The sequence below is a fragment of the Taudactylus pleione genome, unplaced genomic scaffold, assembly GCF_031769625.1.
Source record: "Taudactylus pleione unplaced genomic scaffold, aTauple2 ptg001750l, whole genome shotgun sequence".
Taxonomy (NCBI): domain Eukaryota; kingdom Metazoa; phylum Chordata; class Amphibia; order Anura; family Myobatrachidae; genus Taudactylus; species Taudactylus pleione.
Genome location: NW_028286147.1, coordinates 478,170 through 622,348, shown reverse-complemented (window position 1 = coordinate 622,348; position 144,179 = coordinate 478,170). Strand labels below are relative to the sequence as shown.

The following is a 144,179-nucleotide window of genomic DNA, read 5'->3' as shown; positions in this document are numbered from 1 at the left end:
GTGGCGTCCTATTGGCTGTCTCTGATAGCTGTCTACAATATATAAAATATTGGCTGCTTAGATCAACCTATGGTCTTTCACAAAAAAGAAAAAAAAAACAGCATATAATTGATTAAACCCCTCCTTTTCATGCACCTGTAAAAGACCATTAAGTTGATCTTAGAGGCATGGATGGGACCAGCATTGGGAGGGTGTGCTGGTCCCTGTAGTGCTATTTAGAGGATTCCGGGGTACCTCCGGGTGAGTTGGCTCTCAACATAGACATATTAATGTGTGTGCATAAGAGTGCAAGTGGCATAAGAGTATGCAATTATATGACCCAAAGTGGGCGCTATTATCATGTAGAGTTAGGGACCTTCGGTACAGAGCCGCCTTGACGCTGCCCGGTGCTTAAACATATCATTTCATATATATATACAAATATCTCTGGATTTCTGTTATCATGTAAATCGTATTGCTGGTGTTTTGCAGTGTGCTGGGAATTTTTTTTTTTTTCCTAGTCTGATAACTGTCTAGTAATGCACCATGATTATGTACTACACCTCTCACCTGGCATCCATTTTGCATTCCATCCTGAAGATGAGCCTGTCGCGGATGAAATCTTGGCTACTTCTTGTGCTTGAAAAGAGCCAGAAATGAAAGGATTTGGACTCACCAGCATTAATTACCACCACGAGGGAGGGTTCAATCACTTATAAGCAGGCGGAGCTCCCTTTGCAGCATCTATTTTAAATAAATGATGAGCACCAACATTAGTGCTGGCCTGACGGTACAGGGCCTCTACACACACAACAAGCAAATGCTTTGGCTGGAGAAAGACAGGTGAAAGCAGTTTGGCAATACTTTCGTTAACCATCTTTCCATGGGTGCCTGGAGCTGTAGAAGAGACCGTTACTGAGCTAACGGGAATATTATTAGAATGACGCTGGTTTCTGAGCTCGGATGTTTGTCATCTTAATATCGCACATCCATTTCTGTGACAGTAAGCTAAATAAATTGGAATGATTGATGGAGATGGAGAGATGAAATTGGATTAGGTACTGATCATTAGATTAAGGTTATTTTTGCAGTTATTGAGTTATTGTACATCCCAGGTGGACACAGGACCTCCATGTGCTCTGTATACAAATGACTTAAAAAGGGAATTAAACCAAATGCTTTGCTGTTGCCTTCAGTCCCATTTTATGGAAATACATTTTGTTATGTTGGTAAAAATCACGGAGAGGTTTTTTTGTGCTGTTATATTTTATTATCAATGCAAATCGCTTATCTTCAAAGGAAATACATTGACCCATTCTCATTGAATAAGGACAACGAGTCGGTCATATTATGGCAGTGGCTCTGCAGTATAAGCTTAGAATGATACGTGTTATACAGTGATCTCGCAGGTATGGTCATACCTCGGAAGTAAGGAAAAGGAATAGGACAGTGCTGGGGCAGAAGGTGCAGCTGGTATTAATAAATTATAATACATTGTATATAGCAATGTGGATAGATGGAAAATAGATAGGTAAAACTGGGTGAGGTATGCCTGGTCAACAGTTTATAGGTCGACATTCAGAAGTTTGACAGGTCATTAGTTCAACCACCAATATGTTAACATGTCTTTAAGTCAACATGGCTAAATGGTCGACACATTAAAAAGGTCAACATTTGACATGTCGAAGCAAAAATATTGAAATTTTTTCATTTTTAATTTTATCCTAACTCTAAACTTAACCCCTAACTCTAACCCTAAGCATCAGCCTAAGCCTAACCTTAACCGTAAACCTAACCCTTAACTCTAACCGTAAACCTAACCTTAACCGTAAACTTAACCGTAAACCTAACCCTTAACTCTAACCTTAACCGTAAACCTAAGCCTAACCTTAACCCTAAACCTAACCTTAACCGTAAACCTAACCCTTAACTCTAACCTTAACTGTAAACCTAACCCTAAACCTAACCCCTAAACTTAACCCTAAACCCTAACTCTCTCTGTAAAGTGCTACCTAATATGCGTGTTCTTTATAAATAACTGGTAATAAATAAATAACCCTAAACCTAAAAATCATTAAAAAAAAACATGTCGTCATTTTTTGTGTCGACTAAAATGTCAACCTTTTGAGTGTGTCGACCATTTTACTATGTCTACATATTGGTGGTCGACCTTATGACTGGACATTCAGAATGTGTTGACCTTCTGAATGTCGACCTTTTTAATGTTTTCCAGTCATACCGCACCGTTTTACCTATCTCTTTTCCACAACTTACTTCCAAGGTTTTTTTTCTATCTATCCACATCATTATATACAATTTATTATAATAGTAATTTTTAATGTCGACCGGATACCATAAAGCATTAGGGAAAGGGTCACATGGCTTATTTTGATGGTGAAAGAGTGGGTAAGGATATCAGTTCAACATCAATGTTTCTCAGTCTACAGGAGCATCTATTTCTCTATAATGAGTGACCAAAATGCACTGAAAAGTCCTCTGATAAAGTTATGCATTTTTATCTCAATTAAAACAAGTACCTAGAGTGTTATACACTGACAGCCACCGTCTAATCAACCTTGGTGGGCGGCTTCTTATCTTCATTGTAGTGTGGCGCTGGGCTAGTAAACCCCTGCCCGTTTAATATCAGATACGATCCTAATTTATATTGGTCTGGAACAAGGCTACTAATTGCCCGTCATTGATTGGTAGAGTTTGGTTCGCACTGCACCTTGATGTGTGTTCGGCAGACGATCGGTGCAAAACTAAAGAGGTTTGACGGAAACATCCAGTGTAATAGGAGCAAGAAATTTGTATGCTGCACCAAGATTTATGAGAATGCAGCGTATTAATCCACTGGGAACCAGTGACATCTCCTAGGTATCAGGCACGTTGTGTGAGAAGGTCACAGGTAGAATCTAAATGCCGGATTACAGTACATAGACGATATCCGAAGCCTGGAATTATAGTACTGAATAATTTAATTATTCCAGTAGCGGCAGGAATAAAACCACTTTATCTGTTAAACCCCATGAAATGATGTATTTTCTCTAGAACCTTATTTAATTGTTGAATAGTTTTGCGCATATTACATTGAAGACATGAAAGCTTCAGGTGGCAGTTTAATACTGCAAACGGGGGCGTAACTAGGGAATTGAAGGCCCCAATGGTGAAAAATGTACTAAACACATGTAACTTTGACAAGGAAGATGGGTCCCCCTCAGCTCAGGGCCCCATAGCAGCTGCACCCCTTGTACTTATGTTAGTTACACCCTTGACTGCAAAATAGTAGAAATGTTACTGCTTTTTAAAATGCACTGTCCTTGTTGTTTGCATATTGATTATATCGCTTAGCAGCGCTCCTCGCAGTGATTGTAGGGGAGATGCATGCCTCCCAACTGTCCCGCATTCAGCGGGACAGTCCCGTTATTTTGGGACTGTCCCCAGCCGCGGGCTGCAGTGTCCCGCGGTGGGGGGGAAGTTGGGGGGAGCACGCAGTACATCTCCATGACATTTAGGAGCAATACAGTCAGGCACCACCTACATCAGACATGTACCTCTAATATGGGGACAGTACATTTTTTGGGGCCAACAAAATAAGAGGAATTAATTTGAGAAAATTTTAATTTCCTTGTTGAAAAAGGCTAAATTAGTGGTATTTACCTTCTTTTCCTACTTACACCCATGAGTTTTCATGAAGGTATCATGGGAGAAATCTGAGAGAGTATGTTAGGAAGCTGCTAAATAGTTACTGGCCACAGTGGCGTCACAAGGGGAGGTGGGCCACACCCGGCTGTTACCCGCCGAGGGGTGACACCAAAGTGCAGACTTTCCCTCAGTGACAAGAGCCGGGTGCTGCACTGTAGAATTACGTGCAGCACTCGGCTCCTGACATTGTGAGGGAGCCGGCACTGCAAGTACACTGGTCCTAGGTGGCAGCCCACACCTCCAGGACCCCCGGAGAGACTAAAGCCGGGGTTCGGGTGCGTGGCTCCACCCCCTTGTCACTAGGCTATGCCCCCTATTTCCCGGCGCGTGGCGGTGCTGCACACAATGCTAAGCTACCCGCATCGGGTGCATCAAAAGGTAGGGACGTCACTGACCGGCCATACATTTAAGTAGTCAGTAAGGGCTCTATTCATCATCACTTCATTTCTACAAAAGCAGTTGAAAATGAACATTTTCACCTGCAATTGCAGAAATTAAGTTATTGGGGCCATTCATCAAGAAGGAAAAACAGGAGAGATCACAGATATACACCCCATACACTAGTATCTCAGATATCTCCTGCTTACCTTCCTCTCCTGGAATGGCCTGCTGTCCCCATACACTAGTATCTCAGATATCTCCTGCTCACCTTCCTCTCCTGGAATGGCCTGCTGTCCCCATACACTAGTATCTCAGATATCCTGCTTACCTTCCTCTCCCGGAATGGCCCGCTGTCCCCATACACTAGTATCACAGATATCTCCTGCTTACCTTCCTCTCCCGGAATGGCCCGCTGTCCCCATACACTAGTATCACAGATATCTCCTGCTTACCTTCCTCTCCCAGAATGGCTCGCTGTCCCCATACACTAGTACCACAGATATCTACTGCTTACCTTCCTCTGGCGGAATGACCCGCTGTCCCCATACACTAGTATCACAGATACCTCCTACTTACCTTCCTTTTGCGGAATGGCCCGCTGTCCCCATACACTAGTATCACAGATATCTCCTGCTTACCTTCCTCTCCCGGAATGGCCTGCTGTCCCCATACACTAGTATCACAGATATCTCCTGCTTACCTTCCTCTCCCAGAATGCCCCGCTGTCCCCATACACTAGTATCACAGATATCTCCTGCTTACCTTCCTCTCCCGAAATGGCCTGCTGCCCCATATACTAGTATCACAGATATCTCTTGCTTACCTTCCTCTCCCGGAATGGCCCGCTGTCCCGATACACTAGTATCAAAGATATCTCCTACTTACCTTCCTCTCATGGAATGGTCCTCTGTCCCCATACACTAGCATCAGGGCCGGCCCTAACCAATGTGGTGCCCTAGGCAAGACTTTGGCTGGTGCCCCCTAGCAGATAATCCCACAAGACCACTCTTCAAACACTCTCCACCACCTCTTCAAACATTATACCGAATTTTCACTTACCTCTTAGGAGTTCCTCCCTTTTCTTTCTTAATTTAGGAATCTGGCAGATGACATAAAATTGTGATTCATTTGCCTCCATTTTAAGATATATATTACATCTCTCTCTCTCTCTCGATAGATATATAACTACATGTACGTACAACACAGAACTTACACTGATCCAGTTACTACCCACCTCACATCACCACATACTGCCCCCTTCACTGCCAGCCTCACAGAACAGCACCCCTCTCCCCTCTTAAGTGGCCCATACACGGTGCGATATACACTGTGCAAGTGATGGAAGATCCGACATATTGGGCGGTCCCCACACACGGAGCGATCGGGTGGCCGACTACCCAATATGACAGCTCCCCCACCCGCGTAGCGCTGCGTGGGATCGCACATCACATCCCCAGATCAACTGAACCTGTAGTAAGATCTGGGGGTGCGATGTACAACCCCACGGGTGCGCACACTGTCCATATCATGCCCATACATGGTGCGATATAGCAGCAATATCGATCCGATCCGTCGGATCACCTGCTATATCGCACAGTGTATGGGCCGCTTTAGCACAGCACCCCTGGCCCCATCCAGCACCCCTCATCCAAAACAGCACCCCTTTCTCAGCACAGCACCCTTGGCCACATTATGCACCCCTTTTCCAGCACAGTCAGCTCCCCTCATTCAGCACAGCACCCCTGGCCTCATTAGTTATGCTCCCCTTTCCCAGCACTGCATCCCTCAATCATCCAGCACAGTCAGCACCCCTAGCCAGGCTGGTCTCTAAGCACCCCTTATCCAGAACAGTCAGCATCTCTCAGTCATCCAGCAGCGCCTCTCTACCAGCTGAGAGCTCAGCTGACTTACTAAGGGCCCCATTTATCAACGATGCATAAATCCATTAGCACTCGCTAAATGGCTTATATCATCCTTTCTGTATTAAAAAAATAGCGGTAATCTAAGATTACAGCCGTTTGTCATCTTTAGATGGTAAGAGTGATGCGGTCCCCATTACACTGCCGGGTCCTCGTCGGGTTAAGTGGCATGCACATGAGCAGATGGATCATTACACATGCACATTACACAGAAGGCCGTTGCTGGCAACGTTAGGCTGCCAGCAGCTGAGCGGTGGACCTCACCTACGAGTAAGACTTCGCTGGACTTTTCCAGAAGGATACGTATAGATAAACACCAGTGACATTTTCGTTTGCAGCACTGTGATACTAAACGAAAAATGCCGTTGGTGTTTAGCTTCATTAATAAATGGGGCCCTTAGACTCGCTCTCTTCAGGGCTAGGAAGGCAGTCGCAGCCACTCCTGCTTGTTTTCCAGCTCCTGGACTGTCCCTGTTGCACTTTGCTGGGCAGTTGATGGAGGTGGAGCCGTTGGGAGTAGCTGCGGCTGGGCATGCTTAGCATGCCCTCCCATGGCCATTTTACTTTCCACATCCCAGTGGCGGAAATAGTGAGTAGTGGGCCCAGGTGCCGATGGCAAGCAAGGGACTTTCTGCATGTACCCTAGGCGTGCAGTCGAAAAATAGGCGTGGACATGTGGGGAAGCGGCCTGGCCTCACAGTATCAGTAGCACCCTATAATGCAAAGTACGTTGCAGTGAGAACCATATAATGCAGATTGCGTTGCAGTGATAGAGCCCTATAATGCGGAGTGCTTCACAGTGAGAACCATATAATGCAGAGTGCATCACAGCGAGAACCATATAATGCAGAGTGCATCACAGTGAGAGCCATATAATGGAGATTGTGTTGCAGTGAGAGCCCTATAATGCAGAGTGCATTGCAGTGAGAACCATATAATGCAGAGTGCGTCACAGTGAGAGCCATATAATGCAGAGTACGTCGCAGTGAGAGCCCTATAATGCAGAGTGCGTTGCAGTGAGAACCATATAATGCAGAGTGCATTGCAGTGAGAACCATATAATGCAGAGTGCATCACAGTGAGAGCCATATAATGCAGAGTACTTCACAGTGAGAGCCATATAATGCAGAGAGTGTCGCAGTGAGTACCATATAATCTAGAGAGCATAGCAGTGAGAGCCATATATTGCAAAGTACTTCACAGTGAGAGCTATAAAGCAGTGTGTTGCAGTGAGAGCCATATATTGCAGAGTGTTGCAGTGAGAGCCATATAATGCAGAGTCCTTCGCAGTGAGAGCCATATAATGCAGAGAGTGTCGCAGTGAGTACCATATAATCTAGAGAGCATAGCAGTGAGAGCCATATAATGCAGAGTACTTCACAGTGAGAGCCATATAATGCAGAGCGTCGCAGTGAGCAACATATAATCTAGAGAGCGTCGCAGTGAGTACCATATAATTTAGAGAGCGTAGCAGTGAGTACCATATAATTTAGAGAGCGTAGCAGTGAGCACCATATAATCTAGAGAGCGTCTCAGTGAGTACCATATAATTTAGAGAGCGTCGCAGTGAGTACCATATAATTTAGAGAGCGTAGCAGTGAGTACCATTTATTGCATAGCGTTCCCGCTAGGCTCTTTTAGCTCTTTTACCAGAAGGAGGGCAAAAAGTGCCCTGCCCTCACAGCCTGCGGGTGCCATCTTCACCCGCAGGTTGCAGTGTCCCGCGGGTGGAGAAATGTGCGGTGACACGGTCACCGCTGGAGAATAGATGCTGGGCGCATGCGCCCGGCATCTATTCTCATTGTTTGCAGCGCTTGGGGGCTGCCCGGCGTGTCCGTAAGTGCTGGGCACGCCCCCAAGAGTGATGAAAAGGGGACGCCTCTTATAAACACGCCCCCTTTTCAATGGCCACGCCCCATTTTCGGTGGCGCGCTTTCATCGCGCGCACAAAGGTGCCCTCTCTGACTCCGGCGCCCTGCCTGCCACCGGAGCTAGAGTGAACACTATATTGCAGAGGTGTCAAATAATGCAGAGTGACGCAGTAAGCACCATGTAATGCAGAGTCCGTCACAGTGAGCATCATGTAATCTAGAGAGCGTCGCAGTGAGTGTCATTTAATGCAGAGGTGCCAAATAATGCAGAGCGTCGCAGCCAGCGCAGTATAATACAGAGTGTTTCAATGAAGGCCATATAATGGACAGCGCCTCAGTGAGCACCATATAATGCAGAAAGCGCCACAGTGAGCGCCATAAAAACGCAACAGAACATCAGCAACCTATATATAAGTTATTAAGTAAGGAATATAAATAAAGCCCCTCACACACACATACAGTACACATTAAATTAATACCTCCCCCCACACACACACACTACATTAATACAACACACCTCATACAGTATTAAAATCACACTCCTAACCCCCCCTCCCCCTCCCCTTTACATACAGATACCACCCCCCTAGATAATACTGGCACTTCCCTGTATGGGTAGAGGATCCCTGCTGAGCTCCAAGGACAGAAAACAAACTGGATGACATTGACAGAGGGCTTGCCGCTAGATTGGAGAGAAAGAGGCGGGGTTAGGGGGCGGGCCTCGGCCATGGAAAGTCAGGGTGATGGTAAAATAGATAAAACGGAGGGGGCGGGGCCTATGGGTTAGAGGGAGGGGCTTTGGTCAGGGAAGGCAGGCTGTTTGTAGAAGTGACAGGAGGGGGCGGAGACTCAGGGTTATGGGGCGCGGTCTCTGTCAGGGTGCTTGTAGAACAGACAGGAGGGGGCAGGAAGGGGCTGGGCTGGGTCTCGTCTCGAGCATTCTAGTCTAGTGCCAGCCTTGTCAGGTAGGGGAGGGCCCCTCTCCTCCTCCGGACAGCCCGCCTCCAGCGGTACAGCGTGGACGGCCGACCGCAGCGCAAAGTAAGTACTATAATAATGAGTCAGATTGACTCATTATTAGTACTGTCTTTATTGGCCCAGTGCAATGTTCACCGACGATAATTCCGCGGACCCTGCCGCAGTTGCCTAGCAATGGGATGCCCCTAAGGCATTCCAAATGCCCTAGGCATTTGCCTGTAATGCCTATGCCTACATAGGGCCGGCTCTGACTAGTAGCACAGATATCTCCCGCTTACCTTTCTCTCCCGGAATGGCCCGCTGTCCCCATACACTGGTATCACAGATATCTCCTACTTACCTTCCTCTCCCGGAATGGCCCGCTGTCCCCATACACTAGTATCACAGATATCTCCTGCTTACCTTCCTCTCCCGGAATTGCCCGCTGTCCCCATACACTAGTATCACAGATATCTCCTGCTTACCTTCCTCTCCCGGAATGGCCCGCTGTCCCCATACACTAGTATCACAGATATCTCCTGCTTACCTTTCTCTCCCGGAATGGCCCGCTGTCCCCATACACTAGTATCACAGATATCTCCTGCTTGCCTTTCTCTCCCGGAATGGCCTCTGTCCCCATACACTAGTATCACAGATATCTCTTGCTTACCTTTCTCTCCCGGAATGGCCCGATGTCCCCATACAGTAGTATCACAGATATCTCCTGCTTACCTTCCTCTCCCGGAATGGCCCGCTGTCCCCATACACTAGTATCACAGATATCTCCCGCTTACCTTTCTCTCCCGGAATGGTCCGCTGACCCCATACACTAGTATCACAGATATCTCCTGCTTACCCTTTCTCTTCCGGAATGGTCCGCTGTCCCCATACACTAGTATCACAGATATCTCCTGCTTACCTTTCTGTCCCGGAATGGTCCTCTGTCCCCATACACCAGTATCACAAATATCTCTTGCTTTCCTTCCTCTTGCAGAATGGCCCGCTGTCCCCATACACTAGTATCACAGATATCTCCTACTTACCTTTCTCTTGCAGCATGGTCCTCTGTCCCCATACACTAGTATCACAGATATCTCCTGCTTACCCTTTCTCTTCCGGAATGGTCCGCTGTCCCCATACACTAGTATCACAGATATCTCCTGCTTACCTTTCTCTCCCGGAATGGTCCTCTGTCCCCATACACCAGTATCACAAATATCTCTTGCTTTCCTTCCTCTTGCAGAATGGTCCTCTGTCCCCATACACTAGTATCACAGATATCTCCTGCTTACCCTTTCTCTTCCGGAATGGTCCGCTGTCCCCATACACTAGTATCACAGATATCTCCTGCTTACCTTTCTCTCCCGGAATGGTCCTCTGTCCCCATACACCAGTATCACAAATATCTCTTGCTTTCCTTCCTCTTGCAGAATGGTCCTCTGTCCCCATACACTAGTATCACAGATATCTCCTACTTACCTTTCTCTTGCAGAATGGCCTGTTGTCCCCATACACTAGTATGGGGACAGAATTCATCAAGCTCCGAAAAAGCAATATTTTCGAAGCTTGACTGCAAGAGCTTTTGTCGTCTTCAGACATCCAGCGGCTACTTCCGCTGGATGTCGGGGCTCTTGTGCGCATGTGTGACCTGTGGGTCATGCATGCGCACCTGCGTCACTGCTCCAAAAGGAGCAGTGAAGCGCTTCGGGGAGACAGCTGATTTTCGGATCAGCTGTCTCCGCCCCGATGCAACGATGAATTGCTCCGGCGCTCGTGTCGAGTCAGAATGTTAATTATTGGGGTCCGTTCAGACACCGATAATTAACATAATGGATAGACCCCCTAATGTCCCTCCTAGACCCCCTGATGTCTACAAAAGCAGGTGAAAATTAACATTTACACCTACTTTTGTATAAACTAAGGACCAGGGCCATTCACTATAAAGGTATTGCAGGAGATATCACTGATTTCTACTGCTTATCATTCAGCCCCCGATCTGACCCCTCTGTCCCCATACACTAGTATGGGGACTTAAATTCATCAAGCTCCGAAAATACAATATTTCTAGACCTTGACTGAGGGAGCATTCGCCATCTTCAGATGGCGAGTGCTCCCGCTACGCGCTCCTTCCGTATGGGAAGGAGTCCCGGGTTGTCTGGCTTCTCCTGCCGGACGCCGGGGCTTTGTGCGCCTGTGTGAAGCCCAATTCGCGCAGGAGCACTAGCACTGCGGAGTCAGACTCAGCTGAGCTAAGTTTCGCTGCTGCGGAAGGAGGAGTGAAGGGGATCTCGGAGACAGCTGAGTTCCGGATTTTGTATCCACCTTTGCTACTCGCAGTGAGTTGGATACCTAATTACTGGGGGCTTCCCAGCCCCCGAATTAACATAATGAATGGACCCCTATATCCCCCTGTGTCACATGGAAACTCCTTTACACATATCCATTGCTAACTCATCAGAGTACCAAAAGATATAATTCATCCTAATTCAAATATTATAAGTAACAGTAAGGGCTGTGAAGCTAAAAATAAAAGTTAAATCTGGTGACTAGTGTTTGTATAGGCCTCTTCATGTAAGCCAGTTTACAGGCGTACATTACTGTAGGACTAACATATAGCTATAATACCTAGCGTTCCCGCTAGGTTGTTTTAGCGGGGCGCGGCGCCCTGCCTTCTTTCTGGAAGGCAAAAAGCGTCCTGCCCTAACAGCCTGCGGGAACCGTCTTCACCCGCGGGTCGCAGTGTCCCGCGGGTGAAGAAATGTGCGGTGACTCGGTCACCTCCGGAGAATAGATGCCGAGCGCATGGTCCCGGCATCTATTCTCCCTGTCTGCAGGGCTTGGGGGCTGCCCGGCGTGTCCGTAAGTGCCGGGCACGCCCCCAAGAGTGGCGAAAAGGGGACGCATCTTATAGACACGCCCCCTTTCCGATGGCCACGCCCCCTTCTCGGTCACGCGCGCGACTTCGGCGCGCGCATGAACGTGCCCTCTCTGGCTTCGGCGCCCTGCCTAGAGTGAACACTAAATACCCCTTCTCGGTTGGCTAGCATGCCATGAAGCCCTCCTCTGTGGTGGCTAGTATATGATCAAGACCCCCCGATGTGGTGAAGATTGATCCCCTATTTCTGGTGGCTTATATAGACCTTTGTTATTGGATCAGAGAGCGGCATTTTTTGTCCTACAGTTGGCAATAATTAGAGTTCAGTGTAGAACAAAAACTGTAGAACTGTGCGTCTGAGGGGGTTGGTGGATGCCGGGAGGCTTGCCTGCCTTTCCGGGGGGCCGGGAGCGGCACCCGATATTCGGGAGGCTCCCGGCCAAATCGGGAGGGTAGGCAAGCCTGCCACATGCAGCCCCTCCAGCCTTCATAAGCAGCACTCTCTTTCCTGTCTTATGCCCCATCAGCCCTTTATCTCCTTTACATTGTATTGTCAGCTATGGTTTGTCTGTTGATCTTTTATTACTGAGTGGTGGGGCTTTCTTTTATTGGGTTGTGTATGGGAAACCGTCACTCGGGATGCCGGCTGTCAAAAGACCAACAGCGGCATCCTGATGCTCAGAATCCCGACAGGTGCTAGGTAAGTATCCTAACCCTTCCCCCTTCACCCCCTAACCCTCCCTTCCTGCATCCTAACCCTAAGGGCTATTTCACACACGCTGGTTTTCATCGGCCGGCAAAAAAACTGTCCAAAGCCGGAAGGTTTTTTTTTCAGCCAGTCGGTGCCTTTCACATGCAATGGCTTTGAGCCGTTTTTAATGCTGTATTTTTTGTTCTTACTGTATTGGGCAGACACATCAGCAGCTGTACAAGCTGAGAAAAGCCGGTGTGTGTGAAAGGAAACGTTGTAACATATACGTCACTGACTCGCAGGGACGCCATGGACATGACTCGGCAGCCGTCCTTGTCAGTGAATATTCCCGGCTGTAACACGGCGACCGTGCCGTGTCCGTGCCATCTGAAAGGACCCATCCATTTCCATACTTAATTACATTTTACACACAGCTAAAAAAACGCCCTGTTTATTGCCGGCCGATGAAAACCAGCGTGTGTGAAATAGCCCCCACCCTCCCTACTCCACATCCTAACCCTCCTGGTTAGTGCCTAAACCTAACCCCCCCCTCCGGCGGTCAGTGATGTGCGGGCAGGTGAGGCAGAACCTTTCCTGTCATTCTTAGGTATACTAAAGAAGTTTTATAGTCAAAACTCTGGAGTAAAAAGTCTATGGCAGGAGAGGCACTGCCTCCCCTGTCTACCTTTTCCGCATATCCCTGATCAAAACACACCAAATTTCCAGCACCATATACTGCTGCACCTTTGTATAATGGGGGTCATTCAGACCCGCTCGCGAGCAGCAGTACACTCGCAAGTGGGTCGATGAGGGAGCTCCGTCGTGCGCATGCGCGAGACCCGGGAAGCGACGGGCTTTCCATCGCTCCGGGTCTCGCACCAAAGGGGGCGTGCTGTTGATGTTGATTGACAGCATGCCCCCTTTGGTGGGCGTGCCGGGGGCGTGCCTGCCAGACGGAGGCGTCCCCATGGGAACGCCTACCGTCTGAAGCCGGCCCCACTGACACCACTAGTGATGTCAGTGGGAGTGATTTTGGCTCTGATAGAGCCAAAATCACTCCAGGGCTTGTGGCAGGGAGACCCTACCGCAGGGTCTCCGTCACAAGTCCGATGGTCGCGATGGTCAAGACCATCGCGACCATCTTTTTGGCCACTCGCATATGCTGTGGGTGGTCACCCACAGCTATACGAGCGGCCAGGTGGCCGCTCCATTTTCATGGAGGAGGGCCCTGATTCAGAGCGAGCGCTCTGGTCAGAGTGTCCGGCTCTGAATCGGGCCCAATGTCCTCATGAACCCTCGGGTTCATATATGTATCTGTAAATCTGGCTCTGATACTAGCCAGGGCATCCACAGCCATTTACCTCACCGCACGTCACTGCCAGTGGCGCCTAACCCCTCCCTGTCTGCAACCTAACCCTAACCTCCCCCCTCCTGTGGCTATAAGCTAACTCGGCCTGCTATAGTTACAATCAGGATGCCGGCTGTCAGGATTCCGGCGCCGGTGTTCTGGCCGTCGGCATCACGATCGTAGGTAAATTGACTACATTACTGAGATTAAGGGTTACTTGTGGCCCTTTTGAAGTTTAGGGAGCCGAAAGTGCAGCCCTTGAAGTGTATCAGGTTGCCTATCACTACGGTTCTGTCAAGCCAATAGAAAGGCATGGCCGCAATCTTAGCTCCTCCCACCTCCGGGGTAGTGCTGGGATCGCAAATGTAGCAAGGGGTGTCATACACCTCCTGCTGCATTTGCATTATTGCAAGGATCGCAATTGTAGAGCTGCCTGCGTGCACTACACACTACAGTATATGCCTGCGTGCACTACACACTACAGTATATGCCTGCGTGCACTACACACTACAGTATATGCCTGCGTGCACTACACACTACAGTATATGCCTGCGTGTCCCTCACACTACAGTATATGCCTGCATACACTACACACTACAGTATATTCCTGCGTGCACTACACACTACAGTATATGCCTGCGTGCACTACACACTACAGTATATGCCTGCGTGCACTACACACTACAGTATATGCCTGCGTGCACTGCACACTACAGTATATGCCTGCATACACTACACACTACAGCATATGCCTGCGTGTCCCTCACACTACAGTATATGCCTGCGTGTCCTACACACTACAGTATATGCCTGCGTGTCCTACACACTACAGTATATGCCTGCGTGCACTACACACTACAGTATATGCCTGCGTGTACTACACACTACAGTATATGCCTGCGTGCACTACACACTACAGTATATGCCTGCGTGCACTACACACTACAGTATATGCCTGCGTGTCCCTCACACTACAGTATATGCCTGCATACACTACACACTACAGTATATTCCTGCGTGCACTACACACTACAGTATATGCCTGCGTGCACTACACACTACAGTATATGCCTGCGTGCACTACACACTACAGTATATGCCTGCGTGCACTGCACACTACAGTATATGCCTGCATACACTACACACTACAGCATATGCCTGCGTGTCCCTCACACTACAGGATATGCCTGCACTACACACTACAGTATATGCCTGCACTACACACTACAGGATATGCCTGCACTACACACTACAGTATATGCCTGCACTACACACTACAGTATATGCCTGCACTACACACTACAGTATATGCCTGCGTGTACTACACACTACAGTATATGCCTGCATGCACTACACACTACAGTATATGCCTGCGTGTCCTACACACTACAGTATATGCCTGCGTGCACTACACACTACAGTATATGCCTGCGTGCACTACACACTACAGTATATGCCTGCGTGTCCCTCACACTACAGTATATGCCTGCATACACTACACACTACAGTATATTCCTGCGTGCACTACACACTACAGTATATGCCTGCGTGCACTACACACTACAGTATATGCCTGCGTGCACTACACACTACAGTATATGCCTGCGTGTCCCTCACACTACAGTATATGCCTGCATACACTACACACTACAGTATATTCCTGCGTGCACTACACACTACAGTATATGCCTGCGTGCACTACACACTACAGTATATGCCTGCGTGCACTACACACTACAGTATATGCCTGCGTGCACTGCACACTACAGTATATGCCTGCATACACTACACACTACAGCATATGCCTGCGTGTCCCTCACACTACAGGATATGCCTGCACTACACAGTACAGTATATGCCTGCACTACACACTACAGGATATGCCTGCACTACACACTACAGTATATGCCTGCACTACACACTACAGTATATGCCTGCACTACACACTACAGTATATGCCTGCGTGTACTACACACTACAGTATATGCCTGCATGCACTACACACTACAGTATATGCCTGCGTGTCCTACACACTACAGTATATGCCTGCATGACACTACAATATATGCCTGCGTGCACTACACACTACAGTATATGGCTGCGTGCACTACACACTACAGTATATGCCTGTGTGCACTACACACTACAGTATATGCCTGTGTGCCCTACACACTACAGTATATGCCTGCATGCACTACACACTACAGTATATGCCTGCACTACATACTACAGTATATGCCTTCATGCACCACACACTACAGTATATGCCTGCACTACACACTACAGTATATGCCTGCGTGCACTACACACTACAGTATATGCCTGCTTGCACTACACATTACAGTATATGCCTGCACTACACACTGAAGTATATGCCTGCCTGCCCTACACACTACAGAATAGGCCTACGTGCACTACACACTACAGTATATGCCTGCGTGCACTATACACTACAGTATATGCCTGCACTACATACTACAGTATATTCCTGCGTGCACTACACACTACAGTATATGCCTGCACTACACACTACAGTATATGCCTGCCTGCCCTACACACTACAGTATGTGCCTGCATGCACTACACACTGCAGTATATGCCTGCGTGCCCTACACACTACAGTATATGCCTGCACTACACACTACAGTATATGCCTGCCTGCCCTACACACTACAGAATAGGCCTACGTGCACTACACACTACAGTATATGCCTGCGTGCACTATACACTACAGTATATGCCTGCACTACATACTACAGTATATTCCTGCGTGCACTACACACTACAGTATATGCCTGCACTACACACTACAGTATATGCCTGCCTGCCCTACACACTACAGTATGTGCCTGCATGCACTACACACTGCAGTATATGCCTGCGTGCCCTACACACTACAGTATATGCCTGCACTACACACTACAGTATATGCCTGCCTGCCCTACACACTACAGAATAGGCCTACGTGCACTACACACTACAGTATATGCCTGCGTGCACTATACACTACAGTATATGCCTGCACTACATACTACAGTATATTCCTGCGTGCACTACACACTACAGTATATGCCTGCCTGCCCTACACACTACAGTATGTGCCTGCATGCACTACACACTGCAGTATATGCCTGCGTGCCCTACACACTACAGTATATGCCTGCACTACACACTACAGTATATGCCTGCGTGCACTACACACTACAGTTTATGCCTGCATGCACTACACACTACAGCATATGCCTGCACTACACACTACAGTATATGCCTGCGTGCCCTACACACTACAGTATATGCCTGCGTGTCCTACACACTACAGTATATGCCTGTGTGCACTACACACTACAGTATGTGCCTGTGTGCACTACACACTACAGTATATGCCTGTGTGCACTACACACTACAGTATATGCCTGCGTGCACTACACACTACAGTATATGGCTGTACTGCACACTACAGTATATGCCTGCGTGCACTACACACTACAGTATATGCCTGCACTACACACTACAATATATACCTGCGTGCCCTACACACTACAGTATATGCCTGCGTGCCCTACACACTACAGTATATGCCTGCGTGCCCTACACACTACAGTATATGCCTCCGTGCACTACACACTACAGTATATGCCTGCACTACACACTACAGTATATGCCTGCGTTCACTACACACTAGAGTATATGCCTGCACTACACACTACAGTATATGCCTGCACCACGCACTACAGTATATGCCTGCGTGCACTACACACTACAGTATATGCCTGCGTGAACCACACACTACAGTATGTGCCTGCGTGCACTACACACTACAGTATATGCCTGCGTGCCCTACACACTACAGTATATGCCTGCGTTTACTACACACTACAGTATATGCCTGCGTGCACTACACACTACAGTATATGCCTGCACTACACACTACAGTATATGCCTGCGTGCACTACACACTACAGTATATGCCTGCACTACACACTACAGTATATGCCTGCGTGCACTACACACTAGAGTATATGCCTGCACTACACACTACAGTATATGCCTGCACCACGCACTACAGTATATGCCTGCGTGCCCTACACACTACAGTATATGCCTGCGTGCACTACACACTACAGTATATGCCTGCGTGCACTGCACACTACAGTATATGCCTGCGTGCAGCTTTGCAATTGCCATCCTTGCTGAATCAGGATCTCTATGTGTAGTTACCACAAATAAAATTAATTATTTATGGTAATGCCCTACAAAAGTGTTTACCTTGCCCATTGGAAGTATTAGGATTTTGTGTTTATAGACAATTTTACATACGGTACACCCATAGAGCATTGCTGTAGGTCTTCCAGACCCTGACCGCTGCTGGACGCTTGTATACATTACTGATACTGAAGATATACTCACTGAAAACTGCTGCATAGGTAGCTGTGTAATTACAGTTACTGTGTAACCCTTAACAACCAATACACTTACAGTACTTTATGAATAAATGATAGCTCATACATGTATAGTGGAAAACCTAAGTAGGGAACGCTATCTCCAGGAGGAAATGACGGCATTACAATGGTACTAGCCTGCAGCTGGTTTTATTGTGCGGAATGCAAAAATTGCAATCAGCAAGTTTTTCTAAGTTACAGGTCAGGGGGTCTCTCAGGCTGCCCCCTCTGACTGTCCCCAAGTAGTGAGACACAGCTAGATGGCTGGCCTGCCTTCATCACTGCACCACAACCTGAATAGAAAACTGACAGGAACCTAGAACTGGCCTAATGGAGGCCCCACACACTCTCCTCCATTTATTCCGGGGACCCTGCAAACCAAATTTTATTTGCCCTGAATAAAGTGGAAATACAGCTTTATAACCTAGATACAGTCACCCAGTTTTCCACTGTTCCTTTTAAAAACTATGGGCCTGATTCAGACCCACTCGCGAGCGGCTGTCCGCTCGCAAGTGGGTCGATGGTGTGCACTGCGCATGCGCACGACAGAGGGAGCTCCGTCGTGCGCGAGACGCGACGAGCGAAGGACTTTCCTTTGCTCGTTGTGTCTGATCAAAGGGGGCGTGCTGTCGATGTTGATTGACAGCACGCCCCCTTTGGTAGGCGTGCCGGGGGCGTGCCTGCCAGACGGAGGTGTTCCCAAGGGAACGCCTACCGTCAGAAGCCGGCCCCACTGACATCACTAGTGATGTCAGTGGGAGTGATTTTGGCTCTGATAGAGCCAAAATCACTCCTGGCCTTGCGGTTGAGAAACTCAACCGCAGGCTTCTGCTCGCACTGGCGATGGTCGCGATGGTCAAGACCATCGCGACCATCATCCTGCACGCTCGTATATGCTGTGGGTGGTGACCCACAGCTATATGAGCGTCCAGGAGGACGCTCCATATTTATGGAGGTGGCCCTGATTCAGAGCGAGCGCTCTGGTCAGAGCGTCCGGCTCTGAATCAGGGCCTATATACAATAAGAGAGCTGCAGTTGGGGCCTGTGAGGGGCAGGATGGATCACTTAGCATCATAAAGCCCTGCCATAGATATAAAATAAATGATCGATATACACAATGCACTTATTATAGGGATCATTCCTCCTTATTTTATTGAGATATCATCATTCAATACACACCAGAGATGAAAATAAAACATCACAGTCAGGGGCGTATCTATAATGGGTGCAGGGTGTGCGGGGAACACTGGCCCCTGGTTCCAGGGGGCCCCGCACCGCACACCCTGCACCCACAATATTTCTTACCTCTCCGGAGTCCCACGTCGGCGCGGGGGTCCGGCGCTATAAAACGACTGGAAAATGGCCGCGGCGGACATTATCCCGTCGTTTGGCATTCACAGTACAGGGAAAATGGCTGCTGTGGCCATTTTCCCGGTGACCTGTGCATACACTATAGACTCTGGGCACACTCTAGTGCTCAGAGTCTATAACTCCGGCACTGGCCGCGCACAGCTCAGTGCGCTGCCGGGCGGAGAGGAGGGGGCCCGTGTCGGAGAATGCACACGGGCCCCCTCCTCTCTAGAAACGCCTCTGATCACAGCGTACATACTTGCCAACTCTCCCTGATTGTATCTTACCACCATTATGTAGCTGTTATACAGATATGTCTTGCCTGGCATGAGTGAGTCGTAGACGGGAGACTTGCTTGGCGTGAGTGAGCCGCAGATGGGAGACTTTGCCTGGCGGGAGTGAGCCGCAGATATGAGACTTGCCTGGCGTGAGTGAGCCGCAGATGGGAGACTTGCCTGGCGTGAGTGAGCCGCAGATGGGAGACTTTGCCTGGCCGGAGTGAGCCGCATATATGAGACTTGCCTGGCGTGAGTGAGCCACAGATGTGAGACTTTGCCTGGCATGAGTGAGCCGCAGATGGGAGACTTTGCCTGGCGGGAGTGAGCCACAGATGTGAGACTTTGCCTGGCGGGAGTGAGCCGCAGATGTGAGACTTTGCCTGACGTGAGTGAGCCGCAGATGTGAGACTTGCCTGGCGGGAGTGAGCCGCAGATGTGAGACTTGCCTGGCGTGAGTGAGCCGCAGATATGAGACTTGCCTGGCGGGAGTGAGCCGCAGATGTGAGACTTGCCTGGCGTGAGTGAGCCGCAGATGGGAGACTTGCCTGGCGTGAGTGAGCCGCAGATGGGAGACTTGCCTGGCGTGAGTGAGCCGCAGATATGAGACTTGCCTGGCGAGAGTGAGCCGCAGATGTGAGACTTGCCTGGCGTGAGTGAGCCGCAGCTGGGAGACTTGCCTGGCGGGAGTGAGCCACAGATGTGAGACTTGCCTGGTGTGAGTGAGCCGCCAGGTCCTGTGCAACTCTGCTATTTTGCCAAAAATGCGTCTAAGCCACTGGGACTGATTCAGAGATGGACGGAATTGCACAGCCGCTCACAAGCGCACACAGCCGCACACAAGCGGCTGTTCAAGTCCATCCATTTAAAATGCAAATGCAGAAGGAGGTGTCACACACCTCCTTGCTGCATTTGCGTGATCCAAGAGCTGTGACCCAGGTTTCAGCCTGGGGTCACCATCGAAACAATCGCGACCAATGTCAATGTTCCATTGGCCAGGCTGCAGGAGCTAAAGCATCCCAAAGCCTGGCCGGGTCCTGGCAGCTTGCGAGGCCAGGAAGTCTGCGTGCCAGGGAATGCCCCCGCTCCGCCTCCCAAACGCTGCAGGCTTTCAATCAGGCTGCGGCTGGGACACGTTGCGGGCGGGTTCGCAGTCTGAGGGCTGCACATGCGCAGTACACCTGCTGCACAGGTGCAGTCATCCAAACATGGGAGATGTGCGCTAACCATCGGGTTAGCGTACATCTCTGAATCAGGCTCACAATGCGATGCAACTAGCGATGCAGCTGGGACGCACCAGCAGACTGTGCTGATTAATGAGATATGTGACACTTGTATATCTGTGTGCACCTGAGTCTGTATATGAAGCACAATGGAACTTGAAATTAAACAAGCTGTAGCAGGTACATTGTAACAATTTTATGCAGATTCAGAGACTTAAGTGCATACACACGGGACAATATCTTTAAACGATATGATTGATAACGATATCGTTCAACAATATATCGTTCATATAGTTTAAGGCGCACATCCACTACCCGATTAAACAGAACAATTGAACGATAGCGACATCGTTATCGTTCAATCGCTCGTTAATAGGGCACAAATCGGGCATGCAAATGTCGGAAACGACCAGCGATTGCTGCTCCCGCCGGTCGTTTCCGACATCTATAATCGCTCGAACATGCCGATCAATCTGCCGATAACAACAGATTGGCCATGTTCAGGGATGATGGAGGGTGCCTACACTGAACGACTGATCGTTCAGTGTAGGCTCTGCAGGGGATGGGGAACGACGGTACGATTACGATGTCGTCATCGTACTGTCTTTCCCTAGTTGGCATGTGGCTGTGCACCTTTAGTGTATATGCAGTGAACAATAAACGATGCGCACTCCCGCATGGACGGTAACGATATGAACGATTTCATCAAGTTTTGCCTGTTCAGAGATGTGGCAGGATGACTTCACTGACAGATATCTATCATAGAGATCTCTCAGTGTGTACACCCAATATTGTTTGTCCTGCACAACAGAAAGTTCAAGGGAAATCGTTCAGCGATATCGTTCACTGAACAGATCGTACTGTGTGTATGCAGCTTCAGTCACACACAGATACACAAGTGTCACATAGCAAATTAATCAGCAGAGTCGGCTTGTGCATGCTAGTCGCATCGCATTGCATAATGGGACTTGGCACGCCAAGAGAGGCTATTTGGTACGACTGCAGCAAAAATAGAAAAATACAGATATATATATATATATATATATATATATATATACATCAAATGGGATAATTAGTATAATTTCCCTGCACTCGTTATAAGGCACAGTGGGCATGATTCAGACCCGCTCGCAAGCGGGTCGATGGTGGAGCATTGCACAAGTGCGGCGTGCGCAATGTGCGTGCGCGAGTCCCCTAGCAAGTGAGAAATTCACTCGCTCCGGGACTCGCTACAAACGGGGCGGCTGTCGATGTTGGTCGACAGCTCACCCCGTTTTGTAGGCGGGGTGGGGGGAGTGGCTGGACAAACGGAGGCGTTCCTGAAGGAACGCCTGCCGTTTGTGGGCGGCCCTACTGACATCACCAGCGATGTCAGTAGTGAGCTTCCGGCTCTATTAGAGCAGGAAGCTCACTGGGGCTTGCGGCAGACGAGACCCTACCACAAGGGTCTCGTCGCAAGCCCGATGATCGCGACCATCACCTGGCTGCTCGCAAAAGCTGTAGGTGGTCACCAGAAGGCAGGACGCAAAAAAAAAACACGCCCTTCAGACCTGCGAGCTGCCTCCCTCCCTAGGACTAAATGTATTTTCTGAAAAGTATCAGTGTTTTCATCAACAAGTAGATCTTAAGGTGCCCACACACTAAACGACTCGCAAACAATGCAATGTCGTTAATGATTTCTTTTGAACTCCCCGGCAGCTCCCTGGCAGTCCTGGACAAACGATATTGTGCCTAAAGTGTTCATTTTGACAAACGATCTACTAACGACCTATCGTGCATCCTTAACGATTTCCAGTGCATCATTAAAGAGATTGCCAGATCTTACCTGCAGTAGGTAAGATCTGAAGAACCGATTAACGACCTGTGGGACCGCGCATTGGATTGTTATCGCTCAGTGGAAACTGCACGATTTGCACAATTTTGAACGATTTATCGTTACGATGCATTGAAAACGTACAAATCATGCAAATAATAGTCTAGTGTGTGGGCACCTTTAGTAATTGCTTTGGGGCTCATTTACATTTAGATGTAAATCATACTTACTGACTTTTTGTAGATCCTTTCTGGGAGCAGCCTGGAGAACTGCTGCTGCTGCAGGCCGGTTCGGGGGTTAGGGGCAGGCGGTTGGCTTAATTAAGCTACAAATCTCCCCATCCTACCCGCTTCACTAGGAAGTGGGCAGGATGCGGCAGATCTGCCTACCCTCACGGGGGTGAGGGGGGCTTCCCGAAAAATTGGGAGCCTCCTGCGACTACCGGGAGTGTAGGCAAGTATGATGTAAAAGATAACCGAGGTTCGGATAGATCAGAGGGCACATAAAACCCCTAGGCAGGGATGCGTGGGGTTAACAAAGTTAGGTAGGGGAGTGTTAGTTTTTTATGGTCAGACTGACATTAGGTTAGGATTGGTGGAGTGTTGTGTAAGGGGTGTGGTTAATAGGAGTGTGGGTAGGTCAGCAATGTTACACTGCCTCTTTGGAATCTGATCTCCCACCCTCCCTCCCACTTTTTTCCTCTTGTTTCTTGTGTCTGCTTTATTTCAAGGGCGGGAAAGAACGGCAGTATCTATAAAGCGTCCACCTTGCTGCAGTATGAGCGGTGCGCCTCCTTCAATGCACTGGTTAGGCTGATTTTACCCTACTGGGATCAGCGGCACCTCTCGTCGGAGAGGGCTAAAGTAGTGCATTGGGATGGGGCTGGATACCGTCTCACTTGCCAGAGAGGGATATCGGCCCTTGCAAGTTTTATATCACTATTACACTTGAATTGGGATAGTGGCCCGTTCAGTGAGTGTTTTACATCTTTGCCTAAGTCAAGTGTGGGGCGTCAGGTTACTGGCCGTTCTTTCTTATGCCACCATACTCTGATTGTAAAATAAATAAAGCTGACCATATATTTTTGATCGCATATATACTTGGTCTGTCTCTTTATTTTATTTAAGTTGGTTAAATAACTTTGAGATTGCACGCATTATCTGCCGATGGGGATTTTATCAGTTTTATGACACGCCTCTCAGATATAGCAGTACCTGTCCACTTTACTACCGCGCTCATAGGTGTTGCTTTCACAATCTCCCTGACATGCTTTTTCAAAAGTAGGCATGTATGCAGAGTATGGACCCTTAGGGGCCTGCACAGTTAAGTGTGAGGTCCTTTTGCCACCTTGCATTATATATCTCTGCAACATGTTGCTCATAGAGGTGCGAGCAAGAATGAGAATTGTTTTATAAACTGTTCTATTTGGAAAAATATATGTACATAAGCACATGCCTGGTCATGGCCAAAATGGGTGTGGTTTACACATATCCGATTGCTTTTGGGGCAGGTGAGTTGTGTGTCCTATTTTGTTTTCTGAATTTCCAACATAGGGCATAGCAATGATGGGTGCAGGGTGTGCGGTGCACACGGGCCCCTGGGTCCAGCAGGGCCCGCAAAGCACACCCTGCACCCACTATTAGAGTAGTGCAACCAGTGCCATGGCATACGGCACCGCAGGGCAGGGGGCGCTGTTTGGGCCTGTAAATTTTCCTGTTTATTGTCATTCTCACTTGTAGCTTCCTCTTCTTTTATACCCAGCATCTCCTGGCCTCTCCTATCTCTTCCCTGGCCCTTCCCCATGAGGCCATGGCTTTTTTTCAGGTGATTTATCTTATGTCCCTATTTGAAAAAAGGAGGTGGGAAGGCGTCCCCAGGAAAAAGATGCGGTCAGTATTTTCCCAGAGGCCCGCGCATGCGCAGTAGATTCTGGCATAAAGGGTTGGCTGGGGAGGGGGATCTTGGGGGCTGCAGGGCCGATCGTGAGTCTGCAAGAGCTGGCGGTGCGTGCGCGGTCACACTGTCAGGGTATTTTCTGTGAAAAGTACCCTGAAAAGTGTGCGAAGATGATTTGCAGGGACAGAGCTTTCTCACAAGCTCTGTCCCTGCATGCGATATTTGCTACGTCCTTGCGATGTATTTGAATATTGCATTGCGTATCTTGCTGAATTTAGCACATCACATCCTCATTTGAGCTGCGGATTGTGATAAATTGGGCCCTATACGCGCACTGTATTTGTATCACAGTGGAATTCATTATGCACACATGCTTTCTACGAATGAGTCCTAAAACAAATACAGAGTCATCCATTGTATGTAAGTTCACCATGGTGACCAAATGTGGCTTGTTACATGAGTAACAGCCCTCAGGGGAATCAATCACATCTCTTGTGTGCATCTTATAGCAATCAGCAGAAGATGAAAGGAAAACGGTCTGTCAGTGTCGTACAAGGATCCATATTATTTGACTGGGAGACCTTGCACAGAAGGCAGCCATTTATTATAAAGCGGTTGCAGTGTATAACGTTCATCTATATACTGTAGGTGTGGCTATACATCTATTCCATACTTTAACATCATTTACATAAATGTTTTCTCTATTCTGATCAGTTAGTGAAGATAATTTTGAACTATTTCCACCATTATTACCCTCGTACCCATATCCCAGGGGTGTGGGGAAGAGCCCCGGGCTTCAGCCTAAGCCTGGGGTTTTTTGGGGGGGTTCCACCTCCCCTGAAATCCCCGGTTTGGGCTGACCGGCTTGGGGTGTTAATACTTTGGCCGGGGAGACCCAGTGGTAGGGTCTCCTGGCTGTGGCATTACACCCCGGTCAGTTTGGGTCCAGGTGCTGGTTCCTAAATTACGGGGGAACCCTACACGTTTTTTCCCCCTGTAATTTTAAGAACCAGGACTGGCTGAGCAGTCCGGGGTAGGTTATGTCTTTTGGAGGGGGGGGACTCTACGTCATTTTTTAAAAAAACATTTAACCCTTTTTCTATAGCGCGTATTTTACCCGATATCGGGCACTGGGGAATCACTTTTATAAAGTTGCCGGGTCGCCGGGGACGAGCTGTGCTGTGGCCAATCCCTGACAGCTGGCTGCAGCACAGCGCGTCCCCCTGAGAAAGGCACGACGCTGTTAGAGCAGCCAATGAGAGTCAGATAGACTCTCATTGGCTGCTCCTGTGGAAAGCCGTGCTGGGATCAAGTGTCTGATCCCAGAATCGGCACAGCATCCGTGCCCGGCGCTAGGACAGTGTGTTTGTTCCAGCGCCGGCTAAGCCACCGCGGCGAGTACCTGGTGAAGGGACCACCTGGTCCCTTCCACCAGTGTCGGCAGTAAAGTGGCAGCGGGAGAAGCTTGGCTCTTGGCGCAAGCTAAGCGGAGCTCGCTGCAAAGAAGCCAAGTAGCGGCGGCGGTTGTTTGGCGCTGGCCACGAGCCGTGTGGCTCGCGTCCAGCAGCCAATAGGAGGCAGACGCGACGAGCCAATCGCGGCATCTTGAATTAGACGCCGCTGAGTGGGAAACTTCAGTCCGGTGGAGGGGAGGAGTGAAGACCTCCTGAAGACAGAAGAGCGGCGTGGCAACAGTTCCGGTGGTCGCGCAAGAGGCCAGAAGACGGCGTGATCAAGGAGGAAGAAAGGAAGAGGTGGCACCGCTGGCCAGGACGGGCCAGCGGCAGAAGAATGAAGCTGAGGACCGAAGAGGACTTCCACCTCTTCCACCATATGGGTAGGTAGCCTTGGGCCACCGTTATTTACTCCTCCCTAGACCACCAGGGTTGTCGGGCACTAGGCCGGTGGGCTAAATGCAGGCAATAGGCCTGTGGGTATATAGGTGGGCATTAGGCCCAATTGAAAGTGTGAGTGACCTGGGCATTAGGCCCAGGTCACTAATAGGTGGGCCAATACTGAGTGCAATGCATAGGGGGTAAACTACTGGAAACAATGCATAGAGAGTTAACAACTGGGGGCACTGCATAGGGGGGGATTACTATTGGAGGCAATGCATAGGGGAACTACTAGGGGTAATGCGTAGGGGGATTACTACTAGGGGTAATGCATAGGGGGATTATTACTAGGGGCAATGCATAGGGGGTCAACTACTGAGGGCAATGCATAGGGGGGACTACTGCTGGAGGCAATGCATAGAGGGACTAAAGGGCATTAATGTGCAGCATAATGTGTAAAGGCCGGGCATGGCTGTGTGGCATCATTTGTAAGGGCTATTACTGCATGGCATAATGTGTAAAGACCGGGTATTAATGTGCGGCATAATGTTTAGAAACCGGCATGGCTGTGGCATAATGTGTAAAGGGCATTAATATGTGGCATAATGTGTAAAGGCCGGGCATGGCTGTGTGGCATCATTTGTAAGGGGTTAGGGGAGGTCTGAGAGGTATATGGGGAGCTCTAAAGCATAAATTATGATGGGACCCAGAAATGGTCAGGTAGGACCCCATTTTTTTAAAGTGGAGGCTCCCTGGGACCCACATATTTTGTCACTCACCGCGATCACTGAAATATTTACATTATCTAAAAATACATATTCAGAAATAATTTTACTAGTATACTCAGAGTTCTCCCCAGGATTTTATTTCGGTAAGCGGGTTGCATGGTAGCTAAGAGAGGGGGTGGACCGACACAGTGAGAGAGAACACAGGAGCAGGAGGTAAGCAGCAGCACATTGTGCGCCCTCGACCTCTCCCACCCGGCATCTCACTGTTTGGCGAGCTCCGGGCAGGACAGGGGGGGGCTTTTTCTGTAGTGCTTGACTGCTAGTGCGCGGTAGACCGGGGTTGCGGCATTGTGGACTCACGGAGGGGGGGGGTTCCTCAGCCAGGATCCTTCTTCTGGTAGTGGCAGCTCTGTGGAGTGTTCATTTATGTTGCTGTCTGGCGCCTGCATACAGTCTTATTATTGTGTGAGTTGGGCTGGCCCTATGTACCTGATGTTAGCTGGGCGGTGTGGGTAAATACTGGGTGCGAAAAAGTCCCTGGGGAGACGAGTGATACTGTCCCTTTAACTGCACGGTGAAAGGCCCTATTTATCAATATTATTCTTACTAATTTCATTACAATACATTGTTTTAGTACAGGTTGTGTCTCCCATATCCAAAATGCTCGGGACCAGGGGTATTTTGAATAACGGAATATTCTGTATTTTGGAATACTTGCATACCATAATGAGATATCTTGGGAATAGGACCCAAATATACACACATAATGCATTTATGTGTTGTATACACTTTATACACACAGCCTGTAGGTAATTTTATACAATATTTTCAATAACATTGTGGCTCAAACAAAGTTTGTGTACATACATGAAATTAATTTACAGTATGTATCATATACACCAGGGGTTCCCAACCACGGTCCTCAAGGCACACTAACAGTCCAGGTTTTGAGGATAGCCATACTGGAGCACAGGTGACTTAATTAGTACCTCAGTTATTTTGATTTAACCATCTGTGCTCAAGCCTGGATATCACCAAAACCAGGACTGTTAGTGTGCCTTGAGGACCGAGGTTGGGAATCACTGATACACACCTTGTACACACAGCCTGAAGGTAATTTTATACAATATTTTTAATAATTTTTGCCTTAGACAAAGTTTGTGTACATTGAACCATCAAAAATCAAAGGTTTCATTATCTCAGTCATGCCAAAATAATTCCGTATTTCGGAATATTCCGTATTTCGGAATATTTGGATACGGGAGACTTAACCAGTATCACTTAAAAGGGCTTTTGGAGCAGTTTTCATAAAAAAAAGCTGGGTCATTGTGCTCATGACAACTAATGTATTCGTACTTAAAGTGAAATAAAAACAATTTACACACCCGGTGTAATGCCCTGTTGTGTGATGTAGTTTATAATCCCAATCTTTACCTTGTCGGGGAGCCCGCTTGTTGGAACAGCTGTTATTGATTGTAGCTTTTAAAGTTGTTTCCTAAATCAAATGTTACTGGAGCATCATTTATGTCATAACACTGAAGGTTGTCCTCCATCTTGTTACCTAGCTATGAGTAGATGATGCTTCTCTCTCTCTCTCCCTCTGATCATGTAGCAAACATCAAATTTGATGTTCTATTACTTTGATCTTAAATTATAATCCTTGGTTACCCAGAGCTCCAAGCTCAGATGGGCCTCCTGGGACGGTTCTAGGAGGATGCTTTAGTGGGCGTTAACATCAGAGTAGGATATACTCTAAGGGGTCGATTTAATTAATTAGCTATTTGCAGTTGCAATGCGTGGAAACGCTGGACACGACACATGCGGGGAAGTAACAGAGCAGTCTTTATTACCGGTCACATTTCGTGCAATTGAGTTTTGCCACATAAGATGCTCCTGAAATGTGTCTATATAGTCATCCGGTTGACAATAGAGACGCAGGTTTTGTATCCGTCACCTTCAAGGATTTGAACACTTCTATTGCTGGGGGGTAAAAGTCGGTGCACCCTCCCATTGGCCATTAATTGCCCCTGCGTATACCCTGATATTTCCTCTGTCAGCTTATCTTGTCTAAATTTCACCCATCTACACAAAATGTTGTCTTTGTGCACTCAAGAACCTTATGTGTTGGTCTGCAAGGCCATCTGCTCCCATCAGCCAGTTCAAACCTTTCCAACCCAAAGATGCCAAAATCTTAGCCCACAAATTCATGCTCTTCCCCATCACAGAGGAACATGATTTGGCTGCAGTTGTAAATCACCCTTCCTGTGTTTTTCCATAAGCTAAAGGGATTTTTTTTCCCTCTCCACCCCTACAATAGTTACTCCCTGTGAGGTATCCTCTGCATCCTGCACTAAGCAGTAAATTTGTCGCCTCCGTTTACCCGGAAATAACACTGAATTCCCTGAAGTATTTTTTTACGAGTACATCCAAATGTATTTTTTAACACTTCTCAATGGTACGACTTATAATGTTTCCGGAAAAAGCAGAAGAGGATTTAAAAGTGTCATTTTTTCCCCCTTTAATTATAGGCGTCGTTGGCTTATTTAGATTCATGTGATTCATGCACCAAATGTTTTACAAGATTTTGAAGTATTTGTTAGAAAATTAAATGAATGAAGACAATGGATGATGCCGTGTTCATTTCTCTCTCTCTTCTGCAAAGGGGTTCAGGGGCTTATTCAGTTTTGTGCGCGTGCTCTGTATACTGACCGTGCACAACTGTGATCAACTACGGGTGGTTGGGACCCATCACAGCCTCTTCTACACTTGTGGCTGACGAGATGTAGCTGGCGTCATCAGGGCATTCGCCCGTAGTCTAAGGGCCTGATTGTGAGGTGTACGCAAACTAGACCGACTTTTACACACCAGAGATGCCTACTTGCAGCGTCTTTAGACGCACCATTGAAACTTCTGTATTTGCAGCTGTGCACCTTCGCCACTCCCGTGACCTCCAAGGAAATCCCACTAAAATTCAATGATCCTTCATCCGATTCTGTATTTCGTCTCTGAATGCAGACAATTGGTACGCATGTGCTGTTGCGACTCAGATGAGGCCTCACCGTCTTGCTACCCGGACACTGGACTCCACTGGAAAGACACCCCTCTACCGGTAAAGCATAGTAGCCATTTGCAGGGGAACCGGTGCCTCTGCATGTTTTATTCATTTACACCTGCGGCTCCTCTTCACCGTGTGTGGTAGGAATTCCTTTGATAAAGTGTCAGAACTTTGTTTATTACTCCAGTGTCACTAATTCATGTATGTGTCACTATCTGTAAGTTTATAACAACGATACTCCTGGTTCTGGAGAACCTAGCCTCCTCCACCAGAGGCCTCTTTTTATTCTGTCTGTTTGGACATTTTTTGTTCCAATATATATGTCCACCACTGCATGTCAACTTTTGCCTCATTACATTTCTCTATTGTTTTTATGAATCCACCTCTCTATTGATCCGATTTCCACATAGATCATTTCTAATTGTTTGACTCTTGTTTTTTTTGATGGATTGCTTTAACGTCTTTGACATTTACGCATTAAACCCAGCTGTTTTATTATACACCTGTCTCTGGTTCATGGGATAAGCGCCTTTGATTTATGACACCACCATGACATTTCCATTTATCCATGTGTGAGTACTAACTAAGGAACACACAGTCATTCTGTTAGGCCTGCTTTGATCCCAGAAGCGCCCACACCAGCCCACCCCATCCCATTACTCAGATGCATGCGCAGACTTAAAACATCGGTGAACGGCGTGCAGCATTGGCCCTTAGCGTTCAATCTAGGATTTTCGTGGGCAGGGTGCTGATCACTGAGGAGGGCTTGACTGTGGCGCTTTGATTAAAATTGATATACAGTTATTTTAATGAATTTTAGTGTGTACATTGAGCCATTGCATATTATATATACCTTTTTATATTTGATTTACTCATTCTTCACCATATCACACCTTTGGGGAGATGTATGAAGGGGCCATAGGGGGGAAAACAGTAACTGTGCGCGTTAAGTGCTCCAGTTACTGCTTCCCTGCATGTAGTAACACAGGGAAGCGAGCAGAATGCGCCACTGTCATTATCGTTGCCGTTATCCCAAGATAGTGCGCTGAAGTTTGCAGACAATACAGTGCTGGCACTAGGTGTCTTTGCGCCCAGCGCTATTCCGTGTTTCCCCTCCACCCGCTCTTCCATGTGTCCTCCCCCTCACTTTATAATAATACCTGCGACAGATGGGTGGAGGGCAGGGATTATCTCCTGCCGGACCCGGCGCCCCTGTGCGGCTGCACTGACAGAACGTGTCAGGAGCCGGCCCTGAGACAATCAATGTATGAATGGTCAGTGGCACTGACTATTCCAACAGCTGCAGCTGTCGCTGCTGCACCACACAGCACTGTCCCTGGCTGTCGGTTCCGATAGCCATGGATTGTGCATGCAAAAAACAGTAAAGTTGTTTTTTTTTACAAAGCCCTGGGTGCCGTTGGGCACATGTGCAGAATGGATGCAAATGCCGGTCACTACAGCTGCAAGAGGGAGGGTGGACTTCACCAGACAGATGAGTTAACACTCTCCCTCTTTGGCAAACATGGGGATAATTCCATAAACAAAAAACCTTACGGTCTCACATGTCCCATTAAGGCTTCTTAGACATTATCTGAAACTTCACAAAACCTACTGAATTTCTGCCAAACTAAAAAAAGTGCAATTCAATTCTTATCATTAAGGCTGACGTCTTAATGGATGTGTTCATTGCGCAATACAGGTATGGTTTGCCATCACACCCTGTGGTTAACTGCATATTCAGCTCTCTCACAGAAGGGCCTATTCATCATGGTATCCGATGATGAAGTATTGAACTCGTTGTGAGCGATACTTAAGTATCCAACTCGCAGTGGGGGAAACGTGACACCGGAGCAATTCATCATTGCTCCGGTGCAGGGGCAGCTGCTTAGAAAAAGCAGTTGTCCCCGTGGTTAGTTTCGCAGCTACAAAAGTAGCTGTGTTACTTACCTGCTCCCAGCCGTCCAGGCTACGCATGCGTGACCTCGGGTCACGCACGCGCAAAGCCGCTGGGAAGGTAGTGAGGAGGCGGCGGAGGGATCCGCTCGGATCCCTCTTCGCATCCCCGGAACTCCTACCCATAGGAAGGAGCAGGGATCAGAGAACAAGCACCGTCTGAATATAGCGCTTGTTCTCAGAAGCAAACTTCGAAAACTATCAGACCCCTGATGATAAATAGCGTTTCCGCATGGTTACCGGGCCATTTATTGTATGATGAATAGATTGCTGTCACTCACAAAATGGTGGAGCTACTAATTCACAGAATTGTTTGCTCATTGGAATACACACATGCAGTCTATGCAACTGAGGTCTGAGCAGTTATGTGCAGTTAAAAAACTGTAACTTTCTCAATCACCTGAATCCCAAAAGCACATACAGCCATGGCCAAAAGTTTTGAGAATGACACAAGTTTTGGTTTTCACACAGTTTGCTGCTTCAGTATTTTTAAACCTTTTTGTCAGATATTACTATGGTATACTGAAGTAAAATTACAAGCATTTCATAAGTGTCAAAGGCTTTTACATTAAGTTTATGCAAAGAGTCAATATTTGCAGTGTTGACCCTTCTTTTTCAAGACCTCTGCAATTCGCCCTGGCATGCTGTCATTCAGCTTCTGGGCCACATACTGACTGATGGCCGCCCATTCTTGCCTAATCAATGCTTGGAGTTTGTCAGAATTTGTGGGTTTTTGTTTGTCCACCCGCCTCTTGAGGAATGACCACAAGTTCTCAATGGGATTAAGGTCTGGGGAGTTTCCTGGCCATGGACCCAATTATTTATTTATTATTTATTTATTAACAGTTTCTTATATAGCGCAGCATATTCCGTTGCGCTTTACAATTGTAGACATTAATAGAACAAAACTGGGTAATAACAGACAGATATATAGGTAGGAAGGCCCTGCTCGCAAGCTTACAATCTATAGGGAAATCCATGGGAACGCCTCCGTCTGGTCAACATCGACAGCACGCCCCCTTTGGTGCGAGACCCGGAGCGACGGCTACCCCATCGCTAGCCGGGTCTCGCGCATGCGCACGACGGAGCTCCCGCATATACAGTAGCAGAATATCCACATTTATTTCCGTGGACGCAATGCGGCCCAACTTGCGTGCAATACTGAATCAGCCCCTCAGTCGATTTTTCTGTGTTTCCTAACAGCTGTTTCCATGGTGTCGGTGTCAACGTTCTCCTTTGGGCTGGCTGTCCCATTAAAGTTCAGTATGGCTCACTTACTGACTATGGCCCGTATTCAGTTTGAAGTGTTAAGTCCGGATCCACGTTAAGTTACCGTCAATGACGTCATTATCGTCTGTTTTGGTTTTACCCCGTATTCAATTTGAAAGACTTTCCGCTTAGGCGGAAAGTCAATGCAGTGTAATAGGCGGTAAAGTATCACCTATGAATGACAGGCGGAAAAAAGTGCATAATTGGGGTTTTGGGGTGCAACGTTTCGGGAACCCCCGTGCAGCCTTCAGACAGTCCCCCAACGGTAATCTGTGTAAAAAAAAAACAACTTAAGGACACCCCAAAAATTTACCTTGAAAAAGGGGGCAAAAAAAAATTGGGGGGTACAAAGTTAAAAACTAGCGAACTTGACTCTGGGGGGGGGGGGGGGCAAGTATGCCCAAGGTGTTTTTTTGATTGCAAGTGTTGCGGCAGGTGGATTTTTCACGATTTTTTCAACTTCACTTTTTCAACTTTAAATATGCTGACCCCCATTTTCAAGTACCCCAAATTTGCTCGGATAAGTTATTTTCTGGAAAAAATACTCCTAAATACTATTCTGCACCACGTATAGAAAAACGCTATTTAGCAGCTATTGAGCCCATTTAAAAACGCCAAATACCTTCAGCAAGCCAAATCGGGGGGTACCATAGTGAACCCCCATGTCAGAGCATCATTTGGGGGTGACAGGCTGATTTCCCCAAAATGACAGTACTTTCCGCTTGTTACAGTATCGCCGGGTGCCGTTTACGCGTACTTTGAAATTGAATACGGGGTAAAGCGGGCACGCAAGCGATACTTTAACGCCTACAAAATAGGCGAAGTCAGCATTAAGTCTGGGCCGCGGCTCGGCTCAAATTGAATACGGCTCTAGATATGTGATTGACACAGTGCATATAGGGGCTCATTTATCAACAAGATTTATCATACGCAACGAGTTTTAAAACTAGTTGCGTGTGATAACGGTACTCCAGCCAATCAACTCCCAACTGTCATCTGTTTGGAAAATGACAGTTGGGAGCGGATTGGCTGGAGCACTATTTATCATACGTAATGAGTTTTAAAACTCGTTACATATGATAAAACTCGTTGATAAATGGGCCCCTTAATTTTGAGCAAATTTGCCTATTTATCTGCTGAGGTCATCACTGCGTACAAGCTGGCTTCCGATCCGGGAAAATTCCTCCTGGCAAACACTCTACAAGATGATTTCTGAGATTGCTGGGGATAGATGAAAATGTGCATTGTGGGAACTAATTTAAAGACACAGGAAAAGGGGAGTTATGTTGTATGAGTTATATTCAATTTTGCATGAGATACCAAATAATGGCACCTAAGCAAATCACATGACTGGAATTTTTTATCTTCTGATATACAGATCAATAGCTCTGAATATATGCTCACTTGGTCACATAGCTCAGATCACATGATCGTACTTGAAGTGTTTGACGTCACACTTTTTTTTATTGGACTGTCTGATTAATGAATGTATGTACATGCTTGATTTATTGAGCAGATAAAAGTCCTGTGGCATGACTCCACACTATAATAAAAATAAAGATTTTCACACCTGTGACTGCTGCCAGATTACTGGAATATATATATATATATATACATATATATATATATATATATATATATACACACACACACACCCGGGAGGGTAATATAGATAATATATGTGCGAGAAAAATATTTTTGTTGAGAAAATGGAGATTCTCCTGGGAAAAGCAGGATACGGAAACCCCTTTTCTTATTTCACAAATACGCCTAATTACCGGTCGGCACACTTACGAATACATGCCCTCACCCCGATGTTTGGAATGGCCCCCAGAAATTCAGTCTACTTTTGTGGGATTTTGGATGGGACTGCAATTGTGCATGAGGGAAGATGAGGATTGTCTACTAGCATTTCTAAGACCGCTCCCTTCATTATTAGCGAAAACAAAATTAACAACTTCTCCAAATACTGCTCTGTTTAATCTAATTTATTGAAGATTGAGTGGATGGCCGCACTGTCTTCATTACATGTGTGACTTTTGAGTGTTTAAAGTTTTTATCACATTGGTCAAAAGCTCCCAGAAATTGCCTTTTCATTTTGAAGTGTTCAAGGAGTTGTAGAAAACTTGCCCATTACTGGTCCCTCTGAAAGGATTATAATATAGGGGTTGAGGGGGAGAGATTCAGAGTGGACCTGCAACCAACGCCCTCCCGTCAAGTGCTGCACTAAATAGGCATTTTTATTTACCTAATGCAGTGGTTCTCAGACTCGGCCTCCATGGACCCCACGCAGGTCATGTTTTCCAGGTCACCCAGCAGGTCCACAAGTGTAGTCGTTACTCACTGTACATCCCGCCTCTTATCGGGAACTTACCGCGATATGTACTAAGGAATACGATTTAAATCGCAAAGGACACCTCTCCCGGTAGGAGCTGTCCTTTGCGATAGCCTCGGATATAGGGACTTCCGGGTTTAACACTCAGAATGCGCAGAAGGACGCTCGCGCCGCGGGAGGAGATGGGAGGGATCAGATTGGATACCTCTCAGGGGGCGTCCCGAAAAGAAGCCCATAGGCTTCTATTGGGTAACGCCACCTGACGATGGCGTTACCCACCAGGACGAAGTGCATTCCGCTGCTTAGTACATATGCTTAGTAAACTGCATTTTCAGGGATTTTACCGCATTTTTCACTTTAGTACATCCCGCCCTGACGCATTTTAAAAGATTCACGGGTGGAGCTAATTATTCCACTTGTGATTCTATGAGGAAAACATGCACTGTTTAGGGTCCTGAGGACCGCGTTTTAGAACCTGTGACCTATTGAATCTCCTTTCAATAGACTTGTCTTAGAAATCAATTCCATATTTGCTTGTACGCGCAAAAGGAGCTCATTAATACACCTAGTCCGTACACAGCTAGAAGCATGACGTCTGCCTTCTCCCAGCCTGGCTTTTGGCATTCATTTGTGGAGCTATCCCTTTTGTGGTGTCTCTTGTCTTGTGTGCCAGACACGTCCCAACCTCATTTATCAGACTGGTTCCAATTCAGCGATCTGCACAGGCTTTCATGTCTGCCCAGCCAGTTCCCCTGCTCAGTGTTTTTATTCTGTCTGGTGCCTGCAGAACATTTCCACACTTGGACCTCAGGGGGGGACGTTGCTACAGCAACAAATAAAAGTATGATGCTACAGCCTACAACGCAACTTGGAATAGGTTTCGTCTGAGCGATCGCTAATCATTCATCTGCAATCCTGGAAGCACGCTGTTTGGCTCCTGTGACTGATCAATGCATCTCCCTGTAACCTCCTTACACCGATCCACGTAAAGGAAAAGTGCAATCATAATATAATTGTTTTCCACAGCCTAATTCAGATGTGGAGGCAGTGTCGATGGCTCGCGCAAACGGGCGATGTTTTAAACCTGTGCATGAGTCGCACAGCGATGGTGCAGCTAAAGACACAGCAGACGGAAATGCGCCGTCTCAAGACGGCGCAAGTGGGCAACTCAGTTCTTTACAAATCGGAGGTGGCATTGGCATAAAGGCGCAGCCGCCACTGTGGAAAAAGATGCAGTCGCCACTGTGTCTACTTCAGAACCAGGCCCATAATCTCTGATTGGTGATCCCGATGGTTACTATATAAATGACATATATACCGTGTGTAGTGCTCGTATGACATAAGGCACTAGTGGTACAATACGAGACACTGCTTATTTGATTTGGGGCATTGCATGTATGATGGGTCACTGTTGGCATGGTACAAGGCACTGGCATGGTACAAGGCATGTTGGTTGTTTTCAGTTATTATGAGGTTTTTTTTGTATGTAATTTAGAGAGTTCGTACTATGTTGCATTTCTTTGCAAATAGTTGAGTGTTTAATGATAAATGGGCTGGTACAACAGCTTCTGAATATTGATTTTCAGGCATGGCATGCAGGAGCGGTTAATGCCTCCCATTGTACTTAAGCTTATTGCCATGTAATGTCTGTGAGTGGAAGGGTTTTGGAAAGTTGGTGGGTCTGGCATATGACATCCTTACTGTGTGTGCCATAACACTTTAAGGGGTCTATTTACTAAGCAGTGTTAGGAGACAGAGTGAAAAGTGATAAGGTGCCAGCCAATCAGCTCCTAACTGCCATCTCACAGGCTGTGTTTGAAAAGTGACAGTGGGGAGCTGATTGGCTGGCACCTTATCACTTTCTTATAACTTTTCACTCTGTTTCCTAACACTGCTTAGTAAATAGACCCCTAAAGCTCAGTAGTCAAAGTGCCAGACTGCAGGCCCGCAATGTAACTGACTTTGTGACAGCCCATGCCTTTTTTTGCTTATAGAAAGTGTATAAATCTGTGTGACCAGTTTGTGGGTACAAAAGTTTACATCTGCTGATGTGAGGATCCGGCCGGATTGGGACGTTCTTTGCAGAATGGGTGCTGGGTGCTCCTAGCCCCTTACTTTGTATACACCTTGCAAAAATTTGATTTTGTGTTGAAGAACAAGATATTTAATTGGGATGCAAAGGGTGAAGGGCAGGGGTCGTCAACCTCAGGCACCCATGCCAGGCTGGCTCTCGGCTGGAAGGAGAAGCAGGGTCATGCCGCTGTTCCGGTAGCTTGGGGGAGGAACTGTGGTTAATAAAAGTTTGCTGTAAAGTTGCTTTATTTGTATATGTCTTATTGATGTCATTGGGGTGGGTTCTGAGTCTGACACCAGTGGAAATGCAAATGGAATTCCCATATTCCAGCATTTTGCGCATGTAATAGGTTAGACATACGCACATGGACGGAGATGGCTGGTGTGTGCGGATTGGACCACACTTTCCGTAAAATGGGCTTTTCTGGGTGGTAACCGGGCGGCGGTCATGTGTACGCACTGAACTGTGCTCCATCGTATGTGCAGATGGAGATTGGTTGCCTGTGTCAGAGGGATTATTTGCAACCAGCATAGGGTGGGTCTGGGGACAGGGGGTGGCATGGCCAGATCCAGGAGTCGTAGATACACACCCTTCCCCCAAAAAACTTAGGAAACTACCAGGTGGTGCTGTATGCTCAGCAAAGGGGGGAGGCTCAGCACAGGAGGTAGGTTTAGCACAGGGGGGAGGCTCAGCACACTGGGAACGTTTAGCACAGGGGGAGGCTCAGCACACTGGGAAGGTTTAGCACAGGGGGGAGGCTCAGTACACTGGGAAGGTTTAGCACAGAGGGGAGGCTCAGCACAGGGGGGAGGCTCAGCACAGGGGGTAGGTTTAGCATAGAGGGGAGGCTCAGCACAGGGGGGAGGCTCAGCACAGGTGGTAGGTTTAGCATAGAGGGGAGGCTAGGCACAGGGGCTAGGTTTAGCCCAGGGGGGAGGCTCAGCACAGGGTGTAGGTTTAGCACAGGGAGGAGGCTCAGCACACTGGGAAGGTTTAGCACAGGGGGGAGGCTCAGCACACTGGGAAGGTTTAGCACAGAGGGGAGGCTCAGCACAGGGCGGAGGCTCAGCACAGGGGGTAGGTTTAGCATAGAGGGGAGGCTAGGCACAGGGGCTAGGTTTAGCACAGGGGGGAGGCTCAGCACAGGGTGTAGGTTTAGCACAGGGGGGAGGATCAGCACACTGGGAAGGTTTAGTACAGAGGGGAGGCTCAAGGGGAACACTTCTCCTCCATTCCCACTACCGCTGACCACGCCTGTATAGCTGCGCAGCCGCACATCGGGGCAGTGAGAAGAGACTGCTGCAGCAGTCTCAGATCTCTCATTGCCCGATATGCCGCTGTGCTGCTATAAAGGCGTGGGCAGCGGTATAGGGCAGAGCAGTGGAGGCGGTTGCTGACCTGGGGCCTTGGCAAGTAGTACCAGTCCGTCCCCCCCACTAGGTGCCCCTAGGTGCAAGTCCAGATAATACTGACGACAGCTGCAGTAAAAACAGTTGTCAAGATAGGCTTCTACTTACAGATGCACAGATTCTCGCCATACGTGGGTGGATAATTCTACCATTAGCATAAGGAAGTAAGTATCCCGCCATTGCTGTATGGAATAGCAGCCACAGGTATCTGACTCATAATCAGGCTCCTTGACTTAAAGTGTGAAGACATTTTGGCCGATAAACACTTATGAACAAACGTGTTTGTGAGTGTTGCATAATCCAGAAATCTCCAATTATATTCTATATTGTATTTTATTGTATGCTTAGGTTTTAAACTTTAACACATAAGCACATAAAATGTTATTTTCTAGCAAGTGGGAGCTGGAAACCTGAGACTTTATACGTCCCACAGCACCATCTATAAAACAATTTGTGTATGAAATGACAGACCAGGAATGAGGAAATGGGCCGTATAATCTCCAATAAAAAAGGGATAATCTGTGGAATACCGTATATTGCTTTCTTTTGCTTTATTAACAAAACAACGATATATGACTGTCTGGGAAAGAGATTTAGATACTGATTATTCCAGAAATGTTTGGAATTGTATATTGGAAGAACCAACTTCTAGTTCTTAGTACATGTATATTGCAGCAGTGCAAACAAGTGTTATATATTGTTGTTATCAGTTTTCTGTAGCACTTACACATTATACAACCCTTTACAGAGACTATTTCATCTGCCCCAGCCATACTTGACTACACTCCCGGAAAGACCAGGAGGCTCCGAAAATTTGGGTGGCACGCCTGGACGCCCGGAAAAGTGGGCGTCTCCCAGCCAGCAGCCAAACGCCCACATACCCCTGGACCCCCTCCACCCCTTTGCAGCGATGGGGGGATGAAACTATTCGCACTGAATCACGTCATCATGGCCTCATTCCCTGCTCCACAATGCCAGTAATTTCGGCATTATGTAATGGGGGCGTGACCATGATGACAATCATATGGCCACACCCCTTGCTCCGCCCCCAATGTCACGTCATGTACCCGCCATGCCTCCCTTATGCCACGCCCCCCGCTCTGCTGACCCATCTGCACCCTCCCAGAGGGGTCAGCCAGAATGTCGGCAAGTATGGTCCCAGTGTAGGTAGCAGTCTGTGGGCTTGATTCAGACCCGCTCGCGAGCGCTATGTGCTCGCAAGTGGGTCGATGGCGGCCCAGTGCGCATGCACGAGACCCGGATAGCGACGGGCAAACCGTCCCTCCGGGTCTCGTACCAAAGGGGGCGTGCTGTCGATGTTGAGTGACAGCACGTCCCCTTTGGTGGGCGGGCCGGGGGCGTGGCTGCCCAGACGGAGGCGTTCCCATGGGAACGCCTACCATCTGGGGCCGACCCCACTGACATCACAAGTGATGTCAGTGGGAGAGATTTCGGCTCTGGTAGAGCCGAAAGCACTCTAGGGCTTGCGGCAACGAGTCCCCACCACAAGGGTCTCGTCGCAAGCCCAATGATCGGGATGGTCTTGACCATCACGACCATCTTCCTGGCCGCTCGCTATAGCTGTGGGTGGTCACCCACAGCTATGCGAGCGGCCAGGAGGCCGCTCTGAAAAACAAGAGGGACGGCCCTGATTCAGAGCAAGCGCAGAGCGTCCGGCTCTGAATCAGGCCCCTTGTTCCCTATCACCATATTTGCTGACTTTGTGCCCCATTTACAAATGAAAAATAACCCCTTTAGCCGTCGCTAAAGGGGTTATGCCAGGTTTCTGTATTTAGTAAACAGCGGTAATCTTAGATTACCGCTGTTTTTACAGCATCGCTCTCGCCATCTTTTAGATGGTGAGAGCGATGCACGCCCCATTGCCGGCAATGGAGAGACCCGACGGTGCCTTTCCGGCTTCAGCGAATCCTTCCAAGCACTGCCGGGTCTCCATGTCATGAACATACGCAGACGGACCGTCGCGCATGCACATAACACTGGGGACCCGTCGCTGACTGCGTTAGGCTGCCAGCAGCCCAGCCGAGGACCTCGCCGGAGGGGTAAGTATTACTAAATACCAGCGGAATTTTCGTTTGTATCACAGTGATACTAAATGAAAATTCTCGCTGGTATTTCGTTTCGTTTGTAAATGGAGCCCTTTATGTTTTCAATCTCTGGGACAAGGCCGGACAGGAGATGCAGCTGACCACTTCGGGGGTGGGACTGGGCTTTTCATGTTATTAAACCCATTAGATGCAAAAAGTAGGCGGTCCATGGGGAATGGGTTGGGCTAAAATGATGTGAATCGCCCCCTCCATACAGACCCTGGATTCCCAGTATTATCTCCCCATTCTGCCCTTTTCACTAGGCTGTGGGCGGGATGCGGGTGATCTACCCACTTTTCTGGTGGTTCGGGGAACTACCCAAAATTTTGTGAGTCTCTTGCACCTTCTATAAGAGTATGCCTATCACACTCTAGCCAAGTAACCTACCAGTATGTCCAGGGCCATAACTAGACTGGTGCTTCAGCCCAATGAGGAAAGCCAAGGGGGCGACATTGTTGCCCTGGTGAAACGTTTATTTGGCTTGTAAATTCCTGGTGTGGCACCCTGCAGCCTGGATAGCCAAACAGCACATCTTTAGGATGGGTCGGACGCTTGGTTTCCTGGTCCCGCCTTCCCTTCCTTGACATCATGATGTCACACTCGCAAGGTGTGATGGGGCCGGCAGAAGTGCCCTACTACAGCCCTGAATATGTCTTTTCAGTGTGGGAGGAAACCCACGCAAGCACTGGGAGAACATACAAACTCCAAACTGATAGGGCAAGCGTGAAAACTGTTCATGTCAGTCTGTTGAAATACTTTGGGGTCTAGTTACTAAGCAGTGTTAGGAGACAGAGTGAAAAGTGATAAGGTGCCAGCCAATCAGCTCCCAACTGTCATTTTTCAAACACAGCCTGTGTGATGACAGTTGGGAGATGATTGGCTGGCACCTTATCACTTTTCACTCTGGGCCTGATTCAGACCCGCTCGCGAGCGCTGAGCGCTTGCAAGCGGGTCGATGGTGCCCTAGTGCGCATGCGCACGACAGAGGGAGCTCCGTCGTGCGCATGCGCAAGACCCGAATAACGACGGGGTAGCCGTCGTTATGGGTCTCGCACCAAAGGGGGCGTGCTGTCGATGTTGATTGACAGCACGCCCCCTTTGGTGGGCGTGGCTGCCAGACGGAGTCGTTCCCATGGGAACGCCTACCGTCCAGGTCTGGCCCCACTGACATCACTAGTGATATCAGTGGGAGTGATTTTGGCTCTGATAGAGCCAAAATCACTCCAGGGCTTGCGGTCACCGAGACCCTACCGCAGGGTCTCGTCGCAAGCCCGATGGTCGCGATGGTCTTGACCATCGCGACCATCTTTTTGGCCGCTCGCATATGCTGTGGGTGGTCACCCACAGCTATGCGAGCGGCCAGGAGGCCGCTCCAAGTTTAGATAGGAGGGCCCTGATTCAGAGCGAGCGCTCTGGTCAGAGCATCCGGCTCTGAATCAGGCCCTCTGTCTCCTAACGCTGCTTAGTAAATAGACCCCTTTATTTGTTACAAATTTGTACAATTTAGATGGACTTGATAAAGATTATGGAATTTGTTCTATTCATCCTTCTTCTCCAGCATTCAGCTACACCTAATGTTGATGTGGGTGTGGATTGAAAGGCAGGTTGCTGATTATACCAGTGTGATTTTTCCCAGTAGCCCAGGTAGTTGGTGTGCCGAGGGTGTGGCCTGTCCCGTCATGTGGTTGTGTTGGCGATTACAGAGCTGAATGTGATAAGGGTGATGTTATGAGGAGAGGTGAATGGTGACAAGTAGAATGCTACAGACTAAAATCTCGATGAGTGGATAGAGCAGTGTCCTCCAACAGCACCGTGTAACAATGGCCCTGATTGAGAGCTGGACGCTCTGACCAGAGCGCTCGCTATGAATCAGGGCCCTCCTCCATTAATATGGAGCGTCCTCCTGGACGCTCGTATAGCTGTGGGTCACCACCCACAGCATATACGAGCGTCCAACAAGATGGTCGCGATGGTCTTGACCATCGCGACCATCGGATTTGCGAGTGAAACCCTGTGGTCGGGTTTCTCAACCGCAAGCCCAGGAGTGATTTTGGCTCTATCAGAGCCAAAATCACTCCCACTGACATCACTAGTGATGTCAGTGGGGCCGGCTTCAGACGGTAGGCATTCCCATAGGAACGCCTCCGTCTGGCAGGCGCACCCACCAAAGGGGGCGTGCTGTCAGTCACCATCGACAGCACACCCCCTTTGGTGAGACACTCCGAGCGAAGGAAAGTCCTTCGCTCCCCGGGTCTCGCGCATGCGCACGACGGAGCTCCCTCCGTCATGCGCATGCGCAGTGGGGAACATCGACCCACTTGCTAGCGTACTGCCGCTCGCGAGTGGGTCTGAATGACCCCCAATGTGCAGAGATTGCCATTCAGTAGTTCACCATTGATGGTGTCATCGGTACTTTACAGTGATAGCAGGAAACCATAGACAGAAAACTATCAACGGTTTGAACCATCGACAGGGATCACTAGCTGAGGCCACAAGAATGTAATGCGCCGATCAGAGAAGAGATGGGGGTCATAGTCAAATGCAGGGGGGTTCCGGTTGCCTGGAAACCCCCCTCCCCAGCCAGTGCCAGATTAAGGTCCGCATGGGCCTGGAGCTGACATTTATGAAGGGCCTATTGTGTGCCGCTGCAGGGTGTGTGACCAGCAATGTGGGAGGTGTGACCAGTCCTATGGGGGTGTTGTCTGTACAGGGATAGTACCATGTCAAGCTCAGTTAGTGTATACCATCAACCACCGCAATCTAGCTCATCTCTCTATTGTCAGATGACAGACGAACCATAACCGAGAATTTTGACACTATATACTTAACTAAAAAGGCTTTCTCAATAAACAACATTTATTTAAAATTCCATTCCTCCACAAGAATGCATATTATAAGAAAAAGTGTTACAATATCAAACAATTGTAATTTTGATAAAATGTATCTCTGCAGTTGCCAATACTATGCTACAATTTATTCACAGCAAGTTACTATCGTTCTCTCATTCTCCACCTGGGTTTAGCTCCTTTATATCCATATACAGGTTAACCAGTGTATATATAGTCTTGGTAAGCGTCTTAGTAATAAGAACAAAGTGGTATAAAAATGTTGCTCACCATACTCCGCCAAGTAATAACTAGCTGGTCAATATGCGCTTAGTATCCGGCTCTCGCCACAGTTGGATTTGTATTAGGAAAATAAACGCAGTCCCGGCTAGCGTGGCGTCTATGGTGTCTCATTCTTCGTCTCCTTCCTGGCAACGGGACAGGAGAGACCCGCCTTCACACTGTCCCTGACTGGAGGTTTATGAGCCTTCAGTTCTAAGCAAACTTCAGTTATCTTTGTATACTGTATATTTTTCTCTGACCCCACACACATTTTGATAGGCCGATAGTTACCTATGGTTGTGGGGCACATATTGCAGGCACATGTGTAAGTATTGCTGTAACCCACCACCCACCGAAATACCTCACCCATCCACAATGCTATATACAAAACCTCTTACCCACTAAAACTAACAGGTACCATTTATCATACACTGAAATACCCCTCACTGCCATCACTTGACGACCCCATACAACAGCCACTACTACTCCTGGATCCACACCATCACCCCCTGACCCCATATATCACCCTCTGTGTTTCTTCTCACCACCATACTCTGATCCAATATCTGACACACAAATACCCTCACTCACATTATGAAATATCTGTTACTCACCATCATGCCCTGACTTTGTCTATATGTTATGTATTGTTCTCAGCCCCCATACCTGTATGTATGTATGCACCAAGCTTGCCCCATTCCGTGTATATGTTCCATATTATGCTATCCCCTCATCTGTATATTCTGCAGTGTGCTCTTCCCTCATCTGTATGTCCATTACTCTGCTCTTTCCCCTCCTTTGTTTACATTGTACTTTTACATTGTTCCCTCTCCTCATCTGTGTTCATTACAGTGTTTTCTCCCCCTCCTCATCTGTGTCCATTACTCTGACCGCCCACACCCGTTCTGTGTCCATTACTCTGTCCCCCTCCTCCTTTGTGTCCATTACTCTGTCCCCCTCCTCCTTTGTGTCCATTACTCTGTCCCCCCTCCTCCTCCTCCTCATCTGTGTCCATTACTCTGTCCCCCCTCCTCCTCATCTGTGTCCATTACTCTGTCCCCCCTCCTCCTCATCTGTGTCCATTACTCTGTCCCCCCTCCTCCTCCTACTTTGTGTCCATTACTCTGTCCCCCCTCCTCCTCCTCCTCTGTGTCCATTACTATGACCCCCCACACACACACACACCCTCCTCTTCTATGTCCATTACTCTGCCCCCCTCCTTTGTGTCCATTACTCTGTCCCCCCTCCTCCTCCTTTGGGTCCTTTACTCTGTCCCCCCTCCTCCTCCTCCTCTGTGTCCATTACTCTGTCCCAACTCCTCCTCCAATCTTACAATTCCCGCAGGTGTTCTTTCCACTGCCAGGAAGATCATGTATATTGCTACCAGCAGTAAAACCACGGTGCTCTGGTAGTCAGGAGGATCCCCAAGGGTGCCGCCGCCTCCTCAGTCAGCCACAATGTCAACTCATGTAGGACCATGTGCGTGCGCCCGGCAGCATCGATGTGACGTCATCAGATACAGCGGAGCTAAGGCACGCTACCCAGTGAGGGCATGTGAATCCTGCCAGTTTGCCGCTCTTTAAATGCATTTTATGCCGGTCAAGGTCTCAAAGGGACCAATAAGTTGGTTGTCCTGTGCCGTTGGGGGGTGGGACTGGAGGTGATGGGGGGAGAGGTTTGAATGGGCAGGGTGCTGGTGGTGACAGGAAATCCTTCTGGTACTGTGGGTTATTTTCATTTGGGGCCTGGAGCTGCAGCTCCACCCGCCCCATTGTTAATCCAGCCCTGTCCCCAGCCCACACCATGACCACAATATAAATAGTAATATATAATTTTGCTAGTGCTGCATGTTCTTCTCAGTATCACAAATTAAATAATCACCACCACCTGTGGATCTTTTAACATGTGTCAGCCAGTAATAAATAACCTGTGCACCAACTAGGAGAATTTCAAAACATGCACTGTTATGGATGCACTGCTACAGAGAATCAATAGGGTTAATTATATAATACTGTATAATAATACACTTCCCAGTGCATAAGGAGACCAATATGTACCATACTTGCCGACTTAGAATTTCTCCTCCCCGGGAGAAGCCCAGGGAGGAGAACAGGTGGGCGGAGTTGGTGGCGGGACTGACCGAAATTGCGGCAGGTTCTTCTGATGCTCCCCCAGACTCGCGGGCTTGCTCCCATGCTTTGGAATGGTGCCCACATGTGAAATGAAAACCTTCAGCTTGGGCAGGATGGCCCTACTGCCGCATATAATGGAATTATGACACTGGGTCCCATTCAGAGCCGGACGCTATTTGCGCTCGCTCGTTCAGAAAAAGGGGCTGGCTATATAAATTGACCGTTCGCTCTTTGCGGTCTGTTGACGCCTCTATGTCTGAACGAGCGAACAAAACATGCGGTCGTTATTTTGTAAAAAACGCCCCCTGGCCGCTCGCATCATACGTCATCTCCGCTATTTATTAGATTAATCGAGTAAATCGAACGGCGTATGAACTGCTCGCTATTCTTGTGGTTTCATTTTCCTACCGCAATCATGCGAGCAGTTCTGGCTAAAAGACCAGACTCTGGCGTCATCGACCCAACTGACGTGGTCGATGACGCTGCTCTCTTAATTATGCACACCCTTAATATGCCCGTTTTGACCGTTTGGCACGCCTGCGTTCGGATCTCCACTCCCCGTTTTTAAGCACCTTCCCCTGTTACCACCCACAAACGCCTCATTCTGTCACTCAAATTAGCAGGCATTCGCTATTTTGCGAGCAAACGATTTTCGACCGCACTGACTGGTTCGCGCATGCGGACTAAAACCCATATGCATGCGCAGATGTGCGAACATCACTCGGAGCAAACGAGCGGCCGCTTACGAGCGGCTCCGAATGAGACCCACTGTACACTGTAAATGATGCATATTAAAGATGGTTCAGTTCTAATTATGCCCTCTATATAGACTGGCCACACCCAAGCATTTGGAAACCCCCCTTTAAAAATTCTGTGTTTGCCACTGGGGGGTGAGACTAAACACTACACAAAAGAGGGCGGATCTAAGCACCATGTGACGATCAAAATAAAAACATTGCCATGTCACCATCGACTACGGTGGTAAATCATCAATTGTTGCTAACCATTGATGGTTGATGGCCATCCCTAATGATATGTAACTCCAAATACACCAGACATCAAACTTTGGGACTGATTCAGAGATGGACGCTATGCCGATGTTTATACAGTTGAGCGATTATCGGTGGTCTGCGCATGCGTCTATGTCGCACTGTGCAAACATCAAGGGCTCAATTCAGACCCGCTCGCTAGATGCGTACGCTCGCTCCCAGCGTATGCAAATTCGGCTAAGTGACGGCATGGCAGGTGATCGCACGGCAAGACATAAGCACGCCCACTATGTATTGGCATGCGATCGCTTTGTGTATGCAGATGCCCACCAACCTGTCTTAAGACGCCCACTTGCGCACATCATCTCCAGGAAGTGTATGCAACCATCGGTACATCGGGTACCACCGGATGCATTTGCAGCGCTTGAGGTTGACTGTACCCTCCCGCAAGCACTTCAGTGTAAAATTCAACCAGGTGACATGTACTATGATGCTGCCTGTTAATTATGCACGCCTCTGAAACGGCGTTGAGACACTCAGGCACGCCTGCGTTCACATCTACACTCCCCCGTTTCTAGTGGCCAGCCCCTGTCACCACCCACAAACGGCTTCTCCTGTCACTCACCTTGCTGGGCTGTCTATGCTCGGCAAGCGAGCGTTTCCCGGTCCCTCGCACTGGTTCGTGCTCACGCACTGCGGCCCAGCTACGAGTGAATGCTTCCTAGCAAGCGGGTCTGAATTGAGCCCCAAGTTTGATTACGGATGTCACCAGCAGTGAGAATTTACTTGCTAAGTTATTACCACGCAGGGATTGTTTTTTGGCGACAACGGGGAGGTGGCGACTCAAGCGCTGGCGGGTTGTGACCATTTTCGGGGCATGCCACTGATCCCACACGTAGTCAAAATGGCTCTGACGCCTAAGTTCCTGCGCCCGTTCTGCGTGACCATTGGGTTACTCAGAAGGTTGACTGATCTACGACCGCCTTTGTGCGCAGCCGCTTGGATTCGCGAAGCTGCCGGTGGGCGTCTCAATACAATTCTCGATGGCTGCGACATTTGCATATTATCACACAGCTGCTGCTTAGATATTCGCAGCTGCGGCGGCATTATCACCCATCTATGACTCAGGCCCTTGTTACATTTAAGACTGAATTCCACATTGGCCCTATAAAATTTACAGGTCCCACTTAATTTAGTTTAAGTAAATATCTGATCGTCCTTAATTTACATGGGCGGATCAGGTTCTAAAGATTCGCCAGTCAGCAAGACACTGCCGTAAGATTCTCTGGCGCCTATTTAACAACTAAGGTAAATTACCGGCTGAATTTTTAGTTTATTATGACCGTGATACTAACGAATAATACATTGGTATTTACCAATACTTACCCCTCCAGCGAAGTCCTCCTCCTCGGCGAGGTCCTCCGCTGGGCTGCTGGCAGCCTAACGCTGCCAGCGCCGGGTGCTGGTGTAATGTGCATGCGCGGCGGTCCGTCTGTGCATAACATGGAGACCCGGCAGTGCCTGGAAGGTTTCGCTGGAGCCGGAAAGGCACCGCCGGGTCTCCATTGCCAACAATAGGGACGGCATCGCGCTCGCCATCTAAAAGATGGCGAGAGCGATGCTTGACAAACAGTGGTAATCTTAGATTACTGCTGTTTGTTAAATCCAGGAAGAGTGGCATAACCACTTTAACGAGCACTAAAGGGGTTATGCATCGTTGGTAAATAGGGGCCTCTGGGCCTGATTCAGACCCGTTCACTATATATGTGCGCTCGCAAGCGGCCCAATGTTCTGCGTACGCGCATGCGCACGCTTCGTTTTGCGCGTGCGCGAACTACTCACTGCGATCGCATACCGCTCGCTCGCCCTGCAAAGACAGCCCAGTGTAATGAGTGACAGGAGAGGCCGTTTGTGGGTTGTAACAGGGTCAGTCCAGTAAAAACGGGGGGTTGGCGATGCGAATGCAGGCGTGCCTGAGTGTTTCAACGCCGTTTCAGAGGCGTGCATAATTAACAGGCAGCGTCATAGTACATGTCACTTGGCTTTTTTTTACACTGAAATGCTCGCAGAGCTTGCGGCAGGGTAAGGCTACCACAAGCACTGCGTTCGCATCCGATGGTCCTCGATGTACCAATGTTTTCATACACTTCCTGGAGATGACGTGTGCCAGTGGGCGTCTCTACATACGCTAAGGGGTGTCTGCATACGCAGAGCGATCGCTCGCAGAGCCAAAGTGGGTGTGCTTATGCCTTGGCGAGTGATCGCATCCCATGACGTCAATTTGGAAAATTTGCATTCGCTCAGTGCGAGCGATTGCATCTAGCAAGCGGGTCTGAATCAGGCCCTCTGTCAGTAAGTATGGGGAAGCTGGACTAATAGGGTTCATATTGTTGCATGACCTTTGCAGGATGTACCTATAATCAAAGTACCCAAGTACCAAATTTTAATCCTATTAAAATTTTGCAAAGCACTGATTGACTCCCCCGTCGGGCTTAAAACTTGTTTTCCTCATTATAAGAGAAAATACTGTTTTGTTATGCTATAGAAGAAAGCTAATTTTGCTTTTATAAATCTGGAAAACATCCAGGAATGCTTAATGCAATTGCAGTGAAAAAAAAAAAAAATTCAATAGTTTAGGTGAGCGCAGCTAATGAGTTACCAGTGGCCTTGCTCCGACACTGAGGTAATATTCATGTTAACCTTCACACAGAAGCAACTAACATTTATTGTACTATCAATTCAATCAATCTTGTGCTTGTTTTCAGAGGGAATGATAAGGAAACAGGCTGCATAACACAATGCAGGTCACTCGCAGCACTAAAGTCCTCTCCACCTTTAAAGGTCCCGGATTCCTCGTGAGAATAGCAGAAGAGTCCTGCTGGAGAATGATCGTGACACCAGCAAGATACTCGCCCTTACTGCTGTCATAAGCAGAGGGAAGACTACAGCTGCACCCTAGGAAATTGTGTTAATCAACAGCAGCAGCAGGGATTGCCTGGACGTTTAGGAGTATAGATCGGTATACAGCGAACTACAGACAAAGAATCTGCTCATCTGCTAAAAACTACTGTATCACAATGCAGTGACAAGCGTGGAAATTAAGGGCTGCTTTCCAGCAAAGCTGACACCGCAGTTCTATAGGCAATGAACGGAAGCCGGTACAGAATTGTTTCTATGTAGAAGTCAATGGCTTGCCAGGCTGCACTGTAGAAAGTAACATCAGCCGTCAGCAAGATGATTACGGAGCCACAATTCACCCCTCATGTGAAGTCCGTACACTGCAGTCCAATTAGCAGCTGAGTCGACTAATTAGAAGTTATGAAAGAAGATATATATATATTTTTCGCCATTTTAAAACAATTCTGAATCTTCTGCAATCTTGTGGGGGGATAAATCAATGGATTAATTTTACTACAAAAAGTTTTCTTTTTTTTTTTTTTTTTTTTTTTGATGGGGCTCATCAAAACCCCAGATCTCTGCAAATAAAATAATAATTTGTAGGTCAGTTGCTTTGGAAAAACAAAAAACTTTCTGGTCTGTCTTACGGCTGTATTTTACCTAGCCACCCCCCTGCAGTTGAAAAAGTTGGTATGGCGATGGCGGAGAAGTGCGACTTTGTCGTTAATATGTATGGGTATGACCTAGGCGGCCACTTTGTGGATTTTAAGCCTTTAGGTTTTGGGGCCAACGGGCAGGTCCTGTCTGCCACCGACAGCAAGACCTCACGAAAGGTGGCGGTGAAGAAGATCACCATCAGCGACTGTCGCGGCATGAAGCACGCCTTGCGGGAAGTTAAGATAATCCGGCACCTTAACCATGACAATATCGTGAAGGTTCACACTGTGTTGGGACCTAGAGGGGCTGATCTCCAAGGAGACATCATCAGGTACAATGTGGTGTATATTGTGCAGGAACACATGGAGACGGATCTGGCCCGGCTGCTGGAACAGGGTCCGCTGAGTGAGGATCATGCCAAGCTTTTCATGTATCAGCTTCTACGCGGACTGAAGTACATCCACTCAGCCAATGTTCTCCACAGGGACCTGAAGCCGGCCAACATCTTCATCAGTACAGAGGACCTCGTACTAAAAATCGGTGACTTTGGGCTGGCCAGAATCGTGGACCAGCATTACTCACACAAGGTATTTTTGCTATTAATCTCATATAACAATAAATTATGCAATTATTAAAGTTATGAGCGCTAGAGTGGCACCTGTAAAAATATGTTTTAGTTATAAAAGTTTTATAAAACACTGAAATGTTTATGCTATTTTTTTAGTATATATTGGTGGATTCGGTGGTTGCCATACACAGCCTAATTATCACTGATGGTATTCAGATCATTCCTATTCTCTTATACATCTTGCCCAATCTCTCCCTAACTTATACCTCCGGATGGTGCGAGTTTCCTTCTCCGGGCAGATCTTTTTCTGCTGCTGGAATAGAAGCCTGTTTTGTGCAGCATGAATGAAGTCCAGGTCATAGGTCAGTTGTTTTCAAGACACGTTAACGCCCGAGCTGGGCGCGCCTGGCGCACCGCTATCGATGACATCACTATGGCGGGCGACGTAGCACGTGTTCCTGACGTCCACCTCTAATCTCCGCCACTTTTCGTGCACTGGCGGCACTTTCTCAAGGAATCATCCTTGAGAAAGTGCACGAAACGCATTGGCGATTAGAGATAGTTTCCTGGAACATGTGCTACTTTGCCCGCCAGAGTGATGTCATAAACAGAGGTGCGCCGTGGTCAGACGATTCCGGCTCGCATGTTAAACTTCTTCACTTAATAACAACTTGACCCGGACTTTGCGCTGCACAAATCAGGCTTGTTTTGGTATATGTACACATATAGGTAGATATGGCGGCAGGTATATATATATATATATATATATATATATATATATATATATATATATATGTGTGTGTGTGTATATATAAAATATGAGCCATATAAATAAGTGGTCAATAGGTAGATATGAGATTTATGCACAGCTTTAAGATTATAGTTATATGTTACTTAGATAAATAGATTGAAATATGCATACATTAAAAACCATAGCAAATGAGAGATGGCAGACACATTCCTGACATGTGGGGATGAGTGGGCATCTTCATTTCAGCAGCCTAGTGCCAGGGCACACAGCAGTAAGTTCAGGTATGGAAATTCCTTGAGTGCATTTGTGGAAAATGTGAATGGACTTTGGCATCTATAGATGTGTAACATTTCTTGGCATCTGGGGAATCTGTGTATGTGACCACACTGCGAGCCTCCATGCCTGTCACAGCATTGTTAAACTGGAATGTGCCAGGGCATTAAGATGCAGATAGTAACTGACAGTTATACATCACTAAAGGTTCTAGAATCCTCACACTGCTGAGAACCTGAACTGGACTGCAGGAGAGAGCAAGCGCCAGCCAGACAGTTTAATGGTCATTGACAATTAACATTTTCTGATTCAAAATATATTAATAAGATAGAAATGTATAAAGCATGAATTATTGCAGCCATACTAAGTGCCAGGCAGAGACCTGTGCAGGCTGTCAGTATACAGTCCACTGGATTTTCTGTTACTATTTTTTCATCAGGAGGGGGCAGCCTGGTTGGCACAGTGGGAGGAGTGGTGTGACACAGGGGGCGGTACAATAGGCGTGGTGTGGCATAGGAGGCAGTGTTGGTGGGGCGGTGGCGCAATTGCATCATAGCCACGCCTCCTGCTATACAATGCAGAGATTACCAGCAGTGTACAGCGGAGGGCGTGGCTACGATGACACGATTCAGGGCCTGATTCAGCAAGGATCGCTATTCTGCTTATACACACGCAACGCAGTTGCTAATATCAACGGTGATATGCAAATGTTTGCATTCGCATTGCGATCGAAGCCTAACATAAGGACGCCCACTTCCCCCTACTCACATCCGTATACTGTAGCTAAACAATCGGTAACATCGGGTAACATCGGACCCATACATTACAGTTAAAGCTGATCAGACCCCATTCAGGAATTGCTTACTTCAGCGCACGCCATGAGGCCTCAGACACATCTGGTATTGCAGTGGCTAATTTATGCACATGTTGAAACGCACTGGTACACCTGCGTTCACCCGACCCCCCCCATCACCACCCCCAAACGGCACTTCCTGTCAATCACTCTGCCATGGGTCTGCGTAGACTCTGCGATCGCTGTCCTGATCGCAGCATCTGGTTCGCGCGTGCGTACTGCGATGCGTGAGCATGCGCAGTGCAAATGAATGGACCGATTGCGTGCATCTAAGCAACTGCTTTCCTTGTTGAATCAGCCCTCCAGTGCAAATCATGTTATCTGCCATCCAAACCGCCCACTGCACACGGTAAGTAGCTAGGTGCGGGTGATGGCCGGCTCTGGAAAAATTGCCCACTTTTCAAGGTGCTGGGAACGCCACCCAATTTTCAGGAGCCTCCCGGACGTTTCGGGTGCGGGGGAGTAGACAAGTATGAGATATATGCGTTTGACTAACACTATTCACTGGCCAGATATGCTGGGGCTAAAGCTTCTGAACCCTGCAGCCCGTGGAGAATCGCCCAGGACTCAGTGACGGCCCACTATGGACTGGGCCAATCACAACTGACCTAGGAACAATTTCAGCAACAAATTGTTTAAATCTGGTACCAAACGCCCGCTCTACCTGAATGTTAGCTGCTGTCCTTAATGTGCATTGCTTATTCACTTTTTATTACATGTTATTATTTCATTGAGTTGGATTGAGTGATGGGCAACCTGACATACTTAAGGGCCACTTGTGCAGCCCTCCAACCTTCAAAAGGGCGGCATAGTTTATTAATTTCTTAGTGAAGGTGGCTGTTTGCTAAAATAAAATATTTAAAGATCTTTCAGACTATGGAATCCTCTATTACTCAGCAGCAGGTACTGCACCAATGCATTGGGTCTGAGGAATAGGTCCAATACATCTGCGATGGTTTGGGACAATTTCCCATTTTGCAGACGATTGGGGGGAAAAAAATCGGTAATGTATGTGGTACACCAATTTCCAATTCTGACCAAAAAACGATCGGAATCGATAAATCAGGCTGTACAACATGTTGGATTTCACCGAGCAGTCAGGGCTGTAGATTGCCAGGGTATGGTAACGATCAGCCGATTTGCCGACCGTTACTAGTAAAATGATGGGCCTCTCACGATTGGCAGATCTGTTATTTGCTATAAATGATCTACAAATCACTGAAACCTATCTGTAATGTATGGGCGCATATTGGTGGATGGGAGAATTGTGAGTAAAAAACGCATGCGTGCGTTATCCATCACCGCTATCACTGCTGCTTGGTGGCACCATCTGTGGAGGTGACACCTAAATAACAGAACAGCTCTGAGATTTTGGTGTCACTCGGTGTGGCCTGCACCCCCCCTAGTGACGCCACTGGAGTGACTATTTATTGTGTATATGTGCGTGTCTGTATGTGTGTGACTGTGTATGTGTATATGAGTGTGACTCTGTGTATATGTGTGTGACTGTGTGTGTGTATATGTGTGTGACTGTGTATGTGTATATGTGTGTGACTGTATGTGTATAAGTGTGTGACTGTGTATGTGTATATGTGTGTGACTGTGTATGTGTGTGACTCTGTGTTTGTGTATATGTGTGTGACTGTGCATGTGTATATGTGTGTGACTGTGTATGTGTATATGTGTGTGACTCTATGTGTATATGTGTGTGACTGTGTATATGTGTGTGACTCTGTGCATGTGTATATGAGTGTGACTGTGTGTGTATATGTGTATGACTGTGTGTGTATATGTGTGTGACTGTGTATGTGTATATGTGTGTGACTCTGTATGTGTATATGTGTGTGACTCTGTGTATGTGTATATGTGTGTGACTGTATGTGTATTTGAGTGTGACTCTGTGTGTATACGTGTGTGACTGTGTGTGTGTACATGTGTGTGACTGTGTATATGTGTGTGACTGTATGTGTATAAGTCTGTGACTGTGTATGTGTATATGTGTGTGACTGTGTATGTGTATATGTGTGTGACTCTGTGTTTGTGTATATGTGTGTGACTGTGTATGTGTATATGTGTGTGACTCTGTGTATATGTATGTGATTGTGTATATGTATATGTGTGTGTCTCTATGTGTATATGTGTGTGACTGTGTATGTGTATATGTGTGTAACTGTATGTGTGTGACTGTGTATGTGTATATGTGTGTGACTCTATGTGTATATGTGTGTGACTGTATATGTGTGTGACTGTGTATGTGTATATGTGTGTGACTGTTCATGTGTATATGAGTGTGACTCTGTGTGTATATGTGTGTGACTGTGTATGTGTATATGTGTGTGACTGTGTATATGTGTATATGTGTGTGACTGTGCATGTGTGTATGAGTGTGACTCTGTGTGTATATGTGTGTGACTGTGTATATGTGTGTGACTGTGTATGTGTATATGTGTGTAACTCTGTGTTTGTGTATATGTGTGTGACTGTATGTGTATATGTGTGTGACTGTGTATGTGTACATGTGTGTGACTGTGTATATGTGTGTGACTGTATGTGTATAAGTCTGTGACTGTGTATGTGTATATGTGTGTGACTGTGTATGTGTATATGTGTGTGACTCTGTGTATGTGTATATGTATGTGATTGTGTATATGTATATGTGTGTGTCTCTATGTGTATATGTGTGTGACTGTGTATGTGTATATGTGTGTAACTGTATGTGTGTGACTGTGTATGTGTATATGTGTGTGACTCTATGTGTATATGTGTGTGACTGTATATGTGTGTGACTGTGTATGTGTATATGTGTGTGACTGTTCATGTGTATATGAGTGTGACTCTGTGTGTATATGTGTGTGACTGTGTATGTGTATTTGTGTGTGACTGTGTATATGTGTATATGTGTGTGACTGTGCATGTGTGTATGAGTGTGACTCTGTGTGTATATGTGTGTGACTGTGTATATGTGTGTGACTGTGTATGTGTATATGTGTGTAACTCTGTGTTTGTGTATATGTGTGTGACTGTGTATGTGTATATGTGTGTGACTGTGTATGTGTATATGTGTGTGACTCTGTGTTTATATGTGTGTGACTGTGTATGTATAAATGTGTGGGACTGTGTGTGTATATGTGTGTGACTGTGTATATGTATACGTGTATGACTGTATGTGTATATGTGTGACTGTATGTGTGTGACTGTGTATATGTGTGTGACTGTATGTGTGTGACTCTGTGTATGTGTATATGTGTGTGACTGTATGTGTGTGACTGTGTATATGTGTGCTAACATACTGCCGTGATTCGCGGGTGTATGGCGGAGCCCAATGCCGTGAATTGCCCGTCCCCATCAGAAGCCTGCCTGATGCTGCAAGTCTGCAAAAACAGGTTAGTGTGTGTGTTGCTGCGTGCTCTCTGTCCCTTCCTCTCTCTGTCTCCCTATCTCTCTTCCCTCCTGTCCTTTCTCCCTCTCTCCCTCTCTGTCAATTGGTTCCCTCTAACAGCACTCTCCCGATAGAAGACCATAGGGTAACGCCATCTTCGCATCGCATTTCAGGGCTTGGTGTATATGAGAAATGTGGTCAAATCCGCTTTTTTGGGGGTTTGACTGCATTTCTACCTTTGATGCATCCTGCCCCTTGTCTCTCCCTCCCTCCTTCTCTCTCTCTAACGCCCCACTCAAAATCCTGCGTTTGCCCCTGGCAGTGTACTAGATCATGTCAGCTATGCTGCCGGCAGTCAGTTCCCAGCAGTGTCGCAGACATGATATAGTATGCTGCCATCTTGCCGGTCAGTGGAGAGATCGGAGAAAAGGTAAGGGGCATAGAAGTCACTGCGTGAGGCCATGGCAATTTTATTGATGGGGCCCCCACAAGCCTTAATCCTTAATCCGGTATGTGTATATGTGTGCAGCTGTATGTGTGTGACTGTGTATGTGTGAGACTGTATGTGTGTAACTCTATGTGTATATGTGTGTTACTGTATGTGTGTGACTGTATATGTGTGTGACACTGTGTATGTGTATATGTGTGTGACTCTGTGTATATGTGTGTGACTTTATATGTATGTGTGCGACTCTGTATATGTGTGTGACTCTTTATATGTATGTGTGCGACTGTATGTGGGTGACTCTTTATGTGTATGTGTGTTACTGTATGTGTATGACTCTATATATGTGTATGACTCTATGTATGTGTGTGACTGTATGTGACTCTTTATGTGTATGTGTGTGACTGTGTGTGACTCTATGTATGTGTATTTGTGCGTGACTGTATGTGTTTGTCTCTGTATGTGTATATGTGCATGACTATGTGTATATGTGCATGACTGTATGTGTGTGTCTCTGTGTATGTGTATATGTGCATGACTGTATGTGTGTGTATGTGTATATGTGCATGACTGTATGAGTGTGTCTGTATGTATGTGTATATGTGCATGACTGTATGAGTGTGTCTCTATGTATGTGTATATGTGCATGACTGTATGTGTGTGTCTCTATGTATGTGTATATATGCGTGACTGTATGTGTGTCTATGTAGGTGTATATGTACATGAGTGTATGTGTGTGACTATGTATGTGTATATGTGCGTGACTGTATGTGTGTCTATGTAGGTGTATATGTGCATGAGTGTATGTGTGTGTCTCTGTGTAGGTGTATATGTGTGTGTCTCTGTAGGTGTATATGTGCTTGACTGTATGTGTGTGTCTCTGTGGACAGGATGCATGGCGCATTGCAATTTGAATGTGATTCATCCCACCACTCATCGCAAGCATATGCTTGAAGAAAATCACAAAGGATAAGCTCTCCCGATAAGATCTGTCCTTTGCGGCAGAAGGATTTCCAGGTTTAGGACCCGGGAGTCCTTCTGCGCATGCGTCAAGTGACCCACGTGCCGCGGGGGGTGCTGAGAGGAATCCGATTGTATCCCTCTCATGGGGAATTGCGAATAGAAGCCTATAGGTTTGTATCGGATAACGCTATTTAAAGATGACGTTCGCGACTGCATCCGATTCAGCTGTGTGACTCATGGCTATGCTCATCTTTCATGTGTACACTTACGCCACGCACACGAGGAACCAATCTCCGCGTCCCAAATATTGCAATTTAGGGCCCCCAGACTTGAGTGCCTCGGGCCCCCACAAGCCTTAAGTGCATTTTATAGTCAATGTGCCATAGTGTTTTTTTCTACCATATCACAAAAATATATTGCTCATTATATATCAGCTCTATGCATTTAAATAATTAATAATTCATATGTAACTAAATAATATAATCTAAGTGTGTATAAAGCACAACACTAACATTCCACCATCTGCATGGAGAAGGGTTTTATAGTGATTGGAAGTTCTCTCCGCCCTTCACCCAGATTCATTCCCTGTTCCAAAAATAGGTGTTCAGTCATAAATGTGTGTGAGCGATGGTTCAAAGGCATTAAACACATGGGTTATTACCAGCCATACGCAATGCAACAAGGAGAAGGCAGAAAGCAGTAAGGAAAAGTAAGTGAGAAAAATCAAGGACAGAGGAACCTTCTTACAGCAAGTCATGTACAGGAGGGAAGATTGCTGATGTAAGGAAAAAGCACAATTAGGAACAGACAAATTTAAGTTTTTTTCCCCTTGTGTAGAAAACATCCATATTTTGTATTTATATATATATATAACCTGTATACCACTCATAGGGCCTGATTTATAGTTGTTCATTATTGCACTGACGCTGCATCTTTGTAAGGAGCAATGAATGCAGGTGCACACTCAGGGCCTCATTCAGACCCGGTCGCTAAGAAGTGTTCACTCGTAGCTGGTGATGTTTCGCATTGTGCGCAGGCGTATGCATCGCAGTGCGCGTGCGCGATCTAGTCCGAGCGGTCGGGAAGCGTACGATCGCCGAGCATAGACAGCCCAGCAGAGTGAATGACAGGACAAGCCATTTGTTGGTGGTAACCAGGGCTGGCTACTAGAAACGGGGGAGTGGAGGTGCGAACGCAGGCGAGCCTGAGTGTCTTAACACCGTTTCAGAGGCAGCGTCATAGGACACGTCACCTGGTTGTATTTCACACTGAAGTGCTTGCGGTAGGGTATGGTCAACCTCGAGCGCTGCTAATGCATCCGATGTACCGATGGTTGCATACACTTCCTGGAGATGGCGTGCGCAAGTGGGCGTCTTAAGACAGGCTGGTGGGCGTCTGCAGGGCCGGCTCCAGGGTTCGGAGCACCCTCTGCCGGCCCTCAAGATGGCGCCCTAACATCGCGCACAGCTTCGATATGCGCGCGACCGAATTTGGGACGTGGCCTAATTACCATAGGCCAAGCCCCCTATGTGACGTTATTTGGAGGCGTGCCCGCATGGCACGCCTCCAAATTACTTCGGGCTGGGGGTAAAGCCCAGCACTCCGTCACTGGCTGGGCTTCCTCCAGCCCTCTCCCGTCAGTGAACGGTTGCCGCGCTTCTCCCGTCAGTGAACGGTTGCCGCGCGCATGTGCGCGACATCCATTTACTCTTCGGGGGTCCGGCACCGCTGTACAGCTGCGGCGGTGGGGGTCCCCAGCCTCCCGATTTGACCACCCGCGGGCCACTTCGGGATGCTGGGGAGGGGTGCCGCCCCTCTACGGGTGGCGCCCCTGTGCGACCGCACTGGTCGAACCCCCCTAGAGCCGGCCCTGGGCGTCTGCATACACAAAGTGATAGCACGCCAGGACATAGTGGGCATGCTTATGCCTTGCCGTTGCGATCGCCTGCCTTGCCGTCACTTAGCTCAAGCGAGCGGATCTGAATCGAGCCCTCAGTACTAAGGGCCTGAATCAGCAGCTTACGCGATTGCAACTACCTACGCACTGTGATTACGGACGCACAGAGGAATCCATCGCAGAGTGAGTGACAGGCTGTGAGCGTTTGGGGGTGGTGATGGGGGAGTGGTTGGAGAAACGCAGGTGTGCCTGTCCATTTAAAACTGTTGCATGGGCGTGCATAAATTAGCATAAATTAGCCACTGCGATTACATACACAGCCTGAGTACTCACTGCGTGCGACCGAGACTTTACTTACCTGCTGTAATTGTGCATGATGGGCCGTTGTGCGTTGATGGTACCGATGTATACGCAGGAGTGCGAGGTAGTACGGATGTGAGAGAGCAGCAGTGGGCGTCTCTATGCTGGCTGAGCTGTGGCAGGCATTAGCATATTTTCGTTTTCGTAGCTGCTTTCCGTACGAAATTGCAGCTTCAACTGCGATTCGTACTGAATCAGGCCCTAAGAACAATGGCCCTCATTCAGACCCACTTGCAAGCGGGCGCACGTACGTTAGGCGTACGTACAAAAATATTTAAATTCAATGGCTCGCTCGTATTTTCGTTCGCATCTAAAATTCCTCCCTAAACTCTGACGACCCCTCCTCTAACTAACGAGCGTACGAAATAGCGAGCGTACATCCCCGAAATGGCTTGAAAGGAACGCACGCACACGTATAAACAGGAAGTGGCCTTGTCAGATGTCGATTACCTGCTCCTTTATTCTGCCTACCTCCATCAATCGTATCATGGCAATCAATGTATCAATTAGCTTAATTGTTTGTTTTTTTTCAACACAATGCAAGAAACTTTACTCTTGTCCGTGTTTGTGTTTACCCGCAGAATACGTACGGATGAAACATTCGCTTTTATTGTTCAAAAAACATGTGAACCACAATTAAACAATTGTACTATTGCTGTGGATCCCCGCATATTTCCCTGGGTTCATTTCTTTATTTAAATTTGCTTACGCATGTCACTGCATCAAGCCTATCCTAACTCTCCAGAGATTTCTGGCCCTGTCGAACACATGACTCATACACTAACCAATAAAATTGCTCCTGTTAATTTCCAAAATACATTAGCCAATCAGAAAATTTTTACACACTTTATCAAAAATGATTTTTAAGAAAAACACCATTGCCATCATGAGAGCCTCCGCATTCACCAGGCGTGAGCTGCTGGTGCTTACGGAGGTCATGGATCGCCGGATCACCAGCCAGCCTCAACCCATGACCAACCGGCAGAAGCGCTCCGCGTATGCGGAGGTACGGTCCCGCCTGCGGTCCTTCGGCTCACGCCGAAACATCGGGCAGCTGGAGCGCAGGTGGTCCGACCTGCAACGGCGAATGCCCCGCTTGCTGGCATGCTTTCGCATGCAGATCCTGGCAAGTAAGTGTTATGTATTGTGGTTTTCATGTTTGTGTTTGTGGGGCAAACTGCGTGTGCATGTTTTCCTGTCTGTTCTATTTATTATTTGTACTCATATCTGCGTGTGCATGTTTTCCTGTCTGTTCTATTTATTATTTGTACTCATATCTGCGTGTGCATGTTTTCCTGTCTGTTCTATTTATTATTTGTACTCATATCTGCGTCTGCATGTTTTCCTGTCTGTTCTATTTATTATTTGTACTCATATCTGCGTCTGCATGTTTTCCTGTCTGTTCTATTTATTATTTGTACTCATATCTGCGTCTGCATGTTTTCCTGTCTGTTCTATTTATTATTTGTACTCATATCTGCGTGTGCATGTTTTCCTGTCTGTTCTATTTATTATTTGTACTCATATCTGCGTCTGCATGTTTTCCTGTCTGTTCTATTTATTATTTGTACTCATATCTGCGTCTGCATGTTTTCCTGTCTGTTCTATTTATTATTTGTACTCATATCTGCGTCTGCATGTTTTCCTGTCTGTTCTATTTATTATTTGTACTCATATCTGCGTGTGCATGTTTTCCTGTCTGTTCTATTTATTATTTGTACTCATATCTGCGTGTGCATGTTTTCCTGTCTGTTCTATTTATTATTTGTACTCATATCTGCGTGTGCATGTTTTTCTGTCTGTTCTATTTATTATTTGTACTCATATCTGCGTGTGCATGTTTTCCTGTCTGTTCTATTTATTATTTGTACTCATATCTGCGTGTGCATGTTTTCCTGTCTGTTCTATTTATTATTTGTACTCATATCTGCGTGTGCATGTTTTCCTGTCTGTTCTATTTATTATTGGTACTCATATCTGCGTCTGCATGTTTTCCCTCTTTTTCTGAATTTTTAATTCTACTGCTTTTTTTTTTGGTTTTATTTTTTATTATTTTTTTTTTTTTTGTTTGTTTGCCCGGATTTGTCCATAAACTAAACGCAATTTATTTGACATATTTTAGGGGGACAGCCAAGACTCCGCCGTCAACGTCGGCGTTCCCGCCCACTCTCCCCAACCCCCAGCCAACACTCCACCCCAAATCTTTCCCCTATTCCCCACTCCTCCCCATCCTTCCCAGACCCTCTCCCGGAAATGTCGGGCCTCCTTCCCCTCCGTCCCACTTCCCCCTCTCCTCCACCCACCCCTCTTCCAATTACCCCCTCCCCGGAGTCCAGCATAACTCCGCCCCATTCTTTGGGGAATGACGGATCCTCCGAGGAGGATCATGGAGGTTTGGCCGGAGCTCCCGATTTGTTTCCCGGTATATTTTTTATTTATTTTTTTTAAAGCACAAACTGTTTGTATGTAATCATGTGTCGTGCCTTTCTTCGTGTTTTTGTGGCTTGACTTTTGTTGATTGTGAAGGTTTGCCTTTACCTCTTCCTGGTGATTTAAGCATACACATATCATACCTGTGGGAATTTGTACCTAGGTCTTGTATTTTTGCCAGCCCACCCTTTTTATTTCTGTTTTTGGGTTTAGGAGTGATTTGGTTTTTTTTTTATGTTTTTCTGTGGAGTCCCTATTGTTGTATTAACCCACACACTTTTCTCACCCACAGAGGAACAGAGGCGTCGGCAAGAGGTGGCGGATGTTGTGGGGCAGATGCGCCACCATGTAATCGGCCTACTGGTGGCCCTCTACCGGCTGTCTGGCCTCCTTCGGCATTAGATTTTTTTTTTTTGTTCTATTTTCCAAATAAATTTATTAAGACAAATATACGTTGTGGCTCATTTTTAAAAACCAAAACCAAGATAGTTTAGCCTGACATAAGTTCCTGCAAGGATTTCCCTTTTTTAAAAGTTAGATTGTGTTTTGTCTTTGTATGTCAAACAGACACCAGAAACACATAACAGTAACAATGTCATTTCCCTTTTTGGGTGTAGTGTCAATTTCAGATTTCTACATTTTCCAGGTTCCTACTTGGTGCGCAAGCTGCTTAGGCCAATCTTACAAATCCCAAGGTTGGGCCAGGCTTCCTTTTGGTGTGGATTGGGAAGCTGAAAACATATTTCAGTTTTGCTCAACTGGCGTCAGTACTGGTTTACCCCTTAGTCAAATGTAACTTGTGTTAACCTGGTTACACTTGCTGTTAACGTCCCAAAAAAGGAAGACCATTTCACTCTTCAAACATTTATTGACAACATAACAGAGAAAACAAAGTGGTAACTCCCAAAAAAAATACACAGTGATAAATTCAAATACAACACATACCAAGAAATAATTAAATAAAAACACAAAATCAAGAACTGGTTGACGAAGGACCATGCCAACATGATTCCACAAACATGGCGTTGCGATATGGGTTCAAGAATATATGCCCAAAAGGACCAGATCCAGGTTTGGTAAGGGTAGCAGGAAGTAGTGAGCGTTGGAGTGCCAAAGATTATGTGAACAAACAGAAGATGGTGAGAAAAATAAAAATAAATTAGATGTTCGCCAAAAAACACAAACACATTAGGTATAAACACTGGAGTTTTGTTCAAACTTACCTAAAAAATCTGGCCACCACATCATCGCGTATGGCCCCCCCACATACTGACCTTCGACCAACCTCGGGGGGGCCATCCTCAGGTAAGGCATCCTCTGGCTGCATTGGGACACCACTCCTTATGGCAATGTTGTGAAATATCCCACACAGGACCACAATTTTCGACACCATATCCGGCACATACATGAGCTCGCCACCAGAGCGGTGGAGGCATCTGAATCGGCCTTTTAAAAGGCCGATACAGCGCTCCACCACTTGCCTGGTGGCTGTAAGTGCGGAATTATACGCACTTTGTGGCCCTGGTGTGGGAGCCAAATAAGGAGTGAGCAGCCAGGACATGCAAGGGTATCCACTGTCTCCTGTGAACAAAAATAGACCACATCAGGAACACTGTGTATCAAGCTTAACATTGTTATGTACTAAAGGTCTCCACTTACCCAGAAGCCACGCATCACCAGCTTGTAGGTTGGTTAATTTCTGCCATATCCCTGATTGCCGGATGACGAAGGAGTCATGAGCACTTCCGGGTAATTTAGCATTCAGGGACAGGATCTGGTGGGAGGCATCACATACCACCATTACATTCAGGGAGTGATAGTGTTTCCTGTTTCTAAATATTGCCTCCAGCCGTGCTGGAGGCTGAAGTGGTATGTGAGTACCATCCACAACCCCTATGATGTGTGGGAAGCCAGCTATTTGGTAAAAATTGGCCTTGGCCACACTAAGGGCACCCATATCCAAAGGCATTTTAATAAAATGATGGAGGTGCTTGAAAAGTGCCTCCATCACTGCCCTCAGGATCCTGGAAAAGGAGGATTGGGAGATGCCCGCCACTATTCCCACCGTTGTTTGAAATGATCCTGAGGCACAGAAATGTAACACCGCCATAAATTGCGTCAGTGGTGGTATTGCTGTTGGACTGTCAATTTGCCGCTCAAGATCACTTTCTATTAATGAGAGAGTGTCTATGATGATTTTGGGAGGTAGACGGTAGCATCTTAAAACCTCATCATCGGGCATTCCAAAAAGGGTGACACGTGTTCGAAATATCTGGGGCCTTGCATGCCTACGATGCCTACGCCTGGGACGAGTTTGAGGTTGGTCGTCTTCCGGGAGCAGGGCCAGAACAATTCGCCCCAGATCTACCTGAAATTCAAAGTTTACAATGTAAGGCTTTTGACCCACCCCAAAAGTAAGAAAAAACAACTTAGCTTTCTGATACCATCCATAGCTGCTTACATGCCGGGGTATTGTCATGATACGTATAAACTGTAAAAAAGCCAACAATGAGACTTCAAAAATTTAGAGGGTGTTTTTTTTGTTTAAAAATTGTTGCAAGCCAACACAGAAAATAGCGGAAAAACACATTTGGCCATCGATGAAAACTACATTGCACACCGTACGTCAAATAGGGTTCAAATGGACCCAAAAAATGGAAAAGGGAAAAGCAAAACTGGATTATATGATGAATAAGCCGTCAAAAATGCGGTAAATAATTCGCAAATGCAAGTCACTACACCAACAGTCAAAAATGCGGTAATTAATTCGCAAATGCAAGTCACTACACCAACAGTCAAAAATGCGGTAATTAATTCGCAAATGCAAGACAAAAAATGGACTTACCCAACTCGAATATATAAGATTTCCACAAAAAACTTCTTTGGGTCCGAAAACAAAAAAAAACTAAAAAAGATGAAATGAGTGTTAAACAAATTAACGAACCACAAAACAGAAGAATACACCAATTGGCCACAAATTTGAATGCACAAAACTTACCAAATCAGGAAAGGATGTTGAAAAAATGAAAAAAATGCGAACGGAAAAACCAAAGAAATGTAGCAAAAACAAACAAAAAAACAACTCTGCAAAATCCTCCAAACGCAACCAACCAAATCCAAACCACTTAACCGACAACACTCCAACAACCCCACCTCGAATCCACACACACCAAGCCATAAATAGTGTTTATTTTCCCACACAAATTAAGGATGAATCATAGGGACGCACAATCAATGATGCGGCCGCAAACTAAGGACGCATGTATAAATACGTCACGAAATCACATAGAATTTCTGGATGATTTCATGCTGGAAGCAGAGACATGGCTTCAAACCAGGGAAACAATGGTCAAAATTGCGGCGGTAAGGCCTTCATGCATTTTGTGTCAATGATTCTTTTAAAACATAATATTGTGCAAGTTGTGAAGTGGCTAAATCTGCATATTTACCCAAATAGGTGAGGAGGATGACATGGAAGAGACTGCTGGCCCCAGTCAACCCGCCAAAGCTGCCAAAAAAAAAAGGCAGCCACATTTCACAAGCAAGGAGATGGAGGTTTTGATCCAGAAGTGCGTTGACATCCTGCCCTAGGCAGCCAGGAATATGAGCCAAAGCCAGAAGTGGAGAATGTGGGAGGAGGTCGCCGTTGCTGTCAATAGGGTGGGTGATTATGTCCGTCTAGCCCGGGATGTCAAACGGCGGTAAGTAAACACTTTCCCATCCTATAAACAAACCCCATTGTAAAAAAAAGGATAATGGTTCCAAATTCATTCCACAGATGGGCAGACTTCAAATATCGTCTCAAACAAAAACTTGCCGACAGGGCTAGGCATGCAAGGGGGACAGGTGGGGGTCCCACCCCTGTGTCATTGGAGTTGACAGACTTAGAAGAGATGGCACAGGGGTGTGTGCAGGCTGTGGAGGTGTTTGGCGTGTCCAACATGGATACGGACATGCCAGACTTTGCGGCTCCTCATGTTGGCCAAGGTAAGTCTTGTGATGTCACCAACTCAGAAATGCTATTGTGCCAATATGTAGATTCTAATGTGAGTCTTTTCTCCAATTTCCTAACAGAGACAGAGGCGGATGAGTCTGCTCCAGAGGGGAGCCTTGGCCGCAGAATTTCTGCTGACTCTGCAGGGGAGGAACCAGTACATCCGGCTGAGGACCCTGCAGAAGCCAGTCCAGGGCGTGCCCCCTCGCAGGCAATGGGCCTCCTCACAGAACTCAATTTTAAATCGGATTGCCATACGGAGATTCTGCAGAGGATGGACGCCAGTCTGATACGGGTGGCTGAGGCCCTGGAGCAAAATGCTGCGGCCAACGTGACCATTGGTCAGGCCCTGGCGGAAAATACCAGGGCCAACATCCGCATCGCCGATGCCCTGGAGCAGCTCGTTCGCCAGCACATGGTGGAGCCGACCTCCCTTCCTGCCGGAACATCCGGATCCTCCACCTCTGGCACAACATCAGGCAATCCTCCAAATGTGCCTAGCCCTGTGCCTAGTCCAGAGGCCACAACATCTGCCTCTGGACAGGCCAGCCCGATGGCATCCCGGACCCGGTCTGGCGCCCACCCTCACCCAGCCAAACGGGCGAGAAAACGGTGACAGCAATGGCGACTTTTCCCACACTCCTTCTGTGCTTGGCTCATATTCATTTCTGGTCAAAACTTCCCTCTCCTTTCTTGTGAAATGTTTTTAAATTTTGTATTTACGCTTATGTTAGTAGTTATGTTATTTTTTTTTTTGGATCAAATATCTTGGCCACAAAAAAAGGCAATACAATATTAGGCCAATTTGTTTGTGTGTAAACAATAAATTAAAAACAAAACACTGACATTGTATTGTGACATTATTGGACAAATGGGTTACATTTAATCCTGGCCTTAAACGCAAAAACTGACCCTCTTTAAAAAAAAAAAAGGCCTCTTTAAGGAACGTTTAAAAAATCACATAGCGATGCAAATTCCACAGTAAACCAAAAAAAAGGGGAGCTAATTAAAAGATGATGACATTATTGTTACAATAGGCCATAACCACCAAATTGTGGCCAAAATAAAACCCCAAAAATGTACGCTAATTGATTGTGTAATCATGACATTAGCAGCTCTGATTTCCACCTGCGTACGCTTTTGTGCTATCCCAATAAACTGCTTTCCAAACACATACCAAGCCGGATTTCAATACAACACTAATTACTTTACTGACCAGCCGCGATTAATCGCTGCACCATCGTGGAGTCCCGGGACGGAGGAGAAGGCCATCGCCAATGTGGTCGAGTAATCTTGACCCTAAGCTGTGCGAGCATTTTGAAGGGAAAGCGGATGTTCCAGTGACGTATGAGACGGTCCGAACACATTTGACGTTCGCATCTGCTAATGTATGTACGCCCCAAAAACGCCTCGCCACGCCTGCGTTTTTTCATCTCCACCCCCGTCAACACCCAAAAACGCCCTGTTCTGTCAATCACATTTGACATGTCACTTCCTGTACGCTATTTTAGGAACGAGAGAAAAAAAGCTCGCAATCTGCCGTACGCACATGCGCAGTGTAACACCGACGCATGCGCGGTTAGTCAACATCGGAACGCAACGAGCGTACTGTTGTTAACGTGCGGCTCTGAATGAGGGCCAATGATCGTCAAAAAAAATCCTGATAAACTGCAATTATCAAGAAGTATAACTGAGATTCTTAGTACATGTTTGACCATCCACCACGTCAAGGTGAACCCCATCAGATGGGTCCCTAGCATCACTAATACTGACACATTATGTCAAGTTATGCATGACTTACCTATAATAGTGCCCATTCTAATATGTAGACAGCAATGTAGGAACTTGGGGGGTCATTCAGACCCAGTCGTTAGCGCCGATGCGCTCGGACCGGGTCGATGGCCCCCCACAGAGCATGCGCACGACGGCGCCGGCACCGTCGTGCGCATGCGTGAGACCTGCTACGACCGACAGCGCCCGTCGTAGCGGGTCTCGATCCAAAGGGGGCGAGCTGTCGATGTTGATTGACAGCTCGCCCCGTTTGGAAGGCGGGCCGGGGGGGTGGCAGCCCAAACGGAGGCGTTCCCATGGGAACGCCTACCGTTTGGGTGAGCGGCCCCACTGACATCACTAGTGATGTCAGTGGAGAGCTTCCGGCTCTGACAGAGCCAGAAGCTCTCCGGGGCTTACGACAAGGGAGACCCTACCATAGGGTCTCGTCGTAAGCCCCGACCATCGAGACCATCACCGGAGCGGTCGTTAGAGCTGTGGGTGTTAACCCACAGCCTAATGACTGCAACAGAGGCGGGCGGTCAGGATGCAAGTGGCCGCCCAGTTTCTGAGCGACCGCTTGCATCCTCCGACCGCCTCTGAAGAGGCCCTTGGACTGATCAAAAACACCCAGATTGGAGGGGTGCTAATACAAGCAGAATGAGTCTCAGCCTTCAAGTGTACAATATATACACAAATATAGAGGAAAGGGGGAGGGGGCTTGGACTTCATACCCTAATTTTATACATAATAAGAGGTGCTACTTAGGGATGTGCGCCGGACCATTTTTGCCAGATTTGGATTTGGTTCTAATTCGTCGTCCGGTTTTGGATTTGGATTTGCCAAACTGCAGTGACTGGCTTTGGATTTGGATTTTTTTACAAAAATTGACAAAAGAAAGCTAAAATCACATAAATTGGGCTTTTTCTTCTTCCTAGAGTATTATTAACCTCAATAACATTAATTTCCAGCCACTTACATTCAATATAGACCACCTCACAGTTTAAATTACAGTTTTCACCATTATTGGCCAAAGATTGCAGTGAGCTGACTGGTTACCAAGCGACAAAGCAGCAGCACAACGACACAGACACCACAGTATAAAGCACATCTATGACACATTGCCTCACAGCAGTGGCAGAAATGAAAAGTAGTGCACCCACCCAGTGGGGTACGGCCAGCAGAATCACAGTACTTGTTTACAAAGTGGTCTACGGCCCAAGGAGTCACAGTGCACAATCTTATTCACATTACACCACACATAGTGCCCCTGATTCACATTACACCATAAAGTAGTGTCTCTTATTTATGTTACGACACACAGTAGTGCCCCTTTTACACAATGCCCACAGTAGTGACCCTTTTACACAATGCCCACAGTAGTGACCCTTATATACAAAGCCCACAGTAGTAATGCCCCTTATACAATGCCCACAGTAGTGCCCCTTTTACACAATGCCCACAGTAGTGACCCTTTTACACAATGCCCACAGTAGTGACCCTTTTACACAATGCCCACAGCATTGACCCTTATACACAAATCCCACAGTAGTAGTTGAACTTATACAATGCCCCCAGCAGTGGTGTCCCTTACACAATGCCCCCAGTAGTGGTGCCCCCTATACAGTCCCCTTAGTAGTAGGGCCCCCTATGCAGTGCCCCTAGTAGTAGTATGCCCCCCAGTAGCAGTGCCCCCAGTAGTAGTGCCCCCATTAGCTTACCCCCACCAGCAGTGCCCCCTGTAGTAGTATGCCCCCCCAGTAGTAGTGCCCCCATTAGCAGGCCCCCAGTAGTAGTATGCCCCCAGTAGTAGTATTGCCCCCATTAGCATGCCCCCAGTAGTATGCCTCCCGTAGCAGGCCCCCGGTAGTAGTGCCCCCATTAGCATGCCCCCGAGTAGTATGCCCCCCAGTAGCAGTGCCCCCAGTAGTATGCCCCCCAGTAGTAGTGCCCCCATTAGCATGACCCCAGTAGTAGTATTCCCCCCAGTAGCAGTGCCCCCATTAGCATGCCCCCCAGTAGTATGCCCCCCAGTAGTAGTGCCCCCATTAGCATGCCCCCAGTAGTAGTATGCCCCCCAGTAGTATGCCCCCAGTAGCATGCCCCCAGTAGTAGTATGCCCCCCAGTAGCAGTGCCCCCAGTAGCAGGCCCCCAGTAGTAGTGTCCCCATTAGCAGGCCCCCAGTAGTAGTAAGCCCCCCTGTGGCAGTGCCCCCATTAGCAGGCCCCCAGTAGCGCACCCTTACAAACACATATAAAAAAAGAAAAACTTACCTGAATCCCCGCTCCTGCCGTCGTCCGCTCTGCTCTGCTGTATTACGCGCTGAGGGAACCGGAAGACGGAGCTCATGAGTGAGCTCCAACCGGCTCCCTCCATGCAGCAGCCAATGAGAGTCTGTGTGACTCTCATTGGCTGCTATTACAAACACACAGCTGCTGCTGGTGGCTGTGTGTTTGTGTAGGGCAGACCGCTATCACAGCAGTCTGCCCTACACTAGAGGAGCCCTGACGTCGGCTTCTCTTGCGAGAATCCGACATCAGGAGGCCGCCGTTCGGCCTCGAACGGCGATCCGAGTCAGGCAGGGAACACCCGAACAGGGTTCGGGTGTACTCGGATCCCCTATGTTCGGAGAGGTTCGGATTCCACAGAATCCGAACCGCTCATCTCTAGTGCTACTATGCTGAGACTCAGAGCCGTAACTAGACATTGTGGTCCCCTGTGCCACAAAGACCATTGGTGCCCCCCATTTTTTAAGTATAAAACTCATGGCGTAGGGGCATGGCTCTACAGCGCACCCCCATGTTCATCTCCGGTGAGATAGTGTACCAGATTGTATTTTGCCACTGTAACTCCGAATCAGGGCTATCATAATTAAACATATGGATAAGGAAAATGTAGTATACAGGTGTATGCTTAGAAAGTATAATAAAATTTGTATGTATTGGGCTGTGACCTGGATTATAAGTATTTGGTGGCATTGTGAGTAATGCACCTCATTTATCAACAAGTTTTATCACTCACAACGAGTAATAAAACTCATCGCGTATGATAATGGTGCTCCAGCCAATTAGGTCCCAACTGTCATCTGTTTGAAAAATGACAGTTGGGAGCTGATTGGCTGGAGCACCATTTATCATACAGTACTTGTTGCGTGTGATAAAACTCGTTGACAAATGTGCCCTATATAATCAGCCCTAACGCTGCTATACATGCACTGGTGGCAGTTAAGTGGAGGACACAACTCTCCAGAAGCCCCGAGCACCAGTGAGACTAGAATCACCACATGCTGGGGCCAAGAGTCAATTGGGCTGAAGATGGAAAGGAAGCAGCTCAGGGAGGGCACTTTATAAGTGAAGACCGACGTTGCTGAGGAGGACTGTGCCGTTTACCTTACAAGCCAGTGAGATCTGCTGCTAGGGGCCACGGCTGACAGAGCATACTACGCTGAGGCTGCTGCGGGAGGTCTGTGCTCCGGAGAACAGCGCTACCCTCTAGAGATGTTGCCTGGGGCCTTGGTGAAGAGGCAGCCCCAGACTGCTCGAGTCACCCCTGCAGCAGAGGTCCGACCACAAAAGGAGGAGCAGCTCATGATTAGAAGTGGGGAGGAGAGCCAGTAAGCTGCGGCGTCCTCCAATAAGGGAGTGGGAGCAAACAGGTCTGCGCAGTATTGCACCCCTTTGCACACATCCATAGAGCATATGAGCAGTGCAGTAACTGGGCCGTGGGGCAGCGACGGTGCCGCCTACACAGCCCTGTGCTCTGTGCGGTGGCACCGCTCACACACCCCTACTTATGGCCCTGCTGAGAATTGTAGTACAATGCAGGGAACAAAGAATGCAGGTGCAGACTCAGTACTAAGAATGATGCGTCATTGTACGCAGCGACTGTGCAATACTGTACAGCTAATATGTTAGTGTTACAGGAGGCGTCTAAGGAGAAAAGACGCAACGCAGATCTAAGAGTTGTATCCTAAGACGCAGTATCAGATCACCATTGGGAACATCGGTCGCAATGGTCGAAGCCATCGGCCATCTGAGTTAAGGGGCCCATACATCTGTGATCCGTTTCCATGAACCGCTAATTTATAAAACGGACCACGTCGTTGCCCCCAAACGATTGTTTGTGTACATATCCGATGGTTACTGATTGACGTATGAAAAGGATCTCTACTGTGCATGTGCTGATCAGTGTCTGCATGTCCCCAAGCCACAGCATGATTGACATCTATCTCTCTCTCTCTCTCTCTCTCTCTATATATATATATCTACCTACAGTATCTCATATGTATCTATCTCATATCTATCTAATATATATCTGTCTCATATCTATCTATCTCATATATTTATATCTATCTTATATCCATCTATCTCATATCTATCTATCTCATCTTTATCTATCTCATATCTATCTATCTATCTAATATCTATCTATCTCACATCTATCTATCTCATATTTATCTATATACCTCATATCTATATATCTATCTCATATCTATCTATCTATCTCATATCTATCTATCTCACTTCTATCTATCTCATATTTATCTATATACCTCATATCTATATATCTATCTCATATCTATATATATATATATCATATTTATCTATATACCTCATATCTATATATATATATATATATCTCATATCTATCTATCTATCTATCTCATATTTATCTATATACCTCATATCTATATATATATATATATATATATATCTCATATCTATCTATCTCACATCTATCTATCTCATTTATCTATATACCTCATATCTATATATCTATCTCATATTTATCTATATACCTCATATCTATATATATATATATATATATATATATCATATCTATCTATCTCATATCTATCTATCTAATTTCTATCTATCTATTTCATATCTACCTATCTATCTATCTCATATCTATCTATCTATCTATCTATCTATCTATCTATCTATCTATCTCTCATATCTATATGTCTATCTATCTATCTCTCATATCTATATGTCTATCTATCTATCTCATATCTATTTATCTATCTATCTCATCTATCTATCTATATGTCTCTATCTACCTAATATATATATATCTATTAACTCATATCTGTCTACCTATCTATCTCATATCTATAATCTATCTCATATCTATCTAACATCTGTATCTATCTCATATCTATCTGTCTATCTCATATCTAACTATCTCATATCTATCTATCTATCTCATATCTATCTATCTATCTATATATATATATATTTCATATCTATCTATCTCACTTCTATTTATCTATCTATCTCATATCTATATGTCTATCTATCTCATATCTATCTATCTCATATCTATTTATCTCATATCTATCTATATCTATCTATTTATCTCACATCTGTCTATCTTTATCTATCTCATATCTATCTATCTCACATCTATCTATCTCATATTTATCTATATACCTCATATCTATATATCTATCTCATATCTATCTAATATCTATCTCATCTTTATCTATCTATCTATCTCATATCTATATGTCAATCTATTTAACTATCTATCTATCTCTCATATCTATATGTCTATCTATCTCATATATATCTATCTATCGTCTCATATCTATCTATCTCATATCTATTTATCTATCTATCTCATATCTATCTATCTATATATATATATATATATCTATTTCATATCTATCTATCTCACATCTATTTATCTATCTATCTCATATCTATATGTCTATCTATCTATCTCATATCTATATATCTATCTCATATATATCTATCTCACATCTGTATCTATCTCATATCTATATGTCTATCTATTTAACTATCTATCTATCTCTCATATCTATATGTCTATCTATCTATCTCATATCTATCTATATCTATCTATCTATTTCATATCTATATCTCATATGTATATGTCTATCTACCTAATATCTATATATCTCACTCATATCTGTCTACCTATCTATCTCATATCTATAATCTCTCATATCTAACTATCTCATATCTATCTATCTCATATCTATCTATATCTATCTATCTATCTTACATCTGTCTATCTTTATCTATATCATATCTATCTATCTATCTCATATCTGTCTCATATCTAACTATCTCATATTTATATCTATCTATCCCACATCTGTCTATCTTTATCTATCTCATATCTGTCTATCTATCTCATATCTATCTATCTTACATCTATCTATCTCATATTTATCTATATACCTCATATCTATATATCTATCTCATATCTATCTATCTATTTCATATCTATCTAATATCTATCTATCTCATCTTTATCTATCATATCTATCTATTTCATATCTGCCTATCTATCTATCTCATATCTATCTATCTATCTATCTATCTATCTATCTCTCATATCTATATGTCTATCTATCTCATATCTATCTATATCTATCTATTTCATATCTCATATCTATATGTCTATCTATCTACCTAATATCTATATATCTAACTCATATCTGTCTACCTATCTATCTCATATCTATAATCTATTTCATATCTATCTATCTCATATCTATCTAGCTATCTATCGTCTCATATCTATCTATCTCATATCTATTTATCTATCAATCTCATATCTATCTATATATATCTATTTCATATCTATCTATCTATCTCATATCTATTTATCTATCTATCTCATATCTATATATATCTATCTATTTCATATCTATCTATCTTATATCTATATGTCTATCTATCTATCTCATATCTATATATCTATCTCATACCTATCTATCTCACATCTGTATCTATCTCATCTATCTGTCTATCTCATATCTAACTATCTCCTATCTAACTATCTCATATCTATCTATCTCATATATATCTATCTCATATCTATTTATCTCATATCTATATCTATCTATCTCACATCTGTATCTATCTCATATCTACATATCATCTATCTCATATCTATCTATTTAATATCTATCTATATATCTCATATCTGTCTATCTATATATCTCAAATATATCTATCTCATATCTATCTGTCTCATATCTATCTATCTCATATCTATATGTCTCATATCTATCTATCTATCATCTATTTCATATCTGTCTATTCATCTTTCTATCTATCTCATATCTGTTTATCTTATATCTATCTCATATACAGTATATATATCTGTCTATCTATCATATATCTCATATCTATCTTTCTATATCTATATTTCTCATATCTCTATCTCATATCAATATATATTTATCATAACTATCTCATATCTATCTGTCTGTCTATCTCTATCTATCCATCTCATATCTATCTATAATATATCTCATATCTATCGTATCTATCATATATCTCATACAGTCAGGTGCATAAATATTGGGACATGGACAGAATTTTCATATTTTGGCCTCTATTATCCACCACAATGGCTTTGAAATGAAACAAACAAGATGTGCTTTAACTGCAGACTTTCAGATTTAATTTGAGGGTAATTACATCCAAATCAGGTGAACGTGTAGGAATTACAACGGTTTCTATATGTGCCTCCCACTTTTTAAGGGGCCAAAAGTAATGGGACTATCAGCTCAAAATCTGTGGGCTATTCCCTCGTTATTTCATTATAAATTAAGCAGGTAAAAGGTCTGGAGTTGATTCCAGGTGTGACATTTGCCTTTGGAATCAGTTGCTGTCGACTCTCAATATAAGATCCAAAGAGCTGTCACTATCAGTGAAGCAAGCCATCATTAGGCTGAGAAATCAAAACAAACCCAACAGAGAGATAGCAAAAACATTAGGTGTAGCCAAATCAACTGTTTGGAACATTCTTAAAAAGAAAGAACGCATCAGAGAGCTTAGCAACACCAAAAGACCCGGAAAACCACGAAAAAAACTGTGGTGGATGACAGAAGAATTATTTCCCTGGTGAAGAAAAACCCCTTCACAACAGTTGGCCAAATCAAGAACACTCTCCAGGAGGTAGGTGTATATGTGTCAAAGTCAACAATCAAGAGAAGACTTCATAAGAGTGAATATAGAGGGTTCACCACAAGATGTAAGCCATTGGTGAGCCACAAAAACAGGAAGACCAGATTAGAGTTTTCCAAACAACATCTAAAAAAGCCATTACAGTTCTGGAACAACATCCTATGGACAGATGAGACCAAGATCAACTTGTACCAGAGTGATGGGAAGAGAAGAGTATGGAGAAGGAAAGGAACTGCTCATGATCCAAAACATACCACTTCATCAGTGAAGCATTGTAGTGGTAGTGTCATGGCGTGGGCATGTATAGCTGCCAATGGAACTGGTTCCCTTGTATTTATTGATGATGTGACTGCTGACAAAAGCAGCAGAATTAATTCTGAAGTGTTCGGGCAATATTATATGCTCATGTCCAGTCAAATGCTTCAGAACTCATTGGACGGCGCTTTACAGTGCAGATGGACAATGACCCAAAGCATACTGCAACAGCAACCAAAGAGTTTTTTAAGGCTAAAATGTGGAATGTTATGCAATGGCCAAGTCAATCCCCTGACCTGAATCCGATTGAGCATGCATTTCACTTGATGAAGACAAAACTGAAGGGAAATTGTCCCAAGAACAAGCAGGAACTGAAGACATTTGCAGTAGAGGCATGGCAGTGCATCACCAGGGATGAAACCCAGCGTCTGGTGATGTCTATGCGTTCCAGACTTCAGGCTGTAATTGCCTGCAAAGGATTTGCAGCAAAGTATTAAAAAGTGAAAGTTAGATTTAGGATTGTTTAGTTTGTCCCATTACTTTTGGACCCTTAAAAAATGTGGGAGGTACATTTAGAAACCGTTGTAATTCCTACACCGTTCACCTGATTTGGATGTAATTACCCTCAAATTAAGGGGCCTATTCATTAAACGTAAAAATTCAATGGAGATAATTAGCTTTAGAACTCTCATGGAGTTCTAGCTAATTATAGGTGGAATTCATCATTCCACCTCTCCATACGTATCTATTCCGAAAAGCTGTCATTTTTGCGATGACAGCTTTTCGGGAAATAGATACTTTTCCCTGCCTACACAACCTTATCGCGTCTGGAAACAGTGCTGCGCATGCGCTGTTACATCTGTAAAACCAGCGCATGCGCAGCACTACCTACAGATGCGTTAAGTTTCGTACCCGACCCCCTCCGCTAACCTACCCCCCCCCCCGACTTACCTGTCCGCGCAGCAGCCTCCGGCTCCGTCCTGCTGGTCTGTCATGTGGTTTCCCAGCAGACCACATGACAGGTTAGAAAAAAAAAAATATTTTTTTTTTTTCTTTTTCTAAACTTTCTTGTGCTCTGCTGGGGAGCACACATGACAGAGCAGCCTCCGGAGCCTGAGGACGGAGCAGAGCGCCGGAGGGACTCATCAGGGGACCTGCACACGCTGATACAGATAAGTTTCACCTGCTATTCGCCATCTCACAGTGGCGAATAGTAACTGCATCAAATTCCCAAAATTGATAATTTTCGGAATTTGATGAATATCACAATTTCCACATCCCCATACTAATGTATGGGGAGCGTGGAAATTAACGAAGGGGAACTTAGTTAGGAGATATCTGTGATATCTCCTGTGCTAAGTCTGTTCATGAATACCAAAATAACGTTATTTAAGGAAAATGTCCTTAAAAACGTTATTTTAGTGTTGATGAATAGGCCCCACAATCTGAAAGTCTGCAGTTAAAGCACATCTTGTTTGTTTCATTTCAAAGCCATTGTGGTGGATAATAGAGGCCAAAATATAAAAATTCTGTCAGTGTCCCAATATTTATGCACCTTACTGTATATATATATATATATATATATATATATATACTGTGATGTTACGCTGTGAGTAGATTTTATAAATGTTATTCAGTAAAAGTTACATTTTAGCAAGTTAGTTCCTTTGTACTCAGAGAGTGCCCCATCCCAGAGCTCTGTTCTCTCTTTATTTGATGTCGACATTATGTCAGTGTTGAAATTGTGAATGTCGGCTTTCTGAACATGTCGGCATCTTGAATGTCAGCATTCATAACATGCCGACATTCTGATTGTCGACATACCAGACCAAGGGCATGGCCTAAAGTGTCCAGATTTCTAATTATTTGTCATTTCATTTGAAATGTTGGGAGGTGTGCTCCATAACTGCGGAATTAGGAATGGTGTCTTAGGTTTAATGCCTTTTTCTATTAAGCGTTTGCTAATAGTATCAAGGAAAGAAATGATTCCTGTGTGGATTTGCGTGATCTCTCAGCCAGCGATACTATCACAGCAGCGCTGTAGAGTTCACAACAGAAGTTTCAAAGTAAGTAACATCTCAGCTGTCGAGAGTGTCTGCAACACCCATAGCCATTGAGACAGCTGGCTCACCAGATCCTATCGCGTGAAGTCAGGGTAAGACAGACTTATCTGCAGAAATACATTGTTTTACATACCGAGAAATCAATTATTTCTGGTTCAGTTCACCTTGCAAATAACCTGCAAGATTAAACATTACTCACAAAGAGATCGTGTTATTGCAGAATGTAATTTATACAGGTCTAAGCCGGCTCCATCTCATATTATATTCAGCTGCTGACCACCTTGTGCTGACAGATATGAAAATAAAGTGTCACTCGAGGAATGTGCAGCACCGAGCTTTATTTGGAGTTTTATTGCACTGTAACCTTTTAAAGGGACAGAAAGTGTCTTATAAAATTCTAATGTGTGCAGTGACAGTTGAAAATGTTATCAGCTGAGTCATAGTGAATTCCTACTTGGGCATAGTCAGGAATCATCATGATTTCGGCAACAATCTTCTGTGATACGATTTTGAAATTTAAACGTTTTGTGCTATTCAGACATGGCTTCACCAGGGTGCATTCGCAACCAGTGGCGGATTTTACCTAGGGGCTGCAGCCCCCCGTAAATTCGACACCCGCAGATACTGCTTAGCAGTGGCAGTGACTTCCTATGATCACATGATGGACAGGTGGTCCCAGGCGGAGATGTTTACTCCTTGGACTGCCAGTCCCGGACTGCGATAGCAGAGACAGCTTCTCATGGGAAGCCACTCCCCTGCTGCCACCGCAGCCTTCCCGGCCTTGACCCACCAGCCAGCCAAGGCAGGATCTGCGGGTGTTCACAACCATGAATATGGCTATTTGCTTTAACTGCTTAGGTGGCAAAGTAACGTTGCTTAGTTCAGTCAGTGTGCCCCAAAGTTAGTAATTTAGGTGCCCAAGCAGTCCATGTTTGAATGGGGTTGTAGTTATGAGCGCAAGGCCGCCGGTCTCAATCCCTACAGCATAATCCCGGTAAAGGATGTAACATAGGCGTGGAAATACTGACGCCTATGTTAATCCTGAAACCAGAACGCCGAGGACGGCGGAACGATTGCCCTCTCTGCCGGGTAAGTATACACTTAGCCCAGGGATGAGGGGGTTAGGATTAGGGACCCCCAGGGGGACTTGGGGTTAGGCACCACCCGAGAAAGGGTAGGCTAGGGCAAGGGGTGGTTTGGGTTAGGCACTAGGTGTGGTAGTTAGGGTGAGGCACCCCCCCGGGAGGGTTAGGTTTAGGGTGCTGGGAGGGGGGCTTAGGTTTAGGCATCCATGGGGTGGAGGTTAGGGTTAGGAACTATGGGGGAGGTTAGGTTTAGGCACCCCTAAGGGAGGGTTAGGGGGGGAGAGGGAAGGGTTAGGGTACTTCCTTCAAGGTGTCGGGATTTCGACCCGCTGGGCCACCGCTGTCAGTATTTGATCTGGCGGCTAAACAGTTGCCGGCATTACATGCCAATTCCGTTTGAATGCTGTCAATGCTTGAGCACAGATTCGTAAATCAAAATGACAGAGGTATTATTTGTCACCTGTGCTCAAGCATGGATTTCCTTAAGACCTAGGGGCTTATGTAATAAGGTGCGAGCTTGTGCAGCTGCGGGAATTCACGTATATATTATGCGGTAATCATTTTAAAGGCAAAACCAAGCTGATTTTTTTTTATAAATATCTGCAGAAAGATAAAGTAAATCTGGACCACTAGTCTCCATTTCCCTCACAGCCCTTTCCAATATATCTTCTGCCGTGAACATCCCTGCATGTGTGTTAGATGGATCCGATCTAGAACTGCGGAGGAATATACCGGTCCCCCCTCTGGGAATTGCAGGCTATGTAAAGCTCGGATGCTGCTCAGTAAATATAATCTCTCTGTGCTTCCTCTCCCCAGCTACATTCACACTGATGCTTCCTGAATATTTCATAAGGTTATGATGCAGGCCCGGCTGGCCATAATAACCAGGCTCACGCGCTCAGATAAGACACAGCTATGCAATTAAAGGCATATTATCTACGTATGATTAACTTATATTATAATGCCAAGCAGGTTTTGTGGAGTCATTCACCCCTCATTCTTGTTTCTTGTGAATTCCAAATAAAACTGGAAAATATTTCATCCCCCCCGGCAATAAGCAAACAGAACAAGAAAAGAATCTTCGTGGTTCTTGCAGCATTGTATGAAATGAAGCTCCCAGATGGCTCTACATGGAATACAGTAGGTCTGGCTATTGTGACCCGTGTACAGTCTTCCATCATTGAACAGATCACTACTTTACCTCTAGTTCAGTCTTACAGAAGGGTCATTTGCGAGCCCTGGGGCCTGATTCTAATTCCAATGCACAATGGCTGTGCTTGCAGGATACCGCGATAGCCACACAGCCCACTGTTTTACCGGCCACAGCTGCGACCATCATCTTTAGTAGCAACACGTGCACCAACACCAGGCTAGGTGCAAGAGACCCGTCAGACCCAGGCTGCCTTTTGCTGCACGTGTGAACGCTAGCCACCCGCCCACGTCACTCCCACGAGACAGTTGTTTTGGTTGCATTTGCATCGACACCACCCGTTTTGCGCAAAGAGATTTGTCCACGATTCGGCTAGGGAGATAGCGTAAATTCGCATCTGCGCATGCACAGAATGCTAAAACTCGCTATTTGCTGCCATGTATGGAGCTGCGTCCAACTCAGAATAAGCCCCTCTGTTAGGTAGGATACGGAATAACAGGTGAGAAACAGAGATGTCACAGAGGAAAATTCTAGGTGTTGGCAAGTTAAAACTTAGTTGAGTCAGTAAATAAATGGAACATAATCTTTACAGAGCATTTGCAGCACATTGTGGAATATACAGTATGTCAAGGAGATTTAATTCTGTTCTGGGGGAAAAAGGGGGATCTTACCCAGTACGAGACATCTGTACCCTAAAAATATGTACATTGAGATGAAAGGACCTGTTTCAGAAATTTACGCCATGCTGATTTTTACGCAGATCGAGTGACTGCGCAGGCGTGTCAGCTGCACTGCGCATTCACCGCGATTGTTTTGCGATTACATCCGCACAGAGGATCCATTCGCTCTGTGAGTGACAGGTAGTCAGCATTTGGGGGAGGTAACGGGGGAGTGGCTAGGCAAACGCAGACATGTCTGCATGCATAAGTTAGCTATTGCGATCTCCTTCGCAGCATGAGAGCTCTCGGAGTGTCAGGAGAGCCGCTGTGTTTGTACCGATGTTTATGCTGTTGCGCATTGTCGGACGGATATGAGAAGGCAGCAGTGGGGGTCCCTATGCTCGGCTGTGCTTTGGAAGACATATTTTAGCAAGTACGATCCGTGAGAGAATGCGTTGCGATTGCATTAGCATACATCTCTGAACCAGGACCTAAGGATCTATTTTTCTATTATCATTTTAACTGCAGTATGTAATATCTCAGTATAACTTTGCAATACAGGATCAAGTAGCCCAACCATATAACAATACTACATTCCCCAGAGCGGTTTAGTGTTACCTTGTGCAGTCAGCGTTGGGCTGAGGCATGAGGGTCCCATGCTTAAGGTTTGTGGCCAGCCACTAGATGGGGTGTGGCCAGCCACTAGAGGGGGCGTGGCCAGTCACCAAGAAGGCTTGGCTAAACATTTGAGTGCATGTTTGGACTCCTTTATATTACTAAATATATATATATAGTAAATACTGATAGTACATGCAAGAAGATTGTAGTCATTAGGTCGACATTTATAATGTTGGCATCACAATGTTGAAATGTTGACAGTCAACATATTGACATATTAAATGTTGACATTGTCAGAATGTCGACATTAGGGTTAGGCTGTGGGACAGGAGGGTTAGAATGCAGGAGGGGGGGTTAGGCACTAGAGGGAGGATTAGGGTTAGAATACAGGGGGGTGGTTAGGCACTAGGGGGGAGGTTTGGGTTAGGCTGCTGGAGGGGAGGTAAGGGTTAGGCTGCAGCAGGGGAGGGTTAATCACTAGAAGGTTACAGTTAGGTACTAGGGGAAGGGTTAGGCACTAGGGGAGGGTTATGGTTAGAATGCGGGTGGAGAGGTTAGGGTTAGGTACTAGGGGGAGGGTTAGGCTGCGGGAGGGAAGGTTAGGTACTAGGGGGAGGGTTATGGTTAGAATGCGGGTGGAGAGGTTAGGGTTAGGCTGCGGGAGGGGAGGTTAGGTACTAGGGTGAGGATTAGGCTGCGGGAGGGAAGGTTAGGGTTAGGCACTAGGGGTGGGTTAAAGTCAGGCTGCAGGAGGGATGCTTAGGGGGAGGGTTATGGTTAGGCTGCAGGAGGGGAGATTAGGTACTAGAGGGAGGGAAGGTTAGGCACTAGGAGGAGGTTACTGTCAGTCACTAGGGGAAGGGTTAGGACTAGGGGAGGGTTAGGGTTAGAATGCAGGTTTAGAGGTTAGGGTTAGGCACTAGGGAAGGGTTAGGCACTAGGGGAAGGGTTAGAATGCGGGTGGAGAGGTTAGGGTTAGGCACTAGGGGAGGATTAGGGTTAGGCTGTGGGAGGGGAGATTAGGTACTAGGGGGAGGGTTAGGCTGCAGGAGGGAAGTTAGGCACTAGGAGGAGGTTACTGTTAGGCACTAGGGGAAGGGAGAGGACTAGGGGGGAGGGTTAGGGTTAGAATGTGCGTGGAGAGGTTTGGGTTACGCACTAGGGGAAGGGTTAGGACTAGGGGGGAGGGTTAGGGTTAGAATGCAGGTGGAGAGGTTAAGGTTAGAATGCGGGTGGAGAGGTTAGAGTTAGGCACTAGGGAGAGGGTTAGGATGTGGGATGGGAGGTTAGGTACTAGGGGGAAGGTTTAGGCAGTGGGAGGGAAGGATAGGGTTAAGGCACTAAGAGGAGGGCTAAGGTTAGGCTGCGGGAGGGGAGCTTAGGTACTAGGGGCAGGGTTAGGGTTAGACTGCAGGAGAAGAGGTTAGGGTTGGGCACTAGGGGGAGGGTTAGTGTTAGGCACTAGGGGGAGGGTTAGGCTGCAGGAGGTAAGGTTAGGCACTAGGAGGAGGTTACTGTTAGGCACTAGGGGAAGGAAGAGGACTAGGGGGGAGGGTTAGGGTTAGAATGTGGGTGGAGAGGTTTGGGTTACGTACTAGGGGAAGGGTTAGGACAAGGGGGGAGTGTTAGGGTTAGAATGCGGGTGGTTAGGGGGAAGGTTTAGGCGGTGGGAGGGAAGGATAGGGTTAGGCACTAAGAGGAGGGCTAAGGTTAGGCTGCGGGAGGGGAGCTTAGGTACTAAGGGCAGGGTTAGGGTTAGACTGCAGGAGAAGAGGTTAGGGTTGGGCACTAGGGGGAGGGTTAATGTTAGGCACTAGGGGGAGGTTAGGGTTAGGCATTAGGGGGAGGGTTAGAGGTAGATGAAGAATACTTACCGGAGCGCAGGTGCATCAGATGAATCACATGACCGTCGGAAGCTGCCGCAGGAGACGCCACTGCCGCCAGGAGCAGGTAAGTGACTGCTGGGACATCAGGGGCAATATGTTGACATTCTAAAATGTCAACATTTCATTAGTGTCTACATGATGAATGTTGACATAACAATTGTCAATATATCATACCGCACCCCATGCATGATTATGTACCAGATTGAGAACAGCAATGCATATGTATAATAATTAAGCACATGATAGTTAGTGCACTGTACATGTGCTAGGGCAGGGTCTAAACTCAATGAGAACTACATTAGCTCTAGTAAAAGTGAAATACATGCCATTGTAAAATACAATCTAAGCTATAACCACTGAGATGACTTAATTATACGTTAGTGTATGAATACTGAGCTACAATGCCACTTCCATTATGCTAAAGCCCACAGTCAACAAGAGGAGTGGACAGGGGTTATATCGTAAACACCCACTTTGAATGACAGGAGGGCGAATCTTGCTGTAGTTTCTATAAAAGTGAACCAAGCATCCATATTCTTCAGTGGTCCTGCTCCACCAGGTAACTGACCCTCTAAAAGAGTAACAATGTACAATTTGAATGCACAGTCTGGAACCGGACCCTTAGAAGAGGGGTGGGCCCTTAGGCAGTGGGGCCCACCAGGGATTTCCCCTGTCCCCTGTTGGCCAGTCCGACCCTGGGCAGCGTTACGCTGACTGCAAAGTCCCCCGACCATCTTTTCTACAATGAGGGTCATTCTGCACATATGCAAGACCACAAGGCCGTGCATGCACAATAATAACAGCAGAGTCTCAGAGGAGAAACCACTAATGGTGCATACAGACGTTCAGATTAGACAACGATAAAGATATCGTTGTCTGATCGTCCTGCATGTGCTGGATGATCGATATCGATCATCCAGCACAGCGCCAATCCCCAAACGACTACAGATGTGCCCAGCTAGTTTGTTGTTCATGCCGCGCCATTCAGGGTTCTGAGTCGCGCCATGGAACGTTACGTGATGGCTGGAGTAGTGGCATACCGTGGTATTCTTCAACGAAGGATACGCTACGGCATTTAATATAGCGCTTAAACGCTGGGTGGCGAGTGCTCCACTGTTGTAATTTATACTGAATACCATACTGTTAAATTGGATGGATCATTCACGCACTGTACAGTATTTGCATGTTTGCACAACCAATATTTTTAATATCTCATACAGTACATACAGTAAGCTCTTACACCGGGATGCAAATCAGTACACATATTGTACATAACTGTGCAGTAGTGAAGTTGCCCGAGTTGTTATCACGGTATAACTGATACTGTAGATTAATGAGATGCACGCACAGCTTTCAATGAGATGGGGTAAATTATTCTCTAATGGTGGGGTACTGTGTATATACAGTATGTACTAGTACTGTATAATATCTGGAAGACAAATTTTTTTATTATTAAAAACAGCAGCGGGTGAGTGGAGTGCCCAAGGATGAGCTATTCTTCATACAGTATACTGTACTGTAGCTGGCTTGTGGGCTAGTGGTTAGGTGATCGCTTTGCAACAATGATTATCCCAGGTTCAAGCCCTGCAAAAGAATATTTTTTTTTTGGCACTGTCAGCTCTGGACACTATAGTGAAACTACTGTAGTAGTGGGCTGCTTAAAAGTAAAGCATTACAAACTGATTAGTGCAAACTTGCGTCAATGTCTGCGCTGTGGTGGCTGTCGGTTCCGAGGGGTTACAATGGGATCTGTGGCGCATGCCCAGTGGAGCCAAGCCATACGCCATGTATCGCTATGCCATGGCGTATGGAAGATCATCACTGCACATGCCCAGTTGTCTGTATTACTATGCGGTTCAATTTTCACACTTGCGCCACTCTCTGAGCTGACCCAGACTTGGACACAATAGTGATTTCATGACTTTAGAAACTGCTAGTGAGCTCTGTTTGAGAGAGATCTCTGTATTACAAACTGATTGTGCATATAAAACGCAAACTTGCATCAATGTCGATGCTGTCCCAGACTTGTACACAGTAGTGAATTCATGAGTTCAGTAACTGGTAGTGGGCTCTGTTTGAGAGAGAGGTCTCTGTATTACAAACTGATTGTGCGTTTAAAATCGCAAACTTGCGTCAATGTTGATGCTGTCCCAGACTTGTACACAGTAGTGAATTCATGAGTTCAGTAACTGGTAGTGGGCTCTGTTTGAGAGAGAGGTCTCTGTATTACAAACCGACAGTGCGTTTAAAGCGCAGACTTGCGTCAATGTCTGTATGGTTGGCGCTGTGGTGGCTGTCAGCCAGCTCCGAGGGGTTACAAATTGGATCTCTGGCGCATACCCAGTGGAGTGGTTGCAATGGGATTTCTGGCGCATGCCCAGTGGGTCGGGAGTCACACAGTGCATCTGGTCCCTTCCCCCAAAGCAAACAGGAGACTTTCATTACCATAATAAAGAATGCTCTGTTATCCATTTACTGTAAGCAGTCAGCTCTGCCCTTGTGTCCTGAAAAAGGCTACAAATGGTGACCATTGCCAAGGACACCATCCCCCATCTGCTAGGACAACTAGTGTGCCGCTATGAATGTGTCTGTACTGTATATTAAAAACTGACTGTGCGGTTGAATTTGCACACTTGTGCCACTGTCAGTGCTGTCTCAGACTTGTACACAATAGTGATTTCATGACTTCAGAAACTGGTAGTGAGTGGGCTCTGTTTGAGAGAGAGGTCTGTGTAGTACAAAATTGCGTCAACGTCGGCGCTGTCCCAGTGGAGCCGCTCCGTAGCTGTGGCATAAGGAGGCTCATAAAGTAGTGATGCGCATGCCCAGTGGGTCGGGAGTAACACACAGTGCATCAGGTCCCTTCCCCCAAAGCAAGCAAGAGCCTCTCATTACCATAATAAAGGACGCTCTGTTAATCCATTTACTGTAAGCAGTCAGCTCTTACCTGTACGTCGCTGCATTTTGTACAATACAATCAATACAATGTCTAGTGCAGGGGTCTTCAACCTTGGCCCTACAGTTGCTCTGGAACTACACATCCCAGCATGCACTGCCACCTTTTTGATATAACAGCATGCTAAAACTATGGCAATGCATGCTGAGATGTGTAGTTCCACAGCAGCTGGAGGGCCAAGGTTGAAGACCCCTTGTCTAGTGCATTGTGGTTTCATGTAAAATACAGCTGGGTGGCATAGAGTAGCATACAGTAGAAATGGCAGGTGGTGGGAAGTTGAGGAGAGTCTACTGTATTGGAGTAAACTTACTTAATAGTATTGAACTTCAATTGCTCTATATTTATTCAATCTGTTTGTGCGTCGATACCTGTATGTGTTGGTATAAATGACAGAATTCACACACCACCAAGTGATTTCTGTGTAAACCAGTTGTGAAGATTTAAATAAAAATAATAAAAAAATTACAAATTGTAGTCTTCCAGGCTTCGATCCTGGGATGCCCACACTGCTTTGCGTTCTAACCACTACACCACAGACGCCTGCCGTAACGAGTGACGCACCTGTGTGTAATGAATGAGCGTCGTGCATTGTTATGTACGTGTGGGTTGAAGATGGCGACGAGAGATTTTCCCCAGATGAGCTCTTTCTCTTGGTGAAGTGGAGAGACCAAGCTTTTTCCACAAACCAAGAGAAAGAGCTCGCTTACAGGAGAGCAAGTAGAGCCGCCAGACCATCAGGGCCCTCCAACGGCGCTGGTCTGACCTGCTGCGCAGGGAAAGGCCTCAGCTACGTCGCATCAGGAGGCGTCTCCGACGCAGTAAGTACAGTATTGCTGTACAATTACATGAATTACAGTATACAGTACAATAACAAATACAATGCACTACTGTGACATACAGTACACTGCACTGTAGGGTGTTGGATTTCTGGCGATGACTGACAGTTGTTAACACACAATCACATGACTGGCAGAGATTTGATTGACAGGGTCATTAAATCTACATGGACTAAAGGGCGACACACTATTGGTCGACATGGCTTGTCTGTATAGTAAACCTACCGTAACACAAGGCAAGTTGATCCACCATACTGTATTTGGTCGTCAAAAAATATTTTGGCAACATTTCATCTATTGTTATCTATTGCCATGTTAGCAAATACTGTGTGTGATCATGAGTCACAGTCAACCATTTTTCCTGGTCGACCTAATGCCTGTCGACCAAATCTATGTCGACCTAGACACTATTTATCTGTGCTGACCCTGCCCCCTTTAAGTCTGACATTATGACGTCATGGACAGATTAAGTGTTCGTATTCCCTCTAAACTACAGAACAGTATAGCATTATCTGTGTCCTAGCTCAATGTTTTTGTATGCTAAATTAACTTGTGTAGCAAGTCTGCCCAGGAACAATACAGTAAATGGTGTAGTCTAAACCACAGAGCTACAGTACTGTACTGTAGTTCTAGCAAGACCAGCAAAGCCATATTAGTAGCAAGGTGCAGCACCTGTAACCGGAATGTTTACATGCAGCTAATGTACAGTATATGCAAAGTGACATTTTCCAGGATAATTTATTACCTCTGTTCTTTCTCATTATATTGCACTACGGTATATATAATTTATGTATGCAAATACAGGCATTAAAGGCAAACTGTACTTAGGAAAACACATTAAATGCCATATGCACAGCCCTTTATATAGAGGTTCTGTTCTAATATAGACTACAAACTGCACTCTGCAATAACTATTCATTGTCTGAATGTGGAAGCTCTCTAGTTCTAACTGAGTTAAGTGGAAAAGCATTTTTTTATGTCCAGAAAATTGATTCCATAATGACTGTCCAAAACTGGCTTATATCAGATCTACAATCTCAGCTTTTACCTACTAGAAGTGTCCATAATTCTCTTATAGTGGGTGGTTTTGTGCCCTGTATACTGTATACTGTGTAATATATGATTGCATACACTGCAGCTTACACAGGGGCGTATATACTGTATAATGGGTGCAGGGTGTGCGGGTCCAAAGGCACCCATACTTCCTAATACTTCTCTGAAATCCCACGTCGGTTGGAGAGGCGCTACACAGAACGCATGGAAAATGGGCGCAGTGGCCACATTCCCGGCATTCTGCACATGCGCAGTGTGGAAATCGCCGTGAAAATGGCGTGGCTGTGCCCAGTGTCCTGCGCTTGCTCTGTAGACTCCGGGTACAGACTAGTGCCCGTAGTCTACTGAACCTGTCACTACGCCCCGGCCGCTGGTGGGAAAGGAGGGAGCCCCGGATCTTGAGTGAACACGGGCCCCCTCCTCTCTAAATACGCCCCTGAGCTTACAGCAGGGCTGTAACTAGAGTGGTGCAGCATGTGCCATGGCACAGGGAACCGCAGGGCAGGGGGCACTGTTTGGGCCTGTCACTTTTCTGTTTATAGTCTTCTCACTTGTAGCTTCCTCTTCTTTTGTCCCCAGCATCTTCTGGCCTCACCTATCTCTTCCCTGGCTAACTCCCACTCCATCTGGCCACCTCCCCAAGCCCCTTCAGTCACATCATCTTTACTTTACAGACTCATTTCTAAATACTGTCGTACCTGGGACTAGTGTCTAGTAAATCAGACAAGACTGCCTGTACTTGCTCTACACTATACATAGGTAGAATATTGGTCCATCAGAGGTGTTTCTGGGTACTCAGAAACTTCCCCTGTGTGCCCCACTGTATATGCATCTGGAAAGATAGACACATTTGAAATTTCTGCATAGAAAAAGTGCTTCCAGCGACTAGTAATGTAAAGCATCATTTCACAAAGATAAGGGAGAATAAATATTTTTTCCTGAGAAAACAGACATGACATTCAAGCAGAGACAAGTCAATGTTGTTTTCTTTCCTGTCCAAATTGTCCTTTTTTTCATTTTTTTAAGCATTTTCCCCTTTAGGGCTGATCCACATGCACCGAGTAATCCAGCAGGGAATTAGCATACAGTACTGTAGAATAGAGTTCAGTTGATCACTAAACAATACCATGCCCGTCCCAGTGATTTCCCGGCTGCCCGTCCGGCACGTACAGTACTGTACACACTGAGTTTGACACAATCACTACAGAGTGACAGACTCAGGCCCTCATTTACTAACGAGTTTTATTACCAAAATGAGTGATACATTTCACTGTGTATGATAAATGGTGCTCCAGCCAATCAGCTCCCAACTGTCATTTTTCTAACAGTTGACAGTTGGGAGCTGATTGGTTGGAGCACCATTTATCATACAGAAATGTATCACTAATTTTGGTGATAAAACTTGTTAGTAAGGGGTCTATTTACTAAGCAGTGTTAGGAGACAGAATGAAAAGTGATAATGTGCCAGCCAATCAGCTCATACAGTAACTGCCATCTCGCAGGCTGTGTTTGAAAAATGATAGTTGGGAGCTGATTGGCTGGCACCTTATCACTTTTCACTCTGTCTCCTAACACTGCTTAGTAAATAGACCCCAAAATGAGGCCCTCAGTCTGGATTTGGTGTCGCTGTGCGACCGCGTGACCCCTTAATGAAGTGTGACACATGCCTAATGGCTGCATCTACTGTAGATGCCCTTCACAGCAGGGGTAGGGAGCGGTCAGGGCACATGCTACACTGCTGACTCCATCGGCTGGGACTTGCAGGGGTAAGGACAGAGAAGGCAGGAGGAGTGTACAGCAGTGTGAGGACTTGGGCTGGGGAAGTTGGGATCCGTCTGATGGGGGGGCCTGGCTGTGGAAGGTAATGGGCGAGCCTGGCTGTGGAAGGTGATGGGGGGGCCTGCTGAGGAAGGTGATGGGGTCATTCTTGAAATCCGTGGCCGATTACTAAACCTCTAACCCACAGTCGTACCTGTTGTATACAACTAGCAGTGCATACAGTACTGTAAGTGTACAGTAGTGCTGATTGCACTCTCAACCCAGATCAACTCCACTAGGCATGCGCAGTACTATGAGACTCAACAGCGCAGCGCGACTAGCAAGGCTCTACATGGCGTATGGAGCAACAAACTACAGTAGCTGGGCACATCTAGTATATATAATGTATTGAGTTTAGTAAGGGTTGGATAACAATACTGAACTAGTGAAGAATTAAAAAAAAATTATTGAGATCTAGAACAGGCGGGCAGGCAGGTAGAGAGACGGGACACCTAACCGCTTGTCCACAAGCCTGTCGTAGCAAGACATCCCACTTTCGCTGCGTTTGACTCCTGAAGCACTGGACATGCACAGTGCTGTGATCTTCCATACGCCATGGCTGGCATACTGTAGCACTACATGGCGTACTGTATGGCATGGCTCCACTGGGCATGCGCTTTAAACGCACAGTCAGTTTGTAATGGAGAGACCTCTCTCTCAAACAGAACCCACTACCAGTTACTGGTCATGAGAAATCACTATAGTGTCCAAGTCTGGGACAGCGCCGACATTGACGCAAGTTTGCGTTCTAAAGTATGTACTGTAATACAGACATCCCACTTTCGCTGCATTTGACATGGCGTACTGTATGGCTTGGCTCCACTGGGCATGCGCCAGAAACCCCATTGCAACCCCTCCACTGGGCATGCACCAGAGATCCAATTTGTAACCCCTCGGAGCTGGCTGACAGCCACCACAGCGCCAGCCGTGCAGACATTGATGCAAGTTTGCGCTTTAAAAGCACAGTCAGTTTGTAATGGAGAGACCTCTCTCTGAAACAGAGCCCACTACGAGTTACTGGTCAGGAGTAATCACTATAGTGTCCTAGTCTCTAGTCTGGGACAGCGCCGACATTGACGCAAGTTTGCGCTCTATAGTATGTACTGTAATACAGTCATGCTACTTTCGCTCCGTTTGACTCCCGACCCACTGGGCATGCGCTCCACATGTATTGAATACTGAATAAATGAAGATTTAAAAACAAACAAAAAACGATATTTTCATGGTCTCGAACCCACGGGACAAGAAGATGGGAGAAGCAGTGAGACTAGGCATTAGCCCCCTAGGCCACACACCTCATCCCATTACTACCGTAGTTCCTAAAATAATGAAATCACTACAATGTCTAAGTCTGGGACAGTGCCGACAGTACTTACATTGGTGCAAGTGTGCAAATTTCAACCACACAGTCAGTGTGTAATATTAGACATTCTTCTACAGCTTTATTATACATTCCTGATTCCATGTGGAAAACGATGTACTACTGTATAGTGTACTGAATCACCGCTTCTGTCAGCCAATCATCGGGCGGTGATACAGAACATGCACTGGAAATCAGCCGCATGCGCTGTGTAGTTTAGGAAAAGTGACACCTGGTGGGCAAAAAGTTGTATTACACGTTATGACTTTTTTCCAGCGCTACGCTACATTACAAAACTTTCTGTGTGGCGCGACTCATGGCGTGGTATGGAGCAACAAACTAGCTGGGCACATCTGTATAACAACCCGCAATCACGAGTCCCTATAGTAACCTCGTCGATATCGAACAAGTTGACGAGCATGCACGGGCGATGGTCGTTATCGTTACCGACCATTTGTGCCCGTGCATCGATGGTCGTTGGAAGGGGACAAAAACTGGACGATTTGAACGATACCGTTATTGCTCAAATCATTACGTTTAATCGTACTGTGTGTACGTAACTTTAGATCACTGCTGTACTGTTAATTGTGTGAGAAAACAGCCCTCGAATGGACAGAAGTATCATAAAAAGACTTTGATCACTGGGTCGCAGGTTTTTTTCCTTCATATGTGAATTATTGAATAAATTGATTCCACATCGCAGTCCCCTATAGAACTGCATAGGCTGCTCTACAATGTGCACCTAGTAGGACCACAGTAGAAACCTGTGATCTCTCCAGGATTTCCTTCTTACGTTGAGGGAAGCGGTGATAGCTACATTTTCTTGCAAAACACCGGAGAGAGGAGTTATCACTGCTTGATGCCCCTTTAATTTCAAATTTCTCGGTAGACTCGATTAACTCAACAAATTACATTTAAAGACATAACTGTAACAAATGTGTAGTTGTAGCTTCCCCCATCACCGTAAGGATTTGTAATGAGAAGAATGACAGCAGAAGACTGCGATTGTGCCAGGGTTATGTCATAGCCGCCACTTCCCAGGCTCTATGCTGGTCTGAATGAGTTCTATTCAAACATGTAATAGTGGAGTTTCTGCAGAGCTTTTGAAATCTCCCAGGTTTCTTTTTCATGTGAATTGTAGCAGAGCAAATAGAAAAAAAAGTGTTTATCTCAAATCTGAGGAACCCTCGTATCCTATTGTTGGGAGCGTTGCATGAGATCTGACCATAATAGGGATTGCAAATGTTTTCTTGAGTCTTTGTGAAGTCCTGTAACATTCTCTTTTGCTCTAAGTTATCTCAACCTTGAACCCACCTTGTTCTCTCCGTGACACAGTCTTTATCTCAGTGAGGTGAAGGTGACAGTGTGGAAATGACAGTCTGGAGTTTTATTAATTGGAGTTTAAACTTTGCAGCCTAATCTCAACAAGAGCAGTGTTCTGTCTTTACATACCACGTTATTTATAATGTAATTGTCACTAGAATGTCAGAACGATAATGCTAATTGTATCCCTGCAATACCTGCACTGCTATTGCCATCTAATTTTTAATGTGTAAAAGTTTTTGATAAATTGTAATAAAAACAGTTATAAAAACAAATCTTTATCACTGGATAAAGGACCTATTGATAAATAGTTGGGTCAGGATATTAGTTAGTGATAGGAGAAAAAAACCTGCTTTTGGGGGTCTCCTGCCACGTCGGATGGCCTCCACCGTGGCTCTCCCCACTCCCATGCTTCTGATGCAGGCTTTGGGTGTGGGGGTGTGGTGGATTTAAAGGTGCAGTGACATGACCTCTGATGTCATCAAGCTTGCCTAGTTCAATTTGGTCTGTGTATATAAAACTGCTATGAGCACAGATCTCTGCCGGAGCATTAGACTCATGTTCTGTGCTCTACCCTTCCTGGTATCCAGTTTCCTATATCCTGATCCTGTTGGAAATGATGTGTGTGCAGGTGTTGACACTGGACTGCAGAGTTATATAGGCACACTCCAGCGAATAACTGTAACTATAAACAGCCCAGGTACGTAACCAGTGATGTTGGTTTATTGACGTATAGTAGGTACAGCTGTACTCACTGTTACATGTACACTGGTACTTGAGTGGAGCATTAGCGGAGCATGGTTCCATACAGCTCACCAGCTGGTAAGTGTATGCTGCTTGCAGGTAATGATGCAGTATGCTGGAACAGCTTTAAATACAGGTATTAATCAGGTCTCTCATAGGAGCTTAGTCGGAGGCTTCTGTCTTCCAGCATGTCACTCTACCACAGTAAAGATGGCTGCAGTCACATGTGCAGTAATACATCAGGTTGGAGGTCAGACCTCCCTGCAGACTCTAACAGATCCTGTGTTTCTGACCGGACTACTTCCTGACATTCCTTCTGCCTGCTGCTATTGGTTCTGATTGTTCTCCATTTGCTTCTGATTCTTGACATTCTACATTCTTTTTGGTGATCCTATTGGCTTATGTCCTGCCCTCTTGTGTACCAGTTCTAGCTCAACCCTTTGTAACCTGTCACCGCTATGTCACTCTGTGCAAGCAAAATGCCACAACCTGGAGGCAGATCTGATGGTCATGAACTGTGAACTACCAGCATCGAAGCTCAGACCCACTCGGATGGGTTCCCTGGTGATGACCGCGAGATTCTGCACCTCTGCTAATGCCTGTAAGTGAATCTGCTAAAGAACAGTCCATGTTGTGGCATTCTGCTTGCACAGAGTTGTGTGGATTATGGTAAAAATGTTCCAATAGTTTACTGTAAACTAGCTGGGATACCCGGCGTTGCCCGCGTTGAAGATTGGACCCTGAAGTACACCTGTAGCCTTCATTGTTTGTACATTTGTCCTCGCCTATAAACTGGACAACTACAGTATGCAAGTTAGGAGTATATGACAGTGCAGGTAGCGTATTCTCATACCGTTTGGAATGGTGAATATCAGGAGCAGACTGACTTACAGAACAGAAATCAGTATAGCTTCCAACATCACTTGAGTTTCAGAAATTACTGCAGAACAGAGGGTGTGATACAGCTGCAGACGGATATGCTATCGCAGCTGCGGTAGCTGTAATATGGTAATGCAGCAGGAGGCGTTACGCCTCCTGCATGCATTACTGATCAGAGCTGTGTCCAAGGACACAGCATCGAATCATCTGCGATCCCTTCGGCTGCCATAGAGGCAAGGAAATCTCCGTTAGCTGACGGAGATCCTAGCCTCTCCACTCCCCCCAAACGGCGGTGAAACACCTCCGTTTTGGGAAATGCTTCATTCTCCCTGCCCAGATCACTGACAGTCTGATGCCGGACTGCATGTGGGACCGCATACCCGTACTGCACATGCGCAGTATGGGTCAGAAGCATGAGCAGGTTCCCGATAATCGGGAAGCTGCGTGATTCCTGTCACTGCGTCCGCAGCTGAATTACCCCCTGAAATCACTCTGCAGACCAACATTGAAGACCATGTCTAGCAGGGCAGCCATCAGGGGGGAATGCTGGAACTGGAGTCCCACTCCCGGACAGAAAGGGGCCCGCCAGCAGTGGCACTGTGTGGCTGCGATCAAATTCCCCTGCTGTTTGTAATCTTCATATGCTAAGCTTTGCCAGGATCAAAAATTGTGGGTTAGAGCTGTTGTCTGACACAGTCTGAATGTATCGAGCAGAGCCGTAACTAGACTTCGTGGTGCCCTGTGCCAGAGAGAGCATTGGCGCCCCCAACATTTTTTAAATAGGGACATAATAGCACCTGAAAAAAGGGCCATGGCCTCATGGGAAAGGGCCAGGGGAGGCCAGGAGATGCTGGGGATAAAAGAAGAGGACACTTCAAGTGAGAATGATAATAAACAGGAAAAGTGACAGGCCCAAACAGTGCTCTCTGCCCTTCGGTGCCCTGTGCCATGGCACTGGTCGTACTACCCTAGTTACAGCTCTGGTATCGAGTGGAATATATCAAGTGCTGAGCTGCTCATGAGCCTGCCAGAGTGTGACAGTGTTTGCATGATGCCAGCCCCTCAGTCCTAAAACCTGTGTAATTATTTAACAGGTTCCCAGTTTTATGGGATTGTGTGACAGTGTGTGCTCCTGATGAAGTTCAAACCTAGGCAAAAAATCTAATCCTGGTCAAACTACACCACCATGTCAAATTTGGTGGCGCTAGGTACAAAACTCTGGCCATACATAAAGGACAAACAGACAGACACACACACTTTCTCGCTTATTATATAGATGTTATAATAGTAGATTGCTGTATTCTAATGAGGCTGGAGTTTGGACTTACCTTGTTGGTAAGCCAGCAGGGCATTCCCTCCCCCTGCATTACCATTACATCACTGTTCTTGCTCTTGCAGCCAGTAGGTGTCACTATTTGTTCATGTCCAATCAGGGCAGTTACTTACACGTTGCTATCACAGTCAGGGGCGCCAAGAGGGGGGGAGCGGGTACTAATTACCAGGGCCTAGGCTTGCTGGGCGGGCCCGGTGGGGGTCCGGTACTGTCCCCCCCTCTTACATCACAGCAGCCCAGCACATGCTGCTGTGTGCTGGGCTGCACTGGGAGACTGCTCGCGGCTGCTAAGAAGCAGCCACAGCAGTCTCCTATGCCTGTGGGGGGAGTGATCAAGCTGATTGCGCCCCCCACTGGTTAATGCTCCAGTCTGAGGGGGCTCACTGCGCACCCCTCGCCAGCGCGCAATTTTTTCAAATTTTTTTTTACCTAAGGGGCGTAGCCACGCATCCCACGATTAGACCACGCCTCCTTTTACCAGGCCCCGGTGCAGCTCTTGGCGGACCTGGTCACAGTAACTACTACTTCCCCTGTTTGCCCCTTGTGGCTAGTGGTGCTTTTCAAGTTGTGACTGTTGGAATAAAATAATAGTGTAAGCCACTCCCCTTTTCCAAAATTTGTAACGCCACTGGGAGACAGATCTGGATCCCCTTCTGTAGGAGCACTCATGGGCCGCCATCAGAGAGAATTTCCAAATCATTCATTTCCATGCAAATTAAAGAAAATACATATAAAATGTACTATGGATGGTAAATTAATCCTGATTCAGAGCTGTACGCTAATGCCGGCGCTGCTGCGAAGGCGTACGCAGCTGCAATTCTTAAATATGCAAATGTTGCAGCCGCCAGGAGATGTACAGTATTGAGGCGCCCACCTGCGGCTTTGCAAATCCAAGCATTTGCGTAAAATGCATTTGTGTACAAAGGCATAGCATCGGTCTCAGGGCCTGATTCAGAGCCGGACCCTATTTGCGAACGGTCGTTCAGAATAAGGGGCCGGCTATTTAAATTGAGCGCTCGCTCTTTGCGGTCTGTTGACGCCTCTATGTCTGATCGAACGAACGAAACATGCGCTCGCTATTTTGTAAAGACGCACGCCCCCCTGGCCGTTCGCATCGTTACATCATCTCCGCTATTTATTAGATTAATCGAGTACATCGAAAGGCGTCTGAACTGCTCGCAGTGCTTGTGGTAGGTTTTACTTCCGCAATCACTGCGAGGCAGTTCAGGCTAAAAGACAACCAAGTGACGTGGTCGATGACGCTGTTTTGTTAATTATGCACTCCCATTAAACGCCCGTTTTGACCGTTAGGCACGCCTGCGTTCGGATCTCTACTCCCCCGTTTTCATGCACCCTTCCCCTGTTACCACCCACAAACGCCTCATTCTGTCCCCTCTAATTAGCAGGCCCTCGCTGTTTTGCGAGCGCATGATTTCCGACCTCAATGACTGGTTGGCGCATGCGGCATTATGACGCATGCGCAGATGTGCGAACATCGCTCGGAGCGAGCGGCCGCTTACGAGCAGCTCTGAATCAGGCCCACAGATCATTCATTATTCTATTGTCACAGTCCTGAGTAAGCCTATGGGTCCCGCAGAATAGGCGTGGGAAGTCTGAGCCATATGTCATGTGTACAAAATCGCAGTCGCACGCTGTGACACGCCCCCCGAAACGATCGGCACACGCCTGCGCTCTTTGCCGATATATATGTTACTCAATCACACTGCAAATAAATAGTTGCTGCAAGCTACTACTGTAATGTACCTTGACGCATGCACAGTGCGACTGAGCAGAGCCGTAACTAGACTTTTTGGTGGCATGTGCTAGAAAGAGCATTGGTGCCCCCCTCATTTTTCAAAGGAACATAATGCACCCTAAAAAGGGCCATGGCTTCATGGGGAAGGGCCAGGGAAGAGACAGGAGAGGCCAGGAGATGCTGGGGATGAAATAAGAGGAAGCTACAAGCAAGAATGGTAATAAACAGAAATTTGACAGGCCCAAAAAGCGTCCCCTGACCTGTGGTGCCCTGTGCGATGACACCGGCCGCACTACCATTAGCTACGGCCCAGCGACTCAGGACACATGCGCTGATTGCTGATTATCGGCTCAACTGCGAAAATATTGGCATAGCGTACAACTCCTAAGTCTGGCCCTTCAGAGACATTAAACACTGCAAGAATGAAATGGATCATTGAGAGCAGAAGTATAGGGTTCTGTTTAGTACAATTAGTGAAAGTGACGAAAATTAATTTTCTGCCGTGTATCGAAATTTAGAAAACGCCATATTTATATACAGCAGCGTCATCGCCACCCGGTGATGCAGTCTGTGGGGGGTGACACCAAAATAGCACAGCAGCTCTGCTATTTTGGTGTCACCGCCTCGGATGGTGCAGAGCGGTGTGGCCCGCACCCCCTAGTGACGCTGGCAGGACCCGAGGGGGGTGATGCACTGTGGGAGAAAGCAGCAAGAGAACTGTCTCCTCTTTGCTTTGCTGCAGTACGAGTAGACATAACAAGCAAAGCTTCTATCATCTTTATAAATACCGGACCTGCACAGCCTCTACTGCGACCTATGGGGGGCTGCAGGAATATAACCAACACAACTTTTCTGTTTACTGTATATGGAGAAATTAAATGTAAAAAGGTTTCTCCAGCTAAAATGCTCACCTCAGCCCCATGCATGTGGCCCGTGCTCCTCCTGGGTCCCCCGCCTCCTTCTCCTCTTCCGGCTGCAGGGAGGACAAGGAGGTGGAGCCCGGAACTTCCTGCAGAGGTCACCAGCAGGAAGCTCCTGGGGCTAGGAGGGGGAGGAGACCCCCTCACCCGGCGTTGGCAGTTTCGCAAAGGGCAGCTCTTATCGCAAGAGGCAAGAGTTGTCCTTTGCGATACTAATCACATATGTTAGTACATATGCGATTAGTAATTTTGCGGTGACTGGCGGGATGTACACGGCAAGGTTAGTACATCCCGGCCTACAAGAGATACAATGGGCATAGTGTTACATTATTTGGTGGCCCTTTGTATACTAATGTCCCCATAATGGTTCTTAAGGAACTTTTTTTTTTTTAAATCAATACAACTATATTGCCACCTAATCTTACAGTACCTCTGATCCTAGGAGCTCCACTCTATGGAGTCCCTGGGGTGATTCATGCAAATATTTGCCCCAGGGCCCCATCGATTGTCCCGCATGCCTGGCCGGAAAATGGGACTGTGTGAGCCGGAGGATCATCAGGGGCTGCAATCTCAGTGATTGGTCCTCTCTCAAAGATAGGGACAAGAGTTCTGCCGGTTAGATGGCAATGCAGATTTAAATATTAACTTTTTATTAACAAAAGAATAGACATTACAGGATGTAGTCAGGATCTTGATGGTCAGAATGCCGAATGTGGAAAGCCGAAAGTGGCATCCCAGTGGTCACAATCCTGACAGATTCCGATGTTGAGTGTTAGGGTTAGGCACTGGGGGAAGATGAGGGTTAGGCTGTAGGAGGGGACGGTTATGGTTAGGCTGTGGGAGGGACGGTTAGGGTGTGGGAGGGACGGTTAGGGTTAGGCTGCGGGAGGGGACTGTTATGGTTAGGCTGTGGGAGGGACAGTTAGGGTTAGGCTGCAGGAGGGGACTGCTAGGGTTAGGCTGCAGGAGGGGACAGTTAGGGTTAGGCTGCAGGAGGGGACAGTTAGGGTTAGGCTGTGGGAGGGACGGTTAGGGTTAGGCTGCAGGAGGGGACTGTTAGGGTTAGGCTGTGGGAGGGACAGTTAGGGTTAGGCTGTAGGAGGGAACTGCTAGGGTTAGGCTGTGGGAGGGATGGTTAGGGTTAGGTTGAAGGCGGAGACTGTTAGGGTTAGGCTGTGGAAGGGACTATTAGGGTTAGGCTGTGGAAGGGACAGTTAGGGTTAGGCTGTGGGAGGGGACGGTTAAGGTTAGGCTGTGGGAGGGGACGGTTAGGGTTAGGCTGTGGGAGGGGACTATTAGGGTTAGGCTGTGGAAGGGACTATTAGAGTTAGGCTGTGGAAGGGACTATTAGGGTTAGGCTGTGGAAGGGATGGTTAGGGTTAGGCTGTGGGAGGGGACGGTTAAGGTTAGGCTGTGGGAGGGGACGGTTAGGGTTAGGCTGTGGGAGGGGACGGTTAAGGTTAGGCTGTGGGAGGGACGGTTAAGGTTAGGCTGTGGAACGGGACTGTTGATCTTGACAGCCATTTAAGTCATTTTTTAGTTAACTGGTCACAAGTGGCAGCACTTATATGCACAAAATGCTGATTCTGAGCAACATCTGATCAGGAGCCATCAATTGGGATGGATGATAAATGGGTCAATCGATGACATCTGACTGTATGCAGTCACCATCCGACTGTATTAGTGGTACCCGTAAGTAGGGCCGTAAGGAGGGGTGTGTGAGCAGTGCCGTCCCACAGGGCCCTGGGGGCTAGAAATAGCGGAGCTGCAGTGCTGCTTGGACTATCCAAAGGACGCTCCAGGCACATATCCTGTAGTGTGTAGAGCCACCTGCAGCTACCAGGCAGATCTCAACATTCTCCTGTCGGTGACCCCTAATCCCTTGCATGAGGGGGCGGGGCCACCGGCACATGGCGGCAGCGAGCCCTGCTTTGGCACTGGCCATAAGGATCCGGACATTTGGTAGCAGTATATGTGTTCTTTATTAATATTATTATTATTAATTACAAGTACTTATATACTGCCAACATATTCAACTGCAGTTTACTTTAGGAATACATATCAATAGTTGTAACTTGAATCCAACATAGAGTAAATTATACCGTGCAGTTGGTTAGTATTGAAAAATAATATTTTCGTTGACAATCTGATCACTTTGTGGAAATTATTGATTATATGTAATGTAATGCTGGTCAAACCTCCACAGACAGCAGTAACATACTGCCTCCTACTGGTGAAGAAATGTTACAGCACTCCATTTAGACAAATGTGCATTTTAATATGAATAAAGCAACAATATTTTACTGCACAGAAAAAACCTTGAAAATTAGATTGAAAGAAAAATAATTTTCTCCCCTAATTTTTTTTTTTTTTTTACAAATGGGCCATCGAGACAAAACCATCTCATATTGCTTCATCTAAAAATATGGTGCATTCGTCATGTCCTAAAAAAACACCCTATTTGTTTTCATTCATTTTCTGCCAGCAAATGAAATTGTAGACGCGGACACTGAAAACATTAGGCTAATGTGGTAACACTGCCGCTCTCGTGGTACGTGTGAGTCAGCATTGCTAATGATTACAGCCAAGAAGTGAGACAATTTGCTGGAACTGATCCCAGATAACGCGTTCCTCTTGCACGGCGTGTCGCAGAGACGGAGATTAGAACAATTGAAATATCTAATCTATTAAGGGTTCTGTCACTACAACAGGAATGTTAGCTCACTCCATTATGTACTTATTGGCAAGTTCCTAATCATTGATCCTTGTAACAGTGCCTTTTGCTACAGAGCCAGCACGCTCTGGAAGACTTCAGGAAACTTTCTGGAGCATAGAATAGTAACTAATACCCCTTTCAGACATACTGAGATTCCCGGGATTTTGGCCTGCCTCAGCCAAAATTCCCGGGTCTCATGTCTGTGTGAAAGGTACCTACACGGGAACACGTTCCCGGGTAGCCGCCCCTGCAATCGACCAGGGTTTTTCCCGGGACTTAAGTCCCGGGAAATTACCCTGCTTCTGTCTGAATGGTGCTACCCGGGAATTTACTACTCCCGGGCAGCAGCAAGCAGCTTTTGTATGTAGCTGACAGCGCGGAGCGTCCTATAGGACGCTCAGCAGTGCTGCTCACCACCCCCAGCACCGGCCGGCTGTGCCACAGCGGGCCGCCCGCACTCCCACTGGACCACCAGGGAATTAAAATAAATGTTAAAAAAATTATAATAAAAAAAAACTGCATTACGATTGGCCGCTTTTGGCTGCTGAATGATGACATCATCATCAGCCAGAGAGGGGATAGGCTAGGAGGAGCAGACGGCAGAGAAGAGGCAGGTAAGCAGAAAAACCCTGCTCTTGTCTGAAAGGGGTCTACCTGGGAATTTGTCGTAGTGTGAAAGGGGGGTCTCGACCAAATACCCGGGAATTTGCACAGGAGAAATTCCCGGGTTTGAGCAGGAAATTTCCCGGGTTGTATATCTGAAAGGGGTATAAGGGGACTATTTACTAAGCAGTGTTAGAAGACAGAGTGAAAAGTGATAAGGTGCCAGCCAATCAGCTCCCAACTGTCATTTTTCAAACACAGACTGTGAGATGGACTAGTCCTGCGGTTGCCTTAGCAACAGCTCCAGGAGCAAATTTATGAAAACATGGAGAGAGGTAAAGTGGAGAGAGATAAAGGGCCTGATTCAGACCCGGACGCAAGGCTGTGTTCGCACGCAGCCTGTCGATGTTTTCATTCTGCGCGGGTGTATGCATCACAGTGCGCGAACCTGGAAGTACCAGGCAGTGCTCCATCACACCCATAAAAACTTAGTCTAGGCCGTATAACACTGGTACCAGAGTATTTGGGAAGGGGACATGCTGCCTACTGGTGTATTACATTACACCAAATGTGTCCCAGTTAAAGTATAGGACAAGACCTCTGCTGTCCTTCGAAGGCAGAACGCATTTCCAGGCGACCCCATAAAAAGCTTCATATTAACAAAACTGAATGGTAATAATCATTCTCATAATTATAGGAACCATGAAAAAAGCTGAGCAGTATTTTAGTACAAAACTGTCAAAGTTTTATTTAGTGAAAGAGGTGGCTCTCAAGGGTAGGGGCAGAACAGTGAATCACTAGTAAAACTTATATAGTATCACCGCGATACCACCCACTGTACCATCCAGGTACCCACACTTTGCTCTCGAAAAAGCAGAGGGGCATGCCATACTCAGGATAGGACTCAGGGCAGACCAGGGGGGCCTCAGGGAGGGGTGGTGCAGGGGCCTATCAGCCGGGGTAGGTGCCTGGCATTGCCTCATATTGTTCACATCCTCTGTAATGGGTTATGCCAATCTTCATGCGGTAGGGGAAGAGACTTGCACTGTGCCCCCCCTAAAAAATGTATCTACCTCTCCGCAATGCAAGGCGCACTTTGGGGAGGCTAATCCTATGACGAGGCTGCTTATGGAAGTAATATTTGGAGGTGCAGTTCAAACCAGCGTAGTGTGCAAGGGTTGCACTTAGGGCCTGATTCAGTACGGATTGCAATAGCGATTACGCACGCAGTCTCACTGCGAAGATATGCTAATGATTGCAAACGCAATGCCATACGCAGCCTAACACAAGGACGCCCACTTTACCTTACACACATCCGTAATCATTAACAAGACTGCGAAACCATCGGTAACATCGAGTACCATCGCAGCCTCACGCACACTTGTACAAGGTCTGATCTTACTCCGGAATTGCTTACTTCAGCACACGCTATGAGTCCTCAGGCTGCGTATGGCATCGCCCCTGCAACGGCGTTCAAAAGCACTGGCAGGCCTGCGTTTCGCCGACCACGCCTCCCGTCACCACCCACAAACGGCACATCCTGTCAATCTCTCTGCGATGGGTCTGCGTAGTCACTGCGATCGCAATCGCAGCGGAGTGTTCACGTATGCGAACTGCGATGAATGCAACAATCAGCCGACGGCGCGCGGAATGGTGGTTGCGAGCCTTGCTGATACAGACCCTTTGTGAATGACAACACTATCACTGCATTTCAAAAGTTTCAGCACCCGTAGTGTTGTCTTACTAGATGGTACTCTGATGATGATCTAGAAAAACAATGTTATACATTGCATTTGATTTACACCCGTGTTTCCGTACTGTTTCAGGGTTATCTGTCAGAAGGACTGGTGACTAAATGGTATCGATCTCCCCGTCTTCTCCTCTCGCCTAATAACTACACAAAGGCCATTGATATGTGGGCTGCCGGCTGTATACTAGCAGAGATGTTGACAGGACGGATGCTCTTTGCAGGTGCGTCAGTTTGTCTATGCTTATACATTTATTAACCCTTATCCGACCTGTCTGTCTGGCTTCCTTCCTTAGAAAAACTTAAAAGGAGTTAACTTGGGAACATTGTATGTGCTGTACTGTAGAGAAGCTTCTTGTTAAATCAAACAGAGCTTGTCTGGTCATAAGTTATTTTGTAGTCAAAGCAAGGAAATATTCAACCATTGTACATGAAGGATTGACCTCCGAGGGCCCGCTTCCATTGAAGGCTCATATTTCATGTCACCTTTTAAGCAACAACTCACACTCCCAGTATTTCTAAGGAGGTTTATAATGAGACAGCACATACAGAATACATTGAATAAGCCATGCTTATAAAAAGCTTTTTTATCTCCTCTCTCTCATGGGCTGAATTCAATTCAATGCGATCAGGAGCATCTTAAGAGAGGACGGGTTCCGTGTGCAGATTCAGTGCAGGCCCCCTCCTCTCCCCGGTGGTCCCGCGGTGAAGTAGACCACAGCACACCACCCACCTTACCTGGCTTTGCCTTGGCGACCTCGGCCCCGCCGCTCAATTCCCTGGACCCTTCTTCAATTCGGCGCCGGCCCTGAATAAATGAGAACTTGCTGACCGGCAGCCAATCAGGGGCGGCCACGTGGCCACCCCTTATTGGCTGGCGGGCCGCGAACTATGATTGGCTAATGAACGGAGCCAAATTTAACCATGCAGCCACTTTTTTGACCGGCGCTGGGACAGCGACAGATACAGCGCCGGAGCGGTGTCAAAAAGCCGCCGGCCACCACTGATTGGCTGCCGGTCCGCGAGCCAATCATGGCTCGCAGCCAGGGCCAGACCAATTTTAATACAAGCAGCCACTTGTTGACCGATGCTGGAACAGTGCCAATCCCAGCGCTGGACGGGTGCCGAAGTGAAGTGCCGGTATGACATACTGTTTTATACCTGCACACTTCAAGTACTGGTGCAGGGTGTGCGGTGTGGGCCCGCACCGCACACCCTGCACCCATTATAGATACGCCCCTGAATGCGATGATGAATAGCAGCAGGGAGGGAGCGATTTAACCTTAGTGTTTAGTCGCGAGAACCGGCATTTTTCAACTAAAGTTCCGGCCGCGCAGTTGTTAGTGCCACGTTAAGCCAGCAAACAGCTGCGCGCCCAGCACTTTTGTCGTATTTCTTCTTACATCCCAAGGAGGGTGCGAGAAGAAATCCTTTAGCCCGCCCAGACACTGCAGTGATATGAATAGCTTCGGGAGCGCCCTCCCACGGCTATTCAATATCGATTTCAATTGAATTCGACCCTATTTTTATATATATATATTATATATATATATATATATACACACACACACACACGAAAGTGGTTCAAAAAGTAAGGTAACAAGACCTCTCATGTGTGCTATGTTCTCTATTTCATTCTAATTTCCCACCAGGCCAAAGTAGACTGACCACGGCCATTAGACTGCGCCTTGTATCAGTCATACCTCATGTCTCAGTTGTAAGATGGCAGGGCTGGCGGAAACATGGTCAAAAATTGAGGTGCGTAGTGTGATAAGAATTCTGCAACTAAAGGGCACGTGATAACATCATGTCATGGAAACAGCTTTGGGTTTGGTGCACTGCATTTGATAACAGCAGGACAGACGTTTAAGATGAGCAGCGATCCAGCCAGTCAAGCACGTCCACCACAGATGGCAATGTGTGCCGCATTGATGGTCTGATTCAGGAGGACAGACGCATTCGAGTTAGTGACGTTGCTGACGAACTGAACATCTCAGTGGGTGCTGTGCCCAACATGGCTCTTGTGCAACTAGGGTACAGGAATAAAAAGTGTTTACTCTGGGTACTGAAGCCACTCACAGAAATTCACAATGGGATTGTCTCTCGTGCACTTGACCCGGTACCATGAAGAGAGAGTGCAGTTCCTGCATCGCATTGTTACAGGCGATGAAATGCGGGTGCATCATGTTGACACCGGAGAGGAAGCCAGCATCCATGACATGGGAACAGGTATCGTCCCCACCTTCAAAGAAATTCAAAACAATTCCATAAGCAAAGGTCATGGCGACAGTGTTTTGGGACCACAAGGACGCACTTCTTGTCAATTTCCTCACCAAGGGAGATATAGTGAATGCTGTCCACTATTGTGACACCTTGAGCCAGTTGCAGAGATAAATGTGTCTAAAACGATCTGGGTTGCTGCAAGTAGGCGTCATATTGCTACACGATAATGCCAGGTCACACTCAGGCAACTGCACGCGTAAGTTGTTGTGTTTCTTCTATGCCGTGATAGATGCCTTGGTGTGCCATTGAAACAAAATCTTAGACAAGAATTGGGATTATGTGGAAAAATAAACTGTACCAAGGCCATATTATTGAATATACATATATACGTTAAGAGTTGAATAAAGTTACGCAATGAGAGGTCTTGTTACCTTATTGTCAATGATAAGGGAATAATTAGATGGCAGGTAACATTTATGTTTTCTGATCATACTTATCGGGTTGGGTATGGGTTCCCGGCGGTCGGGATGCCACCGGTCAGAATACAGACAGAGGCATCCTAATCCCTACCCTAACCCTCCCTCCCCGTTGTCGAAACGTAACCTCCCCCCCAGTGCCTAAACCTAACCTCCCCCTCCCCGCACCCTAAACCTAACCCTCCCCCTTTAGTGCTTAACTCTAACCCTCCCCCAAGTGCCTAACCTCTACCCATAAATCTAACCCCCGATACTTACTTTCAGGATGCCGGTGGTCGGTATACTGGAGCCGGCACTGGTATTTAGACCGTCGGCATCCCGCATGTTGGTATGCTGACTACATCCCACTTCCAAATAGGGGCATACAAACTACAAATGAAAATGATCTGAAAATGACCATATAATGAAGATCCTACCTATCTAGTTACCATTGCATGTCTCTTCTCCTGTTGGCATCTAAATTGCAGACCAACCCTCAATCATTTCACCAACTCCCTTCTGGCAACAGCTTGGTCCAAGTGACACTTTTCTGTACTTTTCTCAGATCTTTCTTCAGCTTTCAACACTGTTGACCATACAATACTGTCACAAACCTCTTTGGTCTCTGTGCTAAGCACGACCCTGGTTCTCATCCTTTACTTTGGCCGATCAGTGGATTCTCCTTCTCCAGTGCATCCGCCTCACAATTCTGCTTTATTAGATTCTACTATGGTGACTCAACATCATCCTTTATACTCCCTTTTCTTTTTTCCGAAATATTCAGACTATCTCCAAATTCTGTAGTCTTTATCTTACACTTTTCTATTAAACACCTAGTACTAAGCCTTGGAGAGAGATAAAGTGGACGGGATAAAGTGCCAACCAATAAGCTCCTAGCTGACACTTTCAAACACAGCCTGTAACATGAGGAGCTGATTGGTTGGTACTTTATCTCCTTCCACTTTATCTCTCTCCAAGGCTTAGTACATAGACCCCATAATCTGATATCTCAAATTATTGACAATTGTTAGTGTCTGTTCATGGGCCTTCCAATACAATGACTATCTTCTCATCTGTCATCAATACCACTTCTAAACTAATCAACATCAACACTACCTTCAAAAACTCATCAACATCACCTTCAGCTCGTCAGTATCAACCCCACCACCAAACTCATTAATATCAACTCCATCTTCACACTTATCAGCATCAACACCACCTCCAATCTGATCAACACAACCTTCAGTTTCATTAACTCAGACTCATCTGCAACTTCACCTTCAGACTCATCATCATCACCACCCCCTTTTGACTCACTAACATGAACTCCACCTCCAGAATCATCAGTATCAACCCCACCTCCAGACACATCAACACCACCTCCAAACTCATCAACAACAACCCGCCTCCAGAATCGTCAACATCTACACCTCCAGACTCATGAGCATCAAACCCACCTCCAGAATCATCAGCATCAATACCACCTCCAGTTTCATACACATCTCAAGTCACTCCATTGTACTTTCCCTAGGTTCTTGCCCATGCACAGACTCCCGAATCAAACTAAAATTGCTATTGCTTACCTATCGATTACTCTGGTCCTCCTTACATCACTAATAATATCTCCTGCCTGTGCATTAACAATGACCTTTTGCTGAAATCCTCTGTTACAACAACACCAATAAGACTGCTTGCATGTTTCCCCTCTGCTATAGACTCATAAAATTGCCCCATCAGACTCACTCCCTCTCAGCTTTCAAACTTTTCCTAAGACATATTTCCTAGGAGACGAATATTCCCTCTGTCCGTAAATCTTTTGCAAACTTATCTTTTCACTTCTCTCATACTGCTTTCCCCAACCAACTCTCATGTTGCATACATTTTGCCTGCCTTATAGACTGCAAGATCTTATGAACAGAACAGTCTTTACCATGTGTACCAGTGTGCAATAAGTCTGTCTGTTTGTTCATATCACTCTCTACAGTTTCCCAAATTGTACATCGCTACTGGATATATCTGTGTTGCATTCTAAATACTTACTAGGTCAGGAGTTCTGCCATCATTCCAGTATAAAGTAGGAAGACTTGTGTATTGCAAGGAATGGCAAATGCCCTATTCTAAATTACTTTGTACATCAGAAGTCACCGCAAATTTCCTATAGAAAAACACTTGGCCTATTGACGTCTGCCCTGATAGGGTCATAATAATAACAATATTAATATTAAGTGATGTATATAACATCTTGTACTATATTTCCTGACAATACCGTGCACAATGGCACCAAACTGTTGACATTTATAATCCAAGCACGGACCCGCTTCCATCCTGCTCTGATAATTTATTAAAATATGTCTATTTCCATCCTTTAACCTTCAGATCTGTTCTTGGCTGAAGGAGAGGTCTGGCCCTTTGTATTCTTGCTTTATAATGAAATTCCTCTTTTCCTGCATCATTTTAAACTTCTTTGATGAAGATTCTGTCCCTGTAGACCTAAGTGACTTTTGCAGCTTTTTTTTTTTACTTTGGCAAATCGTTAAATAAGCCTCACACAGTTAGTCTATGCTTTCTTAATTGCTGTGCTGCACACAGTTTGCCACGGTAGGATAATGAAGTCCCACGTGGCTCATTACAGGCTGAAAAAAAAGTACGAACGTGGGTAAGTTTTCTACTTTTAATTGAGCTGCCCAATTCGAACAACTTCCGAAGGTTAACACGCAGCTGCCACGTGGTGGGCGAACATCTCTCTATAACTCTTTACTGAGTTTTTATATGTTGCATAAAATGTATTGTAATGTGTCTTTTTATATATCATGTCTGTTGTTTTATTGGTATACTCTAGTTGGCTTGTTTCTGCAGATGTACCTGCTCTTACTGGGATTAAGCACGCGACTGCATTCTCTTCAAAGAAAAAATGTTAAAGCGCACGTGTTGCCTTCTCACAGTGGGCTTCATCTACAAAGCGTTATACAGTTGAGAAGCCTTTTTTTATTTTCAAACGTTGGTGCACTTCTAGATTGGGAGAGAGGAGGACACCATTATATACCTGGGAAGGAGGGGCACCCTGTAGAACTTGGTCAATATCAATATCAAATTCTCAGCTTCTATCATTCTATAACAAATCCTTGTAAACCACAGTGGTGGACGACCCTGGAGTCATTAAGCTTGTTACGTTGCCTCACTAGAGGACACCCTCCAAATAAAAACAAACAAACATGAACTAGAATGTGAATGTAATATATGTAAGACAGAAAATTGGGAACAAGTGCGGGGTAATTGTTTTTCTTTTTGTCATCTCTGTTCATATTCGTGAAAACTTTTTGTTGCGTTGGTATCCCGCAGCAGCTGCACAAAATATTCCGCACTTGTTCTCGGTATTTCTGGAGGAGATGTGGGCAGAAAGGCACCCTGTATTCTAATCTAGAAAAAAATATACAAAGTACATCTCTTGATGCCCTATAATCCATATTTTTATAAAAATTTTCCCTTGTCGTCTTTGTTTATTCAGTAAAAACATTTTTTTAAAGAAATATACATACTGTATCAGACGCTTCAGTGAAAAATCAAGGATTGGACATTTCTTTACATTTTTCATTTTGCAGCAAAAAGTTTCATTTATGTTGGCACTTTCTGTAGAGATTAATCATTTCTTTTCACCACAATTTGTTTGCCCACATAACACAATCTTTAGATTGTAAGCTCTTGCGAGCATGGCTCACTTCCTTTTGTTTTTATCTACATAATTACGTGATCCGCACATTAGAAAAAAATAAAAGATAAAAATAATCATGGTTTTGAGGACTACTCTGGGAAAACGGATCTGATCCTACTTTGCGGTATTACGGGTCCAATTGGAAGTTTTTCTGGTGAGGGATTAAAATTTTAATTTAGAAGATCATCTGTCCATTATGGGACTGTTCAAGACTCATTAGACTGAGGGGACATGAAGCCTTTATTAGGTATCTGAATGTTTTTAATAGATTGATTGAAACGCATCTAGAAACAGTTTTGTGTAAAAGAGCTCCTTGAAAGTCATGAAATGCGTCACACTGAAAGTATTGACTACTGCAGATTACTTTCACCTCCTAAGTACCTTTCGCTGAATGAACGTAGGTGCAAATAACGTGAGCACTGCAGGTTGGTGCACATTTTGCACTTTCATCAATTACATTTTGTCATAAACCAAAAAAAAAATGAAAAGCAATAGCAATATCTTCACCTAGGGGTTTTAGTCAAACACACTTCATGCACTTCAAATTAACCAAAGCGGCTGCTATTGGTTGACATTGGCTGCTATTGGTTTTTCATATTTATCATTTAGGGAATCATGAACTGGAGCAGATGCAGCTGATCTTGGACACGATTCCTGTGATTCACAAAGAAGACAAGGATGAACTTCTCAAAGTGATGCCCTCATTTGTCAACTCTGACTGGGAGGTAAAGAGGCCTCTGAGGAAGCTGCTTCCTGAGATGAACCTGGAAGGTGAGTTCTTCATTCACAATGGTTTTCACCTAGAAAATCAAGTGCTTGGTTTGAATTAAATCAACCATATACTTCTCAACACTTAATAAAAACAAAATTGAGCCAAAATAAGCCCCTGCCAAATCACCCTACCATTTAGTACAAACCAAACTTAAATTCCTTAGACCACACTCACATTTATGGGAGACCACGCCTACTACGTTTTCATTGACCACGCCCCTTTTGGATAAGAAAATCGGGACTATTGGGAGATGACAATCGTCTGCTTCTTGTCCAGTTTTGAACGTTCCGTGGCTTCCCAGCAGCTGAGGAAATACCATCCTCGTCACACAGTGATTTAAAAGACAACACTATACAGCTCCCCTGTTATCCCTGAATCAGACGCTCCGTTTTTTTATAGACTCAACCCAGTAAACCAGGCATGCAGCCATGCCAGCGTGACCCAATTCATGAGGGAGACATTGCATGGTTTAGGATTTCTCATCTATTTTAGACAGTTAACTTGGGCACAGTTAATTAGTTAATATCAGGCATGCATTTTGCATCAATTAATGGAAGATAATTCAATCCAAATGTGGGAAATCAAGAGCCAGACAAACATCTGCCTTATGTGGTGGGTCATATTGGCATGTCTGAGCATGATGGGGGTATAGAGAGGCAGGAGAAACGGTAGGTGCTGAAATGTAATAGGTGCACAGTATGTAATGTCCCATTTATCATTTATCAAAGAAGTGTTTTCAAAAGTTTCACTTTAACATTAGTAACCACTGACATCATGAGACATAGGGGGGGGGCAGAAGTCTCAAATCTTGGAGAGACATAAAGTACCAACCAAACAGTTTCTAACTCATTTTTCAAACACACCCTGTTAAATTACAGTTAAATGCTGATTGGTTGGTACTTTATCTCTCTCCAAGGTTTGATACATCTCCCCCATGATATGTAATGACTATCGGTTGTGTCCTTAAAATGGCTGCCTACACAGCATGTAGGAGACAGGCACTATTTAAGGTGCAAAACACTTGCAATTTTGAAGGGGTTTACATACATCCGAGGTACAAAAATATTAAAGTGGGCCTGTCACCTTCACACAGTGGCGGCAGATGTTTTATACTGTATATTGTAACGTTATGCAGTCCATTCGCTAAGAACAAGTGACAACACTCAGGCACTACCAAATATTAATGAAGCCTGACTGATATTTATGAGACTTGACTGATATTTATGAATAATGTCTGACTAATATTCATGGGGTCTGATAAATAATCATGAAGCCTGATATTTATAAGGCCTGACTTATGGCTTGTGGCTGAGTTATTGTTCCTAGCGCATTAATAGACTAATCACTAATATTCAGCCTCTACCATATTTCTGCAATGCCATTACCCACACATGGATGTAGGACACATTTTATACTATATGCTAATCCGGTCGTCTATTACGCCTGGACCAGGCTCTCGTTTTCTTTCTACTGAAGCCAGCAAAAAAAAAAAAAAAAATGCTAACTGCATAATCCTTGTTTTCTTTCCAATGTTTAGCTATTGATTTTTTGGAAAAGATTTTGACTTTCAACCCCATGGACCGATTAACAGCTGAAGCCGCTCTGCAGCATTCATATATGTCCCCATATTCCTGCCCAGAAGATGAGCCAATATCTCTGCACCCCTTCCGCATTGAGGATGAAATTGATGACATCTTGCTGATGGAGGCCAGCCAGAGCCAGCTGTCTAACTGGGACAGGTGGGAACATCCTTTCAGAGTCTTTCCAAATAATATGTACATATGGCCCTCTGTAACGTTCCTGCATTTCATTACCAGCTGTGACCTAGCCGACTGGATTATATCCAAGAATCAGCTATTTCATTCAATTGACCCTTTAAGTGCGGAAAAGAGACAACATTCTAAACCTGTTCACTCTCCATACAGGATGGTAACATCAAATGCCCAAAACCGGAGCATTGGAAAACAGTAGATATGGTACCCTGCTACCACGGGAGGTGTCTCTATTAAACAAACTGAGGCAGCCTTCTTGGGCACCATGTTTTAGAAGGGCTGTAAAATGCGGGTTCCGGACTATAGACAGACAGTAATTAGTTAGACAATGTCTAGATAGACACCATATGTTAGACAGTTAATAGTTAGACAAGGATAAACGTTCGACACAGACAAAAGACAGACACACTAAAGTTAGACATGTAAAAAGTTCGACAGGTACAAAAGGTCGACAGGGTCAAAAGTTCGACATGAAAATGATTGACACAAAAATGAGGCACAATGGGGAGGGTTAGGGTTAGGGTGAAGATTAGGGCTAAAAAAAAAAAATTGTCTACCATTTTTGAGTAGACCATTTTCATGTCGAACTTTTGACCCTGTCGAACTTTTTACATGTCTAACTTTAGTGTGTCTAATTGTTGTCTTTGTCGAACTTTTATACTTATCTAACTATTAACTGTCTATGTCTAACATCTGGTGTCTATCTAGACATTGTCTAACTAATTACTGTCTCTCTCTTATACCATACCTGTACAATGCAGGGAGATGAGTTAAAATGATAATTGCTGCAAAAGACTAATGATATTTATACGGTTGGGTCTAATAAAGATCAATGTAACAATATTTGTCTTTCAAAGGAACAACTGTCCTACGTTCCTCCTGTCTTACACTAGATAGTCTGCATATAGCATGACACAAAGGATATCACTGTTAGAGAACAATCCAGCAAAAAAAAAAAACAACATATTTTTTGGGCTATTGGCTCAGAGTCTCCTCAATGGACATATATTTAATTATGTGCAGGGGTTCCAGATTCTGTAATTTATATCAACCAGAAATGGGGAGCTGAGGGAGATGCGGCGCATAGAGGCTGAAATCCTCAAAGAACTGAATTGATTGGCTGCCTTAAGCTGTCCATTCATTACACGATGCGGGAACGACGGCACGATTACGACGCCGTCGTTCAGTTTATGCAGATCAATCATCCCCGAACATGGCAACCTGACGGCGGTCGTCAGGTTGACCGTCATGTTCGGGCGATGATTGATGTTAAAAACGACCAGCGGGCGCGCGCGTCGCTGGTCGTTTTTAACCTTTTACTGCCCGATTTGCGGGCGATTACCAAGCGATGGAGCGATAACGACCGTCGCTCCATCGCTAGGTTTAATCGCCTAGTGGATGGGCAGCATTATTTCTATGTTTGGTATAAATTGGTTGGATATGATCAGGGAGCTTTGCATGATGGGTTGGGTAAGGGATGCTAGCGCTCGGAAGCCTGGCAGTCAGAATCCCGTCATGATGGCATCCCGACAAGGTTAGGATACCGACACTTATCTGTCAGTATAGTAATCCACCCCCTCTCCCTACCCCCTCCCTCCCCAGTGCCTAAACCTAACCTCCCTCGTGTCTAAACCTATCCTCCCCTGACCTTAAACCTTACCCTCCCCCACTAGCACCTAACCCCAGTACTTACCATCGCGATGCCAGCGCCGAGATTCTGACAGGTGTTGGGATTCCAGTGCCGGCATTCTAAGCAATGGGTTCCCGACTGTCGGGATATTGACCGCATCCCTGCATGATAACTGAACGTATTACATATTATTTTTAAATATTATTACATAATATTACAGAAATATTTGCACCTTGGTCACAGTTTTGTAATTACATCCCCCCCTGCAAAATGTTCCATGTCTCCTATTCACCATGCCTTACTCTTATTTTAAAAGCAGCAGTCCAGAGCGAGTGATGGTTTGCCATTGCGCATGAGTGAAAGTCGCACTTCGCATGCGCAGCGATTGCATTCTGATTACTCTCTGGCGTTTGGGAGTAGTAATGGGTGAGAGGTGGTTAGAAGAACGCCGGCGTGTCTGACCATTTAAACGCCGTTTCATGAGTTTGCATAAATTATCCATTGCGGACTCCTTCACGGCATGAAAGCGCTCTGCGGCAGGAAAACTGCAGTCTTTGCGTCTGAATTACATGATGCGTGACTGCCCGATGTGTGTTGATTTTAACCGAAGTTTACGCTGTTGCATGGATATGCCGGACGGATATGAGAAGGCAGCAGTGGGGGTCCCTATGCTCGGCTAAGCTTTGGAAGGCATTAGCCTATATTAGCAACTGCGATCCGTGAGCGAATGCAGTTGCAAATGCATTAGCGGGAATCTCGGAATAAAGCCCTATGTTTTAATTATCATTGAGAGCACATTGCTGGAATTAGCACACTTTCTACACTTTGTATGCGTGTGTGTGTGTAAAGAAAAATACTATCATGGTACAGTCACAATGCCAGTTCAGTTGCTTTCTTTATTTTTATTTTTTTTTAAGTTTCTTAATATACTGTATATAATTCTGCCTCGTTCTCAGTCTTTGTTGTTTAAACCTGTTACAAATGTTCCACACTTGATTTCTTACTTCTTGCTATTTAATCTAGTAGTTTCACATGAATTACTACCATAACATAGTCACTGAAGCAGACTTTTGCCATATTATATGTATTAATAGTATCTTTCTTTTTTACAGGTATCAAGTGAGTTTTTCTTCTGACCAGGACTGGAGACCAGATCAAAACCTCGGTATGAGTGATGTCCAACGTGATCCTCGTGCTGGATCAGGATCACAGGTTGAAGAAGCTCAGGTTGATCCACGCAAGTACTCTCAAAGTAGCTCGGAAAGATTCCTGGAACAGTCGCATTCATCTATGGACCGTGTTTCTGAGGGAGATTGTGGAAGGTCTTGTGAATATAAAGTGGGATCTCCTTCCTACTTGGATAAGTTACTATGGAGAGACAACAAACCACACCACTACTCAGAACCTAAGCTCATTTTAGATCTTTCCAACTGGAAAAAAACTATTCCACCTACAGGAGACATGGCGATGGAAGAAGAGCCCTCCAATCTGTTTCTGGAAATCGCTCAGTGGGTCAAAAGCACTGAGGCAGGTCTTGAGTGCCCACCAAGTACTGCTTCTGAGGTACAAGAGCCCCATCAACTGCATCCTCCTCATCAGGAGGCAACTAGTGATATCCCCAAGGATGCTGAATCTTCTTTCGATTTGGATGTTTTTATCTCCAGGGCACTAAAATTATGTACAAGCCAGGAAGACTTGCCAGACAACAAGCTCAGTGATATCAATGGGGCTTGTATTCCTGAGCACCCAAATGATATTCCACAGACGGAAGTATTTCATAAGGACAGGTGGTAGTATTTTCATTAACAAAAGGAATATTTTACTGAGCACATTTGTTTTTTAAATCAATGGACATTGTGATTTTTTCAGTGCAATGTACTAAGTTGACTCCTATATCTTGGAGAACATTCGGGTTTAAGGCCCTAAAAATATTTTCTGTACTGATAATTGTAATATCATTACATTGCAAAATTATTGCCTTTTATGTAAAGGTTAGCACAGATCAATGCTCAATATTTGATGCCTTACAATACTTGATGAAAGGAGTGTAAAAACAACATACCATACCACTTATCTATTTTGAAGTTAAAATTTTATAAATGATCAAATCTACAACGATGGCTACACTACTTATCCTAATGTCTCTTGTCACTATGATTCCTGAATATAAGAAAAAATGTAAATTCTAAAAGATTATATTAGATTTATTAAATAGTATAAATAAAAATTACCCCAAAAGTTTTAGAAAATGTTTAAATTGTAAAAAAAAAAAAAATAGTAATAATAAAAAAATCTTTCTCATTTAAATTCAGATTAGCATTATCTAGTTATTTGGGATGTCTTATGTTTTTTTTGTGGTATAAATTTATTTTCGCATCAGTTTTAAATGTTTTAACCAAACTTACAGTACATTAAATAATAATAATATTAATAAAAAAATGTAAAGCAATTATATTACATGCAGTACCATTATGACTTTATATTTTGAACATGACATGAATTGTGATACACAAAAATTCTTTATACAATTTTATTATATTCATTAATATCATGAGTTAGAGACTACTATATATTCTCCAGAATGGAAATAATATAAATATGAATTACAGTACTGTAAATTTATCAGATTTTGGAACAACAAAAACTTATTTGAAAGAATTCTGTTTAAAATATAAGCAGGAGGTACATAATAATATATATCTGTTTACATAACTTAATTTCTGTAATTATTTAAAATTTTGTTTTATATATCTTATAGATTAATTTTAATATATAAATATAGAATATTTAATTTTGAAATACATTTTAAATTGTTAATTATTGAATGTTTTAGCCTTAAATGTCACCAAAAAAGGAAAGTTCCAGGATTTTAAGGTTAGAAATTTTAATTAAGGTTTCTCTATTAAAATTATCAATAGGCGATATAAACTTTATTTACTTACTGGCTCTAGAACGTATAAAAAAAATCAGTTTGGTAAATATGCTGCTTTTTTATTTCTTTGCAGTTTTTAAATAATGGTAACAAACAGGACAGATACATGTGATATTTTGGCAGTCACCCAATTTCTACAAGCACCCTTTGTATAACAAACATATGCATAAAACTTTAAAAAAAGAAATATAGTTTTAAGAGAATGAATTGGGAATTCCTAAATATTATGTTTTAAACCAGCATTTTGAAAATATTCTGTTTGCATTTAGAGTATGCAATACCTTATGATTAATTAGTTTATAGAATGTGGTACATACCATATTTGTGCTGCACATAAATAAAATTATACATATGGCATCTTCGTCTGTATGAAAAATGTTTTTATCTCCAAAAAATATTTGCTTCAGTTTTTAACAATTAGAAGTACGTAGTTGTGTTGGCATAACCAAAAACTAATGGAATTTTAAGGGATAATTCCACCTAAAATATGATGAATTTTTTAAGCTAACACACCTATTTTCCCTAACTACAAGGAATATTGGGTTCCTGTGCTAAGGTTCCCCTCTTGATATACTTTAGGTTTCAGGAACTAACACCTCCGGTTTCAGGAACTGACAAAGTGCAGATTTAAGAAGCTGAAAGAGTGCAGGTTTCAGAAGCTAACAGACTGCAGGTTTCAGGAACTGACAGTGCTCATCTTTCAGGAACTGACAGTGCTCATGTTGGCATAACCAAAAACTAATGGAATTTTAAGGGATAATTCCACCTAAAATATGATTTTTTTTTTAAGCTAACATGTCTATTTTCCCTAACTATAAGGAATATTGGGTTCCTGTGCTAGGGTTCACCTCATGATGTACTTTAGGTTTCAGTAACTGACAGAGTGCAGGTTTTAGGAGCTGACAGAGTGCAGGTTTCAGGAGCTGACAGAGTGCAGGTTTCAGGAGCTGACAGAGTGCAGGTTTCAGGAGCTGACAGAGTGCAGGTTTCAGGAACTGACAGTGTGCAGGTTTCAGGAGCTGACAGAGTGCAGGTTTCAGGAGCTGACAGAGTGCAGGTTTCAGGAGCTGACAGAGTGCAGGTTTCAGGAGCTGACAGTGCGCAGGTTCAGGAACGTTTCCGAAACTGACAGTGCTCATCTTTCAGGAGGATCTTTACGTGCAGATTTCAGGAATTAACAAAGTGCAGGTTTCAGGAATTAATAGAGCGCAGGTTTCAGGAACTGACAATGTGCAGGTTTCAGGAACTAATAGTGCACAGGTTTCAAGAACTGACAGTGTGCAGATTTCAGGAACTGACAGGGTCTTATTCAGCAAGGATCAAAATTGCAAAGCTGCACGCAGGCAGCTTTGCAATTGCGATCCTTGCAATAATGCAAATCTAGCAGGAGGTATATGACACCACCTGCTGCATTTGCGATCCCAGCACTGCGTCGGAGGTCAAAGGCTGGGATCACCATCGCAACCTTTGGTAGTCAATGGTCGCAATGGTGGGCGACGCCGGGCGGCCGGACAGCTGAGTAAGCATCAGCTTACTCAGGCTCACCAGCTTGCAAGCCCAGAAAACTGCGTATGTCCACGCAGTCTCTGGGCTGGCCGCATAATTTTGCCCACAAAAATTTACATCACCACTATCTTTCAAATACCATGGCTATGCACACACCCAATTCAATCTTTTTTAAAAACGGTCGCAATTTTTTTAAAGCTGAAACCCGCGTGAAACTTTTTAAAAATGGGGATTAGCCTGTACCCCCACCCTGGAAAAAAAAAAACATTGGGTAACAGTAATAATGGTTATTACTGACCCAAATACTTTTTTTTTTAATGCAGCAAATGGATGCTTTGTGCATTTACTTAATTAAAATCATGATACAAAGCAAACTTTTTTGGAGTGCATAAATTAATGAAAAAGTTGATTTGGGGGTAATTTGAAGTCAATACTGGTTTTAACAACAAATAATGACATGTTAAGCTAATTGGAAACTTCTAATTTATTCATTCATAAGTCCAGACAACTTTTCCTTAAACTAACAATTTTAGGAAAAATTGGACTTGCTCTGACGGTGCTCAATATCGAGTGCTACATGAAATAATAAAACCTTGCGCCAAAATTCGCTCCCAATTGAATATGCCCCATTGAGTGCAGATTTCAGGAAATTTTGAGAAATTAATAAAATAAGCATCTCAAGACTAATCAGAGCATGGATGTAAGAGCACATATTTTGGTTGTCTGATATGCAAAATGTGATGGGTGGAAAAAATGTGTGTAATATGTGTATATTGATAATTTTGGAGAGGTGGAAATTTAAGATAAACAGAAAAAAAAATAAAAAATGAAATAATAAAAATAAATAATACATACAATATAAAGATAATAATAATGTAAACAAATCTATAAAAAATAAACTATATAGGAAAATTTAAATATAAAAATAGAGTTAAGGGGTATATCAATGTATATGTAGGATTCTGTTCTGAGGTGGGAGCTATATGTGTGTAGGTGTACTGGTATGTGTCTTACATATAAATTGATATACTTCTTAACTCTATTTTTACATTTTCCTATACATCTTATTTTTTATATATAAACTAGTTAGCAGCTCATCAAAATGACTTGGGGGGATGAAAGTAGAAATGTCAGCACCTGCAGCTGTGCGCGTGTGAACGGAGCAACAATTGAATTGCTCCGTCTGGCAAAATCTAGCGGCCACCGGTGCGCAAAACACTTGAATTCCCCCCATAAATGCGAAGAGCAGCATTAGCACTATTATTTTTTATTTATTTTTATTATTCTATTGTTATATTTGTATTTATTTATCTTTGATTTCCACATCTCCCAAATTATCAATATACACATATTGCAAAAAAAATTTCAACCCATCACATTTTGCATATTAGACAGCCAAAATATAAGCACTCGTACATCTTTGTTTATTAGCATATTAGCTGAAGGAAGCTGCTACCAAAAGCTGCAGGTGTGCTCCGACCATTATTAAACAGAGCATGGAAACAACTATAAATCTTGTATTCTCTTGTAACTTTAGGTTAGTACCAGAACATTTTTAAATTACAAAATAAGCCCACTGGATCTGACCATTCAGAATTCTGCCAAGTTAGTCTATATTGGTACTTTCAGGGGACACCATGAGGCAAAATCATTGATCTCCAACTGTGTATGTAGAATTATTAATATTATATTTTATTTCTATTCATATCTAAGCAAATATTTGCCCTATGATGCCCTTATTTGTCTTATGCCAATTATCTAGTTTTTTTTGCCAAATGTAATTTTGTTAGCTATTGTAAGCAGAATACTTTTAGATAAGTAGGTGCCTTTTTATTTTGTGACCATATAGCTGATCCATCCTGATGATTTATTACGGTTTAACAAAGTCTGCAATAGCATGGTTCACCGAATGTTACTGTATCCTCATTGACAGAACACCGGGTTGTAAAGCCAAGGATACCTTGTATGGATCTGAAACCTGATGGTTGTGAAAGCATTTTGTATATGTGCAGGTTGTTCTTGATGTTAGTGTGTTTTTGTTCAGTGGTTTAATTCTGTGTCTTAATTCACATTATTATCTCTTAAACATGCTACCGTTATATCTCACGTTAGAGGTGTACACTTATATACTTAACATAAATTGACCTATTAAAATATCAACTTCAGTCCAATATTTGGAGTTTCTCATTTATTTGAATGAATATTTTTGGTTGCACGAACAGAACGGACTGTGGAATAGAAATTTAAAGGAAGAGAGTTGAGTGCGCAAACAAGCAGCTGGTACACATGATGTTCAAGAGGTGCCCTCTACCCTCCAAATATAGATAATGTGAAGAAAAAGGTAAACAACCCAGTTACAGCGCTATAATTAAGATACTTATGGTCATAAATAGGAGTAGTGTCCTGCAGTGTCCAACAGTATAAAGGTTGGTCTTTTCCTCAATAAGCAGGATTTTCATGTAAGAGATAAAGAGGTATATAGTGCAATACCATTTAATCACATCAAATAACAATATACATAAAAGAACACAGTATAAAACTTGGTGATGAATAGGAATATAATTGAGGATCCCCAAACAGCTGGAGGACAACAATTACCGGATCTCAGAAGAAAGCTGGCAAAAGACAAATCTTTTTCCATGTAACTCAGGCACCGTGATCCTGTGTTGTATATCAGGAGCAGGTTCACTGTCAGCGTCCCTTGTAGATCCGCAAATGTGTCGTCAGGTTGGGTCCCAAGCAAAGCAAACCAACGCGTTTCGACCCGTATCTGGGGTCTTTTTCAAGGTTAAAATTCGAATGGTCATAGTGTCTATTTCAGTCCATTAAATACTTGATGTAATCCCAGTATATCGGACGCAGCTGGTCTCTAGACAAAAAAGACTATAAATCCCATGACCACTTGCTGCGTCCGATCTATCTCCTATTTGTCAAAAACGGACATGTGATTACTCCCGTTCCGCTCGGCATATCCACAGCGTCACTTCCGGTTGGTATCCATGGCAATCAGACGGTAGATGAGAATCTAGAAGATACAATGCGAAAATTAGAAAATGTTCTACTAAAGGAGAATAAGATTTGGTGGGAGACAATAACATTAGAAAAATATGTCACACAAATTAATACCAAAAGGTCTTATTATACATAAAGTAGCATCTTTCTCTGACTCGAATATAGAATTTAAAACTAGATGGGATAATATCTTAAAGGATTGCTCATTGAACTTAATGAATCTTATCATTAGTGAAAGAAAGAAGGATCTTTTAGAATTAGAAAAAGAAATTGACTCTTATAAAGAAGTAATTGCTCTCTTCTCTGAAACTCAGGAATACAAAGATCTTGAGAAACGTGTAGAATACAGCTTGAGAAGAAATGAAAGAGTACTGATAGACCGTAAAGTAAAAAAATTTAATAGAGATAAAACCGCACTAATAATGAAAAATGAAAAAGAGACGTATGAATGCAGAGAGAGATTAACCCATTCATCTATTAACTTTTCTCCTCCTCATCTCTATTCTAAAAGTCAGAGGATAAAGAAGGTCTCTAAGAGAGGAGATAGAAATGGATTAGCTTTTCAACATTTTAGAAAAGATATTAATTGTCCAGACACAAGAAATAATATAGAGAAAATTGAAGATGGCCCCTACATATCTCCCTTTAAAAATTACAATGGGTGGAGAAACAATGGGAAACAGATCTACAAGCCGCCCCAAAGAAGGATTAAATACCAAGAAAGATATCACGATAAAGAATTAAATAGAGACTTGCCAATTTTTCCGAGCTATAATAAATTTCAACCATTGCAAAATTTGGATAGGTCACCACCTTTTTTATCCAGGGGGAGACGCCTTCAACCCCAAAGATAACAAGTAAAAAAACTAAGATAGGCTGTAGAGGAGGTAGGATTAAACATAAAGAAAAAAGAAAAAGCCTACTAAAGAATAAGAAAAAGAAAAATAAGACAAATATAAATATGGAGCCTCCTCAACCACAAAAAGTTAAAATTTTTAACTTAAGTAAAAATATCCTCTCAAAAGACCAAATCAAAGTATTAGAAAAGGGTCTGAAATATGCACCATCTATAGGCTTAAACAAGTTTTCAACGTTTGTCGATTTGGAAAAATATATCAGAAAGTTATCTATAAAAAAATTCTTTTTGGGTAAAGAATCGAATGTGTTAGAGAGTGAATTTACATTCACTAATAATACCCCTTTCAAACCAAAATCTATCTTCTACCCTTCCCACGTAAAAGGAAATTTTATAGACACCTTTTCAGCCATGGTCTATGAAGACATACAAAAAATAGATACAAAAATATTAAAATATAATTTAACTTTCAAAGAAAGAATGGCACTAAAAGAATTAAAGGGAATGACAGATATTGTAATAAAACCCGCGGACAAAGGCGGCGGGATTGTAATCCAGAATAGAGTATTATATGAAAAGGAAGTTTATAACCAATTAAATGATGATAATACATATAAAAAATTAAAAATGGACCCTATGGAGGAGATTTTAAAAAAACTTCAAATAATGTTGATGAGATATAAGAGTTCGGAGACCTTGACAGATAATGAATACAAATTTCTTCTAACGATGGAACCAACAATTCCAGTTCTATACTGTATATACTTCCCAAGGTCCATAAGGACCCCCAAAATCCACCAGGGAGACCAATTGTTTCCAGTATAACAGCCAACTTATCCGAGTTTATTGACTTTTACTTACAGCCTTTAGTTATCACCAATAAATCCCATTTGAAGGATACAAAAGACCTTTTAAATAAATTGGAATTAATCCAATGGGAAGAAGGCCTAATTATGGTAACAGCGGATGTCCGGTCCTTATATACCATTATAAACCATCAGGATGGTATAAATGCAGTTACAGAATTTTTAAAATTAAGTACTATTAAACAAGACCTGCAAGATTTTATTGTAGAAGGGGTACTTTTTATCTTGAACAACAATTATTTTACTTTTAATGATACCTTCTATATCCAAAAAGTCGGGACTGCGATGGGCACCAGGTTCGCACCAAGTTACGCAAATATTTTCATGGGACAATGGGAGAAAGAAAAGCACAGACAAAAAATAGGCGCTGGACTATAACCACCTCAGTGGACCAGGATAAATGTAGGGAGTGTGTAGAGGACCAGGGGATTAATTAGTATAAAGCAGCCGTCATAGAGGTGGAGGAATCTGGACCCTCCCAACAATTACCAAGAAATCGAAAGCACAGATAGACAGGCGCTAAAGATACTAATATTTAATAAGAAGACCACAGTAAATAGTAAATTAGACACTCAAAAAATTAATAAAAATACATATAGGATAGGAAATGCTAAAATGACAATAATGGGATAATGAAAATAAAAATAAAATTTTTTTTATTTTTATTTTCATTATCCCATTATTATGTCATTTTAGCATTTCCTATCCTATATGTATTTTTATTTATTTTTTGAGTGTCTAATTTACTATTTACTGTGGTCTTCTTATTAAATATTAGTATCTTTAGCGCCTGTCTATCTGTGCTTTCGATTTCTTGGAGAAAGAAAAGATTCGGAACAATAATCCCTACGGTGCGAACCTGGTGTCCTGGTCTAGGTATATAGATGATGTTTTATTTTTCTGGAAAGGAGGCCTGGACCTTTTAAATGATTTTCTTAAATATTTAAATGATAATCCTCTTAACATTGATTTTAGTTTTGTATCTAGTGAGTGCACAGTCAATTTTTTAGATATAACTTTATTTGTTGAAGGAGGAGTTTTAAATACTATGAATTTTACCAAACCCACCGATTCCAGGCAGCCAGTTTAGACGTCTCAAATGCAACTGTAGTAAGAATGACACCTACAAAGTACAGGCACAGAATTTTAAAACAAAATTTTTATCTAGTGGTTACGGATCTGAAACCTTGGAGAAAGTGATTAGAAAGGTAGATGATATTCCTAGAGAAAAACTTTTGGAGAACAAAATGAAAAATGTACAATTGGAAAAATATAGCCCGAAGGACTGGGCTTTCTTCACCACATATAGTTGCCAATATAGAACCTTTGAAAGAATTTTGAATAAACATTGGAATATTCTACAGAAAGATCCTATTATTGGCTCTATAATACCAGTTAAACCAAAATATATCTACAGAAAAGCACCATCTTTAAGTTCGACATTAGTTAAGAGTACGTTACCAAAACTAAAAACTATGTCAACCATAAGATCTAAGGGTTTCCACAGATGCGGAGTATGTATTGCGTGCCGACATATAAAAAGTAACGGCATAACAAAAACTATACAAATAGATATCAACGGCAAAACACACTCCATTGAAGAATCTATAACCTGCAATACCAGCAGTGTGATATATGCTATTGAGTGTGAGTGTGGATTGTACTATATTGGACGCACTTCTAGACCTTTAAAAATACGAATAGGAGAACACTTACGTAATATAAGGAAAGGTCTAGAAACGCATGCATTGTCCTGTCACTTCAAATAATGTCATAACTGTCTACCATCAGCTATAAGAAGGTTTATAGGGTTAATGTGGGTTAAAGGAAATTGGAGACAAAAAGATCTACCAAAACAACTAGCTAAGGCGGAAATGAAAAAAATCTATGAGCCGGGCACTTTGAAACCAGGAGGATCAAACCTCGATTTTGAAATAAAATGGTTTTTGTAACCAGTTGTTATTTTCCTTGTTGCTCACCTTCCCTATATTCCTCTTTTCACTTCGTGCACTTTATTAATGGTCTGGGATAAATTTTTTCATATGTATTTTAAATGTGATATTTTAAAATGTGATATATATTTATTGTTGTTTTTGTTGATTATAGAATAATGATCGCCAAGCATACAGCACTTTTGCCCTATTATCCCCTTCCCGCTGGCTTTGTATATATTGCATTATGGAGTGAATAAAAATAAGGACTTCGTTCACTATCAGTATGCAAACAACTCCGGTTTCCACAGCCACATACCGGAAGCGACGCTATACGAAAACGGGCTATTCCAATACATAAATTAAGTAATTCTGGAGAAGTCACGTGCCCGCTTGCTGATAGAGGAAATCAGCTGACTACAATAAGGAACTAAGGGACGTGTAGTCTTTGTCCCGTGTATGCGTCTGATTGCCATGGATACCAACTGGAAGTGATGCTGTGGATATGTCGAGCGGAACGGGAGTAACCACATGTCCATTTTTGACAAATAGGAGATAGATCGGACGCAGCAAGTGGTCATGGGATTTATAGTCTTTTTTGTCTAGAGACCAGCTGCGTCCGATATACTGGGATTACATCAAGTATTTAATGGACTGAAATAGACACTATGACCATTCGAACTTTAACCTTGAAAAAGACCCCAGATACGGGTCGAAACGCGTTGGTTTGCTTTGCTTGGGACCCAACCTGACGACACATTTGCGGATCTACAAGGGACGCTGACAGTGAACCTGCTCCTGATATACAACACAGGATCACGGTGCCTGAGTTACATGGAAAAAGATTTGTCTTTTGCCAGCTTTCTTCTGAGATCCGGTAATTGTTGTCCTCCAGCTGTTTGGGGATCCTCAATTATATTCCTATTCATCACCAAGTTTTATACTGTGTTCTTTTATGTATATTGTTATTTGATGTGATTAAATGGTATTGCACTATATACCTCTTTATCTCTTACATGAAAATCCTGCTTATTGAGGAAAAGACCAACCTTTATACTGTTGGACACTGCAGGACACAGCTCCTATTTATGACAATAAGTATCTTAATTATAGCGCTGGAACTGGGGTGTTTACCTTTTTCTTCACAGAACGGACTGTGGGCCTGATTCAGCAGAGCACGCAAGTGTGCAGAATGGGTCCTGCTAAGACGAACGCAAATCCTTGAATGCCTCTGCCTGATTGACAGGCAGAGGCATCTAAGGGCCGGTGTGGGGGGGCAGCTGGCGTTACCGGAAACAGGACGTGTCCTCCCCGTTTTCCGGGAATGACCAGCCCAGGGACTGCATGGACGTACTCAGTCTGCTGGGCTCACAAGCCAGCCAGCCTGAGTAAGCTGAAGCTTACTCAGCTGGCTGGCCTTCCGGCGCCGTCCACCATCGCGACCATTGACGACTGATGGTCGTGATGGTGATCCCAGCCTGCAATCTCCGTTGCAGTGCTGGGATCGCAAATGCAGCAGGGGGAGTCATACACCTCCTGCTGCATTTGCATTATTGCAAGGATCGCAACTGCAAAGTTGCCTGCGTGCACTACACACTACAGTATATGCCTGCGTGCACTACACACTACAGTATATGCCTGCGTGCACTACACACTCAGGGCCGGCGCTACCATTAGGCAACTTTAGGCAGCTGCCTATGGGCGCCGGCCATTAGAGGGCACCGCTCGCTGTCCTGTATATTTAGTGAATGAGAATAACCGTGTGTTACGAGCGGCAGCCACGGCAACCACTCTATGTCCAGTACGGAAGGCAGTCACAGACAAGGCCGCCCCTGTAAGTGTCCTCCACCACGCACCATGTCCGCCCGATGGCCACTGCGCTATAATTTTGTCCAGTGTCCACAGTCCACTCCTGCGGCAGGCACAGTCACATGACACAGACCGCCCCTGTAGGTGTCCGCCCGGCGGCTTCGGCACCAATGAAGCTTCACAGTGCTGAACACACTGTCTGTCAGTCTTCTCACTTCCCAACCAGCCCCTCTAGGCTCCAACCACAGCGTCAGGGTTGTTCAAGGCACTAGGCAGGCTGTCTGTCTGCTTGTCAAATTGTCAGTGACTGTCTCAAGTTCAGTTGTACTGCAGCCTGCCACTCATCACTTCCATCCCCCTCCCTGCTGCTGGAGGCTGAGAGAGGTTAGTGAGAGTTGTGTGCTCCCAAACAAGTGTGCATGTCATGTGGGGCTGGTAGGGATAATGGTAGGATGGAATACATGTGCTTTAGGTCCCTAGATATTAAATTTAATGCATTTCTACTGCAGAATGTTTAACTTGCAGAATTTCATGTTAATGTTGTATTACATACAGAATAAATATTTAATTATATATATATATATATATATATACACACACACACACACTGAGTAGTACACTGAGTAGGATAGCACACTGAGTAGGATAGCACACTGTGAGTAGGATAGCACACTGAGAGTAGGATAATACACTGAGTAGGATAGCACACTGAGAGTAGGATAGCACACTGAGAGTAGGATAATACACTGAGTAGGATAGCACACTGGGAGTAGGATAGCACACTGAGTAGGATAGCACACTGAGAGTAGGATAGCACACTGGGAGTAGGATAGCACACTGAGAGTAGGATAGCACACTGAGTAGGATAGCACGCTGTGAGTAGGATAGCACACTGAGAGTAGGATAATACACTGAGTAGGATAGCACACTGGGAGTAGGATAGCACACTGAGTAGGATAGCACACTGAGAGTAGGATAGCACACTGAGTAGGATAGCACACTGTGAGTAGGATAGCACACTGAGAGTAGGATAATACACTGAGTAGGATAGCACACTGGGAGTAGGATAGCACACTGAGTAGGATAGCACACTGAGAGTAGGATAGCACACTGGGAGTAGGATAGCACACTGAGAGTAGGATAGCACACTGAGTAGGATAGCACGCTGTGAGTAGGATAGCACACTGAGAGTAGGATTGCACACTGAGAGTAGGATAGTACACTGAGTAGGATAGCACACTGGGAGTAGGATTGCACACTGAGAGTAGGATAGTACACTGAGTAGGATAGCACACTGAGAGTAGGATTGCACACTGAGAGTAGGATAGTACACTGAGTAGGATAGCACACTGGGAGTAGGATAGCACACTGGGAGTAGGATAGCACACTGAGAGTAGGATAGTACACTGAGTAGGATAGTACACTGAGAGTAGGATAGCACACTGTGAGTAGGGTAGAACACAGAGTAGGATAGCACACTGTGAGTAGGATAGCACACTGAGAGTAGGATAGCACACTGTGAGTAGGATAGCACACTGAGAGTAGGATAGCACACTGTGAGTAGGATAGCACACTGTGGGCCTGATTAAGCTTGGATCGCAACTGCTAATATGCATGCAATCAGCCGATTGTTGCATACTGTGCATGCATCACAGTACGAGTGCACTAACCTACACAGACCCATCGCAGGGTGATTGACAGGAAGTGCCCTTTGTGAGTGGTGACTGGGGGGTGGTCAGGGAAACACAGGCGTGCCAGTGCGTTTGAACACCGTTGGAAGGGCATGCATAAATTAGCTAATGCGATGCCTTACGCAGCTTGAGTACTCATAGCGTGCGATATAGTTAGCAATTTCTGAGTAAGGTCAGAGCTTGTGCAAGTGTGCGTGAGGCTGTGATGGTACTCGATTGTACTGATGTTTTTGCAGTCTGTCTACACATTATGGATGTGGGTAAGGTAAAGTGGTCGTCCTTATGTTGTGCTGCGAAGGTATAGCGATCACATACTAATTAGCATACTATCGCAGTTGAACTGCGTGCGTAATTGCTATTGCAATCTCTGTTGCGCTCGGTAGTGAATCAGGCCTTGTGAGTACACAGATGTCAACAGCAATCTTTCCCCTTAGGAAGTGGCTCCTTGCTGGATATAAACTTGTGTGACAAGGTCGGGGTAGGGGGTCCCTTTATTAGGGTAGATGGACACCACCTTACACACAGCAGCCAGGAAATAGCACTCCAGTCGTGGGTTTTCATACAAGCTGGTCGGCTAACGGAACACTAAATAAATCTCCGTCCACAGTACCTTCTGGTTTGTAGCCAGCAGTGTCTCAGAGCAAGCTAACCTGCAGGCCTGCTCTCCCAGGTATGAGCCTGCTACAAGGCTGAAAGGAAAGGCCCAAGACCTGGAGTGGCCTGTGGATGGAGCCCTCCCTCTCCTCACATCCACACCCCCAGGACCCATTCCGGCTTTTCACAGAGCTGACATTACCAGTCTGCTTTTCTAACAGACTTCTCCTGGGGGTTTTAAAAAACATAAGACAGGAATCTGGGACAAATATAGAAGCCATTCCACACTTCTCCAGTGCTTCTATCACATATCCCCCCTTTGTTTCGACCTGTGGGGTGGAACATCTGCAGCCCCCAGACAATGGACACGTGACAAAGCATCTGCATTGGCCAGCTGGCTTCCTGGCCTGTGTTCTACTGTAAATTTAAAGGTTTCTAACGCCAAGAACCATCTCGTTATTCTCGCATTGCTGTCTTTGTTTTCTGACATCCACTTCAGAGGGGCATGGTCAGTGATCAATCTGAACTTCCTTCCCACCAAGTAGTACCTGAGAGTTTCTAATGCCCATTTTATGGCCAATGCTTCTTTCTCGACCGTAGCATAGTTTCTCTCATGTACATTTAATTTTCTGCTTAAGAAAAAAATTGGGTGTTCTTCATCCTCTTTGCTTTGGGACAGGATCGCTCCTATGCCTACATCTGATGCATCAGTTTGTACAACAAACTCTCTGTCAAAATCATGGGTCATCAGAACTGGTTGGGTACATAATGCTATTTTTAACTCCTGAAAAGCCTTCTCTGCTTCAGGACTCCATTCCACCATGACTTTCTGTTTGCCTTTGGTAAGGTCAGTCAGTGGGACTGCAATGGTGGCAAAATTGGGTATAAACCTCCTATAATACCCAGTGATCCCTAAGAAGGCTCTCATATGCTTCTTATTCAGGGGTCGTGGACAGTTTTGTATTGCCTCAATCTTATTGAGCTGTGGCTTCATCAAACCTCTGCCAATGGTGTACACAAGATACTTTACTTCTTCCATCCCTAGACAACACTTTTTTGGGTTGGCTGTCAAACCTGCCTTGTAGATGGAGTCCAACACTGATTGTACTCTGGGCAAGTGAGACTGCCAATTAGTACTATGAATGACCACATCATCCAGATACTGTCTATGGGGCCTTAGAATCCTATCCATCATTCTTTGAAAGGTAGCAGGTGCCCCATGTAGCCCAAAGGGCAAAATCTTGTATTGAAACAACCCCTCTGGTGCAGAAAAAGCTGTCTTTTCTTTGGCATTCTCAGTTAGCGGCACTTGCCAATACCATTTGGTTAAGTCAAGAATAGTTAAATATCTGGCTGTCCCCAGCCTTTCAATTAGTTCATCCACCCTAGGCATAGGGTAGGCATCGAATTTTGACACACTGTTCAATTTCCAGAAGTCATTGCACAATGGGACTTGACCACTCACTATGCGATTCTTGAATAACACCCAACTCTAACATTTTTTTCATTTCTTTCGACACTGACTCTTTGGGCTTCTGGTAACCTATAGGGCTTTAGGTTAACCTTAACCCCTGGGTCAGTGATTATGTCATGTTTAATCCGTGGTTTTCCCTGGTATGTCAGAGAACAGCACCCTATTTCTGACCAGAAATTCCTTAACTTCCTGCTGTTGACTGGCTGACAGGGTTTTTGCCACTGTCACTGTGGGTACCATGGGCCCTGGGTTTACTGGAGGGGCTCGGACAGCTGACAGTGCTGCTCTATCCTTCCAGGGTTTTATAAGATTTACATGGTATATCTGTTCTGGCTTTCTTTTCCCCGCTGGTAAACTTTATAATTGACCGGTCCCACTTTTTCTAAGATTTTAAAGGGTCCTTGCCATTTAGCCAAAAGTTTACTTTCTACTGTGGGAACCAACACCAACACTCTGTCCCCAGGAGCAAAGTTGCATAAGCGAGCATTGCGGTTGTACACCCTCTGCTGTGCCTGTTGGGCCTGTTCCAAGTGCTCTCTCACTATTGGCACCACAGCAGCAATTCTTTCTTGCATTTGGAAGCATGCTCAATAACTGTTTTATACGGACTGGACTGCCCCTCCCATGTCTCTTTGGCAATGTCAAGTAATCCCTTTGGATGTCTTCCGTACAATACTGTAAATAAAAGGGGAAAACCCTGTGGAGGATTGGGGAATCTCTCTTATGGCCAACAGCAAATAAGGTAACAAGTAATCCCAATCTCTACCATCTTTGTCCATTACTTTCCTTACCATGTGTTTTAAAGTTTTATCAAACCTCTCCACTAACCCATCGGTCTGGGGATGGTACACAGAGGTTCTTAATTGATCAATTTTAAACATGCGGCATAACTCTTTCAAACAGAACCTCAATAATGGGTAACGGAACTAGGGGACTTTTGAAATGTGGCTTTGGTGCTTGATACTGACATTCAGGGCAGGACGCACAATAGTCCCAGATACTTCTTTATGGACCCCGGGCCAGAAAAACCTTTTCATAATTTGCTCAGTGGTTTTCTCTACCCCTAGGTGGCCTGCTGTTATATGACCATGGGCCAGATCCAACACTGTTCTTCTGTAAGCTTTGGGAACTATTAATTGGTCCACAGTATCTTCCCCCCTTCTTAGTCACCTGGTACAACAAATCCTGACATACTGCCATGTGAGGATATGACAAAGGACTATCGGGGTCTATGGGTTTACCATTGATCACCTTGACATTCTCCCTGGCTTTTACCAGAGTAGGGTCATTTAACTGCTCCACAGCAAAGACCTCTCTTCTGACCTCTAAATCAGGCAGATGATCAACTGGCTCAACAACACTTCCCACCTCAGTGGGATGCACTTCACTTGGTGAGCCACCATCACGCTCCGCATTCTCTAGTTTGCCAATCATACTAGAAAAAGGGAACATCACTGACTCTGAAGACACTTCCTCTGCTACTACACCAGTAACCTTCTCAAACTTGTCAGGGTGATTTACCTCTGTGCAACACCGGCCTTCCCACAACTTCCAGAAGTGAGTAAAGTCTCTCCCCAATATGGCATCATACATTAAGCCATGTACCAAACCCACAGAGACTATCGCGAAACCACATGGTGTCTCGATGTTCACTTCTGCAGTAATATAAGAGCGAGTGTCCCCATGTATGCAGGTCACACCAACAGTTTTCCCCTTACGCTTCAAGGAGTCCACCAACTCAGCTTTCATAAGTGTCACCAGGCTACCAGAATCTAACAGTGCCTCTACTCGGTTGCCCTCTACAGTGAGTACACACATGTGCTTATCAGTCTCAGCCTGCCGGTCAGCAGTACAGGCTGTCTATGCAAAGAAAAGACCCCCTGCGGTGGACATGAGCAGTATCGGATTGCATAGGTCCAGAGGTAAGTGAACAATTAGCCTCAATATGGCCGAAGCCACCACATCGGAAACACCGAATCATATTATTATCTAGTCTTTTATGGGATAGGAACCTTCCTGGCCTGGCTGGCCTGTCTCCAGGTTCCACACCCTCAGTCTTAGGTACATTCCAACGCCCAGCACCCTTCTCCCCAGGAACAGTCTTACCAGTGTCAATGGGCATTTGCCGGTGCGTCATCGGGGCTCGGTGGGGCAGACTCAGCTGCATGGCTCACCCACTTGCGCAGAGATGCAAGTAGCCATCGTAGATACCAGTCCATCACAACTCTTGTCAGCGTCTCAGGCTGTAGCCATTTTGTGGATAGATGGACGAGGTCATGCATCTGTGAGCATGGAGACGTTTCCATTTGGAACTCCCAGCGGTGGACTCGTTGGGCCCGAACAAATGAGGTGACTCCCAAGCGAGTTAGGATCTCCTGTTTTAACTTTACATAGTCCTTTGCATCAGCCAGGCACAGATCATAGTAGGCCTTTTACGGTTCTCCGGACAGGAAGAGTGCCACAAGACTTGCCCACTGTTCCTTGGGCCAACTCTCCCTTTCTGCAGTTCTCTCAAAGGCCGTAAGATACGCCTCCATGTCATCACTTGGGGTCATCTTCTGCAAAAAATGACTGGCTCGTATGGAGCGAGCGTGGGTTGGAGGGTCAGTGGAAGCATCTCCAGTCCAGGCTACTAGGTGTTGTACCACCTCTTTTATGGCCTGGCTGTTCTCTGCTAAGGCCTGGCGGGTTTCCTTGATGGTAATTTGTTGTTGCCTCTGTGCTGCCTCCAAGGCTAATAGCTGCACCCGGGTGGATTCCTGCAGAGCTCTGGTAGCTTCTTGCTGAGCGGTTGTAGCCTGAAGCAAGGCCTTTACAATGTTCTCCATGTTGCCCTTAGGGGTTGGCTGGAAGCAGAACCTGACCTCTCAGAGCATCTGCTAACACCACCTTCGTGGATTACACAATTCGTGCCTGTCCCTTTAAATTTTAAATGACAAATTTTTCCTTGCTGCAACTTCAGTGTGTGTTTGCCCACATTCTCCATTGTGACAAGGTTGGGGTAGGGGGTCCCTCTCCTGGGGTAGACGGACACACAGCAGCCAGGAAATAGCACTCCAGTCGTGGGTTTTCATACAAGCTGGTCGGTGCCAGTTTTTATTGTGCAATATCAAGAATCAAAGACACAAAACACAAAATAAACCCTAGCCCGGCTGGGCACTAACTAGACATCAAGTTCCCTCACTAACGGAACACTAAATAAATCTCTGTCCACAGTACCTTCTGGTTTGTAGCCACCAGTGTCTCAGAGCAAGCTAACCTGCAGGCCTGCTCTCCCAGGTATGAGACACTCAGCCGTAACTAGACCAAGCATATATTAGCCACTTCCAGGTGCAAGCCCTGATGAGCCTGCTACAAGGCTGAAAGGCCCAAGACCTGGAGTGGCCTGTGGATGGAGCCCTTCCTCTCCTCACATCCACACCCCCAGGACCCATTCCGACTTTTCACAGAAGCCGACATTACTAGTCTGCTTTTCTAACAGACTTCTCCTGGGGGTTTTAAAAGACATAAGACAGGAATCTGGGTCAAATATAGAAGCCATTCCACACTTCTCCAGTTCTTCTATCACACTTGATATAAACTTTATATAAAGCACAGCATGAAAGGTATCATGAATCCCTCAAAACCTTCCTCTTACATACAGACCAGACACATTTCTTATACACATCTATGTAAAATATGTCTATTTGCTGCTCAGCACACTACAGTACAACATGTCACGGGTGTCAGTATTGATGTCGCTTAATATTCCTAATTTACGTCATCTGTTTGATCAGTTTATCACTATTAACAATGGTATTTGCTTACTGCAAATATCATTTGTGTCAGCTCAGAGCTTGAAGACGATGATAACTCTCTATGTGCAAACAGTATCTGATAAACTTAATGAACTCAATAACAATTCAGTGTTCTGAGTATTTTTAAAGCAGACACTTAAACACTTTACCTGCACATCCATGTTTAAAATACAAAACATTTTCATAGCTTCAGAGAAAATTTATATTTTATTTTTCACATCTGATGTCCATCCTGCAGACTAGCAGATCCGGTTGCAACTTTGGGACACTCGCCATTCTGCGAACGCTGCAGACCCACACTCTAAACCAGAGTTTCCCAATCTCCGTCATTACAGTCCAGGTTTTAAGGTTATCCATGCTTGAGCACAGGTGACTTAATTATAGAGATGTGCGGGTTCGGTTTTACTCGGAAATGTTCTGATCTCAGAAACTGCATTTTATTGGCTATCGGCTATCACGTGTTTTGGATAGCCAATAAAATAAATCCGAACTAATCCGAACTTGCGATAATTTTGGCGAAAAGAACCGAGTAAATACGAGTAAAAACCGAACCCGCACATCTCTACTTAATTAGTACCTCAGTCAATTTGATTTAACTATCTGGACTCAATCATGGATATCCTTAAAACCTGGACTGTAATGGCACAGTTTGGGAAACTCTGCTCCAAACTATCCAAGCAATGCACCCTGGGAGATTCAAAAAGTTACTATAATCAACTAACTTCATGGCCAGGACAAAGATTAGATCTCCACCAGCTAGACGTTGCGTGAAAATGAAGTCGCCTTGAGGAGTGTAAAGGCCTGTACAGCATGGAATGCCCCTTTATATGCGCCCCTCTGTCCCCCTCCTTCTCCCTTTACAAAATTAAATACAATTTTTGCACCTTCTTTCTACTTTGCAAGGAACACCTTCCATACACCAAAGTATTGCCTGTGTAGACTACTGCTCCTTAGCAAAAGTAGCCATTTTGTGCTGCAAGCCTTTGTGTTTTGGCAGAAATGTAGGTGTACCTGCACAAACTGAGGAATACAGCACTGCTAAAGAGAATTTTGCACTGTAACTTGACATTATTCCTGCCATACAAAAAGTTTATACTAATTTGTAACAGTGCTAAACAAAAGTCTAGTAGAGATCACGTAAAGAAAAAGTTGTTCACAAAATAAATGTATCTTTTTATTTTGGTAAAATCTAATTGTTAAATAGCACATACCAAAAAAGCCATTAGCCTGTAAACTATGGTTTATAAATATACATTCTTAAAACACCTTTAATGTAAACTGTGTGTCCGCACAGCTCATAATACATATTGTGACAAAAACACTGGGGAAGTTGTCAAGGGAAGATATATATTAGAGATGAGCGGGTTCGGATTCGTTTGGATTTTCCCACCAAATTCGGATTTTTCCCGCCAAAATTCGGGTCTCAGAAAGAGGCAAAACGTCATCTTTCATGGACAAACAATCATTCCTGGACTTTTGTCCAGGAATGATGATGTTTGTCCATGAAAGATGACATTTTGCCTCTTTCTGAGACCCGATTTTTGGAAGGAAACAATCAGAACTTGGCGGGAAAATTCGAACTAATCTGAACCTGCTCATCTCTAATATATATGCCCCAGGTTCCTAGCTTCTGTCTGGTAGACAGTTAGCGAAATAGCAACCTTGATTGCCAGTCCACTTGTGAGAAGCTGATAAAAGGGGGGGGGGAGTCAGTTTATCTTGTCTACCTCTCACTGCCTGGGGAGCAGGATGAGGCAGAGAGAGAGGGAGGGGGGGGGGAGATAGACCATTGCTTTGTTGGAAGTTGCTATGCTATATGCTGTTTTATGAGTTGGACACTAGGTTCTTTCATCTTTAGGGACGGAATTGTATGTTAGTTAGAGCCAGACAGGCTAAAATTTATTTTTATGTTCTGTTTTGTGCATTGAAATAAAACTAGCTAAAGCTACTAGTACCAAGTTGCTGGACTGATGTGGTACTAATGGGCTGCTGCATGCAAGGTACTGCCATTTACCCTAGGAGACGGCAACCCTAACCTGAACTTGCTACAATATTTATTTAAGTAAATAAAGTCCTAGGCAATCACAATGAAAATGCTAGAATCGATGTATTCATATCTCGCATGTCCTAATAGATAAGTCCCTTCTTTAGGAACAACGTTTAATGAGGAGATAAGAGTAAACACAGAGAGTGAGATGATAAATAGTAGCTCCGAATCACAATGCTTGTAATATCCGGGCTCTTTAATATTTGTTTGAGCAGAATAGTCGTTGAGCAACAGCAATTCAGCGTACATCTGCTCTCCCTAGGGTAGATACTCTATCTGGATTAGTTCAGATGTTTGAGGATAAATAATTAACCCTCTAAAATCAGGTACCATATCCACAGTGAGCTTACAACAGGTACATGTCCACCATAAATGTATAGTGGAAACCGATGCGTTTCTCCACAGTAGCCTTTTCATCAGAGGCATATTGCACAAATATAGAAAATCAGACAACCCCAAATCTTAGGTACTCCTACTTGTCCATGCCTAGGTGATTTCAAACAAATGCACTTTAACAATTCCAATAATATTAATGCTTACAATTATTCTGATTCAATGGACACTAAGGGTGAACTCATAGCTACTTTTCATATGTACTTTTATGTGGTGCTAGTGAAATTAGTCGATGTTTGGTGGCCACTTGCTATCATGGTTCACAAGGCACTGTGCAGACAAGAATTTAATTGGCTCCAAAGATTTATGTGTTTAAAACAAGAATTCAGTGTGAAACTACCCGTCTGCCATTTTATAATCCACACCTCATTGCAGAGTTGGAGGATGGGACCAGCCACCTTGAGGCAGCTACCGGTGGGGGAGGCATCCATTATGGCCATGACCGACCACAATAATCATCATCATAATGGGAATCACTTACTTGGTAACTTGGGCCAACTGCTGCTGTCTAGAAGGGTTGTAGGCAGCCTAACAGGTAATCCGGCTCTGATGTGAAGCTATGCACTGCTGCCATTACTAGGAAAGCTTTCACAGACATTCCAGTGTCTGGCTGGCCTGCTAGCACCCCTGTATTTATTACAGAATGCAGTTGCACTACTAATTACCAATCTGGTGGTCCTGTTAGGGCTTTGGAGAAAAAACCTCCTCTAAAGGTATTCTCCCTCTCTCTGGAGGCAAGGCTAACGTCCACACACGCACATAGAGACCTGACCCAAAATGTTTTATCATTTGACAAATTTCTTATTCCTCCAGCAGAAACTTTTTGTTAAGCATTATAATGAACAATCAATATGTATTGGCTGTATTTAAAAATTAATTCAACCTTTCTAACGGTTTTGGATCCAAAGTCAATGGGGCAGACGTACTAAGCTCTGAATAGTGATAAATTGGAGATTGATAAACTACCAACCAATCAGCTCCTAATTGTCATTTTTCAAACACAGGGCCTGATTCAGTTCCGATTGCAACTGCGAATGCAATAGCCATTACGCACGCAGTTCAACTGCGATAGTATGCAAATTAGTATGTGATCGCTATGCCACCGCAGCATAACATAAGGACTCCCACTTTACCTTACACACATCCGTAATGTTTAGCAAGACTGCAAAACCATCAGTAACATCAAGTACCATCGCAGCCTCACACACACTGGCACAAGGTCAGACCTTAGTCAGAAATTGCTAAGTTCATCGCATGCTATCAGGCCTCAGACTGCATAGGGAATCGCAGTGGATAATTTATGCACGCCTATACAATGGCGTTCAAACGCACTGGCACACCTGCGTTTCGCCAACCACCCCTTCATCACCACCCACAAACGGCATTTCCTGTCAATCACTTTGCGATGGGTCTGCGTAGTCACTGCGATCGCAGTCCTGATCGCAGTGGCCGGCTCTCGCGCACGCACTGTGATGCATACAGATGAGCAAAATGCAACAATCAGCCGATTGCGTGCGTATTAGCAACTGCGATCCAAGCTGAATTAGGCCCACAGACTGCAACATGACAGTTAGGAGCTGAGTGGTGGGTAGTTTATTACTTTTCAATTTATCACTTTCCAGAGCTTAGTACATCTACCCCATTATGTGAAGTAGGCAAAACAATACCAAAAAGTTCTGTGAGCAAGTGAAGTTTTTTTAAATTAATTAAATAAATAATACAAGACATTGGGGTGAATCCATTATGCTTGGAGTTGTGTGGTAGGCAGTGGTAAAGGGAATATTGTGTAGGTGGACAGAATTAATTAATTTAACAAAGTATCAATATCCTACAAACTAATGTCCCAATATCAGTGAACACATAGAAGCAGAAAGAAGGTCGGATGTTTCAACAATGATTCAAAACATACTTCAGTTACCACAAATTCACAGCGAAACGCGTCATCACAGTCCCGCACCCTGCCCACTTCCCAAGCGCTGTCTATTGGAGAACCCCCACACACCAAATTTGAGAGCCTCACGGATATTAGCGGAGAGTCTGCAAGTATGCGTAAAATGAAAATCAACTCATACAAGCAAAAGCTCTATCTGCGACTGAACTTTGTGTATTCAATGGGATATTGTACCATATACTGTAAAATAAAAAAGGATATTAGCACTGTGTTTGTAAATAGGAAAAGCAACTGACAGGAGATTTGTTTCTCTTGTATTGTAGGAGAAATATATTAAAGTTGGTATTAAACACAGATTCTCCTCCCTTCAGTAATCCGCAGACTTCATCCCTTCTGCTCGCTGCCTGAATACATTATTGATGATCTCATTATTGCGACGCAGAGCAGAAATTTCCCTCTAAGGCAGAATAGCTGCAATAAAACAGTTTGCACAGAACAGTAAATAACAAAATCTCGGCCAGACAAATACATTTCATGCGATTCAGGATGATAACAAGTCTATTTGCAGTTGTGTTGTGAGGCCGTTCTTAGCTCATCGGCTAAAGTTACACGTTGCCCTGTAACCTTTTCCATGCTGGACAATCACTTATTGTACATATATTGTACTTAGGGGCCTATTTACCATTCTGATTTGTTCTGGAACTGCTGTTTCTACAATATCAGTACTTTTAGTGTTGGAGGCTTATAAAAAAGCTGTTACCCAGGAGACATTACAGATATATCCTGCATTAATTAAGGACCCACAAAACACCACTGTTACCATATACTGTACACCTATGGGATTGGTGATTTAGTCCAATTTACTAAGGTCTAAAAAACTCAGCTTTTCTCAGCTTGGGCCTGAGAGCTAACGCTAATCTACAGGTTCACTGTAGAGGGATGTTGAAGGGAATGACTAAAATACGTCTAATATGGATTACAAAGCTCAAATAATGAGTTGGAAATTATACTTTAAAATAGTGAATCTGTCCTGTGCCCGTTGTAAATAAAAAGTTTAAAATGGTGATGATGTTACTCCACTATGGTTGAATCCAATACTCTATTAACAATGATGTTAACTAGGAGACTGCAAGCCTTCACCTATTTAAGAGTGTGGGATTCTATTCAGTTTTTTTTCTACACATTATCCCCATTCTAGAATAATGTAAGCTATATATACTTAGTACAATAAAATAAATTTTCATATAGAAAGTAGAAATATATTTTACAGGGAATCGGTATGTGATGCCGCCGAATGTGTTCCCGGCGGACGTAATACCGACGCCGGAAGCCCGAACAGTGGAGATCCCGACTGGGGCTGGTAAGCACCCTAACCCTCCCTCTCTTCCCACCCAACTCTAATACTCCCTTAGTGGTGCCTAACCCTAACGTCCCCGCCATTGGCGCCTAACCCTCCCCGGGGGTCTTCACACTAAGTCTCCCCTGGGGTGCCTAAAACTAGCCCTCCCCCCATGACTAACAGCTAACAATCCCCGCTTACATTCATTCGGGATGCCAGCTGTCGGGATTTCGGCATCTGGCTAAAGATGGGCGTCGGGATTTAGACACCTATCTTTAGTACAGGGATGGGGAAATTCAGACCCGGGATCCGTATAAAGCCTGTGGAATCATTTGGTCTGGCCTTTGGAGCTTTTTTCTGCTAGCCTCATCTGGATAGCAGGGTGCCTATAATGGCACCCTGAAACCAGAATCTATGCAGCAGTGCCGCCTGGAGCACCGTCCTTATGACGCTTCAGACGGTCACACCGCTGCCCTTACAGTTCCCCGGAGCATCCTCAGGATGCTCCGGGCATTGCTGTAATCACCGGCGATTGTGGCCCCGTCCCTGTGCGATATCACACTGAGGGGGCGTAGCCTGCAACGGGCCCGCAAATAATGTTATATACATATCAAAATGGCCCTCGGCAGAAAAAAGGTTCCCCACACCTGATTTAGTACCAGGTCGGCCTTCAAGCATCGGGATTCCGACGGCCGGCATTCCGAGTAGGGATGTGCAGGCTCGGATAGGTTCGAGTTTGCACGCCCGAGTTCGGATTTTTCCCTCAAAAAAAGGGGAACTCAGAAAGAGGCAAAACGTCATCTTGCATGGACTTTTGTCCAGGAATGATGATGTTTGTCCATGCAAGATGCCGTTTTGCCTCTGTCGTAGTTCCGTTTTTTTGGAGGGAAAAATCCGAACTCGGCGTGCAAACTCGAACCTATCCGAGCCTGCACATCCCTAATTCCGAGTGGCGGTAATTTAACCACATCCCATTTTACAGTCATACTCTGACTTTCCACTGCAGACACATTTGTTAAAAAAGTTTAAATAACTCTCTCCCATTAACCATCCAAAGTTATAATCTAAGTTCAGAAGACATATGAGTTTACTTTGTATAGTAAACCCCCACGAAATAAAAAATAAAATAGCTGACGTTCCTGTCATATTAATTTTGTTAATACTTTTCCAAGAGATCACTTCTGTTATATACTTTACTTATGTGGTGTCTTCTTAGCTGTGTTCAGGGCAGATTCTGTTCCTCACGAGGGGGTCTTAAAGTAACATACGTCCAGACCTGGCATCACTCAGACACATTATAGGGTTGTTTTTTTCCTGTCCTGGGTGCTGATGTGTTATTGGATTACTGCTCCTGACCCTTGATTTTCTCCTGACAATTATTGCCTGCTGCTGGCCCTGACCTGCTGCTGGCCCTGACCTTAGGGTCTGTGGGCCTGATTCAGAGCCGGACGCTCTGAAAGAGCGCTCGCTCTGAATCAGGACGTTTTTTGTTTTTTTTAGAGCGGTCTCCTGGCCGCTCGCATAGCTGTAGGTGACCACCCACAGCTATAGCGAGTGGCCAGATTGATGGTCGCGATGGTCAAGAATATCGCGACCATCGGGCTTGTGACGAGACCCTTGTGGTAGGGTCTCGTGGCCGCAAGCCCCAGAGAGCTTTCGGCTCTAACAGTGATGTCAGTGGGGCCGCCCCCAAACGGCAAGCGTTCCGTTGGGAACGCCTCCGTTTGGCCGGCCACCCCCCCGGCCCTCCCACCAAACGGGGCGAGCTGTCACTCACCATCAACAGCTTGCCCTCTTTGGTGCGAGACCCGGAGCATGCTCAGTGGGCAAACATCGACCCGGTTGCGAGCGCTCAGCGCTCGCGACCGGGTCTGAATCAGGCCCTGTTTTCCATCTGCTGATTTTAAGCTACTCCTGGGCCTGATTCAGCAATGATCGCAAATGCAACTACGTACACAGATCAAGCTATTGTTAGCCATTGCACGCGCATATAAGCGATTACGCACACACAGAGGAGTCCATTGCAGAGTGAGTGACAGGCTGTGAGCGTTTGAGGGTGGTGATGGGGGAGTGGTCAGAAAAAAATGCAGGCATGCCTGTCTGATTGAACACCGTTGCTTGGGCGTGCATAAATTAGCCACTGTGATTGCCTACGCAGCTTGAGAGCCCACTGCACAGAGGCAGATCTGCTAATGCAATTGGCAAGGTTATCTAGGGGAGGGAGATGTAGTCAAAAGGTCGACAATATCAATGACATTCGTAACGTTGACACAATGTTCACAGTTATGATGTTGACTGTTGAAATGTCAACAGATAACTGGTCAATATTCTCAGAATGTCGACGTGAAATGTTGACATTGTCAGAATGTTGACATTAGGGTCAGGCTGCAGGGGAGTGGGTTAGGTACTAAAGGAAGGGTTAGGGGTAGTGAGTAGTGTTAGGCATAGCGAAGAGATACTTACCTGAACGCCGGAGGATCGAATCTCTGACCCGGAAGTAATGATCACATGACCGCAAGGACTCGGAAGATGCAGATGGAGCCGCTGCAGCCACCAGGAGCAGGTAAGTCACCACTGAGTCACCAGGAGCAGGTAAGCCACCACTGAGTCACCAGGAGCAGGTGAGTCACCAGGGGCAGGTAAGTCACCACTGAGTCACCAGGAGCAGGTAAGTCACTACTGAGTCACCAGGAGCAGGTAAGTCACCACTGATTCACCAGGATGAAATGTCTACATTCTAACATATCAAAATTTCACCACTGTCTACATGGTCAGTGTCGACTAACTGACCGTCGACATTTCGTACACAACCTCTA

General features: G+C 45.2%; 1 protein-coding gene across 1 annotated transcript; it reads left to right on the top strand.

Moving 5' to 3' along the window:
* The first annotated feature begins 51,221 nt into the window (after positions 1–51,221).
* Positions 51,222–117,041, top strand: MAPK4 (mitogen-activated protein kinase 4). The gene is made up of 5 exons (XM_088464679.1): positions 51,222–51,855; positions 104,744–104,888; positions 111,661–111,822; positions 113,361–113,562; positions 116,338–117,041. Exons 1-5 carry the CDS (start codon positions 51,304–51,306, stop codon positions 117,017–117,019), a joined length of 1,743 nt encoding a protein of 580 aa, XP_088320805.1. The 5' UTR covers positions 51,222–51,303; the 3' UTR covers positions 117,020–117,041.
* Positions 117,042–144,179: the final 27,138 nt, after the last annotated feature.

Bases quoted from the DNA above. Each gene is read 5' to 3' on its own strand.
- MAPK4 (XM_088464679.1), top strand. From the start codon at position 51,304: ATGGCGATGGCGGAGAAGTGCGACTTTGTCGTTAATATGTATGGGTAT. The intron at 104,889-111,660 runs GTGCGTCAGTTT...TTTATCATTTAG, and splicing joins AGGACGGATGCTCTTTGCAG to GGAATCATGAACTGGAGCAG. The intron at 113,563-116,337 runs GTGGGAACATCC...TCTTTTTTACAG, and splicing joins CAGCTGTCTAACTGGGACAG to GTATCAAGTGAGTTTTTCTT.